Source organism: Geotrypetes seraphini, chromosome 13, assembly GCF_902459505.1.
Source record: "Geotrypetes seraphini chromosome 13, aGeoSer1.1, whole genome shotgun sequence".
In the NCBI taxonomy this organism is placed as follows: domain Eukaryota; kingdom Metazoa; phylum Chordata; class Amphibia; order Gymnophiona; family Dermophiidae; genus Geotrypetes; species Geotrypetes seraphini.
The window spans coordinates 65,510,347-65,632,242 of record NC_047096.1 but is presented as its reverse complement, the minus strand read 5'-3'; the positions used below and the strand labels follow the sequence as shown (position 1 = coordinate 65,632,242).

General features: G+C 44.1%; 2 protein-coding genes across 3 annotated transcripts; both read right to left on the bottom strand.

Moving 5' to 3' along the window:
- Positions 1-17,568: 17,568 nt before the first annotated feature.
- On the bottom strand, positions 17,569-63,701 carry CASC3 (CASC3 exon junction complex subunit). The gene is made up of 13 exons (XM_033918881.1): positions 63,429-63,701; positions 53,641-53,668; positions 53,497-53,537; positions 52,566-52,730; positions 49,648-49,799; positions 49,378-49,554; positions 47,439-48,151; positions 43,895-43,956; positions 40,945-41,053; positions 40,765-40,863; positions 29,052-29,275; positions 20,173-20,295; positions 17,569-19,355 (listed from the first exon to the last, which is right to left on the bottom strand). The coding sequence occupies exons 1-13, from the start codon at positions 63,654-63,656 to the stop codon at positions 19,326-19,328; spliced, it is 2,151 nt and encodes a 716-aa protein (XP_033774772.1). The 5' UTR covers positions 63,657-63,701; the 3' UTR covers positions 17,569-19,325.
- Positions 63,702-72,118: 8,417 nt separating this feature from the next.
- On the bottom strand, positions 72,119-91,760 carry MSL1 (MSL complex subunit 1). 2 transcript variants are annotated; one of them, XM_033918343.1, is made up of 8 exons: positions 90,619-91,759; positions 89,454-89,677; positions 87,817-88,193; positions 83,957-84,021; positions 83,772-83,839; positions 82,654-82,778; positions 82,458-82,530; positions 72,119-74,187 (listed from the first exon to the last, which is right to left on the bottom strand). In XM_033918343.1, the coding sequence occupies exons 1-8, from the start codon at positions 91,153-91,155 to the stop codon at positions 74,097-74,099; spliced, it is 1,560 nt and encodes a 519-aa protein (XP_033774234.1). In that variant the 5' UTR covers positions 91,156-91,759; the 3' UTR covers positions 72,119-74,096. The 2 variants fall into 2 exon arrangements, 1 of the variants encoding a protein (XP_033774234.1); XR_004536788.1 differs by lacking the exons at positions 72,119-74,187; positions 82,458-82,530; positions 82,654-82,778 and adding an exon at positions 86,198-86,326 and having other exon boundaries at positions 83,769-83,839; positions 90,619-91,760.
- Between the last annotated feature and the right edge of the window lie 30,136 nt (positions 91,761-121,896).

The following is a 121,896-nucleotide window of genomic DNA, read 5'->3' as shown; positions in this document are numbered from 1 at the left end:
CCCAGGAGTGCCAGAAGATCATCTGGAAGCTGCCATGGCTTTCATTACGTAAAACACACTCATTAAGTGGAGGTTCTGAAGCACCTTTAAAGCTGAAATCCTCAAGTATCAAGAAATGCAATCAGAGAACACAAAAAATGTGGTGGAAAGATTAACAAATTGCCACATGTGTATTGGTCACCACTGGTTTGATTAAAAAGAACTTCCAAGATCACTTGGCTGTGTTGCCTGCGCTCTGGAAGGAGGATCTCTTAGGCACAATGTAAGGTGAGCTTTACCATCGCATCTGAGAGCCTGAAAGTACACCCAACATATCCTGGCTTAGGTGTGAGGTTTTCTCCTGTCTCGGTATGTGCAAAACAAATCCATTTGGAAACACTACCTATATATTCACATGTTTAATTAGCAAAAGTGTGGAATGACCTTCTTTCTATAATCAGAGTTCTCTCTCATCTACCCACTTTTCGTAAAGTACCGAAGACATATTTATTTCAGATATTTACTAATAATCCTTTTTTTTTTATCAAATCAATCATAAACCAGGTTTTACTTCCATTGCTTTCAGTGTCTCTGTCTGTCCTCCTTATTTCCATTTCTTTCAGTGGAAGTAAAACCCGGATGTCTCAATTTGTCCTCCTTTTTCTGGAGCCATATGGTAACCCTTGCTGCATAGAACAGTGATCTCAAACTCGCGGCCCGGGGACCACATGCGTCCCACCAGATACTATTTTGATGTCCTCGGTATGTTTATCATAATCATAAAAGTAAAATAAAACAGTTTCTTGATCAAATGTCTCTTTAGCTATAAATTACAATATTATTATTAAGACTTAGCCAAAAGGAAAGATTTATAAGCTATAAAGAGTTTTACTTCATGCAAAATTGTAATTTCTTTAATAAGACATTAGCCTTTTTTTTTTTCTGAGGCCCTCCAAGTACCTACAAATCCAAAATGTGGCCCTTCAAAGGGTTTGAGACCACTGGCATAGAAGGTCATGAAAGAGTTTCATATTTTCCAAATGGGGAGGAGGATTTGGCCTGAAAAGAGTGGGAGAACGAGGGAGCAGAAGAGGGAAAGTCAGTGCCATGGAAGAGAAACCCACTCCATCACAGGCAGTAGCCATGAAGCTGTCATTGGCCAGTGCTGGCTCTTTGGTAGCTCGTCCTGCAGAATGGCAGTTCTCTGGAGTAGCCCACTGCTGTCTTTACTGGAGTAACAAAGAGCCAGTCTGTTTTTGTCTGCACAATGCCAGGACCCTCTTAGATAGGGTTCAGGTTTTCTGCAGAAAGTAGAGGCAAAATACAAAGAAAATGACAGAAGTATTTTGTTTGACTAGACATCTTTCCCCTTTACCCTTATGAACGTTCTGTACTAGAGGACACATGCTTAAAACTGCCTGAATTAAACTGTCAATAGCTTATGCTGCGTGTTTGGCTTTTGTAGTTTTCCTGTAGGTTTCTGGGCTGACTTCCCAGCTGCCAAGTGGTCTCTCTTCTAGTGAGATTAATCCTGTATTTTTCAGTTTTATGTCCCAATACACTGTGGGATTTGTAGTTAATGTTCCTTCCATTGCCATCAGCAGGACATGATCTAGGATGTAACAGAAAGGTGGGCAAGTCTTTGCTCTAGTTATAGATATGAAAGAATAAATGCTGAGAGTTTGGGGCAAGGTAATATATCTAAATGGATTTGGGGCCCATTGCATCATATGTCACTTCATTTTAATTGTTTGTTGACTGTAAGTCAGTTTTTTGCTTACTTTGGTACATATCCGGGGAAGGGTGGGGGGGTTATTTATGTTTCAAATTGATTTTTGAATATTCACACTTGGGATGGGTGGGAAGATATCAATATTCAGAATAGGGTAAGGTTTTTATGGCAATATATGTTTTTGTGTTTATTGAATGATTATTAGATGGGTGGGTGGGTGAAAATGGTTGATTATGAACGTGTGAAAGTTGAATGTGCTTTTGTCGTATCATTATATGCTGCATTTGTTGTATTGCACTGTTGAAGTTTTGAAAATGAATAAAGAATTATTAAAAAAAAGAAAGGTGGTGTGACAAAAGCAGGTCTGGCATTGGGTCTCCAGATAGTCCTATATGGGCAGCTGATGCTTTTTCTAATGCCTTTCCTCTAATAATAGTACATCATATGTATCTGTTGTATTTTGGTGACCCAGAAACCAGGTTCTAGTACCACAGGGATATGTACTGGGACAGGTGCTTTTTAACCTATTTATAAATGTTCTAGAAATAGGAACAAATGAGATTATCAGATTTACAGAGGACATGAAATCATTCAAAGTTGTTAAGTTGCATGCAAATTGTGAGAAATTGCAGGAGGACCTTGTGAGACTGGGCATCCAAATGGCCCATGAAACTGAATGTAGACAAGTGCAAAGTGATGCACATAGGAAAGAATAATCCAATCTATAGCTATATGATGCTGGGTTCCATTTTTTGAGTCACCACTTAGGAAAAGAATCTAGGGGCAGGATGCACAGAACTCTGGCAACTCGGTGCAAAACACCAGGTTGGGAGCGAGTTTCATTTTCAGGGTGATGCTCAACACAAACAGCATGCAAATGATATGCATGCTGTTTGTGCTAAGTACTGCAGTCATAGGCAGCGGAATGCTGTTTGGTTGGGGGTGGGGGAGGAGCTCTGCCCTAGCCCCAGCCAAATCCTGTGGCACGGCCTGTCATCAGCTCCTGACTCCATCTCCTACCTCCTCCAGGTGTTGTACTTTAAATCTTCAGGGCAGCCACCATGAAGTGTCAGTGAGCAGCAGGCCTACCCCTGGAAGTAGAATGAAGGGTTCCAGGGCAATCCTGCTCGTTGACGCTGCGCGGCAGCTTCCCCGAAGATATAAAGTACAATACCAGGAAATAGGTGAGAGGGTGGGCACCAACCGTCGATCGCCAGTTTTTGGGGAGGCCATGGCCCCTGTGACCTCCTCCGTTCCAACATCTATGATCACAGTGAATTGGCAGCTGTGCACAAGAGCTGAGTGGTAGGTGTAGCTCTTGTGCATAGGCCCAGCAGAGTCCCGGGCTATGGTCACCAAAGCTCCTAACTAAAAAATAAGCAGCAAAGAAAAAAAAAAAAAATACAACTTTTCAGTTACAGCTGAAGCCTTTTTGAAGAAGTTCAGAAGTGTGTGTGTGTGTGGGAGGGGGGGGGGGGGTTCCAGTGTGATTTTGGACACAGCTGTTGTGCATGTTTTATGTGCTTGTGTGCCCTGCGTCTATGGTCAAGCTGCAGCTATTAGGCATGGGACACACATGCAGAAAAAAAACACACAAACAGCTTGAATTTAGAAATAAAATGCTGCTACCGAAGCCTACCAAGAGCTCTAGACCTACTTGAAAATTTTGACTGCTGAGAGGTTGGCATTACATGGAGTGCTCACTTTAATATTAATGAGCTCCTTGTAATGCATTTGCATAGGATTCTCGGTGGCTGCTAGCGCAATTGGTAAAAATCCCAGGACATCCTGTATTCATGCATGAGATTTTTGTTACCGACAGGCATCACTTTACACTTATCCATGTTGAACCTTATTTGTCATGTTGATGCCCATTTCTCGAGCTTGATTATGTCATGTTGCAGATCTTCGCAATCCCCCTGTGTCTTCATTACTCTGAATAACTTCGTATCGTCCGCAAATTTAATCACCTCACTCATCGTACCAATGTCCAGATTGTTTATAAAGATGTTTAAGAGCACGGGTCCATGCACCGAGCCCTGCGGCACCCCACTGGTAATGCTCTTCCAGTCTGAGTATTGTCCATTTACCCTCACTCGCTGTTTCCTATACTCCAGCCATTTTTTAATCCACGTAAGTATTTCACCCTCGATTCCATGACTCGCAATTTTCTGAAGTAGTCGTTCATGTGGAACCTTGTCGAACGCCTTCTGAATTTATTCATATAATTCATGTGTTGGAATTGAAAACAAGGAGACATTTGAGCCATTCTGTGTGATGATTCATGCTTCTAGTTTTCTGGTACTCATTTGGGTTCACATCTAGGGGAAAATTTAGGGAACGGAATTTGAGTCCCACCGCAGTTTCTTGTGACTCTGAGTTAAGAACTTACCCCCTCCTTTACAAAGCCACGCTAGCGTTTTTAGCACCAGCCGCCCTGGTAACAGCTTCGATGCTCATAGAATTCCTATGAGCGTCCGAGCTGTTACCGCCACAGCCGGTGCTAAAAACGCTAGCGCGGCTTTGTAATGGAGGGGGTTAACCCTCTATTACCCCAGGTACAAAGTAAGTAATATGTAACCACAGAAATGCAATATATCAAATCCCTTTCCCTTAATCAGAGCCTCACGCAGATATTGATACAAGTAAAGCATGAAAACAAAACAGCCTCTGCTCATTCAGATGTAAAGCATTAATAGTACATAGGATCAGTAGAGGGGGCCAAATTTCTTCCAAAGCAGAGGAAAGTGCTGAGACTATTCATGGCCAGAATGCTAGAAAAGCCAATTGGTAGCAGGTTATCAGTGAATATGGGCCCAGACCTTGCATTTTTACCATTCCAAGCCCCACTTCAGCTTAAAGATGGTCTTATATCCATGGTACACATGGTCTTTGGTCCTTCTCTCTTCTTGGGCCAATGCTTCCTGCAGCAGTAGCTGCAGTCTCTGCTTAAACACCTCAAAGCCATATAACAGTGTGTGGCTAGCTACTGTAATTACAGCCAAATGTTAATCAAAACATGAAGGAACCTGCCGAACCCGCCCGGGGTGGCTCCATTCTTATGTAAGAGTTGTGCAGCACCACCTTCACCAGGAGCAGAGTCCCAAAGGGCCCTGTGCTGGTGAGCCGGCACCTCACCATCTATTGTTCCAGGCCAGAGTGCAGAATCTGAAGCAAAGACCCTCTGGTTGCACCTCTCACTTCAGTCATCACAGAAGGGGGAAGGTTTGGCTCAATGGTAGAGCTACTGCCTCTGCAGGCAGAGTTTGTGAGATCAAATCCCAGTGCTGCACCTTGTGACCCTAGGCAAGTCATTTAATCCTCCAGTGCCCACCACTTTGAATGTCAGCTTTGAAATGCCAAAGCCACAAAAAGGCAGTATACAAATCCCCATTCCCTTTTCCTTTCATCAAGCCCGTCACAAGTACCTGGCAGAAATCCAAAGAGTAGCAACATTCCAGAGCTAAGACTGTGATGTCATAATGCCTCATTCCACCAATGCCTAAGAGCCAGCTTCATCAGTGATGTCACAATGGCTTGATTGTCCTATGCTTGGCTCACATAAAAATATAAGAATTGCAATACTAAGACAGACTGAAGGTGTGGCTCACTGGTAGAGCTGCTGCCTCTGCACCCAGAGGTTGTGAGATCAAATCCCAGTGCTGCTTCTTGTGACCCTGGGCAAGTCACTTAATCCTCCAGTGCCCACCACTTTGAAAGCCAAAGCAGTATAGAAGTCCCCATTCTCTTTCCAACTCAAAAAGGAGGATGCTCACTCCAGAAATGAGGAAGAGTTTCTCAGCATTTTGGTTAGCTTGTTATCTCTAGCAGGGAAGACTGCAGTAATCCTGGGCAGGGTTTACATAACAGACCTACCCGATACCTTAAAAGGGATTTTGTCACTTTTCATTGATGATTTGGGACTATTTCATTTAGAGTAAAACCTTGGTTTGCGAGCATAATTTTGTTCCAAAAACACTCTAAACACTCTAAATCTAAAACACTCATATCAAAGCAAATTTCCCCATAAGAAATAATGGAAACTCCACAACCCCAAAATTTTAATGCAAAATCCTGTATTGCAAGACCTCGCTTGTTTAGAACAGTCAGTACACTCCTGTAGCGTCAGAGAGAGAGAGAACCATCAGCTCAGTTGTGATGAGGTGACGCGTGTATATTGTATGTACTCGTATTGCAAGACCTCGCTTGTATATCAAGTTAAAATTTAATCAAATGTTTTGCTTGTCTTGCAGACCAAGTTACTTGCAATCCAAGGTTTTACTGTAGCTAATATTTCGACTCATTCTGCAGGTGATATTTTTGACCTGCAATCATCTCATTAAGCTTGTCTATCTTGCACCTACTGGAGTAGGAAGGGGGGTGATAGGTCCATACCGGGCGTGGTCTTTGTAAAGAGCGCAGTCACCCGTTCTCCTATCCGCCCTCCCCTCCACCATGTGCGGGCTCCCTTCCCTCGTACCTCTTTCATTTTTCTTGCGTAAACAGCATTGCGAACTTGTTGTCCACATTGGTGTCGCCTCTCTCTGATGCCACTTCCAAGCCCCACGCCTAGGAGAGATAGCTGACACGATGTGGGCAGCAAGTTTGCGCTGTTGCTCTCGCCTGGAAAATTAAAAAGGTACAGGGGAAGGGAAGAGGGGTGCCTACGCGGCAGAGGGGGTTGGGAAGGAGCACCACTGCTCCGGGCACCCCTTACCCTCACTACACCACTGCTTGCACCTCATCACCATGGATTGGCTTCTCATTAGTATTATCTTTTCTTGCTTACTCTCTTCAGCTGGTGGAATTATCTCAGACCACTAAATTTTTAGGAAATTACAAAGTGTGGATAAAAACCCCTCTCTAGAGGAATTGATCTTCAACTAGATGATTTATCTTCACTAGATCTACAGGAGCAATCTAGTTTACAGCATATTCCTTTGTCAGCTGCCCGGAACAAGCATCACAGCTCAAACACCCTTTTCCCTAGGCTTAGGCCTAGGCCTGCTGAAGAAACAGGTGAAACATGCAAAGCACCAATGGCACAAATATATGTTTACTACTATGACTTATCATTTCTATAGCACTACCAGACGCACGCAACGCTGTACATTAACATACAAGAGACAGTACCTGCTCAAGAAAGCTTACAATCTAATTGTGACATACAGGACAAAAAGAATGTATCTATACATGCTACTTAGGTAGGCAATTACAGAGGGAATGACAAACAGATATAGTGTATATTTAGCATGTCAAACACCACTGGAGTATTTTGTATGAGTTATCATCTCTGATAGGAAAGCTAAGAAGCAGTATGCTATGTCCATCACTGAAGCTGGATTCTTCTAATAGGTTCTTCAGAAGTTATGAGTCTTGCCGATTCTCCACCATTGACTGCGTTCTCCGATAGTACCCTTTCTGCAGATCTATTGGCATCAATGTTCTATTTTGAAAGAGATTAGTATAAGATTGTTGTATCTGAATACGAGTATTTTTTATGAATGAAGGTCTGATACTTTTTGAACGGCCCTCATATTAGTAACAGTCCTCGACATTTTCATGTCTGGCACAGCTATTAGTTCTCCAAGGACAAGCAGACATAATATTCTCAGATGTGGGTGATGTCATCCAAAGGACCCAATACGAACACTGCCAAGTGCACTGCCACTTTAAATCTTTAGGCAGTGCTCATAAGTCGTATGTGCTTGTGCCTTCCTGCCCAACATTGGCTCATGGGACCATCGGTTTTAGTTTTCTAAGGAGCCAAGAAAGTGAAGCTGCTTACCTGTAACGGGGGTTCTCCGTAGACAGCAGGGGAATGCAGCCACACTTGTTGGTGAAGTCAGACTGATCCTGTGTGTTGGTGCTCTCTCATAGCAATAGTAAGCCTTTTGGCTTACTGAACATGTTTAGGGATTCCTGCCTTCAGTGGCTCCTCCCCTCGTTAGCTCAGTTTTATCTCTAGCTGAAAAAGGGGGATGGTGGGAGGGTAAGTGTGGCTAAATTCCCCTGCTGTCTATGGAGCACCTCTATTACAGATAAGCAACTTTGCTTTCTCCAGAGACAAGCAGGGGGAGATGCAGGCACACTTGTTGGGGAGTGTCAAGCTCCAATAGAGGGGAGAGTGTGGCGCAGTGGTTAAAGCTCCAGCCTCAGCATCCTGGGGTTGTGGGTTCAAACCCATGCTGCTCCTTATGACCCTGGGCAAGTCACTTAATCCCCCCATTGCCCCAGGTACATTAGACAGATTGTGAGCCCACCGGGACAGACAGGGAAAAATGCTTGTACTCTGATCGATAGTGGGAGAGCAGTAGAGGAGGTTCCACCATTACATACACTGAAGGTGCGATGTGAGAGATAGGAACAGAATGGGGGCACTGGAATCCAAATGAGGGCAGCATGTCAAGGAGAAGGCAGTGGTCTACAGTGCTGAAAGCAGCGGACAGATCAAGAAGGATGAGGATAGAGTAGTGGCTTTTGGATCTGGTCAGAGAGAGTTCATGGGAGACTTTGGCAAGGGTAGTTTCAGTAGAGTGCTAGGGATAAAAGCTTAATTGGAGTGGGTAAAGGATGGCTAGGGATGATAGAAAATCCAGGCATTGGTGGTGAACAGTACGTTTGAGTAGCTTGGATAATAAGGGGAGGAAGGAGATTGGTCAATAGTTGGCAAGGCAGATAGCCACTACAGTTGAGCGGGACCCTAAACCAAAATGGGAACCTTGCTCAGTCCACTGACCATTGATGAAATCTAGCAGAAAAGAGGCCATCCATCTGTCTGTAAGATAGAAAATATGCTTACCAGTGAGCATATCATCCTATATATGATAGAGCTCAGCTTGGTACTATTTCTGCCTTCTGGAGTATGGACACAACCTACTTGTCTCTGGATTCATCTGCTGCTGATGAGAAGGAAAGTGGCATTACTTAGCTGTAAGAGATTCTCCATGGACAGCGGGATAAATCAGCCACACACTGCCATCAGGATGATACCACTTATGTATATGGCTGATTATATCCTTCTTATCCATGGAGAAACATTTGAGATAACTCATAGAAACATAGAAATATGATGGCAGATAAAAGCCAATGGCCCATCCAGTCTGCCCATCCACAGTAACCATTATCTCTTCCTCTTTCTAAGAGATTCCACATGACTATCTTAGGCTTTCTTGAAATCAGATAGTCTCTGTCCCTACCACCTCTACCAGGAGACTGTTCCATGCATCTACCATTCTTTCAGTAAAAAAGTATTTCCTTAGATTACTCTGGAGCCTATCATCTCTTAACTTCATCCTATGCACTCTCATTCCAGAGCTTCCTTTCAAATGAGACTCGACTCATGTGCATTTGCATCATGTAGGTATTTAAATGTCTCTATCCTATCTCCCCTCATCCGCCTTTCCTCCAAAGTATACAGATTGAGATCATTAAGTTTGTCCCCATTCACCTTATGATGAAGACCACGCACCATTTTAGTAGCCTTCCTCTGGACTGACTCCATTCTTTTTATAGCTTTTTAAAGGTGTGGCCTCAAGAATTGTATACAATATTCTAAATGAGATCTCACAAGAGTCTTATATAGGGGCATCAATACCTCCTTTTTCCTATTGGCCATACCTCTCCCTATGCACCCTAGCATCATTCTAGCTTTTGCCATCACCGTTTCAACCTGTTTGGCCACCTTAAGATCATCATATACAATCATACCCAAGTGCCGCTCTACTGTTGTGCACTTCAGTTCTTCACCCACTAAACTATACCATTCCCTCGGGTTTTTGCAGCCCAAATGCATGACCTTGCATTTCTTAGCATTAAATTTTAGCTGCAAGATTTCAGACCATTCTTCAAGCTTCGCCAGGTCTTTCTTCATGTTATTCACACCATCCTGGGTTCTACTCTATTGTAGATTTTGGTATCATCCGCAAAGAGGCAAATTTTACTCGACAGCCCTGCAGCAATATCGTTTATAAAAATGATAAAAGAAAAGGCCCAAGAACAGAACCTTGAGTCGCACCACTGGTAACATCCCTTTCCTCAGAGTGATCTCCATTTATCACTACCCTTTGTCACTTTCTACTCAACCACTTCTTGACCCAGCCCATCACTTTGGGACCCATCCCGAGGGCACTAAGTTTATTTATTAGATATCTATGTGGAACACTTGTCAAAGGCTTTGCTAAAATCTAAATACACCACATCTAACACACTCCCTCTATCCAATTCTATGGTCGCCCAGTCAAAGAACTTGATCTGATTTATCTGGCAAGACCTACCTCTACTGAATCCATGTTGCCTCTGGTCCTGTAATCCACAGGATTCCAGAAACTTCACCATTCTCTATTTTAAAAATGTTTCCATTAATTTGCTTACCACAGAAGTCAGACTTACCGGCCTGTAATTCCCTTCTTCTTCCTTAATTCCACTTTTGTGAAGAGGGATCACATCCGCCCTTCTCCAGTACCACTCGCAACTCTAGAGACTCATTGAAAAGGTCAGTCAGCAGAGCCACCAGATCTTCCCTAATTCCTTCAGCACCTTTAGATGTACACCATCCAGCCCTATCGCTTTCTCTACTTTTATTTTAGCTAGCTCCTCATGAACACAACCCTCTGAAAATCGATTAAGGTCTACCACTCCTCCATCCCTATTCATGTTTGTCTTCTGTGGCCCCACTCCCGGATATTCAGCTGTGCATACAGAACAGAAATATTTGCTAAGCAATTCAGCCTTGTCTTTATCAGCTTCTACATATTTCTCCCCTTCACCTTTGAGTCTCACAATGCCACTTTTGCACTTCTTCATATCACTAATATATCTATAAAACGTCATCCCGTTTTACTGTGTCAGCTATTTTTTCTTCCATTTGCATCTTTGCTTTCCTGACCAAACGGCATAGCTTTTGCAGTAATAACTCTCAGGCTCCTGAATGCTACCACTCGATGTGAGGTTAGAATTCTCTTGTAAGAATTTGTAAGGCCTGCCTGAAAAGGTATCATTTTAGACAGGCCTTTATACTGTGAGTTTGCTTAGCTCCCTGTAAATCTGAGTGACCTGATAGGTTGAGGCTGAGCACTGTGACTTGAATATACAAAATGATTGTGTCAGGAAAAGGCAAAGTTCCCGTTAATGGACAAAATTAACTTTATTTATTATGAACTTTTTATTAAATAAACAAAATGCAATAATATATTTCCACCTTCAACAATTTGCAGCATCTTCATCCAAATGCCCCTAAATAGACATCAATATCTACATACTTGAATCCCAACTACAATCTCCCCCTCTCCCCACCCTGTTAGTTGGATATCATAATTTACTTTTGGTACATGTTTTGCTGAATCAAATTTGTCATTTGCTTTTGCATGTTTATATTTCAGTTTATAATGTAAATCACACAAACGATATGACTAGATGGGCAGTATATCAAAGAAACAGGATACTTGATACTTGTTATTGGGGAGATGTAGAGAGCACCCCACCTACTATGAACTCAGATGAGTAGACAGCAAGATTGGAGACAAATAGAATGGTGTTCTACCTGCAACCACAGGAAGAGAAACAAAACACATTCCATCTGGTTTGCTAAAGCTTGTTCCCACTAAGATATGATATGAGGACTGAAATGCTGTACTTGAGGGCCGCTCATATCTAGTGCAGCAGAGGCAGGGCTGGAGCAGCTCCCTGGCTGCTGTTACCTTGTCTGGCAACTGAATTCCAGGTAGTAAATTGTCAGGTTGGAACCTGTAGTGTTTGTGAGCTAATCCAGGGTGGGGACGCCACTCCGAGTACAATATTAAACTCACCTTTTGCAATCACATGGCAGACAGAAGGCAGGCAGGCAAGAAAGAGAGGCTGGATTCTTTTTTTATCTGCAGCCTACAATATGACAGTGAGAATCAGTAACTTATGGCTTGAAGTCACTAAATGTAGAGAATGCCCTGGCCTAAGGCCAGGTTACTGGCACAAAATAATTGAAAGGTATTGGCAAAAGCAGACCCTTGCATCCAAACTATACCAGAGCTCATAGCTAGGGTATCTTCAAGCTAAGATCCAGCCCTACTACTGCAACCAACACACAGTCTGACTTTTAGCAAGTCACTTAACCACCCCCATGTCCAAAGCCCAGAGCTAAGGGACCCCCATAACCAATAAAGTTTGTCATAAGCAAAGTCACAAATGATGAAGACACAATACTTATAGTTAGTTATAAGGTGACACTGCAACTGAGGGATTTCACTGCTGGTTATATGGGTTCTGCCTTAAGAGTCTATGATCAGGGAATCAAGTCAGCCTAATTGCAGAGGCCTCCCCCCATCCCTGAATCTTTAAACACTACATCTAATCTCCGCAACAAGGAAGGATGCGTGAGAACCAGAGTGGGAAGGTGCAGGAGGCCCAGGCTTTCTAATAGATGTTGCCATGCTAAAGTTGGTTGCCAGGCAACCCCATCAGTGGGCAGAGTCTAGATAGCAGGAGTCAAGGGCATATAAAGAACGAAAGAAAGCTTCATAAAGGGGGAAGGGAGAAAAGAAATAAGATGTTTTATACAGAAAAAATGCTTCAAAAAACCAACTAACCATTGCAGAGTGCACCAGCATCATCGGTTAACAAATAAGGCACTGGAGCCCCCAAGTCAAGAGTGGTCAGTGCCTAAGAGGGATATCTGGAAACAGCACCATGCTAGCCAGAACTCCAAGGAAGCCAAATAATTCATCACCCACTAAATTATAGACAGTACCCAAAACTCAAAGGAGAAGCTCAGGCATTTGGAATAAGCAAGCAGTTCTGTAGAAAAGAACATAAGTCTCTAGCACACAATGATCCTGAAGCTGAGAGCTGATAAAGGCCATAGACCTAGTGAATTGGCCCAGTTATCCCAGTACATTAAAAACAGACAGCTTCCAGGTCCTTTAACATGCCCGCAGGTTCTCTCATGTTTGTACCTTTGCTCTTCTAGGAAAATGAGAGACAGTGAACTGTGGACACGGCAGCTCTATGGTTGCATCTGCCTAGGCCTTGGCTAGTGGAAAAGAAAATTATTTCCTCAAGTATAAGATCAAGATCTGAGGCTTAAATTCTTCCTGAAACATTGCTAATGAAGAGCCTCTGCCTGCTCTGCAGCACCACCTGCTGGCTGCCCAAGAACATAAGGGTAATCATATGTCTATGACATGATCTTCAAATAAAACTGAACCAGTGTCTGGAGAAAGATGACATAAAAGAAAGTATTGCCTTCAGAAGCTAGTCAAAAGTGTATTAAGTCAGTCTAATACAAAAAGGTATAATTTTATCTTTTTTGTTTATTTCTATTTTCTTTGCCCATTCCTTCTGACTGGGCCATACTTCAAGAAGCTAATCATATTCAGGAGATGTGATTCTTTAATTCCAGAACAGGCTTTAAACCTACCCAAGGCAGATTCTGCCCCCACCCCACCCCCGCACCACACTCCTAGGCAGTGCAGTTGCCCTCTAGGACACTGTTACAAGATATTTTAGTTCATTTCTTATTTATTAAACAAATGTATAATCTGCATTATCAGCAACCCATTCTAAGTGGAGTATATGTGACACTCAAAATAAAATCAGACACACATAAAAACAAAGATATAAATAAACAATACAAACTAAGATTAACTAATACAACCCTCTCTTAAGGACAAAAATAGAGTAGACTAGACTTCAATAAATTAACATGGATCCCTTCCCTCATCAAAATACCAGTCTCTGCAAGCCATTTAATTAGGACCAACATAACTAGCTTCTGCCATAAGCCTGTACAAAAAGTTGAAGTTTACAAGTCTCTTTCAAAATCTACAAAACTGCTCTGCTGTCTCAGTTCAATGGGCAGCTTGTTCCAAGTGTGGTCCTGCAACCCAAAAAATGGATGCCCTGAAGTCTTCCAAATTATTTTATTAGATGGTACTTCCAGCAAACATCTGTTCACTGATCGGACTGGCTGATAAACATGTAAGTTGGAAGCTACAACTTCAGAAACCTGTCCAAACACTTTAAAAATTGTACAGAGAATTTCAAATCTTATTTGATACTCAGTAGGAAACCATTGCAATGTCTTCGATATTTTTGCAGTTTTCCTTCTCTGCACCCAAGACCCTGCTGTTGTATTTCATGGTACAGTACTTGGAAACTTTACCAAAAAACTTCCTTCTCTCTGAGCGCTGATATATGAACTAGCCCTGGATTACAAAGAACAGTGCTACACAGAAATATAGATACAGGTTTATTTCTATATCTCTAATTAAAGTTTTTCTGTCTCCTGTAGAAAGATGAGACCACACCCCTTTCCAAGCTTTTGGCAGTAGCCTCACATCAATTCCCTAGACCAGAGCTTCTCAGCTTCTTCAAGCCAAGTACCCCCTAAGTCTAACAAATATCAACCGAGTACCCCCGCCCAAGCTCCGCCCCAGACATGCCCAATCTCTGCTCTTGACCCCACCCCCATAATAATAGTACTAATTGTAATGCAATTTCTTCCATCCATTTTTCATATACACACAATATAATCTTATTAATACATAATGGTAACTACATAGCTACTTGATAGTCCGTGTGAAGGAGGAGGGCTTGGGGTATAAAACATTGCTCTGAGCTCCAGGAAATTGATATGAAATTTCCGCTCCTTGGCGGTCCAAAGATCCTGAGTCTGAAGATTGTCCATATGAGCCCCCCAGGCATAAGGGGATGCGTCCTTCATGATGACCTTGTGATGAGGGGGTAAGTGAAACAGGAGACCTCTGGATAGATTGGAAGAGGTCATCCACCATCGAAGCGACTGCAGAAGAGATGATGTTACAGAGATATGTTGTGAGAGACGATCTGTCGCTTGAGACCACTGAGAGGCAAGGGTCCAATGAGGAGTGTAAAGGTGTCTTGCCAATGGTGTCACATGGACAGTGGAAGCCATGTGGCCCAGCAGAACCATCATGTGCCTTGCCAAGATGGATTGAAGAGGAAGCAGTTGCTGACAAAGGCAGATGAGAGCCTGAAGGCGATCTGGAGGAAGAAACGCTCTCATGAGAGTGGTGTCTAGGATTGTCCCAATGAAATACAGTTTCTTTGTTTCCGCTGAGTCAAGATGTGTTATTTCAATGGCCGTTGAAACTTTTTCTTCCACTGCCTTCCCGTTGTTGCAGATTTTGACTTTTCAGTCATTTTCTTTCATTTGTTTGTTTTCAGTTTAAAAAAAAAAAGCAACAATTTTCATTTTGTCCCTTTCACGGATTCGGCCCTGTTTGACCACCTTGGCCTTGGATTTTGATTTAGCCGAGGCCGTTTTTCCTTCGATGTCCCACCCGCAGACGGGTTTCAAAATGTGACTTATGTGTTGAGGACGACCGATGCTGGTGAGTCATCGGTGTCGATTCTTTAAGGAGTGGCGGCACTAATGGAGACTCCACTGTAGGTACAACCGGTGTCGAGGGCTCAGACCGGACTGGCACCAGGGGAGTCAACATGGGCAGAAGTTGGGTCGGTATCAACATTTGTAATTGCTTACGCAATTCCTCTCTTAGCAAATCGTGTATCTTTTGCTTGAGAGTAAGCACAGGTGCCGCTGTTTTTTTTTGCTGGTACCTTCGGTGCGGCTCTATGCTCCGGCAATGAAGCCGATGTCTAGGCATTCATTGAGATTGGAGCAGAGCGCTTTTTGGGCCTCTTCGAGGTCGGCAGGACTTGGCTCACTGCTACTTTGACCTGAGGCCCAGAGGGGATGGGGGAAGGCTTCATAGCTGGCTTATTCGCTGAAATATGTGACATTGAAGATGGTTCCACCGGTGTCAAAAGTTATGATATCGATTTGGCCGGCACCGCTGACGTCGAAAGTGGTGTCGAGTCCCCTTCCATTGCGACACCCAAAAGAAGCCACTTTTCAAAATTCTTTTCTGCAGAGAACAGCGGGAACAGTTGTCAGGACGGTGCTCGGGCCCCAAAAACTGGAGACCCCAGCGATGCAGGTCAGTCACGGAGATGGGGCGAGCACAACGTCCACACTTTTTGAAACCCGTCTGCGGGTGGGACATTGAAAGAAAAACAGCCTTGGCTAATCAAAACCGAGGCCAAGATGGTCGAACAGGCCCCGCCGGTCCGAACCCACAAAAGGTTAAAAAAAAATTTACTTTATAAAAAAAACCCAAAAAAACTAAAACCAATTAAACAAATGAAAGAAAAAAGAAAATGACTGAACAGTCAAAATCTGTGAGAGTGGGAAGGCAGCAGAAGAAAAAGTTTCAACGGCCATTGAAAAAAACGCATCTTCTTAACTTCGCGGAAACTAAGAAACTGAGGGATTGCGCACCCTAAGTCAGGCGGGAAGGCACTCGCACATGCGCAGTTTGGGCTATCGCAAACTTTCTAAAGACTTAAAGTGGCGATGCACTTTTAAAAGTGGCCAATACCGGGGCTCCGTCGGTGGCGTTACCCATACTTGAGAATATGCTGCCTGCTTGTCCTGGGATAAGACGAGGAAGGCAGGAGATATGCAATGGCAGATGGTAGTTGAGAGACATACAGTGCCAGCACTGTGTACCCCTTGACAATGGTGCATATACTGTGTGTTGAGAATCTCTGCCCTAGACTGCAACCAGAACAAGCCTATAATATATACCACAGGTGTCAAACTGAAGGACCATGAGCCGAATCAGGCCCGCCTGGTTGTTTTATGCGACCCGTGGTCCGATGCCCTCAGTGTTAACTTGTGGCAGGCTCGCTCCTCCTCACAGCTGCAGTGTGCACGAAGCCGCTCCTCGCGCATCCTGCGCCTCATCCAGAAGCATTCCCTCTGACATTGCAATATCAGAGAGAAGGCTTCTGGTTCAGGCGCAGAACGTGCGAGGAGTCGCTGCCCGCAGCTTCATGCACACTGCAGCTGTGAGGAGGGAGCCAGCCAGAAGATAAGATACCTGCCGGAGGGAGGCACAGCATGGAGGGAGGGAGAGAGACAACAAAGGTAGGGGGAATGATTAGTGTTTGAATTGTGTCAATTTTGAGAATTTGAATCTGATATATGTATTTTGCACTGCTCAGGAAGAAATACATTTGTTTCTTTTTCTCTGGGGGTTGGTACTGCATGCAGAGTCTTGAATCTTAGGGTTTCTTTTACTATATTAGTACTTTTAGATTTTGGTCCCGTATTTGCATAAGGGGCTATTTGTTTTCTGGTAGGAATGAATGTTGCGAAGCATAGTGTGCTTTGTGTAGTTTAATTTTATGGTTAACTATAATGTGTTGTTAATAAGATTATATTGTGTGTGTATATATGAAAAATTAATGGAAAAAATTCTGTTATAATTAGTACTATTATGGGGGGTGGGGTCTGGGACAGAGATTGGGCAGGGTCTGGCCCGCGACTTAGCCTGTGTTTTGAATTTCGGTCCCTTAATGTGATTGAGTTTGACACCCCTGATATACACCAAGGGAACACAAACTAAAGCTACAGGTAAGGTTAGGGGTAAGTCATTTCCAGAAAGAGAACTAGGTAAAGGATTGTAACGCTTTATGCTGGGGCCCAAGCACACTGAACAATCAACAATCAAATTGTATTTAGCTCAAGGTGAGTTACATTCAGGTATTTTGCCATCCTTGGAGGACTTATAATCTAATCTTGTATCTGAAGAAATGGAGGGTTAAGTGACTTGCCAAGATTACAAAGAGCAGCAGTAGGCTTTGATTTGAACTCTGCTTTCCTGAGAGTCAGCCCAGTGCCCTAACCATTAGGTTATGCCTCCACTCCACTTCCCAGGTTCATCCATGAATTGAAAAGAAAAGTCCAGCAATAAAATCAGGAAAGAAACCTGTAGCTCAAGGTTTCAAAAAATAAATTTTAAAAAATAAAGACAATATTCACCTTTCTAAACTTTTATTCTTATTTCCACTGACTCACCACAAAACACAGATTACAACTATACAGACCTTGAATTCAAATGAAGGAATCATCACAGTGTTGTTAGGTCAGAGGAGTAAACAGGACCAATATGTTAAATACATTATGAAGCCTTAAGGCAGACAAATAAAACAAAGGTTTGGGGGTATATAATGCATTTGACTTTTCTAATTCAAAACAGATAAATGATTAAATTGCAAAACAAACAAAACAAAAAGCTATGTGCCCAAAATTGTCAGGTGCATGGAAAGAACAACCAGAGCCTGTCTCCAAAATCCTGAATCACAGGGACAGCAACACTTCAAAACAACTATTTAAGTAACTCGGTAGAAATTAAAAGCACCAAGGTTCCTCTTTTGTCATTCACTCCTGCAGCAGGGTCTTAGATTGCGGAAAGCTTCATTTCACTTGTGGTCGCTCTCTTCAGGAACTTGTTTAAGACCCAGATGCTTGGCTATGGCACTGCTGGCTCTACAGCCATGTAGGGAGGGTATGAGATTTGAATTCCAATCCATAAGCCATACTTGGAGATGGCTTGCCTAGATTTTGACTGCAAGATGCACACCAGCAACACTGAACATAAAGCTAATGACTAAAATAGGAGGGACGGAGACCCACAGCTTTTCAGTGCATACAGTGGAACCTGACTTGCATGTAAGCTGACAGATTTTGGAGTAATAAGAGGATGAGGTCAGGTACCAGTTAGTTATGCAAAGGTCCAAATGGTACAGCCACTTGACTGACAACTTTCAAGTCGCACAAGGAAATTAAATGACAGGCACAGCAGCAGAGGCCTGAAGCACAAGAGGGAACAGACAAGAGAAAAGGGATTTCTAAACATGTTGTACTGTTCAGTATAGTGTGAAAGAGATCACGGATTCTGCACCATATGGAATGTTTAGGCTCTTCCTCCCAGCACACTGTGTTAACAGAGGTCAATAATGGGCTCGGGTACCCCGGATATAAGGAAAAGAGGATTCGGGAGAAAAGGTGAGACTAATAAAAAAAAAAAAAGTGATTGAGCAAAAGCAACATTTCTAGTGGTGGTAACACTACAGCAGTGCCTTGGCTCTAATCAGATTGAAGAGCAAACTCAAATCTGGCACATAACTGAATCAAGGCACTAAAGATGTTGCTTTTCTAACATGTAGTTATCCTTTTACAGAAGTTCTAAAGAGAAAAAATGAACAGACAAACCCCAACTCCCATGCACAAGTTAATTGAAATAATAATCTATTTAATCCAACCTTTGAGATACGGGCAGTTGATTTTTAACAATGAACCTTCCATGGGACCCGTATGAATGCAGCTGGGATGCTCTGATCAAATCCTGCTCACCACTGGCCACTGCATCTAGGAACTGGGTAGATAAAGGAAGTAACTGGCTGGACAGATGATATGAATTATACAGCCTGTATCATTTACACTCATCACTGAGCACAGATCTGTACAAGGGATAAAAGTCATCCCTCAGAAATGTTTGTATCCTCACTTTGAAGGATTTGGGACTCTACTCTCTCCTGTAGGCATCCAACTCTCTCTCTTCACTCCTGATCCTTCTAAGTCCCCCTACAGCATGTGAGAAACACAGCAACACACAGTGTGTGATGTTGAGTGCATGGGAAACTGATCATTGTGCCTTGGTGATGTCAGGCTGAAGGGAGGAAGGGATGTTCTCATAGCTCTCTGCAGGTTATGTCCTTGAGCAGCCAGAATCTATGTACTTGTCTTCTCCTTGTAGTTCTCCTGAAAACAGAAAAAGACCGCAGCCCTTTAAACTACTACATATAATAAATGAGTGTTAAACAGGGAAGCCCAACTTGCACGATTACTGCTATCCCTAGGTATCTCAATCTCTGCTAATCTAAAAACATTGTTCAGATACAAGAGGGAGGGGCAGCAGAGAGAATCTGCAACTGCTTTGACCAGTGAGCATGGTATTGCTTGCCAGCACTCAAAAGTTGCACAAGTGATAACTGCCATCATTCACCTACAATCTCCGTACAGTTTACAAAATGAGAAAACCTGAGTAGGCTAGCTGCGTTTAAAAAGGTTTTGGACCAGTTTTGGAAAATAGGCCCATCAGACGCTATTGACTTTTACTTTTGACAGTGGATAATCTATAAAAGGGACCTCCAGTTCTAATAAACCAGATTGGCCACCATCAGAAACAGGATGGATAGCTTAAGGAACCATCAGACTTCAGTCCTAACACTACCCCAAGCTGTAAGACCACAGCCAACCTGAAATGGCTCTAGTAACTTGCTCAGACTCAGGATGCTCTAGAGCAGGGGTGTCAAAGTCCCTCCTCGAGGGCCACAATCCAGTCGGGTTTTCAGGTTTTCCCCAATGAATATGCATGAGATCTATTAGCATTCAATGAAAGCAGTGCATGCAAATAGATCTCATGCATATTCATGGGGGAAATCCTGAAAACCCAACTGGATTGCAGCCCTCAAGGAGGGACTTTGACATCCCTGCTCTAGAGGTTCTGGGTATTATTTACTCATGGAATTACCAAATGCTGACATCCATAGATCAGAAGCTAGTTGTGCAGGGTTACCTCAGGTGGTGGTGGCTTGACAGTGACTGGATGAGACGTTCTTCGTGGTGGGGAAGGTTTAGGCTGCACCTGCTGATGTACTGTATTGTAATACGTCACCCCTCCATACACCTGAGATTGTGCCTGGGATTAAAAACAAACAAAAATAGACCATCAATCCAGTGCTAACCAACAAATACAAAGGAAAGAGGATTGAGGGACCTTATAACCATTCATCAAATGATACAGTCCAACAAGGTTACAGTTTTCATGAAGAAGAATCAGACAATGACATGAAATAACTTAACTATCACTTAGATCTTCTGGGGACTTGGTTTCAAGATCATGATTTATTGCTTATCATTGATAACTGTTCTGCTCTTTGGATATCTAGGAAACAAAATCCGCTTTTGATTCAACCAAAAATGAAAGGCTAGTTAATTCTTTTCACATCAGAAATCAATACACTGGGAGTTTACTGTAATTCAGAGTTGAAATTTGACAAACAACTTAATTTAATAGTTAAATCATGCTATTTCCAACGGTGTAACATTCGTCAGCTGCGGTCACTTTTGACTAAGGAGAATCTAGTGAAGTCAATTTTTGCTACTACTACTGTAATGTGTTATTTATGAGAGCCTGCCCGCGGTTGATCTTAAAAGGCTCCAGTTAGTTCAAAACATGGCAGCGAAGCTAACTTCATTTAAGAAGAAAACTGATCATATTACTCCAGAGGTGCCCAAAAGGTCGATCGCGATAGACTAGTAGATCGTGAAGGCAACACGAGTCGATCGATAGACTCATGTTGCTTTCGCCTTCTACTTGCTTCCTGACACGTTAAAAAGAAGCGCTGAGCCGACCAGCTTCCACACACCTCCCCCCCACCGACATCAATTCTGACGTCGGACAGGAAGTTCTGGGCCAGTCAGGCAGCAATTAGCTGGCCCGGAACTTCCTCTCCGATGTCAGAATTGACGTCAGAGGGAAGGCTTGTCAGCCCGGCGCTTCTGTTTACCGCGTCAGGTAGCAGGGAGAGCTCACAACTCGGTGGTGTGCGATTTCGGGGCCTGTTCCCCGATGGCGGTGCAGTAGCTTGGGGGAGGACAGGAAGAAAGAAAGACAAAGAAAGAAAGGGGGCAGGCAGGGAGAGAGAAAGAAGGGAAACAGAAAGAAAGAAAAGTGGGACAGGGAGACAGAAAGCACAGTTACTTACCGTAACAGGTGTTATCCATAAGAACATAAGAAGTGCCATCTCTGGAACAGACCCTAGATCCATCAAGTCCGGCGATCCGCACACGCGGAGGTACCGCCAGGTGTACCCTGGCATAGTATTAGTCCCCATATCACTCTAAGCTTCTCATAAGAGATGCGCATCTAGCTTACCCTTACCTATGTCACCTTAAGCCACTCATAAGGGACAGCAGGTCTCTGGTACCCTTGTCCCTCTCTATCTTCTTAGTTCCTCTCCTATAACCCTTCACTGTAGTTCCTTTCTATCCTAACTCTGTAAACCGTCTGAGCTCTACGCTCGCAGAGATGGCGCGGTATACAAACCTAAGGTTTAGTTTAGTTTAGTTTAGCAGGCAGCTATTCTCACATATGGGTGACGTCATCGACGGAGCCCTGATGCGGAAGCCTCGCAAGCAGACTTTCTTGTAGAAACTAGAAGTTTCGAGTCAGCCGCACTACGCATGCGCGAGTGCCTTCCCGCCAGCACAGGGCGCATCTCCTCAGTTCAGATAGCTAGCAGAGAAGCCAACCAGGGAAGGTGGGTGGGTTGTGAGAATAGCTGCCTGCTGTCCCTGGATAACACCTGTTACGGTAAGAAACTGTGTTTTATCCCAGGACAAGCAGGCAGCCTATTCTCACATATGGGTGACCTCCAAGCTAACCAGAATGGGATGGTGCGAGTGTTGGCAATTTAGGAATATAAATTTTGTAATACTGTCAGGCCAAACTTGCCAACCCATCTGGAAAAAACATCCAGACAAAAGTGAGAAGTGAAAGTATGAACCGAGGACCAAGTAGCAGCCTTGCAAATTTCCTCAATAGGTGCAGATCTGAGGAAAGCTACTGAAGCTGCCATTGCTCTGACCTTATGGGCTGTGACTCTACTTTGTAGGGGTAATCCAGCCTGGGCATAGCAGAAAGAGATACAAGCAGCCATCCATTTGGAGATGGTACGCTTAGAGATAGGATGTCCCAACTTATTTGGATCGAAGGAGACAAAAAATTGAGGAGCAGTTCTGTGTGGTTTGGTGGGTTCCAAATAAAAGGCCAAAGCATGTTTACAGTCCAGAGTATGAAGAGCTGATTCTCCAGGATGAGAATGAGGCTTTGGAAAGAACACTGGAAGAATAATGGAATGGTTGAGATGAAATTCCGAAACCACTTTAGGTAGGAATTTAGGATGAGTACGGAGTACCTTGTCATGATGGAACACAGTGAAAGGTGGATCAGCAACTAAAGCTTGAAGCTCACTGATTCTTCGAGCAGAAGTGAGGGCAATGAGAAACACCACTTTCCAAGTGAGATACTTCAGATGAGCCGAAGACATTGGTTCAAATGGAGGCTTCATCAATTGAGTAAGAACAACATTGAGGTCCCAAACCACTGGATGTGGTCTGAGAGGAGGTTTGACATTGAAAAGTCCTTTCATGAATCTGGAAACCACCGGATGAGCAGAGAGGGATTTTCCTTCAATAGGCTGATGGAAAGCAGCAATTGCACTGAGATGGGCTCGGATCGATGAAGACTTGAGGCCAGAGGTGGATAAGTGCAAAAGGTAGTCTAAAACAGAAGATAAGGAGGAATGTTGAGGCTCCTTATCGTGAGAAAAACAATCTAGTACATTTTTGGTGATAGTATTGTCTAGTGGTAGGTTTCCTAGAAGCCTCTAAAATGTCTCTTACAGATTGAGAAAACTGAAGAGGAGTTATGTTGACAAGTACCAAGCTGTCAGGTGCAGAGACTGCAGGTTGGGATGGAGCAGAGATCCTTGACTCTGTGTGAGCAGAGATGGAAAAATTGGTAGAAGGTATGGCTTCCTGCTTCTGAGTTGAAGTACAAGGGAGTACCAAGGTTGCCTCGGCCACCGAGGAGCAATTAGAATCATGGTGGCATGGTCGTTCTTCAACTTGACAAGAGTCTTGAGAATGAGAGGGAATGCATACAGGAAGAGATTCGTCCATTCCAGAAGAAAAGCATCTGCCCGAGGCGATAAGGAGAATAGATCCTGCAGCGGATTTGAGGCCATTTGTGGTTGTGGGGAGCTGCAAAGAGATCTATCTGAGGTGTTCCCCACTGTGAAAAAATGTGTTGAAGAGGTGAGGAATGGAGTGTCCGTTCGTGAGGTTGCAGAAAACAACTCAAGTTGTCCGCCAAGCAATTTTTTGCCCCTTGGATGTAGACAGCTTTGAGGAAGGTGTTGTGGCGGATTGCCCAGTCCCAAAACTTCAGAGCTTCTTAATAAAGGGAGGAAGATCCCGTCCCTCCCTGTTTGACATAATACATGGCGACTTGGTTGTCCATCTGAATGAGGACTACTTGGTCTTGAAGATGTTGAAAAGCTTTGAGAGCCTTGAAAATCACACTTAGTTCAAACAGACTGATGTGACACTGACGATCTGTACTGGTCCAGTGGCCTTGAGAAAGTGGGTCACAAATCTGCGTCCACTGAGATGTCAGGGTCCACTGAGGAATTCTGAGGTGAAGTCTGGCAAAAGGAGTCACGTGTACTGTGGAGGCCATGTGATCCAGAAGTACCATTATGTGTCTTGCTGATTTGGAGGAGCGGGAAGACACTGTATGACAGAGTTGAAGGAGAGCTTCCAGACGTTGTTGCGGAAGAAATGCTCTGAATTGGATAGTATCCAGAACAGCTCCGATGAATTGTAGATTCTGAGAGGGTTGACGTTGGGATTTGGGAAAGTTGATTTCAAATTCCAAACTCTGTAGGAACCACGTAGTCCGTTGAGTTGCTACAGTAACCCCTTGAGTTGTTGAATTTTGAAGAGCCAGTCGTCCAGGTAGGGAAATATCTGAAGACCATGGTTTCTGAGAGCTGAGGTTACCACTACCAGACACTTGGTGAACACTCTGGAAGATGAAGCCAGGCCAAAGGATAGCACTCTGTATTGATAATGCAGATTCCCCAGCCGAAATATGAGATATGGATGGGAGGCCGGATGAATGGGAATATGAGTATAAGCCTCCTTGAGATCCAGAGAGCATAACCAGTCATTCTGATCTAGGAGGGGATAAAGGGATGCCAGGGATAACATGCAAAATTTTTCTTTGACTAAACATTTGTTGAGAGTCCTGAGATCCAAAATGGGCTGCAGATCGCCCATCTTCTTCGGAACAAGGAAGTAACGGGAGTAAAACCCCTTGTTCTGCTGTTCCAAAGGAACTGGCTCAATGGCATGGAGATGAAGCAGAGCTTGAGCTTCCTGAAGAAGAAGGGCGGTCTGGGATGGATTGGAAGGATACTCTCTTGGAGGAAGCTCTGGTGGAACCTGATTGAAATGAAGAGAGTATCCGTTCCTGATGATTGACAGCACCCAGAGGTCGGATGTTATTGTCTCCCATCGGTGGTAAAAATGATGGAGACGACCTCCAATAGGGGGAAGAAAATTCAGAGACAGAACGGTGGAGGTTTTGCTCTGTTTTAAACAGTCAAAAAGGCTGTGTAGGTACAGCAGAAGGTTGAGGTTTCTGTTGCTTCTGAGTCTGCTGTTTCTTGGGAGGAGGGCGAGTATATGGAGTCGCTCTTGGAGCAAAACGCTTTTGGTAAATAGGAGGAGGGCGTATAGGTTTGGCAGGATCTGGCTTTGAATTAGGTCTGACAATAGAAGCAAAAGATTTTTCATGGTCAGACAATTTCTTGGTGGCTGCCTCAAGGAACATTAGCCAAGTGGTCCTGAAGATTAGGATCCATATCAATGGTATGAAGCCAGGCAAGGCGGCGCATTGCTACAGAACAAGCAGACGCCCTGGCAGACAACTCAAAGGCATCGTAAGAAGACTGAAGTAGATGTAATCTGAGCTGTGATAGAGAAGCTATGACTTCTTGAAATTCAAAGTGCTTTTGAGTGTCTAAATAACTGAGAAATTTAGGCAAAAGAGCAATGAGGAACTCAAAATAAGTGACAAAATGGAAATTGTAATTAAGGACTTTAGAGGACATTATGGCATTTTGATAGATGCAGCGTCCGAACTTGTCCATAGTTTTCCCTTCCCTTCCAGGAGGAATGGTAGCATAAACCATAAACCTGGTTGTGGCTCCAATTTCTTTGGTCCTAGCATTCCTACAGGAGGGGCTTGAAAAAGGGCTGGCAGTAGGCTCCCTCAAAGTTCAAGTAACAGGTCTTTCATGCTTTAGACCTCAAGTGAACAAGAAGTCCTTGTCTTCGCACCCAGATGTGGCCAGGTTTCTATAGGGAGCTTTGCATTTACATCCTCCAGTATGACTCCCCTTTCCATCATGGAATCTTACTTTGGTCCTGCAAGCACTTGCTAGAGCACCATATGAGGGGGGGGTCGAAAAGCCACGCCTCGGAAAGACAGACATGGAGGGCGACCTTCGAGAACGAGATTTGTGTCTCGGCTGCACCGATGCCTCGATGGACCTTGAGGTGCACGGGGTAGGAGACCTACCCCATCGCAAGTCCCTCGGCCGCTTAGAGGGCGGGTGCCTCGAGAACAAGGCAGACTTCGTCAAGTGCTTCGATCGAGGCTCACAGGTTGGGGTTCCCAGCCTCGAAGCAGCAGGGGAAGAACCACTGGAAGACAGCCGGCGAGACCGATCCCATGGGGCCTGCTGAGAGCAGGGTCGAGGCAGGGGTAAGCTGGCTCAAGACCGATGAGATCTGAGTCTTCAGGATGGCCTTCAACATGTCCTCGATGATCAGCACCGAGACCATTGGATCTGGTCGGGCAGGTGCAGTAGTGCGCTCCAACGAGGGCGACCTCAAGGAAGAGTATTCCTGTTGTGTGGCGGCACGCTTGGAGGAAGGTCTCGACGGGGCTTGGACCACTGCACCCACATGAGACCACAGGGAAGGCTTCTTCACTAGGGAGGAAGAGGAGACTTACCCGAAGCTGAGGGTCTCGTCGGAGCAGTCGCCTTGGTGGAAGAGGGCAATTTCGACAAGGTCGAGACTGAGGCCGCACCGATCAAAGGGTCTATGGCCCCAAAGAGATCGAGGACCTTCATCTGCCTTCTACGAAGTGCCCACGGCTGGAGAGTAACACGCGCGGGCAGGATTCAGTCCAGTGATCGGCCCCCCAAGCACTCAATGCACTAACGATGAGGGTCGGTAATAGAAATAACCCGACCACACCGAGTGCACTTTTTAAACCCGGTAGCAGGCCAGGACATAGGGTCAAAAACACTGCTGTGGCCACATGAAGCCTGGCAGATCAGTCGGACCCGGGGCTCCCGGGTCAACGACGAACAGGAATAATAAGAGTTTCAAATGTTTTATTTTTTTTTTTTTAAGAAACACACCGCACAGCGACTCATCCGATTGAAAACTAAAAAGGAGCAAGCTACAGTGCTAGAGGCACTTAGCGATTGCGCAGAGCAGAGGAACAGGGCTTCTGGCTCCGCGGAAAACTAAGAACTGAGGCCATGCATGCCCTGACTCAGGCGGGAAGGCACACGTGCATGCGCGGTACACTCGCAAGCTTGAAGATCTTCAAGCAAGTTTGCTTGTGAGACTGTCCGCTCGGGGCTCCGTAGATGACGTCACCCACAAGTAGAGAATATGCTGCCTTCTTGTCCTGGGATAAAAGTTGGTATTGCTGCCCCTGTATAAGACTTTGGTGAGACCTCATTTAAAATATTGTGTACAATTCTGGAGGCCGCACCTTAAAAAAAGATATAAAAAGGATGGAGTCTGTCCAGAGGAAGGCTACTAAAATGGTATGTGGTCTTCATTATAAGGCATATGGGGACAGACTTAAAGATCTCAATCTGTATACTTTGGAGGAAAGGCGGGAGAGGGGAGATTATGATAGAGACGTTTAAATACCTACGTAATATAAATGCATATGAGTCAAGTCTCTTTCATTTGAAAGGAAACTCTGCATGATGAAGTTAAGAGGCGATAGGCTCCGGAGTAATCTAAGGAAATACTTTTCTACAGAAAGAGTGGTAGATGCATGGAATAGTTTCCCAGAAGAGGTGGTGGAGCAAGAGATTGTGTCTGAATTCAAGGTTCAAGGTTTATTAACATTTGATATATCGCTAAATCTGTTTACAAAGCGATGTACAAAAATAAAACATAAAATATTAAGAGTAAAATTACAACTCAATAACATAATTTGAGACAGGACAAACTTGAGGTGGAGAGAAAGAGAGGGAAAAGATTACATCTGTCTTAGTTAAGAAAACATATAGGGGGAAAAACATAAGGAAAGGGTTAGATTAAAATTTAAAATGCTAAGAATAGATTAAATAATATTAAGAATTAAAAGCATCTTTAAAAAGGTATGTTTTCAAGGATTTTTTAAAAGAATGTAAATCTCTTTCGATGGTAATGTATTGAGGGAGAGAATTCCACCATTGTGGGCCCATGACAGAGAACATGTCTGATCTTCTTGTTCCTATTGTTTTCAAAGAGGGTATGACTAACAAATTTTGGGAGGATGATCTTAAAGAACGAATGGGGTTGTAAGGGATTAACATTCTTGATACAAACTGGGGCTCATGGTAGGTTAGAGTTTTAAATATAAGCAACAATACCTTATATAAAATACGATGGCTTATAGGAAGCCAATGAGCTTCGATCAATAAAGGTGTAACGTGATCAAATTTCTTTGCATTGTAAATCAATTTGATAGCGGTATTTTGTATGATTTGAAGACGTCGTTTTTCTTTTTGAGTGATGTTAATTAATAAGGAATTACAATAATCGATCTTTGATATAACTAAAGAATGGATGAGAATGTTACGAGATTTAGGTTCCAAGAATTTAGAGATCGATCTTATTAGCCTGGGATAGACATGTGGGATCTCTCAGAGAGAGAAAGAGATAATAGTTACTTTGGATGGGCAGACTAGATAGGCCATTTGGCCTTTATCTGCCATCATGTTTCTATGTATCCATTTAACAACTACAAGAAAAAGGGCATTTTCATGTGGGATTCTCTTTGTGGAATACATTGCCTCAGGTAATTTCTGATCTATCTTGCCTTTCGAAAGATGATGAAAACCTGGCTTTTTTCAACAGCATTCAATTTTATAGACCATTAAGTTTTTATGAGGGATTTTATTACTGTTTGACTCTGTTATTTGACTGTAAATAGCCTTAATTGAATGTAAACCGCTCTAAGTATATAGGGCGTTATATAAAGTACACAAATAGGATAGAATATCACCAATTAACCAAACAATGAGGAAAAAGCCTCGGAGCTCTCAATGAGCACTATGGACTGTGAGAAGCACAAGTGTAGTGCTCATTGAGAGTTCTGAGGCTTTTTCCTCCTCAAATGGTTAACCGATGACATTCACAATGAGTGTTTAATATTGGGGTTGTATCATTTTATGAATGGCATCAATCCAGTGATACAGGCAGTGAGACCCAAACATCAGAATCATTAGGCTGGGTGCAAGCAACAGGATGCTCTCAGAGGTGCTATAGAGCCCAGAAAGCTGGGAGCAACCAATCTCCCATCCCCCACACTGATCTGCAGATAGAGGAAACGAAAAACAGAGTAGAGCAAGGTTTATCTGAAAAGAGGATAACAGCCAATTAAACTTTATAGCAGGAAACTCCCCCATCCAAATGCCTCTCCCTAAATGGATTAAAGTATATCTAACTTATACCACAATTAACCTGTTAGCAGTAAAGGGACAATAACTGAATTGTATCCTCCCTCCCCACTCCCATTACCTGTGTGTTTGAGTACAGATGAGGTGGTGCAGGTGGTGGTGGTAGGGCTCCTGGGGTGTATGGATAGCTAGGGTTCCCAAAGTTCATGACCCCAGCTGGAGAAAAATAAGGTGGTGGTAGCAGCTGTTGTGGTGGGGGCTGTCCAGGAGGAAGGGAGACTGGTGGAGGGTATAAGCTGGGGTTTGTCATAGGAGCTGGTGACTGGTGCGGATGTAAACCTGGAACTGAAACATGTGCATGTTAGCATCACCTTGTAAGCTGCCCACTCCACAAATTTACCTCCCAACAACTGCCCCCACCCCGTTAACCTTCTCCACTGCACCAACCCCCACAAACTGCCCTCACTCCCAAAGTTAACCCCTCAAACTTACCCAAAACCCTTTAAACTGCTCCCTTCAACTTTATCCCACCAACTATCCCATAAGCTATACACCCTAATGCTGTAATACCTTGCAAACTGTCCCATCTCCAAAATCTACCACCCCTGCAATTGCCCCATACCTAAAAATATCCCCTCAATGCCCAACCCCCTCAACCCCCAAAACTAATCCTCAGATTCTCAGTAACAAAACCTTTGGGTCCGTCCTCAAATCATTCCCTGCTACTTCGTTCTGCCTTCCAATAATCCATTACTTGGGCCACAACCACCAAATATGCAAATGAGACCCCTCCCCTAAACAACCTTTTCAGCATCAGAGACCCTGGATAACTATTTTTGAGCTTTAAAAGGTCATTCATCAGAGGTGTACCTCGCTTGATGGCCACTCAGGATGAGGCACCTACCTCCTCCAGGCAGTGTGTGAGGGGGTGCATAGAGCAGTTGTGGAGCTGTGGCTCACATACAAGCAGCCGTTAGCTCTTACAGTCCCATGCCCTAGAACAGGAAATTGTCGTCAGAGGGGGCGGAAACCAACAGAGCCAATGGCCTCATGCATGTGGACCACAGCCCTGTTTGCACCAGGGGTAAGAACATAAGAATTGCCGCTGCTGGGTCAGACCAGTGGTCCATCGTACCTAGCAGTCCGCTCATGCGGCGGCCCTTGGTCAAAGACCAGCGTCCTGAGACTAGCTCTACCTGCGTACGTCTTGAATCCCTGGAGGGTGTTTTCCCCTATGACAGACTCCTGAAGAGCGTTCCAGTTTTCTACCACTCTCTGGGTGAAGAAGAACTTCCTTACGTTCGTACGGAATCTATCCCCTTTCAATTATAGAGAGTGCCCTCTCGTTCTCCCTACCTTGGAGAGGGTGAACAACCTGTCCTTATCTACTAAGTCTATCCCCTTCAGTATCTTGAATGTTTCAATCATGTCTCCTCTGTTCGAGGGAGAAAAGGCCCAGTTTCTCTAATCTTTCACTGTACGGCAACTCCTCCAGTCCCTTAACTATCTTAGTCGCTCTTCTCAGGACCCTTTTGAGTAGTACCGTGTCTGCTCCCATAGCCCACCCTTGGTAGGTTAGAGTGTATCATCTATATAGTATTCTATAGGTGTGTTCCATTATCAAAGTATCAATCAAACATCTGCAGCCCTTCAAAATTCCTGATCTATGTCACTTCTGATTGCTCTTTTTTAAACTCCTTTTCCTATTCCTGTATAAACCTGTATTTTTAAAAAAAAATGTTGACTCTGTATATTATTCATTATAACATTGTATACTTGTTGAAGAATTGAAAATGAATAAAGATTTTAAAAAATAAAAAAAATGTTAATTCTCTTTCAAATTATACATGGACTCCCACAGATCTTCTTCATATTTTCCCATCTACTTGTGTTACCTAAACAAGGGGTTCTGGCACAGTCACAATGCAGAATAGACCTGTTCAAAGCTTTCTTTCCTTAACCTTTTCTACTTCAAAATGATCCTCTGTTCTCACAAATCATTGTGAACAATCTTCTGAAGATCTCCTCCACCAGCAGACACAATGCTGATTTTAACTTCCTATAAATCTCAGTTTACTCCCTTGCTGTTGCTTATGAACCTGGCCAAACAATTATGTATCTTTTAATTATTTTCTAGAGTAAAGAAGCATTGCAAACCCCCCCCCAAAAAAAAAAAAAAACCCCACAGAACATCAACACTCCTGCAAAGCATCTGAAGTTACTATTGCTGAAAAAATATTTCTTTGAGATTGGCTAGCACTCATACGCTGAGATCTCAAGACATTAGGAGGGGGCACCTGGCATCTAATTTAAAAAGGCAAGTAGGTTTGATACTTTTTGTTTTCTTCTGAAGTAATCTTGAATCTCTAATTCGAAGACTTGAGACAGATTACATTACATTACATTACTGATTTCTATTCCGCCTCAACCTTGCAGTTCTGGGCGGATTACAAAAGAGACATCTGGACATTTCCAGGATGATTACAAAGAGACTTCTGGAGTTTTCCAGAAGAGTTACAAGAAGAATGGTGTAGTATAGTTTAGGAATTGGGATACGGCAAGGAGGATTGGGCTTTTTCAGTGGATATATAGTCTCTTCCCTGGGGAGGCTCTTTTTCTGGAAGCGTCATCGCTCCTCCTAAACTTACTTGCTCCACTTCATCAATGACGCTGAAACCATGGATTGAAGACAAAGTTTTATTTTTCTTTTTCTTTCCAGCTTATGATTTATCTTTAATCTTATCTATTGTTTTGCCTTTTGTCTTTGTTTTGTTCTATTTCTATCATTTAAATTTCTCCAGAATTCTACTGTTCAACGGTTCCCCCTTCTGCATCTATTCCTTTTTCTCCTCTCTTCTACCTTCCAAAGTATTTAGATCAATGCTGTCTTGTTAAAATGTTTATTTTTCCTCTATCTCTACTTTTCACTTCTCTATTACCCTCCAGGTACTTTAGTTAGATTGTGAGCCTTCGGGACAGTAAGGGAATTTTTCAAGTACCTTTCTTATTTTTAATCTTAATGTATATTTTCTGTAAACCGCTTAGAACCTAACGGATGTAGCGGTATATAAGAAATAAATTACATTACATTACATACATATACAATTCGGGATGCTATACAGATAGTATATAGTGCAGTTTCAGTATATATGCAGTTAGGGAAGCAGTTGACAAGCTTGGGCTTTGAGGGGAAGAGTAACTGGTGAAGAAGGGAGGATGGGGGAGTCACACTGAGGGGAATCCAGGTTGGGGTTATGATATCTGTATAAATTTTTTGAATAGATGGGTTTTGATTTCTTTGCGAAAAGATTTGAAATCGCTTGTTGTCATCAGCAGGTTGGAGATGGCATGGTCCAATTTCGCTGCTTGCGTCGCTAGCAGACTATCAAACATCTTCTTACGCTGGGTGTCTTTGAGTGGGGGATAGGTAAGGAGAAATTAGGTTCTTACCTGCTAATTTACTTTCTTTTAGCTTCTCCAGACCAGTAGAGGTTAACTTTACGAATGGGTATATATCTAATCATGACCAGCAGGTGGAGACTGAAAACAAAACTTTGGGACAGTATATCCTAGCCCCTCCTCTCTATTTCCCTCAGTCTGCCGAATAGCCAAGCAGAACCAAGAACTGGAAAACAACAGAGAGAAAAAACAATACTCCGAAAGGAGTAACAAATAACATACCCAAAATGCTGTTGGAAAATGCAGAGGAGAAATTCCCGAAGGAAGAATGTCCCCACAGCTCGCCAGCTAAGCCAGCCGAGCCACAGCCGCTGTTCTTCACTTCTCCCCGGCCCTAGAAAAATACTAGAACCCGCAGCAAAAACCAAAAACTGCCCGCGCAACAGCCCAACAACAACAACAACAGACAGGGTGGGGACCTCTACTGGTCTGGAGAAGCTAAAAGAAAGTAAATTAGCAGGTAAGAACCTAATTTCTCCTTCTTTAGCACTCTCCAGACCAGTAGAGGTTAACTTTACGAATGGGACGTACCAAAGCAGTCCCTCTCACGGGCGGGACCCCCGAAGGGCCGATACCAGTACACGCTCACCGAACACCGCGTCCCGACGCGCCTGCACATCAACCCGATAATGACGAACAAAGGAATGCAAGGAGGACCAAACCGCAGCCTTACAAATATCCACTGGAGGCACGAGCGACGACTCAGCCCAAGAAGCCGCCTGACCCCGAGTGGAATGAGCCTTGAGAAACTCCGGAACAGGCTGCTGTTTCAGAAGATAAGCGGAAGCAATCGTCTCCTTGATCCAGCGCGCAATAGTAGCCTTAGAAGCGCCAGCTCCCCGACGAGGACCCGCCAGGAGGACAAAGAGATGATCGGACTTCCGGAATTCCTGGGTCCGCTGCACATAAGAGCGAAGGACCCGACCGACATCCAACTTGCGCAGCTGCCGTTGCTCAGAAGAGCCCTCCCGACCACCCAAGACCGGGAGAACCACCGATTGATTGACATGAAAAGGAGAAACAACCTTCGGCAGAAAGGAAGGAACAGGCCGCAAGACGACCCGCTCCCTAGAAAACTCCAAGAAGGGAGCCCTACAAGAGAAAGCCTGCAGCTCAGAAACACGCCTAGCAGAAGTAATGGCCACCAAAAAGACCGCCTTCAAAGTAAGGTCCTTCAAAGAACAGTCGTCCAAGGGCTCGAAAGGCGGACGCACCAAAACAGAGAGAATCAGATTAAGATCCCAAGAGGGAACCGAGGGCCGTAGGGGAGGCCTAAGCAACTTGGCCGCCCGCAAAAACCGAATCACATCAGGAAGAGCCGATAAACGCTGACCTGACACCAACCCTCGAAAAGCCGACAGGGCCGCAAGATGAACCCGGAGAGAAGACCAAGCCAGGCCTCTATCCAGGCCATCCTGCAAGAACTCCAGAATGTTAGGCAGAGAAGCGCGAAAAGAGGTCACTCCCCGCGCCCGACACCATTCCTCAAAGAGACGCCAAACCCGCACATAAGCCCGAGAGGTAGAAAGCCTCCGGGACCCCAACAGTGTAGAGATCACCTTGTCTGAATATCCCTTCTTGCTAAGGCGACCCCTTTCAAGAGCCACGCCGTAAGACAGAAGGGAGACGGGTCGAACATGGGAATGGGACCCTGCATCAGAAGGTCGTCCGAGAGAGGCAGAGGAAGAGGATCCGCTACCAGGTGCCTCACCAGATCCGCATACCACGGACGGCGAGGCCAATCCGGCGCCACCAGCACCACCAAACCCGGATGGTGAACAATGCGAAGAAGCACCCTGCCCACCAGCGGCCAAGGAGGGAACCCATACAACAGCCCCTCCGTTGGCCACTGCTGGACCAGAGCATCCAGACCCTCGGCCAGACCGTCCCTGCGACGACTGAAGAAGCGGGGCACTTTGGCGTTGCCACCCGTGGCCATCAGGTCCATCAGGGGCTGCCCCCAAGCCTGCACTATCAACTGAAACGCCTCGGCGCCGAGACACCACTCTCCTGGATCTAGGAAGTGACGACTGAGGAAGTCTGCCTGAACATTTTCTACCCCGGCTATATGAGAGGCCGAGAGGTCCAGCAGATGGGATTCCGCCCAAACCATGAGCAGAGCCGCCTCCTGCGCCACCTGAGTGCTCTTGGTGCCCCCCTGACGATTGACATAAGCCACCGCCGTGGCATTGTCCGACAGCACTCTGACCGACTTGCCCAGCAACAGGGAGTGGAAAGCCAACAGCGCCAGACGGACCGCTCTGGTCTCCAACACGTTGATCGACCAGGCGGCCTCCTCCGCGGACCAGGTGCCCTGAGCTGAGTGACCCAAACACTGAGCCCCCCAACCCAGGAGACTCGCATCCGTCAGGAGCACCGTCCACTGCGGGAGATCCAGACCCACCCCCTGAACTAGGTGAGGGGTCTGGAGCCACCAACGCAGACTGCAGCGCGCCAAGCCTTGCAGGGGAACCGGAACATCCATCCCGTGCCTCTGGGGAGACCACCTCCGGAGCAGAGCATACTGGAGAGGACGCATGTGGGCCCGCGCCCACCTCACCACGTCCAGGGATGCCGCCATCGACCCCAAGACCTGGAGGAAATCTCGCGCCCGAGGACACCGGGACGCCAAAAGCAGGCGAATCTGTGATTGCAATTTGCTCACCCGGCCCTCTGGGAGGAAGACCTTCCCCAAGGAGGTGTCGAACAGCACCCCTAGGTACTCCAGACGCTGAGCCGGGACCAACCGACTCTTGGAAAGGTTGACCACCCAGCCCAGCGACCGGAGAAACTCCACCACCCGAGCAGTAACCCGGGAGCTTTCCTGCAACGACTTTGCCCGAATTAACCAGTCGTCCAGGTAGGGGTGTACCAGGATACCCTCCGACCGCAAGGCTGCCGCGACGACCACCATCACCTTGGTGAACGTCCGAGGAGCCGTGGCCAGCCCAAAGGGAAGCGCACAGAACTGAAAGTGCCGACCCAAGATCGCAAAGCGCAGGAAACGCTGATGAGAGGCCCGAATGGGAACATGCAAGTAGGCCTCCGTCAGATCGAGAGAAGTGAGAAACTCCCCCGGCTGAACCGCCAGAATGACCGACCGCAGAGTTTCCATACGGAAAGAGGGAATCTTGAGAGCCCTGTTGACCCCTTTTAAATCGAGGATGGGCCGAAAAGTCCCCTCCTTTTTGGGCACCACAAAGTAAATGGAGTACCTGCCCGTGCCCCACTCCGGAGGGGGCACCGGAACAACTGCCCTGAGATCTAGCAAGCGCTGAAGGGTCTGGCGAAAAGCCTGCGTCTTCCCCGGAGTCTGACACGGAGAAGCGAGGAAAAAATCCGGCAGAGAGCGGGCGAAATCCAGGGCATAACCGTCCCGCACCACCTCCAGGACCCACTGATCGGACGTGATCTCGGCCCATTTGGGGAAAAATTCGCGCAGCCGAGCCCCCACCGGAACCAAAGGGGGCGCCGGCAAGGCGTCATTGTGCAGGACGGGAAGCGGGGGAACCGGCGGAGGGATTCCCTGCCCCCCGACGGGCCCCCCGAAAGGGCTGCATGCGCTGGAAGAACCGACCCCGGGAAAATCCCGGAGACTGGAAAGAAGCAGCCCCACGCCCAGGGCGATACTTGCGAAAATCCCGCAAACGCCCCCGGGCCGCACCCCCCCGAGACGCCGGGCGGGCACGGTCCTCCGGCAGACGGGGAACTTTCGAGTCCGACAGAGTCTGAATCAACTTATCCAAGTCCTCTCCAAACAAAAACGACCCCCGAAAGGGAAATTTAGTAAGCCTAGCTTTGGACGCAGCATCCGCCGCCCAAGCGCGCAGCCACAACACACGCCGTGCGGCCACGCCAAAAGCCATAGACTTAGCCGAGATCCGCACCAAGTCATAAAGAGCATCTGAGAGGAATGAGGCCGCCATCTCAATCTTCGCTACCTCCTGATCCACCAGAGACCAGTCATCAGACTCTCGATCCAAGACACGCTCCGCCCACCGAAACACGGCGCGAGCGACCAGTCCCCCACAAATAGCCGCCTGGACCCCAAAGGCAGAGACCTGAAAATTTTGCTTAAGGATGCTCTCCAATTTGCGCTCCTCAGGGTCCCGCAAGGCAGAACCGCCCTCAACAGGCACGGTATGCCGCTTGGAAATTGCCGAGACCACCGCATCCACGACTGGCGAAGCTAACGTAGCCCGATCCCCTTCAGGAATGGGATACAGGCGAGCCATGCTGCGCGCCAGCCGAAACGGCGCCTCCGGCATTTTCCACTGCTCCAGAATAATATCCCGAATATCCTGATGCATAGGAAAAGAGCGGGAAACGGAACGGATCCCCCGTAACAGGGGGTCCCCCACACGCGGAGTCTCCTGCGGCGCGTCCTCAAAACGCAAAACCGTAGAAACCTGTTGAATAAGGTCAGGCAGCTCATCTTTCTGAAAAAGGCGCACCACGGACGCCTCGTCACTGGAGAACGGGAAATCCGACAACCCGCCGCCAGCTTCCGTCCCCTCCAGAGAGTCCTGGAACTCCTCAGAAGGGTCCAGGTCCTCCTCCAGACCGACCCGTTCCTCCGACCACAAATTCTCGTCCCACGACACCCGCGGACGCTTGGACAAGGGAGGCGGCGGAGGGGACGTCACGCCAGACGAAAGAGGCAAAACCGCAGGGAGCGCGGAGGAAAACCCACCCCCCGAAACCCCCTGGGCGCAACCGGGACCCCCAGCCGCCTGAAAATAGGCTCTGCATAAAGAAAAGAAAAATTCAGGAGAAAAACCCCCCGAGGGTCCCAAGGGACTCCCTGCCACAGCAGGGGACCCAGCAGAACCTTGCCCCTGCATAGTCAAAACAGGGGGAAGGTCACCTGAGGTGGAAGACAAAATGGAGGGGCCAGACAGAGAAGATGGCGGTTTTCCCGCCAAAAAAGCTCCCTCCATAGCCTGAAGCGGCTGAGAAACCTGAATAGTCTCAGCCGCTAAAGCAGGCAAGCCGGCATCAGCTGTCAAAAAATCAGCTGAGAGGGAATCCTTCGGGGAATCCCTCCGTGGGCGGTTGTGGAAGACCGGGCTTCCCCACTGCTCCAAGCCGACTCGCGAGGCACCATCGGCGGGGAGCTCTGGGCGCCTGCAGCCGCTGCCGACGGAGCTCCACCACCTCACCGACCCAAACCGCCGAGTTCAGGCCGGCCGCGAGTGCCTCGCGGCTGGACTAAAATTGTGTCCTACTCCCCCGGAGAAGGGCACAATTGCTCCATACGCGACCTAGCTATAAAAAAGTGCTGGTTACATGAAAAAATACAGTAAAATACAGTTTTCTTAAAGGGAAACAACCCTTCAGACCAGCACTACCTCAGGATTTTTTTTTTTTTTTTTTTTTACAGAACAGACTCCACAGGCTCTCGAAGCAATATGCCTTGCTTGATTTAGGGGGCAAGGGATACTGCTGAGGCTCCTCTAAAAAAATGTGGGGAGGTGGAGGAAGTGGGGGGAGGGACCCCGCTCGTGACCCGCCGGGTTTGACACCCCCGAGGTCGGACGAACCCCCAAACAGAGTCCGCCCAAGCTCCGTCCGGCTAAAAACAGGGACAATAAACCCCCTAAACAAATTCCAACAGCCCTACCAAGAGAGATGGGTACAGATCACATCAACACCTGCTGGAGACTGAAAGAAGACTGAGGGAAATAGAGAGGAGGGGCTAGGATATACTGTCCCAAAGTTTTGTTTTCAGTCTCCACCTGCTGGTCATGATTAGATATATACCCATTCGTAAAGTTAACCTCTACTGGTCTGGAGAGTGCTAAAGAAATGGAGTCTTAGATCTTCTTTGTCTAGCGGCGAGATTTTGGTTCAGGCGGTTGTTTAGGTAATTGGGGGCTGAGCCATTTATTGCTTTGAATAATAGACAGTATAATTTGAATTGGATTCGCGCTTGTATTGGTAACCAGTGTGAGTCTAGGTAGGCAGTGATGACGTGGTCAAATTTTCTTAGCGAGTAGATCAGTCTGAGTGCAGTGTTTTGGATTGTCTATAATTGTTTTATCATTGTTGCAGGGCAAGGCAGGTAGAGGATGTTGCAGTAGTCCAGTAGACCTAATACTAGGGATTGGACTATGAGCCTATATTGCTCTTTGTCGAAGAATTTTCTGATTTTATGTAAATTGCACATGGCTAGAAATGCTCTCTGGGTGGTCTTGTTGATATGGGCTTGCATTGTGCAGCATCTGTCTATTGTTACTCCCAGGAGTTTAAGGGTGGGTTGTATATGGTATTTGGTGGAGTTAATTTCTAGTTCTGTGGTGGAGGGGTTCTTATCCTTTTCGAGGAGTAGAAATTTTGTTTTGTCCGTGTTCAGTTTCAGTTTGTGGTCTGTCATCCATTTTTCCACTGCTTGTAGGGTTTTTTCCAATTTTTCTGTAGAAGTGGGGTCAGGAGAATCGAAGGGTAGAAGTATGGTGATATCATCAGCGTAGCTGAAAGAGGTTACATTTAGGCTGTCTAGGGTGGAACCCAGAGAGGATAAAAAGAGGTTGAAGAGAGTAGGTGAGAGTGGTGATCCTTGAGGTACCCCGCAGGGGTTGGACCATGGATCTGATTTAAGATTGTTTGATTTAACTCTATAAGATCTGGTTTTAAGGAATCCTTGGAACCAGTTATATACCCTGCCTGAAATCCCTATAGCTTTTAGTGTCTGTAGTAGGATGGTGTGGTCAACCAGATCGAATGCTGCAGATAGATCAAATTAAATTATCAGCATCCTTCTGCCTTTGCTGAGGTGCTGTCGGGCTGTGTCTAGTAGGGTTACTAGTAGGGTCTCCGTACTGTGGTTGGCTCTGAACCCCGATTGAGAGGGGTGGAGAAGATTGTGGTCTTCCAGGTAATTTGTGAGGTATTGGGCAACGAGTCCTTCTATAATTTTGACATATATTGGTATTGAGGCGATGAGTCTATAGTTAGCGGGGTTGTCTATTAGGCCTTTGTGATCCTTCACAATTGGAGTGATTATGATTTCTCCTAGGTGCTGCGGGAATTGACCTTCAGTGAGAGTAATTTGGATCCATTGCATGAGGCTGGCCCTAAATTTGGGGGTGGCGTTAGTTATCAGATATGAGGGGCAGTGGTTCAGGTCGCATGAGGCTTGACTGTATTTTTTTGTAGAGTCGATTCATATCTGTCCAGTTTACTGCAGGGAATTCAGTCCAGATCCTGTCTGCTGCAATGGCTTCTCCTATTGGGGGATTTGTTGTTATCTCGACAAGGTGGGGTCGTGTGTTATTGAAGATAGTCCTGATTGTTGTGATCTTGTTTTTGAAGTGGTCTGCGAGTTGGGTGGCTGTTGGTGGGTGCTTTCCTTGAGCTGCTAGGTAAGGTTTGGTGTCGGTGAGGTTTTTTACTAGGTTGAAAAGTTTTTTTGAGTCTATAGACTCCGTGCCTACCAGCTTGGAGTAGTAATCTTTTCTTTTTACCTTGAGCTTGGTCTTGTATTGTTTGATAAGACTTCTCCATGCTATTTTGGATTGATGTTGGTTATTTTTTTTCCAGTTTCTTTCCATTTGTCTGCAGTGCCTTTTAGCATATTGTTGTTTCCTTTGTTTAATTCATGATATAATTCAAGATATTTGCTTACTCTTTCTTTCTGTACAAGTGTTTAATGCTTGAAAAAATTATTTTGAAAAGTAAATTAATTAATTTAAAAAAAAGGCAAGTAGCTTTGCACTTTGGCATTATTTTATACATATGCATAGGCACACGTGAATCTGTATAAAATCCTGGTGAAAAGCAGCAGAGATTGGACCTACATTGCAGCGTAGATGACAAAGGTGCATAAACACTGCATTTTACTGAGGCATGAATGTACCAATTCTGCAAATGTACATGTCTACTGGCAAAATATATACCATCTTGTCAATGCATGATTTTTAAGCTAGTTGAAATTTTATAACTGGCCACTAATACACAAAAATGACTATAACCCTCCTAAATGTTAAAACAAACATATGACTTTCAGATATTCTCTGAAGACAAGGCTATTTCAAAGACACCCTGGATGAGAAGCCAATCTTGCAAGTCTAGGTTATCCTGTTTTATGCTTTGCTTGGAATTTTTTTGGGACTGTATCATTTTTATATTTATTTTATATTGCAGTTTCGTTACGGCTATTGTAATCTGCCATTAACATGCGTGTTGTTAAATGAACAAGAATAAACAAATTGAACTAAACAAAAACCCCAGTAAAACAGCAGCAAGAAGAAAGGATCTACATAATCAGAACTCTCCCTGAAAAACACAAAGAGATATGCTATTGCAACCAACCTGAAAAGGATTTTACCTGAAGTCAGCACAATGCATGCTAACTAAAGGTCAAAACTACCTACCTGGGTGGGGGAGATGCATTTCTGGCTGCACAATCATACCCTGGGGAGGAAGAGGTGCAGGACTCTCACTGTGTGCATAAATTGGGCCCTGGAATTGCACTGAAAGATAGAAAAAAAATAATTCAACAGAAGCCCAGAGGGAAGTGAGAAAACATCAAACAAGTGAGGGGAGAGACTCACAGGGATCATAATAGTGCCCTTCCATGATGCTGATGTGCATGGGAGCAGGCTCAGGTACAGGCCTCTGCCGCTGGGAAGAGTAGCGTTTTGCACGGCCACCCTGTACCCCCTGCAATGGTAAAAGAAACAGGAATAAGTTCCTTCCTACTCTCCAAAACACCATCATCTAGAATGAAGGAGTTCTCTATTCAAATACATAGCAGAACTGATGGGCCTTGGTAGACACTGCATCACCAGAGTGTGTAACCTTCAATACTGTTCAATGAGATCTGATAGAATCACAGAACATAAAACACATGCACACATGCTGATGGGCCACTAATTCTCCACAGGTACAATCTGAAGGTGATACTACCACTTGCTCTGGCAAGAGCAGAGAAAACAATCAGGTTGAATTTTGGGCCCATTATGATTTATTATTAACCTCAGGTCAAGAGGAGAATTTTTTTATCGGCTTGGAATGATTCTTGATTATTAATATTAGATCAAATAGCACCACTCAAAACATATTTAAAAATAACAAGAACATCAAACAAATGGAATGACAATGAATTATTAGAGTTAAAAAGATTAGTGAGAAAATTTGGAGAAGATCAGGCAAGGGGGAAGATAAACCAATATGGAGATTAGAGATAAGGAATTAGAAAACCTTGATTAGGGAGAAATGAACTAAATAGTAAGCTCAAAAAGTAGGAAAATCTAATATAAATAGTAAAGAGTTATTTAAATTAGTTAATAATCTCTTTAATACAGAATCTAAAGCAAGATCAAGGTCAGAAAGTCCACCATCAGCAGAGGCGTTTAGCTTAGTACTTTGAAGCTAAGATCCATAATTTAAGAAAGGGCGGGACCGCCGGAAGAGGAAGCAGCGCAGGCACAGGGTTCACAGAAGGGCTGGGACCGCCAAGAGGAAGCAGCAGGACACCGGTAGGAGTTTCTACATGATTGGGGGGGGGGGGTCGGGAGGCTGTGAGGGTGCGAGCGGTCCTTCAGGGTGGAGGTGTGGGTGGGAGTGCGTGCGAGCAGTCCTTCGGGGTGGGGGTGCATGCGAGCGATCCTTCAGGGTGGGGGTGCGAGCTGTCCTGCGGGGGGGGGGGTGAATCGGACGTCGGGGGGGGGGGGGGGAACTATGTTAAAAAAAATTTGTACAACGCGCAAGGTTATGCACGGTTTGTAAAATCGTGTATAGCGCGCGCGTTATATGTGTGAAAATACAGTAAAAGCTTGTTGTTCTGATGATATTTGACTCTTTTTCCTCATCATCATGCCAAATAGCATTGTATCGTAAGAGAGTGCCACATGATTTTCCAATAACGCATTTACTTGAGACCATATTGAATTCCAAAATTTTACACAATTTTCAATCTGGTTTCCATTCAGGATATACCACTAAAATAGTTATAGCTTCAATAGTAGATCATATCCATAACCTATTAAAATCGGGTTCAAACGCTGGATTTGAGTAGGGCTTTTGACTTAGTTGACCATGATATACTACTAATGTTGGATTCCATTGGAATTCAGGTAAGGTGTGGAATTGGTTTCAAGGGTTTTTGAAAAATAGGTCTTACCAGGTAGTCAGTGCTGGACAATACTCTACCAGATGGGTAAATGAAAGTGGAGTCCCTCAGGGTTCACCTCTTTCTCCAATTTTATTTAATGTTTATCTACCACCTTTATGTTATTTATTACATAGTTTACAAGTAAAATTTTATGTTTTCGAAGATGACATTTCAATACTTATCCCTTTAACCAAATTCACTTTTATTCATACACAAGTGGAAACTTGAACATCTACATTTAGATTGAAATTAAATCCGGGTAAATCAAAATTCTTTTTAGCTAGTCCTAATGAAAAAATTACTGAAACAACTCTACTTTTAAACGGTCAATCTTATTCGATATCTCCTACGTTGAAAAGTTTAGGGGTTATTTTAGATCAGTCCTTATCTTTTAAGGTCCATACAGACTCACTGGTTAAGAGATGTTTTATTGTTCTCTGGAAACTACGTACTATTAGGAAATATTTTGATTTTATATCATTTAAAATCCTGGTCCAATCTTCAATCCTTACAATATTGGATTATTGTAATGTTATTTATCTATGATCATATTAAAAAAAAACATTAGCCGATTAAAAATCATACAAAATACAGCTATTCATTTGATTTTTAATTTGAAAAAAACACGATCATATCAGTGTATATTATCAAAAGCTTCACTGACTTCTGTTTGAGGCTATAGTGTTATTTAAATTTGGATGTAATTGTTTTAAAGTTTTATTTGGCTTAGCACCGGCTTACCTTGTTTCTCATTTCAGTTTTTTTATTTTTAAGAAAAATATCCATAGATCTGGTTGGTTTTATTTTCCTTCAACAAATGCATGTCGTTACAAAAAATTTTTGGATAGGACCCTAGCATTCCAAGCAGGATTAATGAATTCATATTTGAATCTTCTTGCTTCTCCATTTCTTACTTACTATCAATTTCAAAAAGATCTTAAAACCCATTTATTTAAACAATATAATATACATTACTGATTTTCATATTATCATGTAGTTATAATGTACTTTTTATCTTTTTATTTGCACTTATTTTAGTTGATATTATGTTATCCTTAGTCATTAATTTTAATGCTTGTATTAGTTCTCAGATTTTATTATGTATGTTATTATTATATTGTATGCCGCGTTACTAATTGTGTAAACCACTATGAACTGCTGGTTAGGCGGTATATAAAAATAAATTATTTATTTTAGTACTTATTATTGGGCTTAGAAATATGTTCCCTTGCCTCTTCTTTTATGCCTCTAATGTCCATGACAGAGGTCAACCTCCTCAGAGAGCTCTTATACAGATACCAATCAAGGCAATGTCATCTCCCTTTGCCACTGGGTTATTTAATTGCACACTCTTTAGGGCAGTTTTAGAACCAGTAACTCATACATACCATCTCCTCCATGCGGTTAAACCGTGGTGGCCCACTACCCATGTGCATATGATTTGGGATACCTGCAACACAACACAACACTAATTTACACATGACATCTATTACTGACCAGAAACTGAGCTGTCAAAAGTCACCAGACATGCAAACTTTCATTTCTCCATTAAAAAAAGTATGCCTTTTGGTGGCAGTCTAGTAGCTCCTTATATTGGCTAATTAATAAACGAGATTTATTTCATCTGTGGGTTGGGTTTTTTGGAATATCATTTATCCAACCCTACTCTTTTTAACTGGTGTTTACCACTGTGGGGTTTTGCTTGTTTCCTTTTCTTTATATGTGGTGAAGGAGTTTTGGTCATTACTTAAAGGTGACACCTAGTGGCTGGAATTGCTGCTCCAATAGCCAGCTTATGAATGTTTGTGGGGTAAAATTAAAGGTTTACAGTGTTTGATCCCCTGGTTACAAGTGAGCTAAAGGTATAAAAAAGTGGGAGGAAACTGTTAGGTCAAAAAAGCTTAACTATTATCAGCATGCACAAGCATTATCTGTCATTTTCATTTGAGTCAGTTGATATGTTAAGATGGGGCCTCACACTATGGCAGAATATCAGCAAGGTTTCAGTAATCTGGCTTTGTGAATTATTCAGTTCTACATATGAACTGAAAACACTTCTGAAGTCAGGGATAACAAAGCCAGGACATATGGTGGAACAGCTGATGGACAAGGTAGCACAGCCAGCTCAAGATGATTATGCCGCTGGAGATTGAGACACTTTTTGAAGATTTCCTGAATGTCTGTATATAGATATTGAAGGCTTTTATGTTTTTACATGATTTGTATTTTGCTGTTACTGAATGTTTGTGTTACTGATTTTGTATGTTTTATTGTTTCTCGTCTAGATTTGTAGATAGGCGGGTTATAAATAATTTTTAAAAAAAATAATAAACAGATGTGTACCTGAGCAACAGTGAAAGCTCTGCAAGAAATAGTAACAATAGCTCCCAAGAATTAGAGCATGACTGAACCCGAGATCTTTGGTTTCTGCTGAAACCATAAACAAAACTCTCTTCCCCACACTCCTCCTAACCAAAAAGGTTCCCTTCATGAACCGACACCCCCTCCTCCCAGCCCCTCTCTCTATCTGCCCCCATCCTCCATGATCACTCTTCCCCCATCACATCTGTTGGCCCTCCCCAGGCCTACCTTAGGAAGGCCTGATGGTCTAACAATGTCTTAAGGGGAAGGAACAAACCCTCTCCATTCCTGCCCTGTGCCACAGCTACCTCACAATGGCTGCTGAGACTGCTGTGGAACAGGAATGCATGGAGTAAGTTCCCAAGTCACCACTAAACCTGCAGGCATTCCTAAGGTAGGCTTGGGGAGCATGGGGGAGAGGGGGAAGAGAGAGTTTTGGATTTTGGCCTAGTTTTAGTTTTTCAAGTACCTTTCCTATTTCTAATCTTAATGTATATTTTCTGTAAACCGCTTAGAACCTAACGGATGTAGCGGTATATAAGAAATAAATTACATTACATTACATTTTAGTGTTGAGTTCAAAAATGAAATTCAGTCAACCTCTACCAAGAATGCAGTAATGGTGAGTGCAGAAAATAGGGTGTTTCAGAGTGTATACCGTATTTTCGCGGATATAACGCGCGCGTTATACGTGATTTTACGTACCGCGCATACCCCTCGCGCGTTATATGCCTGAGCGCGGTATAGAAAAGTTTTTAAACATAGTTCCCACCCCGCCCGACGCCCGATTCACCCCCCCAGCAGGACCGCTCGCACCCCCACCCCGAACGACCGCTCGCACGCGCTCCCACCCGCACCCGCATCCACGAGCAAGAGGGAGCCCAAGCCCTCTTGCCCGGCCGACTCCCCGACGTCCGATGCATCCCCCCCCCGGCAGGATCACTCGCACCCTCACCCCGAAGGACCGCCGACTCCCCAACAATATCGGGCCAGGAGGGAGCCCAAACCCTCCTGGCCACGGCGACCCCCTAACCCCACCCCGCACTACATTACGGGCAGGAGGGATCCCAGGCCCTCCTGCCCTCGACGCAAACCCCCTCCCCCCAACGACCGCCCCCCCCCCCAAGAACCTCCGCCCGTCCCCCAGCCGACCCGCGACCCCCCTGGCCGACCCCCACGACACCCCCACCCGCCTTCCCCGTACCTTTGTGTAGTTGGGCCAGAAGGGAGCCCAAACCCTCCTGGCCACGGCGACCCCCTAACCCCACCCCGCACTACATTACGGGCAGGAGGGATCCCAGGCCCTCCTGCCCTCGACGCAAACCCCCCTCCCCCCCAGCCGACCCGCGACCCCCCTGGCCGACCCCCACGACCCCCCCACCCCCCTTCCCCGTACCTTTGGAAGTTGGCCGGACAGACGGGAGCCAAACCCGCCTGTCCGGCAGGCAGCCAACGAAGGAATGAGGCCGGATTGGCCCATCCGTCCTAAAGCTCCGCCTACTGGTGGGGCCTAAGGCGCGTGGGCCAATCAGAATAGGCCCTGGAGCCTTAGGTCCCACCTGGGGGCGCGGCCTGAGACACATGGTCGGGTTTGGCCCATGTGCCTCAGGCCGCGCCCCCAGGTGGGACCTAAGGCTCCAGGGCCTATTCTGATTGGCCCACGCGCCTTAGGCCCCACCAGTAGGCGGAGCTTTAGGACGGATGGGCCAATCCGGCCTCATCCCTTCGTTGGCTGCCTGCCGGACAGGCGGGTTTGGCTCCCGTCTGTCCGGCCAACTTCCAAAGGTACGGGGAAGGGGGGGGGGGGGGTCGTGGGGGTCGGCCAGGGGGGGCGCGGGGCGGCTGGGGGGCGGGGGGTTTGCGTCGAGGGCAGGAGGGCCTGGGATCCCTCCTGCCCGTAATGTAGTGCGGGGTGGGGTTAGGGGGTCGCCGTGGCCAGGAGGGTTTGGGCTCCCTTCTGGCCCAACTACACAAAGGTACGGGGAAGGCGGGTGGGGGTGTCGTGGGGGTCGGCCAGGGGGGTCGCGGGTCGGCTGGGGGACGGGCGGAGGTTCTTGGGGGGGGCGGTCGTTGGGGGGAGGGGGTTTGCGTCGAGGGCAGGAGGGCCTGGGATCCCTCCTGCCCGTAATGTAGTGCGGGGTGGGGTTAGGGGGTCGCCGTGGCCAGGAGGGTTTGGGCTCCCTCCTGGCCCGATATTGTTGGGGAGTCGGCGGTCCTTCGGGGTGAGGGTGCGAGTGGTCCTGCCGGGGGGGGGGATGTATCGGACGTCAGGGGGGGCATCAGGCTTTCAGGATTGGGACAGACCTTCAAGGGGGGACAGGACTTCAAGGGAGGACAGTGCACGGAAAGTCAGGGCGGGCGAAAGGAGAGTCGGGCAGCATGCGCGTTATATGCCTGAGCGCGGTATAGAAAAGTTTTTGTACATATCATCGTGATTTCTGCGCGCTATACCCCTGTGCGCGTTTTACAATGGTGCGCGTTATATCCGCGAAAATACGGTATATAGTACTCTCTGGCCCAACTTACCAAACCCACACCCTCCCCATTGCTCATATACAAGTCACAGCCTACCCCGCAGCTCCCGAGGCTGGATGAACTGCGGCTGTCCCACAGAAGGGCTCCAGTTCTGCTCGCTAACCGTCATTTCAGCCACTTCTTGCTCAAGTGCACTTATGCTGTGATCCACCGGTACCTCCCAGCTGTTGCTCTTCACAGCTGGTGGTGGCATCACTTGAACCTGTTTCTGCGGCATGGGAGGTGGTGCCTCCACTGGTGGCGATTCCTCAGGTGGCTTCACTGTGTCACTGCCTTTGACTCTACTCCTCCTTACTCGGGAATAAGATTTCTTTTCTATGGGTTTGTCCTGTGGTGGCTGCTGTATGGTTTCCACCGGGGCCGCTGTTTGGTTTTCAGAAGTGATCTCTTCTTTCTTAACAGGATCGTTCTGACTGGTAGGCAGAGTGTCCAGCTCCAGAGAAGGTGCCCTCGTTATATTCTGCTCACTGCTCCATGTCCGATGGGAACCATGCTCTAACTTTATGCGTTCACTGGGGTAAACACCACGATGCTCATTGGGTTCCGAAGCTCGGAAATTGGACCGGTTTTCTTTGTAGCCTCCTGCTCGTGAGAAGTTGCTGGGCAGGGAAGCTCTTCCGGGTCCCCCAGAGTTCCTGCTGTTGAAGTTACGTGGGGGTGGTTCACTGCTGGGGCCTTGATACCGTGGAGGGGGACGGTTTGGCTTTTCACTGGACCAGTTCTGCTCCCGTCTTGGCGGGCTTCCAAACCTGAATAAAATAAAATAAAAATCCAGTTCACTTGTGCCACAAGCGTGCTTTCCAGTATCAAGATTGCTGGTACCAAGTTTTAGCACTTTCAGCCAGTTTCTCCAGCACCTAAATCTCAAGTACACATGACAAACAGCAGTGCCTTCCTTGTACTAGTTAAGTTATAACTGAGATGGTTTCAACAGTCCCACTGTTGAGACTGCAGAACATTCAAGCCTGAGGCTATATCACAGCTCCTACAGGACAGGGTTGCTCCATGCTGCGAATGGGAGACTGCATGACTTTCAGGTCAGGGCAGGATGCACAAAGCTCCGACAATAGGGTAGTAAATACTATGCTGGAAGCGATTTAAATTTACAGGGTGATGCTCAGCACAATAGCATGCAAATTATAAGAATGCTATTTGTGTGAAGCAGCCCTGGTAAAAGGGGGAGGAATTGTGCCTGGCACCTGCTCAGAAAAGCAAAAGCAGTAGGCACAGCTCCACCCCCAAACAGGCCAAACGGTGCTCTTCTGCCACCGCTGCGCTCCTCCACCAGCTTAGCTGATCAAGGCTCTGGAGCTGCAATCATCTGAGTCGGAAGGGGAAGCCCTGATCAGCTGAGTTGGCTCAGCTGTGGGATTTTTTTTTTGAGGGGGGCCTAAAATGGGTGCAGCTGTTGTGTACTGAACATATAGGCGCACACAAAACAGCAACTGAAAGGCATTCTCTTTTGTGCATCACAAGGAGAGCTCATTTAAATATTAATGAGCTCTTTGTGATGCATTTGCATAGGGTTCTTGGTGGCTGCTACAAGGCTCGGTAACAGCTCCCAAAAACCCTTTTGAGCATCAGGTGGAGAGCTTCGGTGCCAGTAAGACTGATTTAACAAGTCTTACCAGCATGGAAAACTTTTGAGCACTGGGGCCTCAGAGAGCAATTGTATCCAGCTTCTGAAACTCCTCCCAAAATTACAGTCAACTTCTCTGCAAAAAAAATTAATTAAAAGTTCCTTGGACAGGGAGACTTATTCAGAGGATATGTATTTTTCTCTTGTTTGAATTTATAAGAGCCGGATTAGGATATACTTAAGAGGGACTAACCCCCTCCTTTTCAGGAGAAGGGAGGTGGTCCATAAATATGAAATTAAATGAACAACCGAAGTTCTGCATTGTGATTATGGCTACAATGTAACCTAATCCTAAAGGAGTCCAGAAAGGCTATACACAACTTCACTTTAGCTCACCGTGGTTTCCTCATTCTTCTGGGCCGGATGTCCTCGGCACTGTTCACTGACCGGATGTCATAACCATACATGGAAATCAGCTCGTCCCTAGACTTGGGTGCCTGCTCATCTTCACGGAACCTGTCATGCTCCCATCGGCCTTCATCTTTCCACAGCTTCCGCTGGCGGCCTTTTGGTCTGAAAAGGAGTCATGTGGGTCAGCGAGACACAATTGGGTCTGCAGCCTTCCCCTAAAGACAGGCGAGATAAATTTTATTCTAAAAGCATTACCTGGTCTCTTCCTCTTGGATCTGCCCCCGCAGGTCATGCTCAAAGAAGAGCCCTTTACGAGGAATGTAAGCAGGATTTTTTCTGTCCTCATCATCGTCCAGGGGCTTCTGGGACTTTTTACTGACCTTGTTCTCAGCAGGCTCTGTGCTCTCCTGAGTAAAGACAATTTTATTTTGGATTTGGCTCACACCTTTTTCAGTAGTAGCCCAAAGTGAGTTACATTCAGATACATAGGTATATTTCCCTGTCTCCAGAGGGCTCACAATCTAAAAGGTCCTTTTACTGAAGATTTAGCATGTACTAATAGACATTAGAGTGTGTTAAATGCTGCACCTCCTATTTTATACCTATGGGCCCCACGTGGCACTTAGCACATGATAAAAAGAGATTAGGTTCTTATCTTGTTAATATCTTCTCTAGTAGATAGGTGTGTTATTCTAGAAAGTAGGGTATTCTCCCCATGCTCATGAGCCATTCCAGTAGGGTATTCTACCCATGCTCCTCCTTCTTCTCCTGAGGGCTCTGCGGTCCCCTTCAGTTTGTACCAAAGCAGGCGATAACCCTATATAGGAACAAATCTATTGTGTTCCGAGAGGCGCTCCCATGAAAAAACAATTAGATACATGTTATTTATTAAATTAAAATTGAGACAAAAATATAAAAGTAGACACTAAAAATAATAAATATTAAGTATTTAACATTGAAAAGTGAAGGAAAGGATTTAATGACGATAGCAGCTCATGCAATACACTATGAAAAGCTGATGAAGAGCCAGCTGAGGATCTATCAAGATACTTAAGTTGAATGAAAGAAATTATAGGGGGGTAATGTGTGTTGGTTATCTGAAAATATAACAAACATGTTAAACATTTTTATTGAACAATTGAAATATCAAAATAACCATACCAATCAGAAACATTTATGGAGCTCAAACATTCCCCAAAGCGTTAGAGATTATTCTTCATACCCTTAAAGTCTGACATCAAAATCTCAGATTTGACTCAAACTTCCTGATTGAGACAGTAGGCAGGTGGAGTAAATATGAAAGGGTTGGTTCAAGAATGACACACCTATCTACTAGAAAAGATATTAGCAAGGTAAGAACCTAATCTCTTTTTCCAGTGAAACAAGTGTGTCATTTTGGAAAGTAGGGACGTACAAAAGCAGTCCCAGAAATCTAGAATGAAACCTCTGCGCCTGCTCGTAACACCGAGGACCCAAAGACGGTGTCCTCCACCACTTTGTAGAACTTGGAGAATGTATGCAGAGTGGACCAGGTTGCTGCCCTACAAATCTTCCCAGATGAAATCACCTGAGCTTTCGCCCACAAAGAAGCCACGCTTCTTGTGGAATATGTTTTCAAGCAGACTGGTGATTGCTTGCCACAGGCAATATATGCTTACAAGATGACCATCTGTATCCATCTTGAGATGGTAGCCTTAGACACCAGTCTACTGTGTCTAGCCTGACTGGGGAGCACAAATAGATGGTCTGACAGTTGGAACTCATTGGTGACTCCTCCTCACATCTAGTTCTCTCAGAATCTGGTCCTTTTTCTTTGACCCTGTGGTCTAAAATGCTGGCAATCTTACCTCTTGATTGATATGAAATGCCAAAATGACTTTCATTAAAAAGGACGGGACTGTACGCAAGAAAACGCCCACCTCTGTGATTTTGAGGAAGGGCTCCCTGCACAACAGGACCCGCAGCTCAGAGACTTACCTTACCATTCCAACTCTTGCATCCCACAAATGTCAGCTAGGAATCATTGCGGCTTACACAATATTAGAATTGTCTCACTGATGCCATGATTATGACATGCAGAAGGAAAAACTGAAGGGGCAGCAGAGCCCTCTGAAGAAGGAAGAGGAGTTAAAAACCTGGAATGGATTCCTTCTGCAAGGTTCATGAGCATGGGAAGATTACCCCACTGTCCAGAATGACACACCTGTTGCACTAGAACAGGGATCTCAAAGTCCCTACTTGAGGGCCGCAATCCAGTTGGGTTTTCAGGATTTCCCCAATGAATATGCACTGAAAGCAGTGCATGCACATAGATCTCATGCATATTCATTGGGGAAATCCTGAAAACTCGACTGGATTACGGCCCTCAAGGAGGGACTTTGAGACCCCTGCACTAGAATATCTATTAGCACATACTAAAGTTTAGTAAAAGGGCCCCTATGTTTGTTCATAAGGCTGTAGAGCAGTGCAGCAGGCTGAAAATCTAGGGAACTAGGTTTGATGCCCATTGTGGCTCCTGGCAAATCACTTAACTTTTCATTGTCCTAGGTACAAAAACGTAGATTATGAGCCCACTAGTACAGCGAATATACCTGCATATGACAAATATAAACTGCATTAGTTGTACCTGAGAAAGGCAATATATAAATTCCATTATCCTCCCTTACTTACCCAAGATCGCAAGGAACAGCAACAGGATTTGAACCGGGCTTCCCTGGTTGAAAGCCCGTTGCTCCAAGAACTAAGTTATTCTTCTACTCAACACAAAATAGCAAAGGCCTTCTGCATTTTCCCTCTGGTGGCTTTGGACCTTAGTTCATTTTCCTATTTAAGGTTATCACACACCTCATACACTAGGAATATCTTTTTATAAGATCAAGGTCAGGTTTTTCTTAAGCATTAAAACACAAAGGTTGGTCACACTCCTCTCTTGGAATATGGATGCTGTTCTCTGCTCTTCTAAATTTGTTATTTACAAATGCAAACAGGATTAGCACTGTGAATATCTCAAACTCTGGATTGCCACAGTGGAAAAAACTGGTCAGATTGTAATTTTAAGTGTGACATTCACCCATGTTAATGATGTAAGTCTCAAGATTCACGCTCTTGTACCCTCATAGTTTATTTAGAGATTAATATAGAGAACTGTAGATAAAACAAGTTGCAACAGCTACCTGTCCATCACCGCTCTGTCTCTCCCCAGTGACAGCTCCTTTTTGATCTGCTTTCTCTTGCCTTCCATCTTCTTTTGGGGCAGGTTCTTGAGCAGCTTGGCCATCTCGCTTCAGCACTACCTTTGGGTGCTCCTCCTCACTTGACTGCCTCTCTTCTTCCTCCGCCTGAAAGAGCAAGCATCAAGTGCTGACACTGCCTCATGAAACTTGAAGGAGCCAAGTCATGGCTCACTATTTTATAATCAGGACTGCTACTTCATAAAGGGTGTATATTTATAAAATGTTATTATGACAATTTCCAAAATGAGAAAGGAACAGTTGGGAGTATGAAAAACACTAAGAAAAATGTCTAATCCTAGACAACTATTTTTGGGAGCCCTCTTTTCTTCCTTTCCTTGCCTTAATGTTATGAAATGTGCTAGCATACATCCTTCAGTTCACTGTCCTTCCCCAAAGCCAGGGTTGGTAACATTATGGTTACAGGTCTCAGAGGAGCTTCTGATAATAACTCTTACAAAATGACTGGAGAATGGACACAGGTCTTGCAAAGACTGGAATAAATGTTAATCTCTCCTTTAAACTTCATTTCCTATAAGTCCCCCACTAGAATACAGATAATCAGGGGTGTTTAAGGAGATGATTTGTGTGAGAATCAACCATTTTGATATGATGCACTATGTACCAGGAGAGAAAGGTCATCATTGCTTGCATACTTCCCAAGTGCACCCAAAAGGTACTTTAAGGCAGGCTCCGCCTACTCTCAGCTAATCCCAATATACTGAAGAGTTGCTGAGCTAATACCCACTGTCACCAAGAATTCATAGCTCAATTCACTCTCCTGCGCTGAGTTGTCAAACAGCAGTACAGCACAGGCTCCTCAGGGAGTCTGAGCAGCAATGCTATGCAGAGGAGAAAATCACTTTATACTCACTCCAGAGTTATCTTCTGCACTTTCATAATCCGAGAGGACAGCTGAAAATGGAGGCAAAAATAGACAGTCAGCTCTGACAAGGAAAAGATGTGACTGGAGGTTTAACAGCTGAGATAGAACACACCCTAATTAAGAATTGCTTACCATCCTCTGCTATACCGTCTTCACTTTCCTAGAAGAGAGAGAACAAGGAATGAAGTGCCTTGCCATTTTACTCTGTCTGTCATGTAAGGCAAGTACTTTTCATGCATATTTCATACAAGTTTTATTTTTGCTTTCCTTTATTTCCCCTTCTCAGTCTTAATAAATGAATCTTTTAATCTGATCTGCACCCTTGTTTTTCAACTTTTACAAAAGGCCTGTTGGAGTCACAGGCTGTCACTACTAACTTTCTATGAAAGGGAGTGAAAGAAAGATTCTGAAGTGAGACAAAGATGTTTAATGAAAAACAAAATGTAATTTAACTGGTTTTGAACTTGGCAGTTATTTCCCTGCTTAGCTAAAACCAGGCTGGCATCTAGTGCCTTGAACTTTGATTTGCACTATTTTCCCTCTATTTCTCCATGCCCTCAATTGTGAGGATTATGAAAAACCGCAAAAGGATCTTGTGAGACTGGGCATAAAATGGCAGCTGATATTTATGATTTAATAATTTTACTGATGATTATATAAAACAATTGACAATAAAACATTATCTGAAAAATACAACTGTGGTCATCTGCATTTTGTTATTGAACCCACCAACTCTCCCTCTACTACTACTTATCACTTATATAGCGCTGAAAGGCTGTACATTTTGACATTTATCAGACAGTCCCTGCTCGGAAGAGCTTACAGCCTACCTTGGACAGACAGACATAACTGAGTTGGGGATAGGTGAGAGGAGTTAGGAGTTGAAAACACTCTCAAAGAGGTGGGCTTTTAATTGGGCCTTGAAAACTGCCAGAGACGGGCAGCTTGTTCCAAGCATATGGCAAAGCAAGGTAGAAGGGACGGAGTCTGGAGTTGGCAGAGAAAGAGAAGGGCACAGATAGAAGGGACTTACCAGTTGAGCACAGCTCATGGGGGGGGGGGGGGATATAAGGGCAGCTGAGTGCATTTGTAGGTCATTAAGAGAAGTTTAAATTCTATCCAGAAATTGTTGGGAAGCCAATGAAGTTACTTTAGGAGAGGGGTAGCGTGAGTATAGCGGCTATCACAAAATATGAGTGGTGAAGCTGAATTCTGGAAGGATTGGAGGGGAATGAGATGGCTAAGTGGAAGGCCTGAGAGTATCAAGTTGCAGTAGTCTAAGTACGAGGTGATGGGTAGTGCTGCCCGATTCAGGGAAAAAATTTTCGATACGATTTGGCCTATTGAATTGATTTTTCGTTTCACCTGTCCTGCCCAATCGGGCGTTTTTGTTTGTAGCCTCTTTGCCCACCCCACCTCCCTTTGCCCTCTCCAACCCCATACTGGTGCTATGGTGTAAACATAACAAAAAAGACTGTTCCTCTAGGTCCTAGCTCAGGGGTGGGCAACTCCGGTCCTCGAGGACCGGAATCCAGTCAGGTTTTCAGGATTTCCCCAATGAATATGCATTGAAAGCCAGAATCTTCTCCATTCCCACATCCTCCCATAAAAATTACCTATCCCCATAAAAAGCAGCAATTACTTCAGACAGTTTTTATTTTAGTTTAATTGAGTTTTACAGAAAGCTCAAAACAAAGTCAGACATCTGCCAGAACACACAAACAGACCTTCACCAAATACAAAACAATGGGTCACAAATTACAAATAGAAATATGAATATCACAACTGAACTGGAACTCAGCAAGTACTTCATTTTGTACTAAACACAATTGGTGGCATAACCATGAGAGGGGGCTGGGCCTCCCACTTTGAGCTTAGCCTCCTTCAAAATGAATATCTCCCTTGCTGTAGCTGGTGGGAATCCCCATGCCTCATCAGCTAATGACCAGCTCCTCAGGTCTAGAGACCAAAACTTTCCAAGTTATGCAGCTTGCAACAGTATTTCAGACCTGCTGCTGCCTCCCCATCCCCTTGGCTTTCATTCATGCATGAAACCAGTAGCAGCTTGATTGGAGGAGATCTTTAGTTGGCAGGGCTTGGGGATTCCCACCAGCTCAAGTATTTATATTTTGCATTCAGATGGGCGAACATTTGGTGCCCATCCATCTATTTTGTGCTCCAGCCCTTCCCCTAAATTAGTGCAAACAATGCCCTCCTCCCAGACACTCAACAAAAGGTTCTTGGAAAGGCTTTCATGACTTCAGAATTTTTCGATTCAAATTTTTTTTATAAGTTGGTGGCACCTGCTGCAGGATAGTCCGGCTCCAGAGCACAATGTTGCTGCTCAGTTTTTCCCACGCTCTTCTCCTGCACAGCCGCAGTGAGTGCTGGTGCTTACTCACAAGATCCTTGATGGGGGGGGGAGTCTCACGGATTGCCAAGGCTCACTTCACCAATCTGAAAGAAAGATCTGGAGCCCGATGGCCAATCAGAAGCACCTCTATAAGGAACTGCTTCTGATTGGCCATCAAGCTCCAGCTCTGTCTCCCCAACTGGTGGATGTATGGCAATCAGCAACTTGATCGATGGAATATTAGGTAGGCCTCGGGAACCCCAGTTCCATCCCTGTGGGAGTCCCGTGGGCCTGGGGGGGATCCCCATGGGAGTCCTGTAGACCTATGGGGATCCCCGTGGGAGTCCCGCAATCCCTGTTCCCGTGCAGACCTCTACCACAGACATATTGATCATTCCTTTTTAGATCTTTTCTGCTGCTTCCTTACCCTTCTCCTGTTTTTCCATTTTCAGCTACCTATCAAATTTTCATCTTCTCTCCCATTCCCTATCTCATTCCTTCCTCAGCCCTCCATTCCCTTTCTTCTTCAATGTACCTCCATTATAATATTTCTTTTCTACCCTCTGTTATATCTATCCTCTTATCCATTTCTTTGCCACCCTCTCCTCCCCCTCAGGGTTCTACTATTCTCAGCATCTTCCTTCCCCCACCCTTATAGCCCAGCATATCCTCCCCATCCTCATAGCCTGACATCTCCCTATCTCTTTCCTGCTGCTCTCTCCCCCATGGCCCAGCATTTATCCCACTCTCCTCCCTCGCTCCCATTTCCAGGCATCTCTCCATTCTTATCCAACATCTCCCTCCTTCTCCCCTTTCACCTCTTATCTTCAAGCTGTTTTTATTGAAGAAACCCTGCAGTGCTCTAAAACTATCCCTAAACCTACCCCTAGAAGCAGGCAGGTTAGGGAAACTGCCGTACAGAATTTATCCCCAGTAAAAGGTAACCTAAAAGGGACTCGATTATACTTGCCTAGTTCTAATGCAGGGAATGCTAAAAGCAAAGAACTACAAGGACCAGCATGCACCAGGCAGGTGATAGCAAAACCTACAAAGGGATTAGCTCCTGCAATCAGCTCTGCTGGGGGCAGGGTTAATGAGCAGGGAAGCTATCCTGGCTAGCAAAGCACCAGAGAACCACAGGTGTTCTGAAGAGCAATCAGCCCATGCTAGGGAAATGGGTGTGTTCTCTAGGCCAAGGGGGCAGAGGCTAGAGACAGCCACAAGCTTACAGAATACTTGAATCCTTGGAGAGAGGCAGACCTGTGCCACCCAGGATTCAGAGGACAGAAACCAACATTCCCCACAGAAAGCAAGGAATAAACCTCAGGACTGAAATTTCTAATTATTCTTCTGAAGGTAATAAAGAATTTGATACAGAAATGCCAGAAGAAATGCTTATAAATGATGTTGAAATGGAACCTGAGGAGTCATGCTTGTTTGAAAGCATGATTACAGAGTAAAGTTTGGAGAAAGTAAAAATGCTGTTTCTGATAAGGTGGTGTTGCCTCACAAGACTAAGAATACCAGAAAAGTTGAGAATTACTGCCTGATTGAATTAAGAATACCAGAAGGATCAGGAATTACTGCTTATCATGCTGCTGTACCGGGCCTTGGTGCACCCTCACCTGGAGTGCTGCGTCCAACACTGGTCACTATACATAAAGAAGGACTACTCGAAAGGGTTCAGAGAAGAGCGACTAAAATGGTTTAGGGGCTGGAGAAGTTGCCGTACAGTGAGAGATTGGAGAAACTGGACTTCTCCCTTGAAAAGAGGAGACTGAGAGGGGGACATGATCGAAACATTCAAAATACTGAAGGGAATAGACTTAGTAGATAAAGACAGATTGTTCATCCTCTCCAAGGTAGGGAGAACGAGAGGGCACTCTCTAAAGTTGAAAGGGGATAGATTTCGTACAAATGTAAGGAAGTTCTTCTTCACCCAGAGAGTGGTGGAAAACTGGAACGTTCTTCCGGAGTCTGTTATAGGGGAAAACGCCCTCCAGGGATTCAAGACAAAGATGGACAAGTTCCTGCTAAACTGGAACGTACGCAGGTGAGGCTGGACTCATTTAGAGCATTGGTCTTTGACCTTATATTCTTATGATGTAATTAATGGTAATAGAGGAGATAAGAATCGCTGCTTCTGAATTTTCATAATCACATGAGAACTGTGGGGAACCTGTCCAAGTAGTGCAAGCAGGTTGCAGGTTCCAGGACTTAAAACTAAAAAGTTATTTTTGTGTTTGCTCTTGAACTTTATTAGTGAATAAAGCATGGTGGGCTAACAGGCTGTTTAGCCACCAATGAGTTTTTGTTTGTATGTTTTTGGAAGTGCACTACAATATAAGACCAGAAAATAAAGTCATCATAAAATTCACACTAAACACCTGTACTGGACTTTTTATTTTGATGCAGACACCCTCCATGCCTCATTCAACCGCTTGGCTGAGGCTTGGATGACCCAGGTCAGGGCTTGGGCTACTCCAGTCCAGGTCTTACCCAGTCACACCAGTCAATTATCATTCCTTCAATCTTTATAAAACATGAGACCAATCCCTCTCCCCACCCTTCCACCTCTTGTGCATCTCTCTCTCTCCCTTCCTTCCTTATGCCCTATGTCAAATCTCTCTATCCCCCTCCATTATGTGAAATTTCATCTTATCCCCTCACCATGCATGTCTCCCTCTCCTCCCCCTTTGCCACCAACTTTCCTTCCTGAAGTTCCTTTCATCCCTTCCTTCTTCCTGTGCCACCTATTTTCCTTCCTCTGTTCCCCCATACTCTCGGCAGTGACTCTCACATGCTGCCTTCCGCTAACCCAGATGTCTCCCCTCTGCCACGGAGAGACTTTCAGGTCAGCAGCAGGCAGCATGTGGGGAACTGCTGCCGATACTGTGACACAGCAAGATTTGATGCCAACATGGTGAGATTCTGCGTGGGAAAAGGGAATTCCATTTCTCCTTCCCTTCCCCCTGTGCAGCACTTCCCAATCGCCCCCCCCCCCCCCTCCTCATGAGACCGCAACCTTTGAGCTTCCAAAAGCAGCAGTTTCTAGTGCGGGAAGCCGCGCTAAATGGCCTGAGCTGCTCCTGATGCTCATAGGAACTGAATGAGCGTCGGGAGCAGCGCGGCTCCCCACACTAGAAACTGCTATCGCAGTTTCGTAAAAGGAGGTCTAAGTTTCCCAAGAGGTCAAGCCTACCAAAGTGTGATGCCGAATGAATAACTCTGAGCCACCAGAGCACCTGGAGGAGACAAAGAAATGTACTCTATGTCTCAAAAAATGAGCAGTACCCAATGCCTAGCTGGACAGCCAAAAAGGGAAAAATCCATGGTTCTAGCAGCACATTTCCCACCCCCCTGCCCCCTTATTTCCACTTCTTTTTTTTTTTTTACTCACAATTACCAGACAGAAGATATTCAGTGCTTTGGAACCCAGTCCCTGCTACCTCAGCAGGAAAGCCAGCTGTGTATCTTTTTTTAATCCTGGATTTACTGGCTCTTTTCTGACTTCTTTCATTTGTTTATTTGGGGGGGGGGTTGTAAGGAGGGAATGCAGGGTAGACAGTTCCTGTGGGGGTAGTGACTTGACCCCCACCAGGTATATTCCCCCATGCACAACTGAGTTGGAAAACCAGAACCAGGAGTGTAGCAGCAGATCAAACCAGGAGCAAGATTAAGAGAAGAGCCATCCATCTGCATGCTTAAGATAACTGGCTTACCAAAGATCTTACGACCTATATGACAAAGCTCAGTTTAGTGTCCTCTATCTCCGCTTGTTGGTGAATGGTCATAACTCACTCATCTCTGGATTCATCTGTTGCAGATAACAAGGAAGGATTAGTTTGAGAACCAATGTGCTAACCGGGTGGTTCCCAACCATGTCCTGGAGGACCACCAGGCCAGATTTTCAGGCTAGCCCTAATGAATATGCATGAGAGAGATTTGAATATAATGGAAGTGAGAGGTATGCAAATCTGCTCCATGCATATTTATTAGGGCTATCCTAAAAACCCAATTGGCCTGGTGGTCCTCCAGGACAGGGTTGGGAACCATGTGCTAACCTACTGTTTACAGCAGGAGGTTGAGAAACAGGGAAGTCAGGTTCAAATCCCACTGCCACACTGCCACATAGGGCTAGTCACTTAACCTGCCAGTGTCTCAAGTACAATCCTAGACTGCAAACCCTTCAAGGACAGAAAAATATCTGCTGTACATGAATGGGATTCACCTTTAACTTCTGAGAAAGGCATGAGCGAAGAGAGAGAGGGGACATGATTGAGACCTTTAAGTATATTACTGGGCGTATAGAGGTGAAAGATGATATCTTCAGTCTTATAGGGCCCTCAGTAACCAGAGGTCACCCGCTGAAAATCAGGGGAGGGAAATTTCAGGGTGATGCGAGGAAGTACTTCTTCACTGAAAGGGTGGTAGATCATTGGAACGAGCTGCCTCAGAGGGTGATTGAGGCCAGCAGCGTGTTAGATTTCAAGAGAAAATGGGATATTCATGTGGGATCTCTGAGAGAGTAGGAGTCAGGGGGTGGGTCATTGGTATGGGCAGACTCGATGGGCTGTAGCCCTTTTCTGCCGTCAATTTCTATGTTTCTATGTTTCTATGAGTGTACACCTTTTCCTCAGAACCTGAGTTAAAGCTCCAGCATTAGAAAACCCTGCACTCAGCCTTTTTCTGCACAGTTCTCTGCCTTTAATAGCCAATGCAGTAGCTCCCTAACCTGTCCCGAGAACCCCAGCCAGTCAAGTTTTCAGGATATCTGCAATGAATATTCAAGAAATTGATTTGCAAGTACTTCCACTGCATGGAGATTTCTTTCATGCATATTCAGTGTGGATATCCAAAAAAACCTGATTGACTGGTATTACCCTAAATTTCTTAAAAGACACAGTCACAAAGGAAGGGCATGCCTGAGATATTAAATGTCAAGTGCAGATCCTAGCATGTAAAATATGAGAAAATTCCTCTCCAAAAAATTCAAGCTTAAATTTAAATGTTGATACGTGAGCGCCCTCAGTGTGAAGTTGTAAGCTCTAAAGAGCTGCTCAAATGAGCAGTTCTAATGCTTGCAATGAAGCAAAGCCGACAACATCAAGGTGACCAGATACACACCATCATCGGCGAGCTCACATGTGCATAATAGTGCAATAAATCAAATAAAGTGACAAGTGTTCACATGCCAGAATCAAAGTTATATTTCACTTGATATATAATGCCCTTGCACCAAACCCACATACCCAAGGTAGATGCAAAAAAAAAACAATAACAATCACTTCAAGTACTTAGCTGAATCAAAGTCTAATGTGGTTGATGAAGCACTGAAGTTCACAAAAATCACCTATACTCATAAGCTGTTGTTGTACTCCATTCCGGTGTCCAAACCAGCAAGGTTTCAGGGCTAGTGCCCCTTCATCAGAAACCAAACAGAGCAAGAAAGCCTCCCAAAGTTCTGGGTGTGAGCGGAACAGCAAGGCAAGAGGTGGCGCTAGCCCTGAAACCTTGCTGGGTTGGACACAGGAATGGAGTACAACAACAGCTTATGAGTATAGGTGATTTTTGTGAACTTCAGTGCTTCATCGACCACACTGAACTTTGATTTAGCGCAGGGGTATTATATATCAAGTGAAAGCTACCTTTAAACATTCCCAGTATTGGTTGATCCATGGAGTGTAAATCGTGACCTATGAATCAAATTGAGGAGCTTTCACATCTGAATTCAAAGCAATATGTAATGGTAGATCAACAAGCCTTTAATATTCAGCAGTGCTAATGAACCTGAGAAAGATCAAATTCAAAATCAGGTTAATTTGTTATAAACCAGCCCTTGATAATGGCACTCTCTGAGAACCGACAGAGAACAAACTGATGCAAAGTTCAAATACTTTCTTCCCAAGACCTCAAACACCTGAGACACTACTGGAATTAGTTCTTCGTGTCCTTACTGGGGTGAAGTGTTCATCACTGGTCTTGTATGTGCATAAATTATTTATTACAGGCTGAAATTTGACAATCTGGTGTGTAAATATATTTTAAAAATCTGGTAAAGAAGAGCACTTATCTTTAGCCTGATGGCTATCCAGCCGTTTCACTGCCAAGTTTCCTCAGGGGCTATGGCCTAGATTCACTAAACCCCCTTACCTTTCCCAAGTCTTCTCGGGCGACCGATCCAGTAAGTCTCTTCATGCAAATGAATTTGATCGGAGGCACGCTGTAGAGCGATCCAGACGCATGCGCAGGCATCGTCTTTGCCTGTAGATGGTCTGTGCATGTGCTTGCTCTCCTGATTTCCCTCTCGCCGGCTGCAGGGACCAAGCCCCATTCCGCAGTTTCCCAGACCCCGCGGCCACCTTCCCTCTCTCCTTCCGCAGAAGTCCCGCCCGTGACCACCTCTCCTGGTTCCTCTGCCTTTCGTCCCTCCCAGCTCCGGTGTCTGAGTTGTGGCAGCAGCGCCCACTGCTCACCCTCTTCACTTCTTAGGCACTGTTCAGGATATGCTGCAGGGAAGGGTTACTTGTGAGCCCATAGTTTTAACCTGTGGGTTTAAAGCGGGGTAGCACTACAGTGTGTTCCAGTTTGGAACAGAACACACTATAGTGCAGCCCCACTTTAAACCCATGGGCTCGCACTGCAGGAAGGGCAGCAGAGAACAGGACAGTCTGGGCAGCAGAGAGGAGGAGAGTCAGCAGGGACCTGAGCGACTGGTCCTTAGCAGTCGCTTCTTTTTTGATCGGGCAGCCCAGTCGGTGTTCCTGAAATTGTTTTAATTGCTGCCTTCCTACTTTTGGATGCCCTCCCCCTCATTTGCATGTGCAGATCAGATCAGGAGGAAGGTTAGTGAATCTAGCTCCTTGACTTCAATTAATCACACCTCCGCCTTGTTAAGACTTTGAGGTGTAAGGTGGGGTGAAAGGCCAGTATCACACAATTTTATATGGCTGATTGATAAGCAATGACAAACACTGCTTCAATTGCTTCGTTTAATTTCTTAGAGCCTTCTTTATCCTTGTTATAAAATATTAGCCTGAATCAGAAATTGGATGCTTCCTTATCTCAATTCAAGCCAACGGACTGTCCCAATCTTGGTTCTTATCTAATTTTAAACAAGAGCTTCATTTCTACAACACTAAATGAAAACACAAGGAAAGGAGAGCATAGCATACAACCCCAGCAACCACCTTAAAGGACAGCGTGAATAGACCGTTTCAGGTTTTCTCTCTCCTCATTTATTGCAGCACTAAATCCATACATGCAACAAAACGATAAGATGCTCAACTGAATCATAGCAAAGGTCCAGCAGCGTGTCTGTAACAGTGGCCAACCGGGTCACAAGTGCCACAGTGTGGATCCTACGAGGGGGCGGGACGTCGACAGAGAAGTGGCCTATGCGATTCATTGTCTGCTTTCCTTGTGATTGGGTGGCTCCCTAGAAGTGATTCAGCTCCAAGAGTCTGTGTATCAAAGACACCTTGGCAACACTGACCTCCGAACTCGGACACACGGGAGTCATGTCCGAGACTCGATTTGAATTCGGCTCTACAGCGCAGATACTCACACACTCGGACGCGGCCCCCTCCTCCTTCCCAGCGGCGGTTTCGGTCCCTACAGCCACCACCGGTACTGCCGGCCCACCTCCGGAACCTGAACTCTCGGTGCCGGACTCTTCGCTGTCTTGGGACGCGCGCTGCCGCCTCCTCCGTCGCCTGTCCGCCATCTTCCCGCCTGGGCGCGGGGCAGGCTGGGAAGGGAGGGGATGCCCCTGCGAGAGAACTACACATCCCATGGGGCAGAGCGGTAGCAGCAACGGAAACACCCCTCCCACCGCGATCTAGTCAGCATAATTCCTTCCTGCGTTTCTGCGCCCTTCTTTCCCCCCCCCCGTTTATGCCGGGATTTGTAGTTCTGGATTTGTTTTGGTGCTGTCAGCGGCAATAAAATAAGTTTGGGCATGTAGTGGAGGCAAGCGTAGGCCTAGATTATACTCTTCTGTTAAAATGGAGTGAAGAGAGGTATAACAATGCAATGTTAATCTGAAGGCGGTGAACAGAAAAATAACATTGCATACTAAGTCTAAAGCCTGAGAGCAGAACAGAAACGCTTATAGGATGGACGCACGAGCAAGGCAGTTTGGCCCGGGCTTCTGTTTGGAAAAAATTTATACAAATGGACATGCAAAAAAAAAAAGTGTACAAACGGGGAGAAACACTGTTGCCATAGAAACGTGCACATGGGTTTCGCCAGCCAGTAACATCGCCAGACAGCAAATTTTACATGGCCTATGGGAAAAATAGTTGGGAACGAAATGTCTTCTGCGCCATCCCGTCCCATCCAAAATATAAAATAGGAATAAGTGCAAGGTTGAACCAACCCAAAGAATGAGATTTACCACACCAGGAAGTGAAATTTATCAGATCCAAGGTATAAAATTAGAATGATTTAAGCGTAGTATTGTTTTGCAAATGAATCAAAACAGCATTGATACTGGCTTTTCTTTGGAGCTTCTGAAATAATGCAGACAAAGTGGGGAGCTGAAAATTGTCTTCCACCAACAGTTACAAGTATGCACATTTACTTGCAGTAAAGGGTAAAAGTGACAGGGGAAGAAAGAAGCAGGTAGGAAGGTGTGCTCAGATTTCTTTCTACTGACTGAAGCATTTGATTTACTTCTTTAAGGCTTGCTAGTTAATGTGTCAGCTTTGTTTAAATATAATTACCCACAAAATTTGAAGGGAATATTGCAGGAACTGGAATGATGGCGTGGCCTCAGCTTAACAAGGATGGGTAGAATTTCTGTGGTGAAGATGGTAGTACTGCCTAAATTAATGTATCTTTTTATGACACTCCCCATACTAATATCTAAGGGTTTTTTTGTAGTTCTTAATCGGAAACTTTTAGGGTTACCATATGGCTCCAGAAAAGGAGGACGGATTGAGACATCTGGGTTTTACTTCTACTGAAAGCAATGGAAGTAAGGAGGACAGATTGAGACATCTGGGCTTTACTTCTGTTGAAAACAATGGAAGTAAAACCCGGATGTCTCAATCCGTCCTCCTTTTCTGGAGCCATATGGTAACCCTAATATTATTTGGCATAAATAAGCATATTTTGTTTCAGTCAAAAGAGTGAGGAGGTATGGGGGGTACCCAATTTCCAAATGTATTATTTAGCAGCACAGTTACATATTTTGACTTACTGGGTATCTAGATCACCTAAAAACTGGGTATGAGTGGAACAAGATCTTGTATCCACTGTCACGCTATGGCCTATTTCTTGACTGCCAGTCCCACAGCTGCAGCCATTAACTAACAATATTAATTGTCTTATAAAACATCCTTTACAATCCTGGCTAGCATTGCGTATAGCTATGTTTCCAGAGTGGCAATACTTTCATCTTAATGGCTATTATATATATGCCTGGATTGAATAGAGAGATGATTTGGGCAGCGTGCATACACTGGGCCAGAAATTCCTTATTTACATTGTTGCAATTATAGACAGATGAAGGGATGATACATTGGTCTATGCTACAAAGAAGAGTATGGTCTCTTAAGGACTCATTTTGCTATATGCAATGTCACCATCTCCTCTTTAGAAAGGCAACCTTATGGATGGGCAGTATACAAGAATAAATTTGTTATTATTATTATTATATCGGAAACATGTTTGGAGGAAACACTAAGAATGGGCCCTAGCAGAGCATCAGTTACCAGCCTCTGTTAGACACTATTACTTAGATTTAACCCTATACAAAAATGTCAGCAAACTTGAGAACAGGACCCGGGACAACAGTATAACACTAAAACCTGGCACTATATATTTGGAAATTGCTAAATGTTTCAATCAGTGGAGTAGTAAGGGGGGGGGAGCAGTGGCAGGGGGGTGGACTGCCCCAGGCGCCAGCGCCTCTCCTCCCCACCCATGGACCTCTTGAAATGTTCACTGGCGTGAGCAGCATCTTCCACCTGCTGCTTGTGCCGGCTTCAGCTCCCTTCTGACTATACTTCTTGGTCACGGGACCAGGACATGGCATCAGAAGAAAGCTGAGATCAGAGTGAGCAGCAGGTTGAAGATGCTGCTTGCTGCCGGCAAATATTTCAAGAGGTATGTGAGGAGTGCAAAGTGCGGTGGGGAAGAGCAGTAGGGGTGCTGATGTATTTCTACGTTGATTGAAGTTAGACAACTTACACACCATTTAACCACAGAACTACTGGCTAGGAAGCTGACGCTCTACTGTATTGGCCAGTTTAAACAAAAGACAAAAAAAAAAAAAAAAGAAAACAATTAGGGGCTCAATCGAAACAGAAACACGTCTAAAAATCAGCCTAATTCAGCACTTGGACGATCAGTAACACAAGTCGTCCAAGTGCCGATAATCAAACCGGGTTTTAGACGTATCTAAAAATGACTTAGGCTTTCACAGTGCTGCAGTACGCCCAGAGCTAAAAGGGGCATTTCAGGAGGAGTGTCGAGGGCGGGATTTGGGCAGGATGTGGCTATCCTAGACTTAGTCGTACTGCATGTATAAACGAAAGTTTTACAACACTGCCTAGACGGAATGAGGATGTTGTGACTTAGGCCATCTAAATTACAACCGTTCTCCACAATACAAGCTGAATATCTTCAAGAATAACAATCACACCAAAATGATATTCATGCACTCCTAATATCAGAAAACAAGTGCCACAGATTCTTCAATTTATGAAAGCGGATTCTTCAATTTATGAAAGCGGAAGAGACCTCAGTGTTTCTCAGGAAAAATCCTGTGAAACAAATCATTGAAGCGGTGGCTCATAACTTATAATAATCCCCTGATGCAGCCGAAGGGCGAAACAAGGCCTGTCGGGATATCTCTGTGTTAAATGAGATTGAACTAAACAAGTGTGGTAGATTGGTACCACGCTAGACCTTAAACTGCAGACTGTGGTGATTTTGTAGTATCAGAAGAAACGATTGAGATAAGTGCTCATTTTTTACTTTCACTAAAATTTGAAAAATATTTTGAAACTAGATAAAAGAAATATAAGAAGTAAAATAGTGAATTTTAAGCGGTGCGATATGAGACCAAGGATGTATTTCTCTATGACAGCATTATTGTTGCCATAGATGGTTTCACAGGATTTTTCCTAAGAAACACTGAGGTCTCTTCCGCTTTCATAAATTGAAGAATCCGCTTTCATAAATTGAAGAATCTGTGGCACTTGTTTTCTGATATTAGGAGTGCATGAATATCATTTTGGTGTGATTATTAGGCCATCTAAAACCAGGTCTAAGTCCACAGAAGGTACCCAAAGTGACCAGATAAGCACTGCAGACACAAAGTACAAACCCCCACACCCTGCCTCCCCATAAAAATTGTAATAACAACTTTACATATCTGCCTCCAGAACATCAGCACCTTGCATAGGAAAGCCTAGTAGAGATGCACAGAGGTGGCTTAAGTGGTCTTGGGGGTGGGTTAGTGAACTATGGAGAGGAGGACCCAGGCCCATAAGCCACTCTAATCACTGCATTCATGTTGAAACATGTACACCCCCCAAAAAAACCCCAAACCCTTTTGTACTTCCATAGAAGTGGCATCTGCAGCCATAAGGGCTATTAGGGTGGTAGACAGGTGGTTCTAGTCGGTTGTGGGGGGGCTCGCCATGACCTATAAGGTTGTTGTGGTGAGATGTGTATGTGGCACTTCTTCGAGGGAGTAAATGGACAGATAGACAAGGGCGACCCTGTCGACATCATATATCTAGATTTTCAGAAGACGTTCAACAAGGTACCGCATGAACATCTATTTCGAAAAATTGCGAGCCATGGTATCGAGGGTGATATACTCACATGGATTAAAAACTGGTTGGCAGATAGGAAACAGAGAGTGGGGATGAATGGTCAATACTTGGACTGGAAAAGCGTCACGAGTGGAGTGCCGCAGGTTTCGGTGCTCGGGCCTGTACTCTTTAACATATTTATAAACAACCTAGAAATTTGCACGATGAGTGAGGTGATTAAATTTGTGGACGATACAAAGTTATTCAGAGTAATGAGTACACAGAAGGATTGCAAAGACCTACAATGAGACATAAACATGCTCAAGGAATGGGCCATGAAATGGCAAACGAGGTTCAACGTGGATAAGTGCAAGGTGATGCATACGATTTTTGTTACCGACATGCATGAATACAGGATGTCCGGTGCGATACTTGGAGAGAGCCCCCAGGAAAGAGATTGGGAGTACTTGTAGACAAGTCAATGAAACCGTCCGCGAAATGTGCGACGGCGACAAAGAGGGCAAACAGAATGCTAGGAATGGTTAAGAAGGGGATTATGAACAGATCTGAAAAATTTATCATGCTTTTATACTGGGCCATGGTACACGCCCACCTGGAAAACTGCATCCAACACTAGTCACCGTACATGAAAAAGGACATAGTACTACTCGAAAGGGTCCAGAGGAGAGCGACAAAAATGGTTAAGGGACTGGAGGAGTTGCCATACAATGAGAGGCTAGAGAAACTGGGCCTCTTCTCCCTTGAAAAGAGGAGACAGAGGGGACATGATTGAAACATTCAAGATACTGAAGGGAATTGACTTAGTAGAGAAAGAGAGATTGTTCACCCTTTCCGAGATGGAGCAAACCAGAGGGCACACGCTAAAGTTAAAAGGGAATAGATTCCATATAAACGTAAGGAAGTTCTACTTCACCCAGAGAGTGGTAGAAAACTGGAACGCTCTTCCAGAGGCTGTTATAGGGGAAAGCACCCTTCAGGGATTAAAGAAAAGATTGGATAAGTTCCTGCTGGAACAGAACATATGCAGGTAAGGTAAGGCTAGACTAAAATAGGGCAATGGTCTTTGACCTAAGGGCTGCCGCGTGAGCGGACTGCTGGGCACGATGGACCACTGGTCTGACCCAGCAGTGGCAAATCTTATGTTCTTATGTGGCACCCTTTTTGTGAAGTTCACAGCAGTGCCCTGTAAGGTACCCCACTACTCTGGTGCAATGTTTAAATGTCCAGTCCATCACTTTGCTGACCTGCCCACATCCAAAAGGTCTTTTTCTAGGTGTTTTTGATTTGGACAAATTTTTAGTCAAAATTGGGGTATAAAGAAGGATGACTTAGCGGTCTGGACGATCAGACAGCTGGACGTACAATTAGATGATTTTCGGGAAAAAAAAAATGTTAGGACGTATTTTTTTGAAAATGAACCTTTTCCCATGTCCAACTTTGGGCGACTTAGGCCCAAAACGGACTTAGATGTTTCTTTTGATTATGCCCCTCCACGGTTTTATTTGTTTTTAATCAAGTGGCTATAAAGTAGTAGCATATCATGCATAAAAATCAGGAACAGGAACTTTACCAGTTTAAAAATATGAACCACATTCTTTGGTAGTTTTAAAACAAAAACAAAGCTTAACTACATGAAAACAAACAAAAGCTGGAAAACCTAAAATAGTTTATATATTAAACTTGGTATATAGTTGTAGAGTACAATAGCTGCTAAATGCAATCCAAAACTAACTAATTTAGTATTGTTCTAAGAAACAGAATTGCTTCTGCCATAACCTCTTAAATCTGACTTATTTTTAGAGCTGAAAATAGTCTTTCAACACTGACTTGGGTGGGTGGCATTGCTATTACGGTTCTAGCCATATCACTAATAATCTTGGGATAAACAAGGATGGCTTCTTCTACAGTCAGTTTTGATGAGTGATCATACTTTTCTACTTCTTTTAAAAAACTGCTGGAATCTCTTTATTTGGATATTTTCTGGTCATTTATCTTTCATGCATATGCAATGTCGCTTTACTGTTGAAAGTTCCATTTTGTCTAAGTAGGAATCAAAGTCTAATTCTTCATTTGAAGAGGATGATCCTGAGTTACCAGTGCTTATAGCTTCATCCAGTGGTGTTGTTTCAGGTAGTAATCCCTTCATGCGAACTGCTACATCATAGAGGTCCTTTTATGCAGTATCAGTCTGGTCATCGCGCAATAAAATTTGGCTCATTGGATCAACATAAATAGCAGCTAACAAGATTTGATTATCCAGTAAGAGATTCTCTCTTTTCTTAATTGAAGATGCAATGCCATCAGCTATTAACCCTCCACTTTTGTTCAGGCAATATATCAAGCTCTTCCATTTCAAGAAGAATTTACCAGGTGTTAAATCTTCAGATTGTAAACTCTTGGTGACAGTAAAGGGGTTAGACAGTAGATTTTCTAGTGCTTTCACGTGTGCCCACTGGCTTTCAGTTAATAAAACATTTTCATTATCCAGTTCAAGAAAGTCTTAATTCAAGCAAACGCTTTACCCTCAAATAAGTGCTTCCCCAGCGTGTTTGATCCAAAATGGCTCCTTTTCCTGCATGTCTTTTCAAAATGGCATCTGTTTTAGGGGCCCTGGCTGCAACAGTTACTTGCCTCAATTTGCCAAATAGAGTAGCTGCATGACGATCTTTCAATCCATCTCTTATTGCAAGTTGCAGAGTATGAACAGCACAACGCATATGTTGAATAGTAGTACGCTTAGATGCTTCTTCAACAGTTGTCTAAAATGTCATTGTTCTCTTCGCTTTCACTTTCTCCAATACTTGTAGAACTGTCTTCCTCTAATATGTCTGTCATTTTCATCTACTTTATTCATTTTCTCAATTGTGCTCAACATATTAGAAGCATTATCTGTCACAATCTGTTTCTTTTTAATTTCATAATCTTCTAGAACATCCTCCACTAACTTCTGAAGATAACCACTGGTGTGATGTGCCTGGGTGTCCCCTTTACGCCCAAGGTTTGCATTGTTTTATTATTTTCAGCAACAAATCTAACATTAACAGCAAAATAATTGACTCGACGTGTGCATGCATCCATTTTTATGAAGACAAAATATCCCTTCAGACCTTTTTGTAGTTCTTCCTTTTTACATTTGGCCTCTTCAATTATAAGTTTCCTTATACTTTCTCTTTCCAGAGAAACACTAATTTTTTTAGCCATTTTTCCATTTAGGCCTAAAAAGGCTGGCTGCAAAAAGGATAGTGGTACACTATGGGGTCCTTTTATGAAGCCATGCTAGCGGGGTTAGCGCGTCAGACATTTCATCACGTGCTAACCCCCGCGGCCAGCTAAAAACTAACGCCTGCTCAATGCGGCTAGCAAAGCAGGCGGTTTAACGCGTGGTATTACGCACGTTAAACCCCTACCGCAGCTTGATAATAGGACCCCTATGCTTTATTACCATTTCAATAATGTGGTTTTTGAATTTTTCTGGTGTCATTGTTATGGTAACTTTGTCAGATATAAAGAATCTTCTTAGTTGTGTTTGGTCTCCAGTAGATTTCTGAACATTTTTTTATCCCAGAAATAGATTGAATATTTTCATTGATATCTTTCTCATTCACAACTTCTAACACTTTAGAATCGAAAACGCTGCAATTGTCATTTCAAATTTGATGCTCTGGTGGGTGCATTTTTGTTAAACCCACTGAAACTGCTAATTTTTGCATCACATTGTTTTTCACCATCTTCTTCGAGAATACATTGGTACACGTAATGTTTCCCATCACTTGATAATGTAAAGTGCTCATAAACAAAACTACCGCCTGCTCAAGAGGAGGCGGTAGCGGCTAGCGCGTGCTAAAATCGCTAGCGCGCCTTTGTAAAAGGAGCCCTTAATTATGAAATGGGACATTTGAACTTGCTGTATTTTTTAAATTATAATTTAGATTTATCAAGAATCAGAGTCGGAACATTTTTATCGACTCCGGGTACCCAAAATTGTCTACGACTCCACAGCCCTGCCCAAAATAGGAAATGTTTGTGTCTTTCTGCCAAGTTCTCTTAGTCTAGGACTGCATTTCTTGGTATTTAAGAGTCTTCCAAGTAATCGCTTGAGACCAAAACCTCTATAATTAATGCCATTCTGGTGTACAACTATAATCTGGTTTTCTGGCATCCAACTTTTTACCAGTCAGGATGGGGATATCCCAGGTGATCATCACCTCTTCATTATCTACAATTCTCTTAAGGTCTGTCCCAGTATGGTTATGCTTATGTTCTTCCTTATTCATACCTCAATAGTTTATGAGCTTTCCCATTTTTACAGCTGCCTATCATTTAAAGATGGGCATAAAATTCATAGAAAATTGTTTTAAATACCATATAAAATTTAAAAATACTTAACTATACAAGAATTATTTTAATACCCTATTTGTACAATTAAACCTGAATTCAAGCATAAACAAAAATACAAAACCAAAAATTAACAGCCAGAAGTTTATTTACAAATGAACTTTGTATTTTTAATAAGATATTTACAAGACCAATTTTACACATTAGAAATGGTATCAAAAGTAGGCATTACAAACACAGACACCCACATGTGAAGTGGTCTTCATACCAGGTTGATGGGGAACACAGAAAGCTTTGCTTGCACATTAGCATTTAGGAAAGAGTAAAGCAGTGCTTAAGGAGCAACCGCTATTTCCTCTAGATGTAAATCAGCAAGTGGGCAATCTAGTGATCTCTAGTTTACCTTCCAGTAGCTGTTATTCTTGGTCTTGCTTTCTCTAAACTGTTTCCATGTTTTTTTTCTGTACTGCGTTAAAACCAAAGTTTCAAATTTTTAAACTGCCATAACTGACAATTTTGATTTGAAAAATAAAAGTGCATCTTCCATCTAGCATCTCAGCTTGTGACTTTCCTGTAACCCTTCAGTGACACACTACCTTCTACTGGTCCCTACCCAGAGTGCACTGCTGAGTGAGGCAGGAAATGTAGCAATGTCATTTGATCAGCTGGATTACATAAACTATTCTTCTGCATCCAAATTACAGGCTACAAAGTTTCTACTGCATACAACAGAAGAATTACATTGAAAAGCTGTACATATAGGGGCTCATTTTCAAAGTATTTAGACGTACAAAGTACTTTATGTGTCCCAATTGCTTTGAAAATAAGCCCCATACTGTCCAACTCCTCTGGTTAATTCCGATGATCAGTTCTTTTGTAAGTTAGTAACCTGGTTTTTTGGTGGACCAACCACCTTGCATTAACAGCATAGAAAACGATCCCTAGTGATAATACCTAGCCAGATTCCAAGATCAGAATTACAGATGTACCCTTTGATTGCTCTGTACCACATGCTGACTTCAGTTTGAGGAAATGGCAGAAAAGCTTCTTTATGAGATAATGGAACAGGGCTATCAGCTAAGGAGACGGTATCTTTCCACCCTATTACTGTTCAAGTGTTCTTTCTAAATCCAATCACACTGATGTGGTGGTGAGAGCTAGATTGCCAGGTTAACAGGATATAGGGTGAAAAACCCTCCAGACTTCAGGTATTGTCTATGGTTGCACTGTGTATCATGACGTACCAGCATCAGGTGTATGCTTCCTAAAAGTTAACATATAGTATAAAATAAAAAAGGGAATTATCTTACCCCCCCCCCTTTTATGAATCTGTGTTAAGCTTTTATCACCGGCTGCAGCAGTTTTAGCTCATAGGAAGTCTATGAATGTTGGAGCTAATACCATTGCGGCTGGTGATAAAAAAAAAGCCTAATGTGGTTTCGTAAAATGGGGGGTTGATTTGTCACACCTCCCACCCCCAGCCCATTATTTTCTCTCAATAAAACTATTTAGAGCACACCAAAAACACAGCTCCAAAATCCTGATTTTTTTTTTTTTTTTTAGAATTGGCCCTTGGCAACCTGTGCCATCAATAGGCTTTCCCTGTATCATTTTGAGATGGGGTTTTCTCATTTTCTGTCTTAAGGAAAAAAAAATACATAGTCTGTCTGGGATAGAATCTAACAACTCCTTTTTCACACTTGGGCTGGCAGCAAGATACTATCACTAAATGTACTGAGGCAGAGGAAAGCACTTCTCTAATTTAAATAAACTAAAAATGAAAAAATTGAAAAAAAAGTTAAAGAACATATTAGGTCATGTTACAAGGATTAAGTAACAACCTTATCTCACCCATGGTGTATGACCTTTAAGCCACAGACCCAGCTTTTCTATCCCTTAGGTTCCTGCCCTGCAGATCTGAAAGCTTGCTACAGTAACAATTTAGCCAAGGAAAGAATACTGTACAGAAGAGGAAAATCAATATGAAAGAAGAAATACAGAATTACAGGGAACCATTTATCTGTGCACAACAAGAATATACCAGTGGAGACACGGGATCTCCCCCTCCCCCCATATCTGACTCGCAGTCCTTGTCAAATCAAATACAGCTACTTTCTACAAGTTCGGTGAGGGGTTTGTTTCTTCTGCATCTCCAGCCTGCAACGACTGCGTTCATCTAACCATGGCAATTCAAAGTTCCTGTAAAAAGCAAATGAGAGAGGTGGCAGAGTTGCAATGACGTACAGAAGTTATAGTAAAGTGCTGCTAACCTGCAAGCAGCACCCCCTCCTAAATTAACTGTATTTCTGGCAAGCCACTTAACCTTCATTATCAATGCTGGGTCAAAAAGTAGATTTTCCTGTTGTAAACACCGGGGTTCTCAGAGACTCATGTTAATTGTGTGTAGCACAGACGGGTAAGAGTACTTAGGTTTTGCTGCTCCCTGAAGTTAAAGAGTTTGGGGCTTAATACTGGACTAATTCCCACAGTATTATGTATTTCAGAATGATATAACACACACATCATATGGCAACTGATCAGTGTTCTAATGCAGCTTTTAAGGGACACCGCCACAATAGTTCCCTGTCGCTAACCAATTCACCCAGCTTAACAAAAGCAGTGCTCAGGTTGTAGCAATACAGGATAGGGAATCCATTATCTGTCATTCAGTCCTACATAATGATGTGAAAATGGTACACTCAGCCTGAGGTGTAAGGGAAGGAGGATAGCTGCTACTATTTTATTAGACCTTAGTGGACTAGGAGATGGTGCCCCTCTAGAGCCAGCAGAGGATCCCCTAAGCCAAAGTATGCTGTCTAGGTAGATACTTGCCAGAAACAGGGAGGTATAAAATTATTGGGGGGGAGGGGACAGTAAGCACAGTTACTTACCGTAACAGGTGTTATCCAGGGACAGCAGGCAGATATTCTTGACTGATGGGTGACGGCACCGACGGAGCCCCGGTACGGACAATTTTAGGGTGATTGCACTCTAAGAACTTGGAAAGTTCTAGCAGGCCGCACCGCGCACGCGCGAGTGCCTTCCCGCCCGACGGAGGCGCGCGGTCCCCAGTTAGGATAAGCCAGCTAAGAAGCCAACCCGGGGAGGTGGGTGGGACGCAAGAATATCTGCCTGCTGTCCCTGGATAACACCTGTTATGGTAAGTAACTGTGCTTTATCCCAGGACAAGCAGGCAGCATATTCTTGACTGATGGGTGACCTCCAAGCTAACAAAAAGAGGGATGGTGGGAAGGTTGGCCATTAGGAAAATAAATTTTGCAAAACAGATTGGCCGAAGTGACCATCCCGTCTGGAGAATACGTCCAGACAATAGTGAGATGTGAAAGTATGAACTGAGGACCAAGTAGCAGCCTTGCAGATTTCCTCAATAGGTGTGGAACGGAGGAAAGCCACAGAAGCTGCCATGGCTCAAACTCTATGGGCTGTGACAGAACCTTCCAGTGCCAGTCCGGTCTGAGCATAACAGAAAGAAATGCACGCTGCGAGCCAATTGGACAGTGTACGTTTAGAAACAGGACGCCCCAATTTATTCGGATCAAAGGACAAAGAGTTGAGAGAATGATCTGTGGGGCTTAGTACGGTCTAAATAATAAGCTAAAGCCCGCTTACAGTCCAAAGTATGCAGAGCCTGTTCTCCAGAGTGCGAGTGAGGTTTCGGAAAGAAGACAGGCAGAACAATGGATTGGTTGAAATGGAATTCAGAGACAACCTTAGGGAGAAACTTTGGATGTGTACGCAGAACCACCTTGTCATGATGAAAGACGGTAAAAGGCGGGTCTGCTACTAGTGCATGGAGCTTACTGACCCTCCTGGCAGAGGTGAGAGCAATCAGGAAAAGAACCTTCCAAGTGAGAAATTTGAAAGAAGCCGTGGCCAAGGGTTCAAACGGAGGCTTCATTAAGGCTGAAAGAACCACATTAAGATCCCAGATCACAGGAGGTGGTTTCACATTGAAAAGTCCTCGCATGAATCAGGAGACCAAGGGGTGAGCTGAAAGGAGTTTCCCATGGACTGGCTCATGAAAAGCAGCATAGCACTGAGGTGGACTCTGATGGAAGTAGACTTTAGACCAGAGTCAGACAAAGAAAGAAGGTAATCCAACACAGTCTCCACAGCAAGGGAGGTAGGATTATGATGATGAAGAAGACACCAGGAAGAAAACCGTGTCCACTTCTGATGGTAACATTGCAGAGTGGCAGGTTTCCTGGAGGCATCCAGAACAGAACGAACGGGCTGAGACAAAAGAGTATCATTCGAAGTCAGCCCGAGAGATACCAGGCTGTCAGGTGCAGAGACTGGAGGTTGGGATGCAGAAGGGTCTCCTGACGTTGTGTAAGCAGAGAAGGAAATTGTGGAAGTAGAATAGGTTCCCTGGAGCTGAGTTGAAGTAGAAGGGAGAACCAATGTTGCCTGGGTCACCGTGGCGCAATCAGAATCATGGTTGCCTGTTCCCTCTTGAGCTTGAACAAGGTCCGGAGCATGAGAGGCAGAGGAGGGAAAGCATACAGGAAGAGATTGGACCAATCCAGGAGAAATGCATCCGCTGCCAGACGGTGAGGAGAGTAGAGTCTGGAGCAGAAGTGGGGCAGCTGATGATTGTGAGGAGCTGCAAAGAGGTCTATCTGAGGAGTGCCCCACTGGGCGAAGATGGACTGCAGAGTGAAAGGATCGAATGTCCACTCGTGAGGCTGGAGAATTCTGCTGAGCTTGTCCGCTAAGGAATTCTGTTCTCCCTGAATGTAGATAGCTTTCAGGAATAGATGGTGATCTGTGGCCCAAGCCCAAATCTTCTGGGCTTCCTGGCACAAGAGGCGAGAGCCCGTCCCACCCTGCTTGTTGATGTAGTACATCGCAACTTGATTGTCTGTGCACAGTAGAAGGACCTGAGGAAAGAGGAGATGTTGGAAGCTGTGTTCCCGCTAAGCTGCGCTGGGGTGTGCTGGCGCACAAAATATTACCTCGCAGCCCACAAGTTTCTCGTCACAGCGCACACAGTGTAGAGCACAGTTCTTCAACCGCCGGTCCGCAAACAAAATCTTGCCGGTCCGCGAAGGATTCGGTCCCCGCCGCAACGAAAGGCCGGCGTCAGCTGACTTGCAACTTCCTGTTGCAGTCGCTGTGCCGGGACTCCTGCCTTCGCCGGGACTCCTGCCTTCCACCGCGTTTGCCTCCTGCCTTGTCTCCGCACCTCCAGACCAGCAGCGGCAGCTGTGTATGCTTTTAACTTCGGCACAGAGCTGCCCCTAATCAATAGTTTAGCGCGGTTTCATAAGGCAGCCTCGGGGCCTTTGCTAGGCCGGCCCACATCGCATCATCGAAGCGGGCCGGCTATCAAAGGCCCCGAGGCTGCCTCATGAAACCGCGCTAAACTATTGATTAGGGGCAGCTCTGTGCCGAAGTTAAAAGCATACAGAGCTGCCGCTGCTGGTCTGAACTCTTGGGCCGCTGAAGGAGGGCAAAAAGCAGCTGTCCTGGAGGTTTCCCTTCCTCTCGCCTTTACAGGTTCCTTTTTTCCACCTTTTTTTTTTTCCTTCAAACGGCAACGGGCCCCAGCATCGACATCAATCAAGTAAGTTCCACTGTCAATCAAGCGGTTCTGCTCGGCCAAAGCTTCCCCTGTGACATGAGCCACCCTCAGGGGAAAGAAAGTGACCCACAAAGGTGAGGGGAAGGGGGGCAGATGATGGAAGTTGGGGGGGGGGGGAGAGAGAGAGAGAGAGAAGGGGCAGATGATGGAATGGAGGAGATGAGAGAGAGAGAGAAGGGGACAGATGATGGAAGTGAGAAGAAGGGAGAGAGAGCAGAAGGCAGATGGATGTCAGTTGAGAAGGGAGAGCAGATGCTGAATGGAAGTGGGGAAAGAACACATACTGGATGGAAGGAGGAGATAAATAAAGGGGGAAGAAAATAGTAAGATAATGGAGGGGTGAGGGAAAGGGGTGACAAGCTGTGTGTAGACACAGTGAAAACAGGGAAACGGGACTAAATAGTAAGAAAGAATTTAATTTAGATGGAGGCAGAAAATAGAGAAGGAAGACCAGAGAAGAAAAGGGAAGAGAGAGCAGAGAATGATCAGATCTGAGTGGAGGAAATGAGAAGAGAGATATGCTAAAAACCACAGGGGGGAGGGAAGGATAGAGATGCCAGACCATGAGGGGAACAGAAGGAAGATGATGGATGCTAGACCAAATTGGGGGGTGGGGGGGGGGGCAGGAGGAGAGATGGCAGGGAAAGACAGACAGTGAATGGAAGGGGCAGATGCTGGACTGAAGAGACAGATAAGGTTATCATGCTGCTGTACCGGGCCATGGTACGCCCTCACCTGGAGTACTGCGTCCAGCACTGGTACTTTAAGAAGGACACGGTACTACTCGAAAGGATCCAGAGAAGAGCAACTAAAATGGTTAAGGGGCTGGAGGAGTTGCCGTACAGCGAAAGATTAGAGAAACTGGGCCTCTTCTCCCTTGAGCAGAGGAGACTGAGAGGGGACATGATAGAAACATTCAAGGTACTGAAGGGAATAGACTTAGTAGCTAAGGCAGGGAGAACGAGAGGGCACTCTCTAAAGTTGAAAGGGGATAGATTCCATACAAACGTAAGGAAGTTCTGTGGTAGAAAGCAACATATTTATTTGGCTCATAACTTGCTGGCGCCCGATATTTTTAGCTCACAGTGAAAAAAGTTTGCTCACAACACCCGCCCGCTTAGAGGGAACACTGGTTGGAAGGCTTTGAGGGCATAAAACATCGCTCTGAGTTCCAGGAAGTTGATGTGATGTTTCCTGGGCTGTCCAAAGACCTTGAGTTTGGAACTCGTTCAAATGAGCTCCCCAGGCATAAGGGGAGGCATCGGTGGTGATGATAAGTTGATGAGGAGGTAGATGGAACAAAAGACCTCTGGAGAGATTTGAGGATATCAACCACCATTGTAGAGACTGACGAAGAGAGGATGTCACAGATATGTGTCGTGAGCAAGGATCCGTCGCTTGGGACCACTGGGTCGCTAGGGTCCATTGAGGAGTGCGCAGGTGGAGACATGCGAAGGGTGTGACATGAATTGTGGAGGCCATGTGACCCAGAAGTATCATCATTTGCTTGGCAGAGATAGAGCGCTGATGAAGCACCTGCTGACACAGAGATAGGAGAGTGTGAAGACGGTTGGACGGTAGAAATGCTCTCATGAGGACTGTGTCCAGCACCGCTCCAATGAATTGAAGTCTCTGAGTGGGGATAATATGAGATTTGGGTATATTAATCTCGAACCCCAGAAGTTGTAGAAACAGGATGGTCTGGTTGGTGGCCTGGAGTACTATCTGAGAAGAATTGGCCTTTATCAACCAATCGTCCAGGTAAGGAAACACCTGAAGGTGGTGGGAATGTAGAAAAGCGGCCACCACAATCAGACATTTGGTGAACACTCTTGGAGAGGAGGCAAGACCGAAGGGTAGTACCTTGTATTGGTAATGACAATGGTTGATCATGAAGCGGAGGTACTGTCTGGAGGCCAGATTGACCGGTATGTGAGTGTATGCTTCTTTGAGATCTAGGGAACATAGCCAGTCGCCTTGATTGAGAAGAGGATAAAGAGCAGCCAGAGAAAGCATCTTGAATTTCTCTTTTACCAAGCATTTGTTGAGATCGCGAAGATCTAAAATGGGTCTGAGATCTCCTGTCTTTTTGGGAACTAGAAAGTAACGGGAGTAAAATCCCTGTCCCTTTTGATCTAGAGGAACTTCCTCTATGGCGTTCAGAAGAAGGAGGGATTGAACCTCTTGAAGAAGGAGGGAGGACTGAGGAGTGTTCAAAGCAGACTCTCTTGGCAGACTTTGGGCAGGAAGGGTCTGGAAATTGAGAGAGTAGCCGTGGCGGATGATGTTGAGGACCCACTGATCCGAGGTGATGATTTCCCAACGGCTTATGAAATGAGTAAGGCGTCCTCCTATGGGCTGCGGAAGATGGGCAGAAGGAGGGAGACTGGCTATGTCCTGGAGAACCAAGTCAAAAGGATTGAGTTGATTTCTGCGAAGGGGGAGGTTTCACCTGTTGTTGCTGCTGTGCTGGTCTAGCAGCTTGCCTCTGTTGTTGCCTCTGACGCCTGGGTTGTTGCTGGGCCTGAGGTAAAGGACGAGCCACAAATCTACGTTGATAGGCCGATTGTTGGCGAAAAGGCCTAGCAGGTGGGGTCTTCTTCTTTGTCTTAAGGAGAGTGTCCCATCGAGTCTCATGAGCTGAGAGTTTCTGAGTAGTGGAGTCCATGGATTCTCCAAACAGCTCATCCCCCAAACAAGGTGCATTGGCCAGTCGATCTTGATGATTAACATCGAGTTCTGAAACTCTGAACCAGGCCAGTCGCCGCATAGCCACCGACATAGCCGTGGCTCTAAAGGTCAGCTCAAAGGTGTCATAGATTGATCTGACCATGAACTTGCGGAGTTGTAAGAGCGATGAAGAAGTCTGGCGAAAGGCGGGTCTTTTACGGTCAGGGAGATATTTCTCAAAAGATGACAAAGACTGAATGAGATGCTTAAGGTAAAAAGAAAAATGAAAAGCATAGTTCCCTGATCTATTTGCTAGCATCGCATTTTGATATAACCTCTTGCCAAACTTATCCATGGCCTTACCTTCTCTGCCAGGAGGGACAGAAGCATATACACTAGCCCCCGTGGATTTCTTTAAAGTAGATTCCACCAGTAAAGACTCATGGGGGAGTTGCGGCTTGTCAAAGCCTGGAATAGGTATGACCTTATATAAGGAGTCCAGTTTGCGGGGAGCTCCTGGGATGGTCAAGGGTGTCTCTAGATTTTTGTAAAATGTCTCTCTTAATATGTCATGGAGAGGTAGTTTGAGAAATTCCCTTGGAGGCTGGTCAAAATCCAGAGCATCGAGAAATGCCTTGGATTTTTTGGATTCAGCCTCCAAGGGAATAGAGAGAGATTCACACATTTCTTTGAGAAAAGAAGTTGCATCAGGTTTAGAGGACGGATCTAAAACAGAAGGATCCTCTTCCCCTGATGAACACTCTCCCTCTGAGAGAAGAGGGTCCTCCGAATCGCCCCACAGATCAGGGTCCCTTACTTGAAAACTGCGGTCCCGGGATTCCGGTGTGGAGGGTTCTAGGTGTTGAGTTTTATGCATCGACTTCCCAGACCTCTGTGAAACGGTACCGGGAGATGTTATAGGCTGTGTCGGCGCCGAGGTTTGAACAGCCTGGTGTAAGGATCTCGGTTCCGGCGCTAAGACCGGCATAGATACCAAGGAAGTAGTATGCATCGGTACCGACAAGGTGGATGCCGACAAAGGAGGCTGCTCCACTGTCGGTACCGGCTCAGACTGGACCGGGGCTGGAAGGCTCGGTGTCAGGAGAGCAGGTAACAGCTGCTGTAGTTGTTCTTTAAGCTGTACTTGCAGGACGGTGGCAATGCGCTCGTCCAGTGAAGGCACCGGTACCGCTTTTTTCTTCTGCGGTACCTTGGGTGCCGCTCTACACTCCGAAGAGGAACCCGATGTCGAGGGGCTTACCTCAATCGGAGCGGAGCGCTTCCGCGGGCGCCTCGCGGTCGGCAGGATTGGGCTCGCTGCCACCGAGACCGGAGGGCGCTCCAGCGGGGAAGGCTTCTTAGCCGGCTTACCTGATGGGTGCGACGCCGGCGCGGTGTCGACAAGGCAGGTGCCGACTGCGTCGGGGTCGAAGAGGGGACCGGTGCCGCTGAATCCGACATCTCGGTACCAAACAATAATCGCTGTTGGATTTGGCGATTTTTTTAAAGTTCTCTTTTTAAGAGTGGCACAGCGGGTGCAGGTGGACGCTCGATGGTCAGGACCAAGACACTGTAGACACCAGTTGTGCGGGTCTGTAAGTGAAATTGGTCGAGCGCACCGCTGGCACTTTTTAAACCCGGGTTGAGGGGGCATGAATGTAAAAACGGCTTCAGCCAAATCGAAGGCCGAGGCCTCGATGGTGGCAACAGGCCCCGCTGGGGCAAAACCGAAAAAAATGAAAGAAAAAATGAAGTAAGGTTTTGTTTTTTTTTTACAAAGAAAAGAAAATAAAATGAGGGAAACAATATTTCCCAACGAGTTTACGCGAGCGGGAAGGCGGAACAGGAAAAAATTTTCAACAGCCATTGAAAAGTGCGTCTTCTTAGCTCCGCGGAAACTAAGAAACTGGGGACCGCGCGCCTCTGTCGGGCGGGAAGGCACTCGCGCGTGCGCGGTGCGGCCTGCTAGAACTTTCCAAGTTCTTAGAGTGCAATCACTCTAAAATTGTCCGTACCGGGGCTCCGTCGGTGCCGTCACCCATCAGTCAAGAATATGCTGCCTGCTTGTCCTGGGATAACAATAGTACTGATTTGTGAGAGCTACCAAAAATTATTCACCTCTGTAAAATAGTTACTATGAGTACATTCTCTAGAGTGCTGTCAGGCTTTGTTGACAAACATCCATACTCACTGTGGGGTTAGTTTTGGTAATGGTCTTCCAAATGCTACAACAGGCAAGAGGGGGGTAATCACCAAAGATTCAACTACAGAGAGAAATAACACAGGTGTATTGAGTATAGAAAGTCTTGTACATTTTCATGCTGAATAGCAACTGCACAGTCTCATAACGCAGCAGCTTTCTACAGGTGTTGGCATTTCAAACTCACCATCATCAGGTTCAGGGAAAAATGAGGTAATCTCCGGCTCAGATTCCTGGATTCCTTTCCTTTTATACATTCGGAGCTGCAATCGCTGTAAAATCCGCTGCTCCCTGATCCTCTGTATATCCCATCTGCAAACCAGAAAGTCAGCATTAGGAAAGTCAGCCAACAAGATTAGAGGCAAATTTAAAGTCTTTCAAAATTATGTTAAAAACCATTTTTTTTTTTTTTTTAAAAAGAAGCATTCAGGCAAGATTTAAATCAATTTGATATTACTCACATATTCTAAATGTTCTAGATCTTCAGTTAGCAGTCTGGTGAAATTTTAAAGTTCAATGGTATTTGTATGATTTTATTTAGGAGTGAATGCTTTTTGGTATGGTTGGTGTTTGTATGGTTAGATTTATTCTGCTCAACAAGGGAGTTTTTGTTGTTTTTAAGAGTGAATGTTCCTTAGTATGTTTGCTGTTTATATGGGCCAGGTCTGTACTATCTAATAATGGAGTTCTTTTTTTATATTTATTTTACTTTTATTATATTCTGTAAACCGCTTGAACCAGTGAAATGAACGAGTGATATAACAAGATTAATAAACCATACCATGGTCCTTGGCTGTTCAATTCCAAAGACAGGCTTCCTTACTGGGCTCAACTCCCTTATATTAACATCGACTCCCTTAAAATCTCTTATCTGGCACATAAGGCCCAAAAATAAGGCATCCAGATCAGAGAATGACACAGGAACAAGTTTTTCCCCATCCCCGCAGGAACTCATTTTCCCATCCCGGAGAGTTCTTTTCCTGTCCCTGCCCCATTCCTGCAAGCTCTGTCCTCATCTGCACAAGCCTCAAACACTTTAATAAGTGTCTGAGGCTTGCGCAGTTAAGGCAGAGCTTATAGGAATGGGGCAGGGACAGGAAAAGAACTCACCGGGATGGGAAAATGAGTTCCCGCGAGGACAGGAAAAATTTGTCCCTGTGTCATTCTCTAATCTGGATGCCTTATTTCTGGTCCTCAAGTCCAGATTCTTCATATGCCATGTAGAGGAAGCTGCTGCTATTCTTACTAAAGCCTGCATTAAGCATGCCCAATGCCACATGTTCTCTTGTACAAAATTCTACTCACCTTTTCCTTCTTTTCTCATCCAGCTCCAGTTTTGAATGCCGTTTGAAAAACACATTGTCTTCCAAGTTCTGTGAAGGCAAAACTACAGTTAGACCCAGTTCTACATAATGAAGAAATAGGCCAGCTTCCAGCTTTTTCTTCAGTAGCTTGCTATAACACTAACACTTTTCTCCCAGTCTACATACCTCTGGGACATCGGAAGGAATGATATCTCTCAAAGGTTCAACTGGCTGCTCCCGCCATGAAGGAACTAAAAAAGAGAAGTATATTTATAAACATTTACATACATGGTTTTCCCTCTTGTGGAAAGGAACATTGTTCTGGAGCACAAGAACAGTAGGAAAATTTCAGGGCCTGGAGTATGGATAGCTTTTCTGCAGTGCTATAAGCCATTTCCTGGAAAACCCCATAAACAAAAAATGGGAGAAAACCTGTAAGTATATCAAGTCCCTAGAATCCCAAAAGCCCAGCTGGTAAACAATGCTGGCTCAGTCTGTATTCTTCGACTCCAACATTACTTTTACTAAGTGAAAGGAAATCTTAAGAAATCTTGTTTCACTATTTCTCGCCTGCTAACCCTGCTATAAAATTGGCACATAAATAGTTCTTACATTTCCCTCTGGTGAAGCAGGAACATTGAAGCTTCATCTGTGTAACAGTTTATTCATATTTTATGAATCAAATTAGAGCAGGGCTGCCCAATCCCAGTCCTCGAGATTGACTGTCAGGCCAGGTTTTCAGGATATTCACAATGAACATGCATGAGAGAGATTTGCATACTAAGAAGGCAGTGCAGGCAAATCTCTCTCATGCATATTCATTGTGGATATCCTGAAAACCTGATCTGCCAGTAGATCTCAAGGACCAGAATTGGGCAGCCCTGCTCTAATTTGATTCATAAAATATGAATAAACTGTTACACAGATAAAGCTTCAATGTTCCTGCTTCACCAGAGGGAAATGTAAGAACTATTTATGTGCAATAAAGAAAACTGAATTTCTTCAAAATTAGCTCTGAAGTACCTCCAGAGTTACTTTCAAATAGTAAATGCAGCAAGACTCAAATGATTTGGAAGAACATCCTAGAGAGCAGAATGGGGAAAACAGTCCAAAGGGGCATATTCTCTAAACTAAAAGGTTAAGAACAATTTTGCCTGCGTATTATAAATGTACATATAGAATGAAGGCAAAAATGTTTCCCTTGGATTGTCAATATAAATATCTAATCAACAAATCAAAGACAAAACATCTATTAACATGCTGAAAAAGCACTGCATATTTTCTATGCCCCACAATTGTTAAAACATACAGCATGCAGTTAATACTAAGCAATCTAGAGCCCTCCCTTTTAGTGAGCAGCAAGTTATTTGTATTCACACATGCTCTCCCTTTGTGTGATAAGTGCAAGGCTGACCTCTAACTACCCAATTAATCTGATGAGAATTTGTACAATCAAGTTTAAACATACTCCTTCAGTTTTGTTTTACATGCTTAGGATTTGTAACAAAATTTCTTTTCAGTAAGGATGCTCTTCCGGCTCCTAAGGATTTCTAGGCAGGTCTGGCACAATATGGACACAAAAGCATAACTGCCAGATTCTAATCTGGCCCTACCAACTTTATTCTACCTTAAGCAAACTTCTATTACTACTGAGAGTCTGGTTTGCTCAGTCACAGACACTTAAATTGGTGTTCATATAACCCTTCTAACCCAACACAGCCTACACATTTATAGCTGAATCCCAACACTTTGTGAAAATAAGAAATGAGAAGCGATTCAAAAGCAGAAATGGCATGAAAGTTATTGCCTGAACAAAAACAAAACAACCCCCCACCCCCCAATTTCACTGAAGAATCTTCAACGTGAATATCAGTCAGCTGGTTTTTCATAATGGCTTAATTTTATAGATCGACAAAAATCAGTTTTGTGTAAACAATTTTTTTAAAACTAAAGGAAACAGCTTTTTAATTTAAAAACTAAGGGAGGAAAATCATAATGGATAAATTAATGGTACCATCATAAAGAAACTGCACAAATGTTGTCATTTTTTGAGAAAACAAAGCTAGTATTGAAGTGGGGGAAGCTTACTCTACATTCTTTCATTAAAACATCTATTCCAGCAAACAAACAGCTCTGCTCAACCCTACTGTTTCTTAGCTTTCTTTTTGCATTTTCCCACCTGACCTATTAATTCTAGCCCTGCTAGATGTAATAGCAAAAACGGTTTGAAAAAAATGGCTCATATAAGTTAGTCAATTTGTTTTTAAATGAAATTCTCAAAAGTATAATTCATATTTTTTAAAAACCTGAAAAACTGATTTTTGGTTGATGTTTAATATGGTATTTGTAGAACACAATGGAATTTAAATATGCACATTCCTGGGCCCCAAGAAAGTGTGAAAATGTTCAAAATGCAGTTAAACATACCATTTTATTTAAAGACAGTGGGTTCATGAGCAGCATGGATAATGGACCATGAGGTACTGTATACAACATCTTCAGTCAGACTCAGTACTTGCAAAGCTAGGTTGAAATGCTGCCTGAGGGTGTACAGCCCTAAAACACAGGAAGTTAGCAAATGGCACCAAGAACAGAGTCTCAGAATTACAGAGTAAATGTATCAACTTATTCTCTCTCTCTAAAGGTAACTGGAGACATATACAACACTCAAACACCCTCTGGCGGCATTTAAAAGCCATATGGCTAAGATAAAATGCTTTAAAGGTAGTTTGGCACTTTAAGGATTACTACTACACTGCTATCACATATGATAGGAATTAAGGATTTTGAAAACAATGCATTCTAAATACCAAACCTTAGCACATTTGTTAACTAAATTTATTCCAGGTGACTGCAGTACTGGGAACTTTCTTACAGCTCTTCTGGAAATGTAACATGCCTGCAGTAGTATCAAAAACCAAAATTCCTATCATTACAGTGAATGACTTTTTATTTGTTTACAAAATTACAGCCTATGGTAAAACTATTTCAGGATTCATGTACAGTAACCATCAAGCAAGCAAAGTCATCGTTTAAAAGGAACCAGAGCCTAGGGAACACAAGTATTTTCAGATTCACTGCTGATGACTTTGGGCCATTTCACAATATACAGTACCTCATGGATAAGTATCCCCCTCCCCTCCTGAAGGAGCACTTGAGCTACCAAAACTTTGGAAGATTCTCTCTATACATTCACTTGCTTACTTGTCATTATAAATTACCTTGTTGATAAATTTTTAATATCAGCACACACATTTTACTTTTACCAATAAAAAAGATTGCCAAAAAATTAAGGGGGCAGTTTAAACTTGCTTGCAATTAACATTTTCTAAATAAGGATATGCTAGAAAAAAACTCTTCCATTCTGCATTTCCACATCTAAAACCAAGCCCGTAAGTTCTCATTTTCATCTTGCAGGATAACCTACCCTGGCATTTTACAATTCTGGTGGTCAGATATGCCACTGTTCTGCTCTGCAAACCACTCACTTGTATTTTTTAACTTATTAAACCAGAACATGAAACAAGTGATCACAACACAATTCCCATACCTGAGATTCTGAAAGTGAAATCTGATGATTTTACTTGGGTTTCCAGAAACCCAAATCCAGATAAAGTGACACAAATGCCAAACTGGTCTTTTTTTTTTTTTTTAAAGATTTGCACTTAATTGCATTCATTTATACTTTCCAGGTGGCAGGTTACATATTCCAAAAACCAGACTAGAAATCCAAAGGGTGACATCCAAACCCAAAAGAAAATCCTGTTACAAGCCTATTGGCAGTCAACAATGACATGTGTTATGGCCCAGAGAAGCCTCCAACCCTCCCACCCCACTGCTGTTTTATGGTGATAGGGCAGTAACATTTAGTGTGTGGCTCGTGCATGTGACCAATGAATGAGAGGAAGGCACGGAGTGAGCCAGACTGAATCCAGCTACCAAGATTGCACTGCTTTTCACAACACATCCGATTTCCAGAAGCAGTGTCTTCACATGACTAAGTACGTTCAGTTGAGCAACACAAGAGGAAGCTCTGGATTTCTTACTTGCAACATTTTCCTCCTTCTTCGGGGAGGGCTCTCGTAATGGTGATGGGGGAGGTTCATGCCAACAACACAGGTACATTTCGGTAGTTGCAAGGTAGGGAAGCTCTTCAGCCTCACTGACGTATCCTTTGTCCTTGGGAAGGGTGCCGTGCCCTTTTAGTGGGGTGGTTGATTTGAGTGGAATGTCCACTTGGGACTTGATTCTCTCAGGAGTCTCTTTACTACGAAGTTCCCGTTTGCAAACAGTTTCAGGTAAAGAATTGCAGGGCTCATCTTTTAATGAAGAGTGCTTAATAGTTTTTGTTTTCAGCTTAGAAAAATCTGCTGCCAGTTTTTTGACTGGAGTTTTTCTTTCCAAGTTTCCACATACTAACTTCCTGTTAAAAAAAACAAAGTGTAGAGGATATTGAGCAATGTATAGAATAAAATAAGATCACATTATTTACAAGACAGAGTAATCATATTCCCTGCAATATGATGATTTAAACTAGATTAAATAATAGATATTTAGAACAGGTCTGTTTGACAAACACCTTCATCACCTCTGTACACTAGCTTGACAGCCCAATGTGAAGGACACCTTGGTTGATTTCCAAGTTAAACTGGAAATGGACATGCCACAGAAGCATATGACACCACAGATCCAGTAGAAGCCATTTCCAAATGTGTTGAAAACCCAAAGAGGAGTATGCAACAGGCAGAAGAAAAAGGCTTAATTTCTGCAACAGCATGCGCCTGACAAGAAATTCAAGCGCAAAAAAGCATATTCTAAGTGTCTAATTTTTTTAATCAGTTCTCAATTCCTGAATCTATGAACAAGTGAGATATCCCTGTGCAATGTAATAAAAACTAACAACCCTCCCTCCCCCAGACTACTTGGTTAGGATTTGTGTCACCAAGATAAAATTAGGGTACATAGGAGCAACATTTCTAAAGATTTCCTGTGGGCTAAAAGTGGTCACCTGGACCCTTTCTTAGCCATCTAGTCTTCTTTGAAAAAATCTGCAAATTGATGATTGTTTTCTCTTTTAAGCTTGGGAGATACTGTATCTCTAACTTTGACTTTGGTTTAAGTCTTGGAAAACATGATTATTTTAATAGGTATTCCTCATTTGGGGGGGGGGAGTGAGTGGGCTCTTCCTACTCCATATAGACTAGCATTATGTTGTAAATTGTATTGCAAGTTGTGATGAGGTGGGGGGGTTCTCTTTTTGTGTAACTGAATTAAAAAGCTTCCTGTGGACTGGGAGACATCACAGGTTGGTGCTTTACCACAAATTAACCATAAAACTACTGTTTATCACCGGTTAAATTATATGTTGTTAGTATTTGGGTTTTTGCCAGGCAGTTGTGACATGGATCAGCCACTGTGAAGACAGGATACTAGGCTAGATGGACCACTGGTCTGACCCAGTAAGGTTATTCTTATGTTTTTATTCTTTTGGAACAAGATATTAAATGTATAGGACATGATTTTCTAAAATTCAAAATGTATTTTTACTGCATAAAAAGGCAAATCCCCTTTGAAACTGAATGTTTCCACATAATTTCAAGGGATGACTGAAAGATTTTAAAATGGTCTAAACCAAGTTATCTAAATTCTGGAATTTTAAGAGCATTAAAAGAGAATAGAAAACCTTTTGTGGCCCTTTCCACTTCGGCCACAGGATAGAGGTTTGGGTGTCGGAAGCTGGTACATTTCTAAAGTCTCCTGCTGACAAGCATTGTGACATCTCTCAGGAACCTCTGTACCATTCTTGTCCTCCACATCATGCCCTTGACATAGTCTATGTTTCTCTTTCACACTGTCCTTCTTGACTAGTTGCATCCTCCTTTCCATGCGCTCAATTCTGGCTAGAAGCTAAAAGAGAAAAGCAGCAGATTACTGGATCTGTCTTATGTATCCAATCAGCTTTCCTTATAAAAAGCTAAAGGGCAACACTTCTGCAACCCAGCCATTTCAGATCTAATCCTGTATGCCAGTATTGGGGGGATGATGATAGTAATTATGGAGCAACACTCCTTCCAAGAAGGGATAGCAATATGGGGAACTGCTATCACAATTTGAAAGATGCCCAAAATGTGATTTTTTTTTTTTTTTAAAATCATTCATACACCCTAAACTAGAACTTTAAAAACTTAAACAAGTTTCCTAAACAAAAATTAGATTGATTTCACAAAAGTCACTTGTTAGATAAAGAAAGCAAATTGGAAGTCAGCTGGAGCCAAATAAATATAAAACACCTTATGAGGGTTTTTTTTTTTAATTTAAAAGAAAAAAAGAACGAACATCCTATTGTAGTAATAAAAGTATCGAATGCCATTCTCGCTGCCTCCCAAAACTACAAATCCCACCATACACTGGGACCAAAATACTCGACAGTTCAACATTTACACCACCATGTTGAATAACTTCCATAACAATAAAATGTTGCGACGCGACTTCCTTCCCGATCCTAATTCTCACCCTACCCAATCTATCCTGGAAAATTAATTGAATAAAGGAGTTGCACTGGGTGACCTCCATATATCGAAAGCAAACACACGAGTCCCCATACTCGGCTCTTTTGTAACCCTACAGCACACAGTGGCTAGGGAAGCTCTTCATACTAGCGCATTGGAAAGCCACGCAATAACGAAGGAAAACCTATCTTCAGATCAATGGAATAACTAGATCCAGTCCCGGTTTTGCCTCCAACACATACACACGGAGTTTGCGCTTCTCACTCGAAAAGGGCACTCGAGGAGCAAAAAGCCATTCGGATGGGCGGTAGTTGTAAAGCCCACTTCTATCCTACCTACCGTGTCTCGCTCGGCCTGCAGCTCCCCGATCTCCTTCTCTTTCGCCTGCAGTTGTTGCTGCTGCTGTTCGATGAGGTCCAGCTGCAGGAGAACGATCTGCTTCAAGCATACGGCTTGGCTGCCCGCGCCACCTCCACCGCTGCCCCCGGGGCTCTTCCGCACTTGCTTCCATTTGCCTTCGGCCGATACCTGCACAGAGTCCAGGCCCTGCTGACCAGTAGCCGCCGTGGTGGCCGCACCAGCCCCAGTCACCGCCGCCGCCACTCCTCCTCCCGCCGACTCCTTGGCGGCTAGGGCGCCTGCCTGAGAGCCAATCCTGCCGGAGAGGGGGAGCAGGCCTCCCCATCCCTCCCGCCCTTCCTTCAGCCGGCGGCGCATGAGCTTGCGAGCGGAGGCCGCAGCAGCTTGTCCGTCCTCGGGGGAACCCTGGAGCTCGGGCCCGTCCTCCAGCTCCACCTCCGGCTCCTGCTGCTCCGGCTCCAGCTCCAGCCTCAGTGCCGGAGCCGCCACCTTGAACGCCGTGGATCTCATGGCCATGGCCCCGGCTGTTGTCTCACTCCCAGCTCGAGGCTGGTCCCGGCCGGAGGCCGCGGTGGTGCGGCATGGCAGCCGGGGCGGCTCCCAAGCCGAGCTCCTCTTACCACCAGGCCGGGACCGCCGCCGCCGCCGCCAGCACTGCCTCCGGTGTTGTCATTCCCCGCGTGGGGGCTGCACCTCAGGCAGATGGGAGGGGGGTAGTTGGAGTATCTGTCACAATTTAATTTACAACCGTCTGGAACCACGAAATAACTGCGACTGAGATTTTCATCTAGCTTTCGGGGGATTGCAATTGGCTTTTCAGTTTCGGACCCGCGTCGCTTTCTCCCCTCAGTTACGCGGAGCCTCACACGCCGCCATTTTCCCCCTCTCTTGGAGACAGCAGCGGAGCCGCACTGAGCAAAGGAGGAGGGGGGGGGGGGAAACACTACCGAGCGCGAGCCAAGCGCCTGCGCAGTTGTCGTGCGCGTGCTGCGCGATCTACGCGTTTGCGTAGTCGCCGCCGTGCGCGTTCAAGCGTCTGCGCAACCGACGACGCAACTTGCTACTGTGGTCGTTGTCAGAGTACTGTATTCCCCACACCCCTGAACCTGCGCAGTCGCCGCCGCCCTTGCGTGAGAATGCGAGCGTATTAAATCTGTGCTCTCGCGGGACGGGCGTTAGCCTGTTGTAGTGCGCATGCGCTTAAGAAGTTACATACGTACGCGGTATAGCGCTACAGTGCTTTGGGGTGTAAGGAAAAAGTGGGCTTGGGTTTTGACACAGACGCATTATGTTTTTTAGGGCTCTTACTAAGTTTTGTGAGGGACACCAGTATTTAACACAGCAAAAAATTGCCTAATGTGGGATATTCTAGGAATACAATTAGATAGACGCTGCACTATGCAGACACAGATACACAAAGTCATACAGAAGGCATTCTTCACCATGCGAAACCTAAGAAAAATAAGAAATTTCTTTACCAAAGAACACTACAAGATCATTGTACAATCCCTCACACTCAGTAACTTGGATTACTGCAACAGCCTCTACCTAACATGTCCTAACAATATGATAAAACAACTACAGACAGTTCAGAACACTGCCATCAGACTCATCTACTGTCTCAGCAAATTTGACCACATCACTCCCGCCTATTTAGACTCTCACTGGCTTCCGATAAAAGCAAGAACTCAATTCAAGTTCTATTGTCTGCTGTTTAAGATAACCCATGGAACTGCCCCCTGTTACCTAAACAACCGCCTAAACCGCTACCTCTCATCCAGATCAAGAAGAACTCAAAACCTATTCACCTTCCCACCTAATAATGGAACCCGTCTTAAGAAACTATACGACAGCCTTCTAGCGACACAGGCAGCAAAAATTGACCCCACAATCACCAAACTAATAATCAATACAACAGACATCAAAGTATTTCGAAAAGAAATCAAAACATTTCTATTCAGAAAACACGTCATTACCAACTAATATCCTCCCTTTATGCACAAGCTCTCCCTCTATAGAATAACACATTAATCAATTCTTAGAACCTTTCCTATCATACATACTATGATTCCTATATAAACATTTTCCACACTATCCAATAAACTTCTTATGTCATTATTAGGTAACTTCCAATCTGTAAACCGTATATACTGATATTCTCCACTATATTCTCTTATCACTTGATTCCCTGATATGTAATTTTCATAATTGAATCCTCTACCACACCATGTAATGTACATGAATCACTGTTATGTAATTTATCTAGATAATCTTTATTACGCAATTCTTTTGGTAATGTCCAAATCTCCTATAATTTGTATTCCGCCTTGAACAGTATATAATGTATAATGTATTCAAAATTAATTTTCCTATGAACTGTTTTCCTACCTTCTTCTAATCTATGTTTATAACCTAACTAATTTATTTTTCTCAAGTACTTTAGCAAGAATGTGAGCCTTTGGGACAGTCAGGGAACTCTAAGTACTCTCTCTTCATCTTAATTAATCTTACTTATTGCATTTCTTCTGTTTCTACTGTAAACCGCCTAGAACTTCACGGTACAGCGGTATATAAGAAATAAAATTATTATTATTATTAATTATATGCTAAAGTGTACTGGTTAGTTTTTGCCATTTGTGCATGATAACCACAGGGCAATTAAAGTAGGTGTGGATTTACTTGTCAGTATGTGTGCACATTGCCCACTATGCTAACTGGTTAGCATGTCAATACCATGAGAACCCTTAATAGAAGGCAATAACTACTTCCATGGTAAAATTTATTTATTTATTTTAAATTCCAAACCAAAAAGGAAGAAAAGAAACCCCTAGGTCAGTGGTCTCAAACTCAAACCCTTTGCAGGGCCACATTTTAGATTTGTAGGTACTTGGAGGGCCACAGAAAAAAATAGTTAATGTCTTATTAAAGAAATTACAATTTTGCATGAGGTAGAACTCTTTATAGTTTATAAATCTTTCCTTTTGGCCATGTCTTAATAATAATATTGTCATTTATAGCTAAAGAGACATATGATCAAGAAACTGTTTTAGTTTACTTTTGTGATTATGATAAACATACTGAGGGCCTCAAAATAGTACCTGGCGGGCCGCATGTGGCCACTGCCCTAGGTAGACAATCGGTAAAACCAAAGTAGGAGTTCCAGCCGAAATGTATGTAGACACTCTTTTATTCAAAAGACACCAACATGTGATATTTTATTTACATTTTGTTTTATTTCTGTGTAAGGTGATAACCTTTTATATTGGATTAACAATTAATTTTCTGACTAGCTTTTGAAGATAACCCTTTTTCTAATTTGAAGAAGGGTTACTCTCGAAAGCTAATTAAAAATGCATTATGGCCCCTTTTACAAAGCCACGGTAGTGAGTCCCCCATGGTAAATTCACTGAAGCCCATTCAATTCTTATGGTCTTTGGTGCATTTGTCACCGGTTAATCACTATCGTGCTTTTGCAAAAGGGGCCCTAAGTCCAATAAAAATTATATCCCCATATTTATGTTTCTTTTAAATATGTTACCTTTAAAAGTGGACTAACATGGCTACCACACCATTTTACTTACCAATTAAAAAAAAAATGGTCTTGTGCTAATGCTAACATTTGCACACAGCCCATTAATGAAACACATTGAAAAAAAAGCTCTTTTTTGCACTTCGGAAAGAATTGCATAAGGGTGCATGCACTAAGCCCATTTTTTAGTATGGCTTAGTAATAGAACCCCTTTTTAAGATAATGTGCTTGAGTACTAGAATCCCTTCCCTTTGGACTCGCTCACTGGAGGCCTTAGCGTGTGCTTGTAGTGGTATGGGAAAATCTGGAATCACTAGAGATTGATACTTTTCATTGGAGAAATAGAAAATGAAAGTGTTAAATGCCAGGCATTTCAAGATCTAGATGTCAGTGAAAGATAGGGCTTCTTCACACCCCTAAAAAAGAAAAATCATGCTATTTTAGAAACATGTTGAAAGGCAAAGAAGAGACCTCCCTGCTGTACATTCATTCCAGACTTAACTTATTTTTATTTGGCTTGTTGCACATATTTATTTATATTTTTATATACTGCTTATAGCCTATAAGTGGTTTGCATTGAATCTTTCTCTATTCTACCATTTGTAAATAATAGTAGAATAGACAAAGATTAATTTTAACTCTTAAGAAATATATATTTTTTTAATCCAATGAGAGAGCATCCAACCAGCATGATCCTCATGAAATAGTAAAATAGTAAAGGATGGCAAACAAAAGACCTGCATGTCCTCCCTCTACTGATCAAGACAGCCAGAGCTGCACCCACCATTCAATGCGGTTTACACTCCATGATTAAACATTGGCCTCAGAAAAAGGGCAGTTGACGGTTTGCCACAATGCCAGTCATAGAAAGCAGTAATATATGATGCAGTCTTGGGAGACTGGTTTTATATTTTGTATGCAGCAAATGAATGTGTTAATAAAACAAACATAAAAACCAATACCTTTCTTTATCTCCTTGCATTCTTATGAGTTCCTTTGGGGGCCTTTTTACCATGCTGCAGTAAACGTAAGGCAAAGGCCCCTTAGTGTCTTATGTCCCTAACCAATTATCCATCTGTCTGATTATTTTACATTATGGAAGCTGCGAACCATAAAACCATATTTTCAGTTTTCTGCTTTCAAACTTCTAGTTCGATCATTGTTGCTGAGTCTTCTTGACTATTGCAATATAGTCTATTTAACATGCACTAAGAAAGAGATGGCTAAGCTTAGATTAATTCAGAATATGGCGGTGAAATTGATTTATGGCTTGAAGAAATATGATCATGTAACACCCTTCTACACTGGTTTCCGGTGGAAGCTCGCATTTTGTTTAAATTGGGTTGTCTTTGCTATAAAGTCATATATGGTATTGCTCCAATCTATATGACTGATAGATTTCTTATAGCATCTTATAAACACAGAAGAAGATCACAAGCTTTGTTTATTTTTCCATCTGCTCAAGGTTGTAAGAGTAAGAAATCTTTGGAACATACATTAGCATTCCAGGCTGCTTTCTCTGATGGTAATTTCGACCATGGTTGCATAGTGCTTGTTCTTCCAAACATTTTAGAACTCAACTGAAGACTTATCTCTTCTCAAAGTATCTGGTGAATTAAGATATAGGTTTCTTTTATGTTATCTTATTATTAATCTTTTGTTAACCGCGTTGAACTTACGGTTATGCGGTTTATAAGTACGATGTTATGTTATTATTTCATCTCTGTGGCATAATCTTAAAACACTCTGATTTCATGTCCATTGAAAGTCATATAGGTAAGAGGAAGTTTATGAACTTAAATTTAAAAGCATGTAACATAGTAAATGATGGCAGATAAAGACCCGAGTGGTCCATCCAGTCTGCCCAACCATACATGCTCCATAAATTAATTTAGTTTAAATGGTCCCTTTTCTTAAATATTTCTGGGCCAGAAACCCAGAACCCTGCCCAGTGGTATGCTTAGGTTCCATCTACTGGAGTCTCCATCAAAGCTCACTCCAGCCCATCTTAACCCTCCCAGCCTTCGAAACCCTCCCCAGCCCGTCCTCAACTGAATGTCCATATATGGGACACAGGCCTTGCAAGCCTGCCCAGTACTGGCCTTAGTTCTTTCAATGTATACCCATTATTTTCTGATTAGAGATCCTCTGTGTTTATCCCACGCTTATTTGAACCAGAAGCCCAATCAGCCAAAGATACATACTTTGGACCAGGAATTGATTTGTAGTTTTTATTAATATTGATTCAGAATGCCACAGCAGGTTGTAATTAGGGCTTTATTTCTTTAGGCTCCCTTTTACAAAGCCAGACAAACGAGTTTGGGGAAACTCAATGTTCTCGAACCTTGGAGATAATTTTATTCAAAATTTTGATAAAAGCAAGCACAGCACCATAGAACTCAGTGCTCAGCACTGCACTTCGCGCTCAGCATTTTTCTTCTGGATTTTGTATACTTTGTCCACATCTGTAAAAGATTGATGTTTCACATCTTGGATCCCTGAAGAAGGCATATTTAGCCGAAACACAGCCCATATCGAGTCCTTCTAAAAGATACATGTGGATTGAGTTTCTATAGCAGTTTTTATTGCTGTGCTTGCTTTTATCAAGAAAATTTTGAATCAAATTATCTCCAAGGTTCGAGAACATTGAGTTTCCACAGTCTAGTTCAGGGATCTCAAAGTCCCTCCTCGAGGGCCGCAATCCAGTCGGGTTTTCAGGATTTCCCCAATGAATAGGCATTGAAAGCAGTGCATGCACCTAGATCTCATGCATATTCATTGGGGAAATCCTGAAAACCCAACTGGATTGCGGCCCTCGAGGAGGGACTTTGAGACCCCTGGTCTATAGAGTTTGTTTGGATCTGTTCTTCATTTCCTGTCCGTTTTACAAAGCCGCATAGCTGAGTGCCATGCAGCAAATGCTCCGACACCCATTCAGTTCCTATGGACATCATAGCATTTACTGCACTGGCCACGCTGCCAGCTTTGGTAAAAGAGGGGGTTAATTTCTATTTTGTATTTCTTATATTTTCATTACTTTTTATCCAATAATTTATTTAGGCTACATTTTTGATTAAAATTTGTAATTGCAATTAATTGTGCAATTAATCACACAATTAAAGGTATGAGCAACGGAAGGTTAAATGACATATCCAGAGTCACAAGGAGCTTCAGTTGGGGGGGGGGTATAGATAAATAATATACCTTTAATCACTAAACTAAACTAAACTAAACCTTAAGTTTGTATACCGCATCATCTCCACAGAAGTGGAGCTCGACACGGTTTACAGGAATTAATATAGAAAGGAACTCCAATGGAAAGAAGAAGGGCTTAGTAAAAAAAGAAAGAAAAAGGGGACTTAGTATAATGGAGAGGGAGGGAGTAGTTACATTTTAGAGAAATTTTAATTTATTCAAAACTGTTTTATTGGGTAAGCAAAAAATATAAAATAAAGATACAATACAAACAATGGAACCAGAAGGAATCCACAATGTACACCTTGCCCCTTTTTTGAAAACAAGTGCAAGTATATACCCCTCCCTACCAGCCCCCCTCTTCCAGTAAAATATAACAAACCAAAGCAAATTTACCGAACTCCCCCCCAAACCTAGCATAAGCAGTAATCTTGAATAAGAAAATCCCCACTTCCACCCCATCCCTATACTATCTGTTACAATGGCTTTTAAATGTTAATTTTTAAGATTAACAAGTAATCATGCAAGCATTAATTGAAAGGTAATTGAAAAAAGTTCCAGAAACTTATAAGGAAAATACAAAATAAAGAAATATGAACAATTCTAATCTATAACAATTTTTCAAAACTAAAGTCCACAAATTGAACGGAGTGGAAAATCATAAAAGGAGAAAGGAAATAGAACATTCTATTAAAGAACTAAGGCCCCATTTTATCGTTGGCTGCTGCGGTAAAAGCTTCAATGCTCATAGGAATTCTATGAGTGTCAGAACTTTTACCGCAGCGGCCGGCAATAAAAAAATCTTAACGCGGCTTGATAAAAGGGAGCCTAAGTGGAGACTGCATAGCATTAGAGCTAAACATTTTTAAATTGTAGGTTACATAGGAAGTATTACCCACAGATCTATCAAAAATGGTTTATCACTCAAAAACATAACTACCGGTAATGGAGATTTATTTAAAAAAAAGATATGTTTTACATTTTTATAACATACAATGTATTTTTATAACAGACAACAAAAATCAGATCCAAGTTTGTTGGAGCTTTGGTCTAAGCAGCAAAAGCTTTTGCCTTGTCATTTGTGTTGTCCCTGCTACATCAGGGAGCACCCATATCTGAAAATCACAGAAATGTTGGGCCTTATATTTAAAAAATAAAAAAATACCATCAAAATCAGACTCAAAAATTTTGGGTGGGGGGGGGTCTTTTACATAGTCACAGTACTGATACCATAGCGCGGGTCATTCAGCGCAGCTCTTTGCGCTAAAAACAGCTAGCGCAGTTTCGTAGAAGAGGGGGATAGGGTTGTACTCCAAGGGACATTATCTAATAACTTATTAAGATGTTTTAATGTGTTTTGTTTTGACATTGTTAAGTAGCATATTAGACCATAAGGTGTATTGCAATTGTGTATTGCCTATGTCTACTCTGGGTGAATTTCTTCAAAAAAGGTGGTAAACAAATCCTAATAAATAAATCTGGTCTTCTTTCTAAGTCTTTTCTGAAGCACAAAGAATATCCAAGGTTCCAGATTCAAGATGTTGTATGTTTTGTTTCATTCAGATCAGTAAACCAAGATGTACACAAATGTGCTTGATTCATACCTGGACACTCTCAGTCTTCATTGAAGCAACATATGGCTCCCAGATCCTTGATTTGGATTGATTGAAATCATCTGTTGGTCAGAGTAGTTCTGTAATAAACACAGTAAAGCTAACATTTGAAACTTCATCAATTTTGTCATATTCGTCCTTTGTTTTTAGACTATTGTAATTTCAATTTAGACTATTTCAATTACATAAATCTCTTTCCAAACCTTAGATTCTTCAGAACACTGCAGCTAAATTGATCTGCTTAAAAAGGCTTGACAGGGCTACTCCTTCTGTGATCCAATTAAACTAGTTACTCATTTGAGTCCATATAAATTTTAAATTGACTTGTTTCATATGCAAAATCTTTGAAGGGACAAGTCTGTAATACTTAACTAGATGTTTATTTCCTAATTGTTTCTAGAGCATCCAAATCCAGTGATTATTATCTTCTTTATTTTCCCTCATGGTGGAGGTGTGGAGATGAAGACTGTATCTGAATTCAAGATAGCATGGGACATGCTTGTGGGATCTCTTACGGAGAAGAGAAGATAAATTCATGGTGGGGTAGGGCAGCCTGGATGGGCCATTAGGCCTTTATCTGCCGTCATGTTTCTATGTTTCTATTTATGGGAAAACACAACTAAAGTCTCCCCTAACCCAAAAATAGGAAGAAGGGCAGAGGCATCCGAACCAAAGAAACACCTAAAGCAAATAATTAATGATGTGAGTGGAAAACCCTCAGTCTCACAGCTTGCTATGGGAACAGCACCAGCTGCCACAATCAAAACCCAGAACGGGTGTTACTTGTGAAACATCCCTGGGTTTCCAACTAAATTTACTAGTGCACAAACGTGCTACTGGTGAAAAATAAAGTGAAATAATAAGTGAAAAATCAATCAACAATAAAATGGTTCGGGTATCTCTGCCCCTCTTCCGAGGGCAAGGAGCGTCCAAAATCACCCGGGCTGGCTCACATGCTAACAAAGTCAAAAAATGCAAAAACACTTAGCTTCTTCCGATGGAGTCTAGAAGGCAGAACAACCAGCTAAGAAAGAAACAGTCCAACGGAGTTCCGTTTTGAGGGGAACCACCCCTCTTCCTCAGGAACTAGCTGGAGACTTTTGTTGTGTTTGCCTATTGCAGTTTTCCCCATTTTGGGTTTTTCTAGCATTCTATTTATGGGAATGCATGATAAAACAAATACCAGTTAACACTATCTGTTTTCAGCCAGTGAAGTTTTGGTGCTCTTTGCCTGTTGATCTGAGGTACTTATTTTTCTTTCCCCAAATCTTTGAAGACCTGTGATCTGCTTTGCAAGGCCAGTGCTACATATGGAGCCCAGGGCAGATACTAGGGAGGGCACCCCAAAGCTTACTTGCAGGCTGCCCCTCTTTCAACTTTAGGCAAATTTAGGGCCCCCCCCCTCCCCGTTTGCTCACCCCTAACATCAGTCCTGTTGCTTTGAATCTAACCAGGATTTGGCGGAATACAAATGTTATATTCCATTCTATATCACCACAGGGCTGCTCATCTCCTAAACTACATGTGTTGCTTTACTGCATTTTTAGATTATACATTGCAAAGTTGTAGTCTTTTTTGGTGTACCACAATAGGTTTAGGACTAAGGGCCATGGTAGCACGTCCCAGTGTCGCAAATGCAATGCAGCCCATAGGAATCAAATATGCTGTGTCGCACTTGCTTTGTAAAAGGGATCCTTAGTCCTGACCCTCACTAATGCTGCTTTGTAAAAGGGGCTCCAAGTATCAGTGTTTGAGTTCTGCTAGGCATGAAAGAGCTTTCAGGAAGTCATTTAGTTTTCTATCCCTGAAGGAGTGCAAGTGATAAAAGCTTCACTATGAGAGTCCTAAGAACATAAGAAGTTGCCTCCGCTGGGGCAGACCAGAGGTCCATCCTGCCCAGCGGTCCGCTCCCGCAGCGGTCCATCAGGCCTAATTGCCTGAACAGTGTCCCTGACTAATTTTGTAACTGCCTCTAATCCTCTAATCCTATCCCTATTACCTACCTCTACTCCTATCTGTACCCCTCAATCCCTTTGTCCTCCAGGTACCTGTCCAGACCTTCTTTGAAGCCTTGTAGCGTACTTCTGCCTATCACATCCTCCGGCAGCGCGTTCCATGTATCCACCACCCTCTGAGTGAAAAAGAACTTCCTGGCGTTTGTTCTAAACCTCTCCCCTTTCAGTTTCTCCGAGTGCCCCCTTGTACCTGTGGTTCCCCTTAGTTTGAAAAATCTGTCCCTGTCCACTTTTTCTATGCCCTTCATGATCTTGAAGGTTTCTATCGTGTCTCCCCTGAGTCGTCGCTTTTCCAGGGAGAAAAGCCCCAGCTTTTTCAGTCTGTCCGTATATGAGAGGTCCCCCCATACCTTTTATTAGCTTAGTTGCTCTTCTCTGGACTCTCTCAAGTACCGCCATGTCTTTCTTGAGGTACGGCGACCAGTACTGGACACAGTACTCCAGGTGCGGGCGCACCATTGCACGATACAGTGGCAGGATGACTTCCTTTGTCCTGGTTGTGATACCTTTCTTAATGATACCCAGCATTTTGTTCGCTTTCCTTGAGGCTGTGGCACGCTAGCTGATTTAGTGCATGCTAAATGTTAATGCGTCCATAGAATATAATGGGCACATTAGTATTTAGCACGCGTTAAATCGGCTAGCACGCCCTAGTAAAAGACCCCCCCCCCCCTATGTGAAGCATAGTTTAAGTCGTAGGTCTACTACAACCTTTTTAGGGATGTGCACATTGACCTGCTGCTGATCTGAAGCATCTAATGGCCCCCTTGCTATCTTTCAGGAAAAGCCATCGCTGGGTGATTCTCCAAGTGAAACGTCAGCTTTTAATGACCAAAAATTACCGGTTGGTCCAAGAGTGTCGGTACTGTGAAAAGTGCATCTCAGGCGCATGTTTCTGGCTGTGGCACATGATAAAAATTTAAATAATACACACTATTCACATAAATTATAGCAATATAGTGATGGGAAAAAAATTTCAAAAGCACACGTCTTGAGCGCATGTATTAGAGGCATGTATTAAAGGCTTGTCTTACACGTGTTTGTTGAAAGCCAACGATTGCACCGCCCCTTCCTTCCCTCCCATCCAGTAGTGCTGGCACGCCTATGATTAACACAACGACATAGCGTTGCTGGTAGTTCTCCATCCCTCCTAGCCAACCATGCCTCTTTCCGTGGACTATTCTGCGCTTGCGCCGATTGCTATCACCAGTGACCGATCTCATGTACATTTGGTGAACCTCCGTGAGGCACATTTGCATCTGCGGTTCTTCGAGAATGATTCAGGTCATTAGATTTATGGCCGCTACAGCAACCTGTTGGATTTTACCGGCAATATTAGAGAATCCGTCCCCAAATGGTTTAATTCTCTACAGTGACAGGTATGAACCTCACCCCTATACCAGGATATGTTGGAGATAATCACAGTCTTTCACACTCGCTCGTAATGCTTATCTCAGCACTTCTTGTGCCAGAGAGCCTCCTTCTGGAGTTCAGAAAGTGGATTATGCATAGGCACCATATCAGGACACTTCTGCATCTTTCTGCCACATTTTCTCGGTCTGTGACTCCATTTGTACTTGAGGTGTTGCTGTTTTCCCACAAGTTACACAGAATCTTTACTTGGCATTTGCATTTCTATTAGTGCTGTGCTTGTACTTTTCTCCTTTACCAAAATGTCCAGTTTTCTTGGATTAAGCCCCCTCCCCCCCTCCACTATGAGAAAATAAATATTCCAGACGATCACAATATCTCATGCTGTGTGCATGGCCATGCTATCCAGAGGTGGCCACATATCTACATTATGAAGTGTTGCCAGTTGCAAAGCACAGTGGGATTAGTTGGTTATGTGTAAAGTACTCATATATCTTCCAATATTCCATTTCATCCTCATCTCACAGAGCTAAAAAAAATGCAAGGCTCCTAAAACCAAGGTCTACACCAGTGGCTCCAAACCCTGTCCTTGAGGACCACCAGCCAGTCAGATTTTCAGGATAGCCCTAATGACTATGCATGGAGCAGATTTGTGTGCCTGTCATCTCCATTTTATGCAAATCTCTCATGCATAGTCATTAGGGCTATTCCGACAACCCGACTGGCTGGTAGTCCTCCAGGATAGGATTGGGAACCACTGGTCTACACAACTGATCCTCATGACAGTCCATGTCTCTGTTCACTTTCTCATAGTTAAGACATACAAGGCTTCCATCAGCCACATGACGGAGAGGGGGTGTTATCAACATGGGCTACCATTAACGTGTTATTGTATTGTTAACCTGAGATATTAGTAACTAGGTCTCTATAAATAAAATAGACCTGTATAGTCGACTCCGTTTAAGTGCACACCCTTCAGACCAGGTCATCACGTGCGCTTAAATGGACTGTGTGCTTAATAGGAGTACCACTTGTTAGTCATGAAAAATCACACTACACTGTAGCCAAATGCAATAAAACTTTTATTCAACCAAAAACACACCAAATACAATGTAATACGGTACAAGTGTAGAAACAGTAATGTTCAGTCAAATGCAATAAAGCTTTTTTTAAACCAACATTCTACTGAAATAATCAGTCATTGTTTTCTGCATGCAGATTGCACATTCAGCCAAAGACAATGATTTTTGTCCACGCGACCCCATGGTACAGTTCCGAAAGTTCAAACACCTGGCCAGGCCTAGGCTGCAGTTCTGAAACACGTGGTTCAACCACATCAGAGTGTGATTGCATTTAACCGGAGTGAACATAACGTGAGAGAATGGAGGCTGGACCTATAACATCTGTGCACATACCGGTAAGTGGATTGTGTGCTTATCAGAATTGCAATTATCCGTAATTTATGTCCATTGGCTTTAATGTAAAAAAAACTGGGACCGTGGTGGTCAGGTGTGGATAACCAAAGCATGCACTTAATCGATGTGCACTTAGGTAGAGTCGACTGTACTAAAATTGTTGATATCTTTTTTGTGGAGGCTGGGTAGGTTCTGACTTTGTTGAAATAGTGCTTATGTGCTTTGCCTTTTTTTCTCCAATCCTAGTACTTTAACACCTTTTCAGCCTTTCCTTTGGAGTGAAAAATGTCTTGTAGGACTATCAAGAGCTCTGGGTTACCAGGAAGGGGCAGAGATGGCTCCATAGCTCCCTCTTCTGGGCACCTAAAAGAGCGCAGAAAAACCTATCTCAAATCTTCAGTGCTTCTAACACATATGGACAGGAGAAATGGCAACAAGGTTGGAGAAATCTTGAAACGCTCTGGGACCATTTGGAGGCGGGAAGCAGAACATTTGCCTGGGGCCTCAGTAATACAATGTCTTCGCTTGGTGAGACTGAGTAATGTTATTGAGGTAGGGCTTCAAGGTGTCTGTCACTGTTTTTGCCCACTCCTTTGTTTCTGTCCTGGGAACAAGTGTATCAAATTATGGTGTAGTTCAGAACTCGTGTTTCTAGGTACCCCTCCTATTAGTGCTGCAACAAAGTCAGGCTGAGCTTTGGAGCCTGGATAGGAATTCATATCACTTTTCTGAATCCGGGCTTCTTATTGCCAAGAGTGCTGTTGACAAAGTGACATCCATGACAAGTGAAAACTGAGTCAGTCTGGGGTCTCCTTGGGTACAGAAAGCAAAAGACAGAGAGAATAAGGGACAATGTAGACTGCACCCAAAACCTGATTTCTTTCTCCATTTTTAATTATGAGTGAGACTTCTTCCAGAAATCTAAAGCAGAATTCCTCATATATTAAAAATTTGTCACACTGAAAATACATTAGTGTACACTAATGTGGGTGGGTTTACAATCTAATAATATTGTACCCAAGACAATGAAGGATTGAGCACCTCGCTCTAAAGGATCTTTGATGAAAAATAACGTTGATAATCAAAATCTCACTGTGATTCATTAAGACGTTGGCAGCTACAAATCCTCAACTCACATGCAGAGAAACAAATCTCTCTGCATATAAGTTATATCTGTTAGGTTTCTTGCTGGTGTGTGAACTACAATTGAATTATTACCTGTCTACCTTCCAGGTGATTGGCACAAATTTGCATAAAGCGATGCAACAGGTGTAAGGATAACACATCCACAGAACCCAAGAGTAAATTTGAACAATAGGAAATGGAGGCCAAGGAAACGCTGGGGTTAAACACAGATGTTATTTAACTGGGGGGGGGGGAGGTAAAGTTTGGGGTAAGCACAGAGAATTCTTAGCTATGGGAAGACTTAAGGGAAGAGCCTGGGAAAAGCACAGAGGATCATTTTCTGGAGGGGGGGAGTGAAGGTTAAATCCCAGTATAAGCATGGAAGATCCTTATATATGTGTGAGGGTGAGGGATAAATTCTGGGAGAAGAACCACAGAAGATCCTTAGCCATGGAGGACTGAGGAATAAAGCTCAGTATAAGCCCATAAGATCCTTAGTTTTTTGAGGGTGAATGAGGGATAAAGCCTGGAAAACCCCCACCAAGGATCATTAGCTGTGGGGCAAGGAGTGAGGGTAAAGCCTGGGAGAAGCACAGAAGAACTATAATTTTAAAAAATCTCAAACAAAACACTCATACATGGGGGAAAATGCTTTTGTCCCCTCTAAATAGTAATGGAGTGGGAACTTCAGAAAAATAGCAGCTAGGAGTGGACTAACATCATGCCACACTGTTCAAATCACAGATTTCTGACATTCAGAGTCAATATTTGCATTACTCCTCTCACTTTTAGATTTGTCATTTGCCCATAAAATCATGGAATCATACTCCCCCCTTCTGTGTCTTTCAGTATCCTGTTGCACCTGACACAGCTCCATGTTTCATGACTTCACTGCTTCAGGGGTCAGATAATTCACTTCGTTTCATGATATATATATATAAAAAGACAAGGAGTTAATAATATAACCAATGGTGACTGAATGACGGAAATCTGTGATTTAAACTGCTCAGTGCACCATTAATCCAGTCCGCTCTGCTGCCTTTTTTTCTGAGGGTCTCGCTCTCATAGAATGCACTTTGGAGAGTGAGAGGGAAGAGCCGCCCCTTCAGATACTTTTATCTGGTATGGATTATGTAGCTGATGCTCTATATGACGTTATACTCCATTATTCAAAGCCCCCTCTTTCCTTCCTGTTTAGCAGCCCTTCTTCCTTCCATTGGAGTTCCTTTCTCTGTTTTAATTCCTGTAAACCGTGTCGAGCTCCACTTCCGTGGAGATGACGCGGTATATAAACTTAAGGTTTAGTTTAGTTTAGTTTTAGTTTAGTTTGAGGGGACAAAAGCATTTCTTCCCCAGATATGAACATTTTGAGTAGGCTTTTAAAAAATTTATATTATGATATATAGTAGTACTGACCCATTCAGTTATTAATTGTCATAAGCACAGGGTTGGGCTAGGGGGCAGTATAATACCCAAGGTTAGGGAGGATATGTGGCGTTTTAACAGGAGGAAGATTTTGTGATCCTTTTCTACTATCGTATGGCAGTGTTGTCATACTTTTCTGTTGTGCTTACAAGTTTCAAGCCAACTGATGAGGACCAGCCAGCACGGTTTCAGCAAAGGCAGATCTTGTTTGACGAATTTGCTGCACTTCATCGAGGGAGTAAACAGGCAGATAGACAAGGGCAACCCAGTCGACATTGTATATCTGGACTTTCAGAAGGCGTTTGACAAGGTTCCGCATGAACGACTACTTCAGAAAATTGCGAGCCATGGAATCGAGAGTGAAATACTCACGTGGATTAAAAACTGGCTGGAACATAGGAAACAGAGAGTGGGGGTAAATGGACAATACTCGGACTGGAAGAGCGTCACCAGTGGGTTGCCGCAGGGTTCAGTGCTTGGACCCGTGCTCTTCAACATCTTTATAAATGATCTGGACATAGGTACAACGAGTGAGGTGATTAAATTTGCGGATGATACAAAGTTATTCAGAGTAGTGAAGACGCAGGAGGATTGCGAAGATCTGCAACATGACATAATCAAGCTCGAGGAATGGCCATTGACATGGCAGATGAGGTTCAACGTGGATAAGTGTAAAGTGATGCATGTCGGTAACAAAAATCTCATGCACGAATACAAGATGTCCAGGGCAGTACTTGGAGAGACCTCCCAGGAAAGGGACTTGGGAGTTCTGATTGACAAGTCAGTGAAGCCATCCACACAACGTGTGGCGGCGGCGGCGAAAAGGACGAACAGAATGCTAGGAATGATAAAGAAGGGGATCACAAACAGATCAGAAAAGGTTATCATGCCACTGTACCGGGCCATGGTGCGCCTTCACCTGGAGTACTGCGTACAGCACTGGTCGCCGTGCATGAAGAAGGACACGGTACTACTCGAAAGGGTCCAGAGAAGAGCGACTAAGATGGTTAAGGGGTTGGAGGAGCTGTCGTACAGCGAAAGATTAGAGAAACTGGGCCTCTTCTTCCTCGAACAGAGAAGATTGAGAGGGGACATGATCGAAACATTTAAGGTACTGAAGGGGATAGGCTTAGTAGATAAGGACAGGTTGTTCACACTCTCCAAGGTAGGGCGAATGAGAGGGCACTCTCTAAAGTTGAAAGGGGATAGATTCCGTACAAAAGTAAGGAAGTTCTTCTTCACCCAGAGAGTGGTGGAAAACTGGAACACTCTTCCGGAGTCTGTCATAGGGGAAAGCACCCTCAAGGGATTCAAGACAAAGTTAGACAAGTTCCTGCTGAATAGGAACGTACGCTGGTAGGGCTAGTCTCAGTTAGGGTGCTGGTCTTTGACCAGAGGGCCGCCGCATGAGCGGACTGCTGGGCATGATGGACCACTGGTCTGACCCAGCAGTGGCATTTCTTATGTTCTTAACACAGTTTAGGATTTGACATAAGTAGTTTCTGTACTGGTTTTGAAGTCTGCAAGCAGATAGTTTTGACCACCTATGACATAGCTAGCCTATTAGCAGTGTTTAATATGCAGCGAATTGATTGAGTGGAGTTTGTTACTTCTTAAGTTTTGATTTGTAATTTATGTACAGTATGTTCATTTTATGGAAACCACTTAGAATATAGGTGGTATATAGATTTTTAAATAAATAAAATATACTATCTATCATATATATCTAAACGGTTTACAATAAAATACTGTAAAAACAGTATGCACAAAAGTATTAAAAGGGATTAATTACACTACATTGGTGTCTTCTATCCTGCCAATACTTTTCAGAAACAATAAATAACTAACTTACATGACACAAAGGGGAACAGGGCGAGGGGAGTACTTAATTACAATGAGATATGTAAAAAAAAAAAAAAAAGGAGGAGGGGAAAAGGAAAAAATATGAGGTAAGCGGAGGTAAGGAAAAAGAAAAAGGCTATTAGCTACTAAGCATTATTAAAATGCTACAGAGTATATGCAGAGCTGTACAATAGTCGTTAGTACTTATAAAGATGGTCCCTGCTTGAAGAGCTTACAATCTAAACAAAAATAGGCATACAAGTGGGTGGAGGAGGTTAAGCTAAGGTGTGTGTTAGGAGTTGAAGGCAGCATCGAAGAAGGAGGTTTTTAGCCTGGATTTGAACACAACTTGAAGCTTGACATTGATTTAGACAACCTGTTCAGGCATACAGTACAGCAAGGTAGAAGGGGCACAGTCTGAAGTTGGCAGTGGAGAAGGGTGCAGATAGGAGAGACTTATCCAATGAATGGAGTTCACCGGGTGGGGGTGGAGGGGAGATAAGTGAAATGTAAATGCAGAGCTGACTTATGAGTGACTGGCACGTATGGCTTCATAGGGAGCCAGGTTGAGATGCTCTTCCCCTATATCCATCCTCTTCATGTAGGCAAGGCTCATAGGACCAAATTGGGTACTCAAATACAGTATTTCTTCACTCAACATGGTAATATAAATAAATAAAACAACAAACAAAGGAAATAAGGTAATACCTTTTTATTGGACTAACTCAATGCGTTTTATGATGAGCTTTCAAAGCTAACCCTTCTTCAGATTTCTGATCTGAAGAAGAAGGGTTACCTTCAAAAGCTCATCATAAAATGCACTGAGTTAGTCCAATAAAAAAAGCTATCACCTTATTTCCTTTGTTTGTTGTTTTATTTCTTTATATTACCTTGGAAAGTGGACTAGCATGGCCACCACACCATTTCACTCAACATGCAATTAAACTCTGGAACTCAAAGAATGTGGTAAAAACAATTAACTTCACAGGGTTTAAAAAAAAGGTCTGGATAATTCCTAAAAGAAAAATCCATAACTCATTATTAAGATGGACTTGGGAAATCCACTGCTTATTTCTAGGATAAGCAGTAGCATAACATCTGTTTTACTCTTGTAGGATCTTGCCAGATACTTGTGACCTGGATTGGCTGTTGGTTACAGGATATTGGGCTTGATGGACCTTCAGTCTGTCTTATGCTCTTATGTAGGAGAGAGATGATATTGGGAGATAGTGGGGCAGAATGAAAAGAAAATGAAATTCTGGGTAGGGAAGAGAGAAAGTAGGATGCTGTTCTGGACTCGGAGCCAATACCACCACCAGAGGGGGTAAGGCATCAATTTCAGTTTCTGTAAGAGGTGTCATTTAGCACTGGAATAAATGTGTTTAGATTGACTACAACCTATCATTCCTAATTTCCTAGGGCCCAATGCTCCAAACTGCATTACTAAAGGCAAGAACACACATCCCATACCGTAAGAACAGTGCAGAAAACTAGCCCTCCAATGCCTAAAGCAAATAAGATTAAATTTTATGCATGTTACTAAAGTGAAAACTAAGGGGAGGAATGTCACTGATGCATGTGCACAAGAGCTGCAAAACTCCTGTGCGCCTGTGCCAGGCAAAACAAGAAGTGTCAGAGCACATTAGCACCTTCCCTTTCCCTGTGCCATCATATATAAGCCCTCCTAAACCTTTTGCAGTTTAAATCCCCTAAGCGGCTCACACAAAAGTGCAGGAAAACAGGCACCAATGCCCACCCTCACCCCTGGCTTTGCTCAGACTCACAGACATGTCTTTTGTTACTATCAGCACTACAGTCTACGTGGGATTTTTTTTTTTCTTTCTATAGAAGCCAAAAGCTGGCAACTAAGTTCATGGGAAAAACGCAGAAGAAATCCTTGCCTCAAAACCCACACACCATTCCCGACCTGGCGATATTTTCAGTGTTAAGGCCAGCATTAGTTTCTGCGCTGTCTTTTCTGAGCATTGGAGCAAATACATAATTACTCTGATTTGAATCCATTTAAATATAATTTGTGCTAATCTTCAGCGCCGGTGTTAGGTGTAGGGTCCTAGTGTAGTAGATGTAAATACGTGGTGGGACATAATCAGCACTTGGACGAGCAGTGGCATACCTAGGGTATGTGGCACCCAGGGCCCATCATTTTTTGACATCCCCCACCCACCCCCCCTGTAAAAAATATTTTTTGTAATAACCATGAAACGGTATAAATGGTCAGAATAGAAACAGGGAGTGAAAATTTTCTTTTATTGAACCTCATAAATGTAACCATTATTCCAAGCATAACATAAATTATGTCTGAATTGTCATGACATCAGAAGTACATATGGAGTAGTTGCAGGTGATGCTTGGGAAGTTCTGATTGTGTTAGTTCGGTTTTATGTGTTTTTTGAATAGAAGGGTTTTTATTTCTTTTTTGAAGGTTTTGTAGTTTGTGGTCGAGTGTTGCAGCTCGAATGGCTAGGAGGTTGTCGAACAGTTTTTTTCCTTTTGACGTTTTTGGTTGGAGGGTGTGTGAATGGTGTGTGAGTTCTCCTATGTCTGGTTGAGGTGGATTGAATTATTTAGCTGAAGAAATTAGTTACCCCCTCATCCCACACACATTAATTCTCTTCCATTTTTGTTCCCATTATAAAAAACACTGATAAGTTCCCAGAAAAAAAATACATTAAAATAAGAAGTGAAAACAAAGGCCCCTACAGATGAGAACATAACATAAGAATAGCCTAACTGGGTCAGACCAATGGTCCATCATGCCCAGTAGCCCATTCTCATGGTAGCCAATCCAGGTCACTAATACCTGGTCAAAACACAAAGAGTAGCAACATTCCATGCTACCGATCCAGGGCAAGCAGACACTTCCCCCATGTCTTAATAACAGACTATGGACTTTTCTTCCAGGAATTTGTCCAAATCTTTTTTAAAACCAGCTAAGCTATCTGCTTTTACCATAACTTCTGGCCACTTCATTTTTAAGCTTAGATCTTTCCTTTCAAACAGAGACTTTGTTAGATGTCAAATACAGCACAAGGGAACTTCACACGGACTTAGCTGTGCAGGAAATGTGAATCTCCTCATACACCCACCTATAGTGCAAAAATGTGCAAAGGTCTGTTTTTTTCTTTTGATCACTACAATGCCACACAAGCAGCACTGATTCTGAAGGTCAATGCTAAGGTTAACAAAGTTTCCTTCCTTGGACCACAAGGAGATACTGACAAACCACTGGAAGAGATGCCAAAACAACTACCTAGGCACAATACCCAAAGACCCACTCAGTGTGTGAACCAGTTGAGTGGAGTGGACTAACTGGGGGGTGGAAATGGGCCCGGAGTTTGCTCAGGAGAATTTCCCAGACCACCTCTTCCTCTCAACACATTGACACACTGCCACCACCACTACTAGGAACACCTCACCGGGTAGGCCAACAATACTTATAAACTTTATAAAACACATTATTATATTTTCTTATAAAGCACATATTTTAACTGAACTCTCTAACATCCTCAGCCTTTCCATTCACAAAAATAGAAGGAAGAAAAGTTCCCATTTCCTGCTGTCTCATGTCCCCGGCCTATACAATATTTTTCTTCTGCAGACCCTTCAAAAGTCTGACCAAATCCTCGTTTCACTTGCATTATAAAGTACTGAGGATGCTATCTCTCCCCAATCCCAGGTCCTAAAGTCTGAGACAGTAACACAAACTGCCCGATTCAGGAAAAAAATTTCAATTCAGCCTATTTAATTGGTTTTTCGATTCGATTTTCCTGCCCAGTTGGGTGATTTTTTTTCAAAAATCCTGGTGGGTTTTATAGCTTTTTCACCCCCTTTGGCTTCTCCTAACCACACTGGCGCTGTGGTGTAAATAAAATAAAGAAACAAAAAGGACTTTTCCTCTCTCTGTTAAATCCTAGCTCACGTTTGCGGTCTAACACCAGCTCTGGCAGGATACACATTTTAAATCTGACATATTGTAATCACAAAACAGAAAATAAAATTAATTTTTCTACCTTTTATTGTCTGGTTATTTTTTCAAATCTTGTTGGTCCAAGGCTCTGGTTTTCTTCTGATAACTTGCTTGCCAGGGTCTCCTTCTTTCTGCATGCTAACCATCCATCTACCATCTCTGTCCTCCCTTTCCATTTCCTTTCCCTCCCCAGGAAGTCTGGTATCTTTCCTTTTTTTCATCTCCCTCCACAGATCCACCTTTTCTCAACTACCCTTTCATCCAGCATCTCTCCCTCCTTCCCCACCACCCCAGGGTCCACCATCTCTCCCTTTCTTTTCCCAATTACCCTCCTATCCAGTATCTCTATCCCTCCTCCACACCATCCCTTGTGTCCAATTTCTCTCCCTTTCTGTTCCTTCTCTTCCTAAATCCCACGGTCCATCATCTCTCTCCCTCTCCTCTATTTTCAGACCCATTATTTCTTCCCCCCCCCAAAGTCTGGCATATGCACGTCTCTTTGAACACCCCCTTCCCTCCGTGTACTTCTACACCAGGGTGCCTCCCAAAGGCCTGTTCCCCCCCTTAAAGGTCTGCATCTCACCCCTGAAGGCCTGTCCCCCCTTGAAGGCCTGCACCCCCCTTGAAGGCCTGCACCCCCTTAAAGGCCTGTGCCCCCCTTGAAGGCCTGTCCCACCCCTTTGTAGGCCTGTACCTCCCTTGAAGGCCTGTCCCACCCCCTTGTAGGCCTGTCCCCCCTTGAAAGCCTGTCCCACCCCCTTGTAGGCCTGTCCCCCCCTTGAAGGCCTGCACCCCCCTTGAAGGCCTGTCCCCCCCTTGTAGGCCTGTCCCCCCCCTTGAAGGCCTGCTCCCCCTTGAAGGCCTGCACCCCGCCCGAAGGCCTGTCCCCCCACATGAATGCCTGTCTCCCCCTTGAAGGCCTGCACCCCCCCTGAAGGCCTGTCCCCCCCTTTGAAGGCCTGTCCCCCCCTTAAAGGCCTGCCTGCCTGTCCCCCCTCCCCGAAAGCCTGTCTCCCCCCATGAAGGCTTGTCCCCCCCCTTTAAGGCCTGCATCTCCCCCTGAAGGCCTGCCTGCCCGCCCCACCCCGAAGGAACACTCGCCCCCCCCCACCACCACCCTGACGTCTGGTTCTTCCCCTCTGGCCTCCCCGCACCATTTAGAGTAACGAAGCAGCCTGCAGCAAGATCGCGATGTCAGCGATCTTGCGCTGCTTCGTGCTGTTTCTTCTGACGTCAGAGGGGGACGGGACCGCGGCGGAGGAAACAGCACGAAGCAGCGCAAGATCGCTGACATCGCGATCTTGCTGCAGGCTGCTTCGCTACTCTAAATGGTGCGGGAGGCCAGAGGGGAAGAACCGGATGTGGGGGGGGGGGAACGGACGCCAATGACCAGGCCGGGAGCACCCTCTCAGGGCGTGCACCCGGTGCAGACCGCCCCCCCCCTTAGTACACCACTGTGGACGGGTTATTAGACGTGTTAAGTTTTGATTATGAGCCCCATAACTTTCAGAAACTTTAAACTACTCAACATATTGCACTGATATGACATTTTTATCCTCTTTTTAACCCAGGGAAAATTCCTACAGCTCCTGTGCCTCAGTTCTAATCTTGACCGTTTCTGGCTCTTTGTGTGACCCTGAGGAAAGCCACCAGGTCCCTGTGTCTCAATTCCAGAGCTGTCTCAAGGGCTGTGAGGCTGCTTAGGGTGCAAAAATCACTCCCATCCTCCATTGTCTCTCCTATTTGCCTGGAGTACGGTAGGTGTGGTGGTGGTGGGGGCACCACACAGGGCGTGATTCTGGCTTGGGATGCTCCTGCTCAGTTCGAATCCTTGGCTTTGCCTCATTCTGTGTGTGATTCTGGGGTGAATCACCTTGTCTCCCTACTCATTTTGGACCCATTTGAAAACAGTGCATCTCACTTATTTTGGCTGTCCTAGTCAGGAACACAAATATTTCTTATTTCTTGTATGGTTTTGTAACCCGATAGGGAAGAGCTATTCAGCTTTTGTGACGTCAAGCTGGGCTTCAGGTTACCAAAATGTAAGCTGTTTCTTTCCCCACTCCGGGGCGGCTTCCTGTGGCAGAGTGGCATGTGGAAACCCCTCCCTCCTGTCTGACTAAGCCTCCCTTGCACATGTCTGTACTGCTGCCACAGTCACTTATGGAGTTGTTTTCTTAGAAACTGGAACAGCCGCTCACATGCCCAAGCCATGTGATATTCACTGCGCCAGAAATTCAGCTACAGCCTGCTGCAAGACTTTGTTTTTAATCTCTCCGCCAGAGGAGGAGACAGAGCTCTGCAGTATCTCACATGGGAAGTAGAAAGAAAACACTGGAGGCTGGCAGCAGACCCGCAGTGCAGTGCTACATGGCACAGATCTCGGCGTTGGCTCTGCTAGGGCATTCCTTGTAAACTGAAACGTCTATTCATGCCCCTCCAAACCTATTCTTGAACATTTACTGATGTAGCACTGGGAAAGGCTGGTATTAGGGGAGTTCAAACAAAGCAATTGCTCTGGTTTCCCATGCTACAGGGGGCTGCAAACCTAGCTGAAGCTGAACAAGATACAGCCTGCTATGGTGAGCTTCAAGGTCCCTCCCCCCCCCATTACATTTTGGGACTGGGACGCAGCATCTTTTCAACACTGGCCTTGAGCACTGGGAAAAGTGGAAGCAAACCTTCAAATATAAATACCAGCCTCAGCCCACCCGAGAGCCCAACCCCATGGGAGAAATTTATAGAGTCAATTGCAAAGGTAGAGATAGACGCAAAACACAAACAACAAACCAAAACTGCTCTAGTTTATTGCAAAATACTAATCTTGTGTAAATGGCTACCCTTCATATCTTTCAGGTTTACACACTAGGAAATGTCACTTCTAGAGTGTCAGAAATTGAGTGGTCAGGATGAAAATTCAGGATAAAATCTCTGCCAGTGGAGGACTGCGAGTCCTATTCTAGGAAAACCAGGACCGCTGGAGTCGAGACTGACAATTCCTCCTCCTTCAGCCTCCTTCTGTAGATGAGACACTGGAGTGGAGGTGACACCTAATAGTTAGTGGTGTGGGCTACGAACCTAATAAGAGAAAAAAATGAAGGCAGATAAAGACCATTTAGCCTATCTAGTTTGCCTAACCATGCCATCTACCATCCTCTCATCTCCCTTAGAGATCCAGTGTACTTGTTCCAAACTTTTTTTGAATCCAGATACACTTTTTGCATCCACCACCTCCACTGGTATGCTGTTCAATGCATTCACCACCCTTTCTGTGAAAAAGTATTTTCTAAGTTTGTCCCCTTTCACCTTCGTCCTATGCTTCCTCATTCCAGAGTTTCCTATCAGTTGAAAGAGACTCACCTCATGCGCATTGAAATGTCTCTATCACATCTCACCTTTTCCGCCTTTCCTCCATCTTTAAGTCTGTCCATGTATGCCATATAACAAAGATCACCGACCATTTCAGTAACCTTCCTCTGGACCGACTCCATCCTGTTTATATCTTTTCGAAGGTGCAGTCTCCAGAATTGCACACAATATTCTAAATGAGGTCTCACCAGAGTCATATACAGGGGCATCAATACCTCCTTTTTCTTACTGGCTATTCCTTTCCCTATGCATCTAAGCTTCCTTCTAGCTTTTGCTGTTGCCTTTTCAACTTGTTTGGCCACCTTAAGATCATCACATACTATCACATCCAAGTCCCACTCCTCTTTTGTACACAAAAAGCTGTCATCCTCTAAACTGTACAATTCCCTTGGATGTTTGCAGCCCAAAGGCAGGGCTTTGTATTTCTTATCATTAAATCTTAGCTGCCAAATTTCAGACCATTCTTCAAGCTTTGCTAGGTCCTTCCTCATGTTATTTACATCATCAGGGGTGTCTACTCCATTGCAGATTTTGGTATCGTCCACGAAGAGGCAAATCTTACCAGACAGTTCTTCAGCAATATTGCTTACAAAAATGTTTTTAAAAAGCCAGGCCCAAAAACCAAAGTTTGTGGCGTTCCACTGGTAACACCCCTTTCCTCAGAGCAATCTGACGCCTTCCACTCAACCAGTTCCTGACCCAGTCAGTCACTTTGGGGCCCATACTGAGGGCACTCAGTTTATTTATTAGACATCTGTGTGGAACAGTGTGAAAGACTTTGCTAAAATCTACATCTAGCGTTCTCCCTCTATCTAGTTCTCTGGCCACCAAAGAAATTGATCATATTTGTCTGTTAAGACCTGCCTCTGGTGAATCCATGTTGCCTTGGGTCCTGTAATCCATTGGATTCCAGAAACTTCACTATTCTCTGTTCAATTCCCACTACAGCTTCTTGTGACCCTGGGTAAGTCACTTAGCCCTCCATTACGCCAGATGTGGAAACTTAGATTGTGAGCCCACTAGAGCAGTAGAGTAGCTACAGGTGAGCTTAGGTCCACCTAAAATTTGTACTCTGTTAATGTGGCTGGCAGGAATCCCCAAGCCCCACCAGCCAAAGATCTTCTCCCCACCAAATTTACACCTTTTGCTCTGAACGACCGTATCCACACCACTCTCTGTTCACCTGCTTAACATAGAAACATGATGGCACAAAACTTTCAAAACTGTGGGTATGAACCCCAAAACTCATGTTTGGCGTTGCAACCTGGGTGGGGTCTCCCAAGGTCCATCATTTTTCTGTACTTTGGGGGGGGGGGTGGAGTCACAGCCACAGAAAGATAAATAGACACTGCTCTAGAAGCTTTTGGCCTTCCACCTGTCTCTCTCCCCACTCCCACACCCATTTTCTTTCACTAACTCCCAGAAAGACTTCCATTTTGGTCCATCTTTAAGGTTTCCCCCAGGCACTTACCCCTCCTCTCCTTATTTCTCATAAGAAAATGAGGGGGTGCTGAAAAGCTCTCAGCCCAACCAAGAAGGGAATGACATGGAGCCATGAGACTTACAAATTATTCCACATATTTATCCCTGAGTTCAACACACTTGGCACATCATGTCTGAAGTTTCTATAACCCTTCCAAATAGTCTGATGACTGGTCCCTGAAATACTGCTCTGCTACGGCAATCACTTCCAAATCACTCAAAAATTGATGCCCTTTTGAACTCTTTTTTAAGGTTTGGCAACAGAAAATTGTCAGATAGAGCAAGATATGGCATAACTTCTTTTAATATGCTCAAACTGCAAATGATTCAAAATAATATAATCAGAATGATCTTCATCTTAAAGAAATATGACCCCCTGCCTCTGCTTATTATCGCAAACTTCACTGGCTACCCGTAAATGCTCAAATTTTGTTTAAGTTATCCTGCATCATCTACCATGCCTTTGATTCCAACTCTCCTCATCAGCTATTTACCTGTTCTCCAACTCATCCTTTGCATCACCCAGAATCAACAATACTTACCAACTGATCATCCCCTCATCCAGAGAAGTGCAATACAAATGAATATTCAACACCCTGTTCACTTATGCAGCCACAAGAACCTGGAACGGCCTTCCCACATCTTTAAGGACAGAGGCAAACTACCTCACCTTCAGAAAAAAGCTGAAAATGTACTTGTTTGATAAATTCCTTACATCTCAGTAAATCAGCCTACATGCCAAGCTAAGAATCGTCAACATTTTTTTTTTTTTAACCCCATTTGACTTTTCCTCTACATCCCATTATTCCATTTGTGAAACAGTAATTGCCTTCTCCCTGCGACTGTTTATCCCTTCCTTCTGTGCTAATGTAACCTTTCCTTCCCATCGCCTTATCTACCTGCAACAAAGTAACTACTATTCTCCATACTTCTTTATGGGTCTCTTAACTTGTAAATCACCTTGAACCTGTACTGGATAAGTGTGATACAGAAATTCAGTTTAGATTAGATTAGATCTAGTGAGTAGGGTGGATGGTCTATGCACAGAAACCCCAGCTGCATCAAAACATCCATTGTTTTGTCAGCCTTGTGAGAAGGTGCATTGTTTTGCAAAAAGAGAACAGCTTCCCTCTCTTTTTTTCTTTCAATGCCTCCTTTAATCAGCACAGCAAGTTACAGTAGTATTCTGCATTAACTATTTGGCCCCTTGGAAGATGGTTAAGAGTTGACTCCAAAAAAGTGTTCACCTGCTTAACATAGAAACATGATGGCACAAAACTTTCAAAACTGTGGGTATGAACCCCAAAACTCATGTTTGGCGTTGCAACCTGGGTGGGCTTTAAATACTGCTAGGGATGGAGCATGACATATTGATTCAGAACACAGCTGTAAAACCTCTTTACCATAAGAAAAATATTAATGCCATAGCTGACCAACGCTGACTTACTATCACAAACTTACCTCACATGATCTGGACCCTAAGCACGAGAGAAATCAGCATGCAAATTTACCTCATGCATATTCATTGTGGGTATCTATAAATCCTGACTTATTGTATGCAGTTATGAGAAAGGAGTGCCATAATGCTGGCTAGGATCATCTTGGCTGATGGTGAAAGTTTCAACAACTTTTATGGACAGTTATGCCTCATAGGATGAAGAGTTGGGTGTTGAGTTGTTGCCAATTTCAGTGACCATTGGGTTTTCTTTTTGCACTTTCAGACTTGGATAAGAGTTCACCAAGTATTTTTTGTTCATGGTGAGGGGAAAGCACAAAACTTGATAACTCTTTTATATTGTTTGTGTGTATAATTCTCTTTTCAATAAAGATTATTTGAAAAAAATCAAAACAAAACCCCAAAACACCCAACTTAGTCATTCTGCAGGGATAATCGAATGTTTGAAGAGACTGCCTAGGCGAAACATACATTGTGAGTTATATAATGTAAAGACAGGTATAAGTGCCCAAAAGGTATCGAAAGTGACCAGATAACCACTGCAGAGATAAAGACCCCCACACACTCCCCCAGTGTTCACTGACATCCTCACCCCCCCGCATAGATCAGAATAAAAGCAAACAAACCTGTCAGTACTTTGGATTAATGCGGATCTCCCGAGCTACTGGGTCATTGGGGCTCATCAGGTGATGAGCGGTGGGCCGGCAGGGTGCCGTGCCTTGGGGGTCAGGTGACCCGGATAAAGGGGCATGAGGGACATGCCATCCCTCTGACCCTTGCTGAGGTGGCAGGTTCGAGGGCACTGAATGTTTGTTATTGGGTAGCTCGAAAGGAGCTCTTGGATTTTATGTTAATTAAAGTTGTGATTGAAATTATAATATGTTAATTTTATGATTAATAAACTGAGCTGCGGCTAATTACCAAAAAGTAGTTGGTGTGTTTTTGTTGAATAAGCAGGACGAGTATCAGGGTGTTAAGGGAGTGGGATTATAGGGGACAAAGGGGCCATCCAGATCCCGTTGTTACTGCAATTCAGTTCATATTGTCGGACCCCGTACAAATGTACCATATTTTTCACTCCATAAGACACACCTGACCATATGACGCACCCTAGATTTAGAGGAGTAAAAGAAGAAAAAAAAATCCATTCTGAACCAAATTCTCTCTGCACCCAACCCCACACTCCTTGCCAAGCTCTGCACCCTGTCCCCCCTCTGGTGGTCTAGTGGTAGGCAGGGACACGGCAGGCAGGCAGGCAGGGCCCCCCTTCAGCATTCAAGCTTCCTAAAGTTACCAGTTGATTCCAGTTCATAATCAGCTGAGCCAGTTTAGATTCTATAGAGGGGGCCAGTTAGTTCAGATTTTTTAAGATCATATATAGATCTTGGGATAGTAATTTAAAACCTGGATAAACCCAAGCTGTTCCTCAGCACTGCCCAACAAAGTTATTTCCAACCTCAAGTCTCCGAAGAGCTTCCTGTGCTCCAGGTAATGCTGCCTTCCCGAGCCATCCTTGTCAAGACCCTGATAGAGCAGCTTGGGTTTGGCGGAAGGTTCCAGTGGTGATGAAGCCCGGGTCTCGGCTTTCTCCTCTGGGGCTTGCGGCCAGGTGGTGCCGATCTCAGGCAGGCTGCGCTTGATGAAGATGACAAGACTTTGCATTGCTTATGGGTGGCAACGGCAGCAAGCCTCATGTGCATCTCCTTCTGCAGCACCAGCAGTTCTGTGTGCGAGTATTGAGCAGGTCCCTCATCCTGCCTTGTGGCCGATGCAGGGGCTCACAACGGGGGCTCCAGTGGCGGCAGGAGAAGCTGTGTTTACGGAACACGTAGCCTCCGCGCGCCCTGGTCTCCAGTGAAACGAAGGAGGGGGTGGGGAGAAGCACGAGGAGGGAGGGTAAAGAAGGGTTGAAGGTTGTGCCGCAATTAAAAAACAGGTACAAGAGGGAGGGGTGGTATGGTATTCGCTCCATAAGACGCACCCTTATTCCACACACACTTTTTTGGGGGGGAAGTGTGTATTATTGAGTGAAAAATATGGTACTTAGAATACAAAGAATGTAGAATACTGCAGTGCGTTTGATTTTTGACCTGAAAAAGTCAGATCATATCACGTTTTATTACAGGGAGCTTCATTGGCTCCCATTTGAGGTCCGTGTGAAGTTCAAACTGGGAACACTCTGTTATAGAGAATTGAATTGATTGATGTCTACTTTGTAGTTCACTGGGAATGTCCAGTTTTCTATTTTTGTGAACTGATTCGATCCGTGAGGTTTTGTGGTCTAGAAATGTAATGTCATATCATGTCTCCAGAACATCAGTACCTAGTATAGGAAAGCTGCACACAGGTTTCTTAAATAGCCTGGGGGGGGGGCTAGTGAACCATAGAGAGGAGGACCCAGGCCCATAAGCCACTCTAACCACTACATTTATGGTGGAACATGTGCGCCCACCAAAAAAACCCTAAATCCTACTGTACTGCCACTCGTAGGTGTCACCTGCAACCATAAGGGCTATTGGGTTGTAGACAGGTGGGTACAGTAGGTTTTCGGGGGGCTCACCATAACCAATAAGGGAGTTCTGGAGAGATGTTTATGTGGCACCCTTTTTGTGAAGTTCACAGCAGTGCCCTGTAAGGTGCCCCACTGCTCTGTTGCCATGTCTGGATGGCCAGTCCATCACAGTGCTACTCCCGCCTACATCCAAAAGGTCTTGTTCTGGGCATTTGGGACTTGGATGAAATTTTGGTCGAGAATCTGCTATAATAAAACCCTTAGCGCACATACGCAGTTCAAAATCGGTGGGTCCGTGATCCGTGGCACCGTGCCTCCGCATGTGAAGTGCATTGTCCGTGCAGCAGTTTCCCCAGCGACAACTGTGTTTTCTGTGCGGCAGTTTTCCCTGATGGAAAAGGAGACTGTGGCGGTGGAGGTTTTCACGCCTCATTTTCCCCAGCTGACAAAAGGAGTCTACAGCGAGCCCTGCCCCAGCTGCCTCCGAAAGCAAGGGACACTTCGCAGATAAGAGAGGAGAAAGCCGAAGAAGTCAGCTGTTTGCCTGGCGTGTTTCCCTTGCCGGCGTGTAGCATTATCGAAGGCACTGACATTAAAGAAAACGTATTTGCGGTCCTAGCAACTGCTGTGTGAGGAGCACACGAGGCAAGCAAAAATAACTGCTGGCTTCCACTGATTACTGATTTAGAAGGTTTTTTTTTACAGCTGTTTGATGGGCAAGAAAAAATACTTGTGGTTTGTTTTGGGGGAAGGGTGTGTGCTGGGGAAGCTGTGAACTATTATGCATTGATGTAGGTAAAGTGTGTGGGGGGGGAGTATGTGCTGGGGAAGGGGCCCAGGGAGCAATCTTGCTTTCCTTTGGGGGGGAGGGGTGTGATTTCTTATGTACAGGAAACAATCTTGCTTTGCTTTAGGGAGAG

Bases quoted from the DNA above. Each gene is read 5' to 3' on its own strand.
- MSL1 (XM_033918343.1), bottom strand. From the start codon at position 91,155: ATGGCCATGAGATCCACGGCGTTCAAGGTGGCGGCTCCGGCACTGAGG. The intron at 89,678-90,618 runs GTAGGTAGGATA...TTTCTCTTTTAG, and splicing joins TGCAGGCCGAGCGAGACACG to CTTCTAGCCAGAATTGAGCG. The intron at 82,531-82,653 runs GTGAGTTTGAAA...TTCTCTCTGTAG, and splicing joins TTTCCCTGAACCTGATGATG to TTGAATCTTTGGTGATTACC.
- CASC3 (XM_033918881.1), bottom strand. From the start codon at position 63,656: ATGGGATGTGTAGTTCTCTCGCAGGGGCATCCCCTCCCTTCCCAGCCT. The intron at 53,669-63,428 runs GTGAGTATCTGC...TCTCTCTTCTAG, and splicing joins AGGGGGCCGCGTCCGAGTGT to GAAAGTGAAGACGGTATAGC. The intron at 49,555-49,647 runs GTAATGCTTTTA...ACTCCTTTTCAG, and splicing joins ATCCAAGAGGAAGAGACCAG to ACCAAAAGGCCGCCAGCGGA.